The sequence below is a fragment of the Cetorhinus maximus genome, chromosome 3 (genome assembly GCF_964194155.1).
Source record: "Cetorhinus maximus chromosome 3, sCetMax3.hap1.1, whole genome shotgun sequence".
Classification (NCBI taxonomy): Eukaryota; Metazoa; Chordata; class Chondrichthyes; order Lamniformes; family Cetorhinidae; genus Cetorhinus; species Cetorhinus maximus.
The window spans coordinates 138846734-138983614 of NC_135881.1; the positions used below are offsets into that span (position 1 = coordinate 138846734).

The following is a 136881-nucleotide window of genomic DNA, read 5'->3' on the forward strand; positions in this document are numbered from 1 at the left end:
AATGGGTAAAACCGCCTTTTTCCCCCGCTACCGCAATTAGTGCGGTCGATGCAATGTGAGGATCAATGGTGTCTCCTCATTACATGTTGTCATCATCCTCCACAAATCTAGCAGCTATGAGGGCCTCCCGAGTGCACCTGCTTCATCCAGCCAGTGCAATGGCCTCATCACCGTCATCATCGCCTTTGAGGACCTCCTCACCCTCATCCCCATCAAAGTCCTCTTCAGTGGAGGAGACATCCATCTCTTCCTCAGCCAGCACCTCTCCCTTTTGCAGCCCCAAGTTGTAAAGGGCGCAGCAGGCGATGATGATGCGTGATACCCTCTGTGGAAAATATTGCAGGGCTCCACCAGACTGGTCCAGGCACCGGAACCTCATTTTCAGCATCCCGATGGTTTGCTCCATCAAGTTGCGAGTTGCAGTATGAGCCTCATTATACCTTTGCTCTGCTGCAGTCTGAGGCCACCGCACAGGTGTCATCAGCCACATCCTCTGCGGGTAGTCCTTGTCCCCGAGGAGCCATCCCTGCAGTCTCTGTTGCCCCTGGAAGGTGTCGGGGATGTGAGACCAACTGAGAATGTAGGAATTGTGGACACTCCCTGGGAACAGTTCACAGCCCCACAGGATGCATTTGTGGTGGTTGCACACCAGCTGAACAAGGCGAATGGAAGCCTTTGTGGTTGATATAGTTGACTGCGTGTTGCGATCAAGATCTGAGCACCACATGAGTGTAGTTGATGGCACCCTGCACCTGCGGGAAACATGAGATCTGGGCAAATCCCAGCACTCTTACATCCTGGTTTTCCTGGTCCCGGGCGAAAAGCACAAAGTTGTGTGCCATCGCAGAGATTGCATCTGTGATCTCATAAATGCACTTGTGGGCGGAGGCTTGTGATATCTCACAGAGGTCGCCTGTGGAGCCCTGAAAGGTGCCATTGGCATGAGCATCGCGGCAGTCACTTTCTTGACCATGGACAGTGGATGGTCTCCATGGCCCCATGATGCCAAATTCTGCATCAGCTGGCAGATGTGACTGACCAGTTCCCTAGACATGCGCAGTCTTCGGCAACACTGTTCTCGGTCATCTGCAGGAATGAAAAGTGGCATCTATAGACCCTAGGTCTAGCTAGAACAACAAAGGCTCACCGTGGCTCTTCAGCGGTGTGTGTGGGAGCCCCAGCCGTCCCTTCCTTCTGAAGCTGCTGCTCTTCCCTTTGCACAGCCAGGCACCCGTCTCTCTCTTCTCCTTCGTCTCCGCTCTCTGTACGCCATGAGGCATACAGATGGTCACCAGGCTCCATGCTCCTGATGTACTCTTCCTGCAGGATAGAAGAGAGAGAGATGTGTGGGTTAGCTTGGGTGTTCTCAGAACTTCTCTTGGTTAAGTCTGAAGGTCCCTTAACGCATCCTGGAGAGTGCCAGCCACCACTTGGATGGCCAGAGTTTAGTGCTCTGCATGACTGCCTGAGACCCAACCCTCCTCTGCGCCACTCCACATGACCGATTGGTGTCAGCTTTGCTCATTGGATTGCATGCAGTGCTCTCAATTCAGGTGCAGGCATTCTCCTAACCTGCACTGCAAAGCTGCACTGTTAGCTTGAACCATGTGGGAGACTGGTCCAAACCGGGATGATGACTTTGCAAGGGACTGTGAGTGCCTCCACCAATGACTGCTTCATGGGCAGTTTTAGCAAGGACATTGTACAATGTGTCCAATCGTCCAACTGTTCAGCACCCCACTAAAATGCTTAGCCTGTGACCAAGGGTAAAAAGTTCAGGAGCGTTTGGTGGCAATTTGATGCCTCTGCGTTTCTTGAGTGGGCAGATAAGCTAGAGGCCCAACTGCAAGCATGTCAATGTGGCTGCATCTGACCTGCGAAGGAGTGGCCACTTTATACAAAGTTTCCCTAATGCGTGGCTGCTTCCCTCCCAGCCACCCCACAAATGCTACCATCACCGCAGTGCGACCCTTGCCCCCGCCAGGTCACCTCAACCACAGTGCAGCCCTTGCACCTTCTCCCCACACAATTTGCCTCAACCCCAGGGCAACCCTTGCTCCAGCACCACACTGTCAACCAGCTAAGAAAAAGCGACTTGCCTGTGCCCTCGCCTGAATGTGCAGCACCTCAACCTTGAAGTCCAACAGGCGACCCTTGCGAGCGCTGCGCAACGTTACTGTGCACTCACCTCCAAGCTCCCCTCGAAGTGCAGCTCGCCAAGTGCATGCCTTATATATGCTGTTGTGACACACACGCCGACGTGTTTAGATGATCCAGTGTGGTGAGATGATTCCGGCAAGCTGGGCTTATAATGATATGCAGATGGTTATAATGAGGTTCCCAATGTCCGTTGGCGAGAAACGTGGCCCGCCATTGATGCACAGAGAGGATGATTGCAAACTGGTTTCATGACATCATGAAACTGATTTTTGGCCTTCTTGCCATATTGTCACACCCAATGCCAACAGGCATGGAAAATTCCTCCCATAGCATTGAACACCTTTAAAAATCCACATATTACTGCATTTCAATTATCTATTCAAATGGTCACTTACTCAAAAGAACACTATTAAATTTGTCACATCCCAAGCTCTTTATCATGTCTCCACACTGTGTGTTTCCTTTCTCTTTATTTCTACCTATACTTTCCCCTTTCTTCTTTAGCAAGTGCCACGAAGCGGTTAAAATGTCTTTTGGACTTTTCTAAATGTTGTAAGAGTTGTTGCCCCCCATGTGGCCATTTACCTTTAAATTTTGCCTACAACATGGTTTTTTTGTCTCCTCATTAAGCTCATTTTTTGCACTAGACCAAAGCTGCACTGGGAGCTGTGAATAATTATGACAATAAGCTGACCAGTGAAATTTGCAAGCAGTCAGCACATCCACTGGAACTTAGCTATTCTGGATTGAACTTTGCCAGTACTTGAAAATCTGTCCTTTATTTCATTACTTTATGAAGAAACTGTAGTTTTTCTATTTTGTGACCACTTTAAAATGGCTTCTGTAAACTGCTATTTCAGGGAAATCCTGCCGATTTGGAGTAAGTTTGTGGATACTCCCACCAAACATCCAGGATTCATAAAAATGGGTCAAATATTAGTCTACAATATTATAGTATCAATCCTACTAAAACCTGCCCTCACTTTGTTCATGCCTACTCAAAAATAACAACTTGTATTTATATAGTGTCTTCAACACAGAAGATGCATTGCTGCTGGAGACATGAGATTGTGAATTTGCCATTTCATTATTCTATATTGTAGGGAATTTACATGGTCATCTTGATGCAATGCCATTTAAAAGGCAGAGGACTCACCTCCACTATGAAAGGACAAAAGGCAAAATGTAAATTCATTCTTTGATTTGGCAAAATGGCTTTTTATTTCCACACAATTTAAGTGTTATATTTAATTTAACTTTATCTTAATAATCGACAGCAGACATAAATCATGGCTTTAAAAAGAATGAGTCATTTTACAAGATGGCTCCTGGACAAGCAGCTACATAAGAACCTAACAGGAGCAGCATTAGGTTGTACAGCCCTTGAACCTGCTCCGCCATTCAATAAGATCATGACGGATCTGATCTTGGCCTTACCTCCGCTTCCCTACCTGTTCCCCGTTACCCTTGACTTACTTAAAACTCAGTCTTAAATATATGCAACGATTCAGCCTCCTCAGCTTTCTGGGGTAGAGAATTCCAAAGATCTATGATCCTCTGAGATAAGAAATTCCTCCTCTTCCCCGTCTTAAATTAAAAACTCCTTATTTTGAAACTGTGTCCCCTACTTCTAGATTCCTCCATGAAAAGGAACAACCTGTCAGCATTTAACCTGTCAAGCCCCCTCAGAATCTTACATGTTTCAATAAGATCACCTCCCATTCTTCTAAACTCCAATGAGTATAAGCCCAGATTGCTCAACGTCTTCTCATAAGACAACCCCTTCATCACTGGAATCAACCTGATGAGCCTTCTCTGAGCTTCTTCCAAAGCAAGTATATCCTTCCTTAAATAAGGAGATCAAAATTTTGTGTCTTACTGTCGGTGTGATCTCACCAACAGTTGTGCAGTTGCAAAATTTCAATACATTTATATTCTATTTCCCATACAATAAAGGCTAACATTCTTGTACACCAATCACTAAAAGCAAGCATGCAGGTGCAGCAAGCGGTTAAGAAGGGAAATGGTATGTTGGCCTTCATTGCGAGAGGACTTGAGTACAGGAGCAAGGATGTCTTACTGCAGCTGTACAGGGCCTTGGTGAGAACACACCAGTATTGGAGTATTGTGTGCAGTTTTGGTCTCTTTACCTAAGAAAGGATATACTTGCCATAGAGGGAGTGCAGCGAAGGTTCACCAGACTGATTCCTGCGATGGCAGCATTGTTGTATGAGGACAGATAGGGTCAACTAGGCCTGTATTCACTGGAGTTTAGAAGAATCAGGGGGGATCTCATTGAAACAGATAAAATTCTGACAGTGCTGGACAGACTGGATGCAGGAATAATGTTTCCTCTGGCTGGGGGTCTAGAACAAGGGGTCACAATCTCAGGATATGGGGTGGGCCATTTAGGACTGAAATGAGGAGAAACCTGTTCACTCAGAGCGTGGCGAACCTGTGGAATTCTCTACCACAAAATGCTGTGGAGGCCAAATCACTGAATATATTTAAGGAGGAAATAGATTTCTAGATTCTAAAGGCATCTAGGGGTATGGAGAGAGAGCGGGAGTATGGCGTTAAGATAGAGGATCATATCATGGTCATATTGAATGGCAGAACAGGCTCGAAGGGCCGAATGACCTACGCCTGCTTCTATTTTCTATGTTTCTATGCCTTGCTGTACCTGCATGCTAACATTTTGGGTTTCATGTACAAGGGCACCCAGAATTCTTTTGTTTCTCTCCATGTAAATAATATTTTGCTTTTCTATTCTTCTCACCAAAGTGGATAACTTCATATTTACTCATATTATGATCTACTGGCCAATTTTTTGCCCACTCACTTGAACAATCTATATCCCTTTGCAAAATCTTTGAGCCAGACCTTCTGCCATCAGGAACAGCAATGCACTGAACTTGAGTTGCTGTCATGCATCGGGACATTAAGAAATCCTAATGTGCACACAGGCAACGTAATTTCCTGAGAAGTTTAAACTTTAGATGGGCTGATTTGCACTGCCCTGGACCCTCCATGAATGTCTCTTACACAGATCTCCGTATTGTTGAAAAAAGAGCTATTTTTGTCAAAGCTTTTCATATTGTACTCATCAGGACATTTCAGAAAAATACAGATCCAAAGGAGCCAACAAATTTATACTGTAGGAGAAGAGAGTGCTGATTGGTTGGCAAAAGGACTCTGATTGGTTGAGGCGTTGCCATGGAGAATGCACCAATTGATGGTGAATGACAGTTAACTGCCAAGCATTATTTGAAATTTAAACCAGACACCTTAACTCTGATTTGTCAAGGCATTGCCATGAAGAATGAACCAGCGAATGACTGTCACTTATTGACAGGCACAATACATGTACATGCTCTTTCTGCCTGCAAAGAACCGGGCCCTGTATATTAACATATGTAACTGCCAGTACACACAAATGCACCATGCTGTGAGCCCGACTGGCAATCTTAAATTGGTTGTAGCATAATTCTTAGCACGCTGAGGATTATTTAGCAAATGTTATCCAATCGTGGAATCACATCTAATATTGGACAGTGTGTTTTGAGTTTTGCAAGCATAGACTGTTTGAGTATGGACTGTACCTTGCATCCTAAAGGCTGGTGGATCATATCAAACAGCATGTCCCTTCCACTGTTCGCAACGGTAAGGTAAACAAAATAAGTGACGGCTATTTGCTGATTAATTCTTCAGGGCAATGCCTTGACCAATCAGAATCAAGCTGTCTGGTTAAAATTTCAAACAATGCTTGGCAGTTAACTGTCAGTCACCATCAACTGATGTATTCTCCATGGCAACACCTCTACCAATCAGAATCCACTTGCCAACCAATCAGCACTCTCTTCTCATACAGTATAAATTTGTTGTCTCCCTTAGATTTGTATTCTTGAGAAATATCCTGTTAAGTGCAAGACAAAAAGCTTTGATAAAAATGTCTCCCTTTTCAGGAATACTCCAAGTTCTGAACTACCAAATGACTGACTGATCTCAGTGTCAGATTTGGAGATCTCAGATCTCACACTTGGGCTAGATATGCACTACTTACCTGGATGCATTGTTACACTGTTTAACCTCTGATGTAACTCATTGGTTACAGCGTAACTCAATTCACCAACCCCACAGGTATCCCCGAACCAACAAACCCCCCCACCCAACCCGAGCCCTCACTCCCCAGCCTCTGTCCAATGCGACACCCCCGCAACCAAGCACCACTCAAATTGACTAGCCCCTGACCCGACTCTCCCTGACCCAACTCCCTTGATCCAACCCGACCAGCCCAACAACTACACCCCCTGACCAACGCCCACTCACCCACCCACCCACTCAATCACCGGTCCACTCAATCACCAACCCACTCACCCACCCACCCACTCACTCAAAACTCACTCACTCACTCACTCACTCACTCACTCACTCACTCACTCATTTACCCACCCACTCAATCACTCACCCACTCACTGAGCCACTGAAAACTTTTGAGACCTTTAACAAGTTACCTGAATAGGGCAGCTGATGTGGCAAAAGGGTTGTGTCCTCTGTGCCACTCCTGTTCATTTGTGTTCTCCATGGATGGTTATACAAAGTTATTGCTGCTGCAGTTGGGGCAAGAAGTTCAGACTCAAAGAATGCAAAATTATAAGAGCACAGAGAACTTTGCAGCCAGTGGTGATCGCCCCAGATTGCCCCGCTGATCAGAAGACATAGGCTTTTGTGTCCTTTTCACAACCTGCTTTCCCACCTATCTTTGTACTGTCAGTAAATTTGGCTACAATACACTTGGTGCCTTCATCCAACTCAATGATATACATTGTAAAGTTGAGGGACCGGCGCTGATCCCTGTGGCTCTCCACTTGTTACAGTTTGCCAACCTGAAAATTACCCATTTATCCCTAATCTCTTTTTTCTGTTAATAAACATTCCTTCCAAAACCATTGTTCAGTAATCTTTTACATGGCACCTTATCCAATGTCTTCTGGAAATCCAAGTATGCTATGGCCTGTAACTTCCATGAGTGGCAATCGGAATTGGATCACCACTCCACTCCTACTTACTTACCTAGTAATAAAGCTGCTCCTTTCTCAACCAACCTTCTGACTCAAGCCAGTTGAGACCAGTGTAGTGCAGTGGGTTCCTGAAGCTTTATGTTGAGGGCAGCTGACTTGGAGATAAGGAAGACACATTTTTACAGCACTGGCTGCCATAAAACAGGCTTGTTTAAAGGTCCAGTACTTTGAGAGGCCAGGAAGAAGGTAAGTGTTTAAGGTAAATGGGTAGGGTTGGCGGAGGGAAGGGGGGGGGTAGGGTGGAGGTGTGGTCAGGTGGCCAGTGGGGCAAGTCAGGTGGTCAGGGGGTGATCAGTGGGGGGGGGGGGGGGGTTGGTGAATGGGGAGGGTCAGGTGTCCATTGGGGAGTGGTCATTTGAGGGGGTCTAACTTTTTCTGGGTAACTATTACTGGAAGACAATTAGAAACTCCGAAGTTTGTGATTTTTATTGTACTTTCGGATGGTTCCAATTGTAGGGCAATTGCCCAAGGGGAGTTTGAACTTCCTGGGCAATTGCCATGCAATCCTCATGTGCGGACTTCCGGGGGTGTTGCGGGGTGTGTGATGGGTGTGGGGGGCAGGGGGTTGTCGTCCCCCAGTGCATCTTTGTGATGCCACCCCGGTACAATGCCCCAGAGTTTGGAAGTGATGGGCCTACATCTGCAGGTACCCCTTTCTCCACGCTGTTTGTTGCATCCTCAAAGAACTCCAATAAATTTGCCAAACACGATTTGCCTTTCATAAAACCATGTTAACTCTACTTACTCTACTCTGATTTCCTAAATGTGCTTCTACTACTTCCTTAATAATGGGTTCCAGCATTTTCTCAATGACAGATGTTAGGCTAACCGATATGGATTAAGGCATCGAGTATTGTAGCTAAATTTGCTGAAAGTACAAAGATAATTGAGAAAGCAAGTTGTGAAAAGGACACAAAAGCCCAAATGCTCCAGTCAGTGGCACTGCTGGGGTGATTGCCTCTGGTTACAAAGATCTCTCTGCTCTTATAATTTCCTGCTCTCTGTCGCTCTCTTTTTTTGAAAAGAGCATTACATTTGCAGGTTTCCAATCTGCAGGGGCCTTTCCAGAATCCAGGGAATTTTGGAAGATTGCAACCAATACATTCACTATCTCTGCAGCCACTTCTTATAAGACCCTAGGATGCAGGCCACCAGGTACAGGAGGCTGTCAGCCTTTCGTCCCAATAATCTTTCTTAGTATTTCTCTTTAGTGGTGGTGATTGTTCCTCACTTCCTTGTGTCTTTTGATGTTCTACTACTGTTGGATTGCTGGGATGCTTTTAATATTTTCTACTGTGAAATCAGATACAAAAAATTTGATTAAAGTCTCTGCCATTTCCTTGTTTCCCATTAGTAATTCTCAGGCTGATCCTCCAAGGGACCATTGTTTACTTTAGCTATTCTCTGCCTTTTTATATACTCGTAGAAGATCTTGCTGTCTATTTTTATATTTCTTGCTAGTTTATTCTCATAATCTATTTTCTCCCTTTTTAATATTTTTTTGTCATCCTTTGCTGGTTTCTAAAATTTTCCCAATCTTCTGGTCTACCGCTAACCTTCACAACACCGCATGCTTTTACTTACTATTTAATGCCATGCTTAACTTTCTTAGTTAGCCACAGATGTTTCATCCCGAGGGGGCTCCTTTGCTGTGCATTCCTATCATTAGTCATTTCTTTCCATGATTTGGTCTTTTTCTCACAGTCTCTTCTCTTCCACTGTTTAGGGGCCCCTGGCTCTGAAACTGGGTGCAATTTATCCCTAAGGACAAATCACCTGCTGGTTTAAAGTAACCACTGCCCATTCTCTGATTGTGCCTGCAATTTGGCCTCCAATTTCCTGGATATCAAGACTATGGGCAGAATCTCGGCAGGCAAGATTCCTGCATCGCCCCTTTTTGAGGAGGCCCACTGCGTCTTGTGCCAGTCAGGCAATTAACAGGCCGGGGTGGGTGGGAGGGGTGGGGGGGTGGTCCTTCCCTCAGGGTCAAGGAGGTCCCACCTGCTGAGGTCTGCCAGTCAATCAAAGGCTGATGGCTATTCCGTACTCAGCAGTGACACCAGAGAGGCAGTGGCTGCTGATGGTACTACACCCACCCAAGGCCTCAGATCGAGGAGGGGCCCAGGCACAGGTGAGCAATGGTGGGAGGGGGTTTACAGAGTTGGGTCGCGGAGGAAGAGTGTGAGGGAAATTGACTTCAAGGGCAGTGGCTTGGCTTTCAGCAGGCCACCACCTTCCCAATGCCGGGACCCTTGGTCTGACACTGTTGCTTTGAACAAGGGACCCCCCCCACCACCGCCCCTCAGGAGCCTGCAAGCAATCACACCAGGGTTTGCTTGTCATGCTTCCTACCTGGTGAGTCCACCATCGGAAAGCTGCTGGCTAATCCTGTAGTTTCAGCAGCGCCAGGAGCAGCAGTGGCCAAACTGGGACTACAAGTAGTCGCAGATCCTAAGTCCCAGATTCCAGGGTTACATAAGTGCGGGGAGAAAATTTGAGGCCTGGAGGGGTGGTGAGAAGGGGTTGGGGGTTTTTATGGAGAGGCCTGGGGTGGGGAAGGGATTACCTGTGGTGAGCAGGCCTTGGTGAGGTGGGGAGGTCCCGAAATGGAAAGGGTTCCTTAAGGGAGGCGTCCCTCCCTCCACCCCTCACACCCAAGCCCCAAGCAGCGTGACCTGCCAGACCTCCCCCTTGCCCTGAACTCCTCCTGCCAGTCTCAAAATTGAAGCCAGATATGAAGCAGCTGTTAAGTGGCCAATATTTTCCACTTAAAGGTCTGAATTGGGCCAAGGGCAGGCAAACCGTCTTAGACCTCGCCCGCCCAACGAAAAATATTAGATAGGTCAGGGGTGTGTGGGAGGGTGCCAGGAAGGCCATATGGGCATCTGGGGAATTTTATCACCCTCCGCCAACAACCCTGATGATGGGGGCATGTAAAATTCTGCCCATAATGTCAGGTTCCATACACAAATTGATGACACCCTCTATTTCACCACTGCCTTTATCAACCCTTCCACAGTGTCTGATTTAGAAAGCGTTTGTTCAGTAGGGGTGGAATTTTCTGTGCCCACTGGTATCAGGTGTGATCGGTGGCGTGAGTGGGCAATATGGTGAGAAGGCCAAAAATCAATCTCACAATGCCATGAAACCATGTTTCTCACCGTTGGACGTTGGGAACCTCATTGTAATAAATCTGCATGTCATTATAAGCCCATCCTGCCAGAATCAGCCCCCCTACGCTGCATCAACCGCCCATGTCAGCAGGAAAACATGCCGGTGCAGAACACGCCTTGAAATGTGTGGCATGCAGAAGTCAGGACTTACCATTAGGGCCTTTCTCACATTGCAGACATCCGAGGAGCAGGAGATGCTGAAGCCCGACAGCAATGGAACCCTGGAGGAATGTCCTTGGCATGCTGGGTAGATTCTCATGGAAATGGCTCTGTTGTGAAGCAGCTCACGGAATGTGGAAAGTCAATGTTGAGGGACCGCTGACAAAGATGATCGTCGAGGGGTCGGAGAAGAAAGTCCAGCTGTGTTTGGGGGAGGAAGATATAACTAGGGTGATAGAGGAAGGTGTAAGGGAAGGAGTTCGAAGTGGGGGGAGGAGTGTGGAGAAGTAAGGAGTCTGGGGGAAGAAGGAGTTTGGAGAGGGGAGGGAGTCCAGGGGAAGGAAGGAGTTCAGAGAGGGGAGGGAGTCCAGGGGGAGGAAAGAGTGCAGAGAGGGGAGGGAGTCCGGGGAGAGGAAGGAGTGCAGAGAGGGGAGTGAGTAAGGGTGGAGGAAGGAGTTGGGAAGGGGGAAGGAGTAAAGCTGGAGGAAGAGGTGAGGCTGGAGGAAGAGGTAAGGCTGGAAGGAATCGAGTGGGGGGAGGACTAAGGGTTACAGAAAAAATAAGGGTGTCTGAGGGAGTCAGGAAGGGAGAGGAACTAAGTGCGGGGGCATATGGGAAGGAGGGGCTGGTGGGAGGACTAACAGGGTGGAAGGGGTTCCGGGGGGGGAAAGGGTTCTGGGGGGAAGGGATCCAGAGGGGGGAAGCAGTTCCAGGAAGGGAAGGGGTCCAGTGGGGGAAAGGGGTTCTTGGGGGTGTGAAGGGATCCGTAGGGAGGAAGGCGTTCCAAGGGGGAAGGGGTCTGAGGGAGGAAGGGGTTCCTGGGGGGCAGAGGGGTTCAGAGGGGGGGATGTCCAGGTGAATGTGCAAGGGAGAGGTCTGATTTGACCGTGACTGCCTCCTAGGGAGCGAACTGAGGGTAGTCGTGCCCTGAGGGAATAGTGAGAATGACCAAGGGCAGAGTGAGGAGGTAGGGTGGGTGGGTGAGTGTTCAACAATAGCTGGAGAAGGGAGAGCGAGGGTGGTTGGTGGGGTCTCAGAGGCAGACACGGACCCTGGGGGTGGGAAGGAGGAGGTTGGGGAGGTTAACATGGATGGGGGTGGAGTTTTTGGGAAGGAAAGGAACGTGCATGTTCACCAGGACATCCCCGAAGGAAAAGGGTTGTGGCTGGTAGGTCACAGAGGGGAGGTGAAAGGTGATGCTGAGGGGGTCAACTGTGATGGGGGAAAGGAAATGGGTGATTGGGGGAGGGTAAAGTTTGGGGAGGCGATAGCAAAACCAATTTGGCACCACGCTGTCCAAATCGAAAATGAAACTAGCCTCGTGCTGGGCAAGATCAGGTGCTGCATGGGAGTGTGATCAGAGGGTGGGCAGAGATACAGGTCAGCTCAGATGGACAACTGAAAGTGAACCCCAGCAGGCAGCATTGAAAATGCTCAGGACATTGAGGTGAATGATATGTGAAAGATCCGTGTGCATGGGAGAATGTTTGCACGAGCCTCCAAAAGGCCCTGCCACAGACACATTTCTCCCTTCATAATCACTCGTGGGCCAGCTGCTCCCTCTGTGGTGACAGAGGACAAGGTTGAGGGGCTCACAGTCAAGGGGGACTCAGAGGGAGAGGACAGCCTCTGACATTCCTGAATGGATGACCCAGGGGTGTCCAGCTGCCGCTCCTCCTCCCACTGGGTGCCCGGGGGGCCCAGCCTGACTCCTTGAGGGGAAGGAGCACCTCGAGGGGCATCAAGGTGCCCCCTTTCCCTCTCGTGTTGCCACTGCAGGAACTCACCCATGGCTCCTGCAACAGGGTGCAGGTCTGCACGCATCTTCGCGTTCTGCTGGACCAGGGCCTCCATGGCATCCGCCATCCTCCCCAAGAGACCTCCATATGCGCACATGTGGGCACCACTTCATCAGAGAGCAGGTGGATGCACTCCTCCAACTCGTGTGTCACTCTGTTGAGGGCTTTCAACAGCTCTGCATGATGTTCCCCCACCTTCTGCTGACTCTCCAGGATGAGATGGAAGGCCAAATCCAGAGGTTTGTCGTCTAACTGGAACCTCACAGATGCCTCTTCCCCAGCAGTCCTCCGAGTGCTGGGGGGCTCGGCTAAACCTGCCTCCTCCTGCTGTGGAAGCATGTCCATGCAGTGACCACCAGATTGTGAACTCTAGCCTGCTCTAGAGCCTGCTCTTGATCTAGGTCCCACTGAGGTATGTGTCTCTGCGCTGGTGGAGGGTGTGGGTAAGCGCTGTGCTGGCTCTTCCAGGCTGCTTATTTCCAGCTCTTCAATGGAGGAGGTGTCCTCTTGGCTGGAGGTGAGGACGTGGATTCAGCTGAGAGACTGACTGGCTGAGGGTGCTGGTCATTTGGCAGAGCTCCCTGTGAACCAAAGTAGAGATGATTAGCGCATGGCAGCAGAGTCAAAAGCAGGAGAGAGAGCACTCACAGTTGCGTTGAGAGAGGGATGATATAGTGCATGATCCTTAGGTGAGTGTTTGCCACCAACCTCACCGTTGACGCAGGCAGGGTTCACGTCCTCACCAGTCAGCGCGATGGCACGCTCCTCAAAGTGAGTGAGGGGCCTAATGTGGGCCACTCCACCCCGCCCCCGGTCTGGGACCTCTCTCTGCTGATGTGGGCCAGCTTCTCCTGCATGGAAACAGATGGAGAGAGTGTGAACAGGACACATGGCACTGTGTGGAATGTTTGTGTGGTGAGCGGAGCCATGGATAGGATGAGGACACGAGCTCAAGAGGATATGAGCCTGATGGAGATGTGAGGGTGTATGTGAGAGTTAGTGGTGTTGTCCCTTGAGGTGTGAGATCTCTGTGGATGTGTGATGGGTTTGTGAGTGTGTAAGTTGAGAGTGATGAGAAGAGTGAGTTACCTTGGTGGAACAGATGAGACCATTCATCCTTTAGTGGCACTGGGTGACTGTCCTCTTTTTCAGGGCATTAGCACTGACCATCACTGCCACTGCTTCCCATGTTGGATTGGTGATGCTGCTGCCCCTCCTGCAGTCAGAGCAGGGGTTCAAGACATCATGCCAGGCCTCCACAGCATCCAAAAGGCATCACCAAACTTGGGGGCTGCATGCTTTTTTGCCTTTTGGAGCCATCGTGTTTTCCATGCAGCAGTCGTGGGCTGGAAGCACTGAGAGGTGTACACACGGCTGGACTTTAAATATGGCACCTGGCGTGATGAAGCGATGAGGTAATGGCGTGGCGGGCCTGTCCACCATGGAAACGGCATGTTTCCCAGGAACGCATAATTAATGTGGCGGTTTTGGGACGATATGGTGTGAAAAGCGTCATTGTGGCTGGCAGGTAAAACGTAGTTTAGCTGCCCACTATCGCACTTAGTGCAAATCTGGGATGATACCACCCACCATTACACATTATTCAGTGAAAGTGAATATATTATCAGATTGCAAAGTGACAAAATTTGTTCACCCGTGTAACCAACTGTGATCAGATTTTCTTCACTTTTGAACACCTTAGACTTCAAGGTGCTGCCCTGACATCCGCAGCAGGGGTGAAGACAACCTGTGCAATGGTTGGCCCTGTTGCTTCTGGTGACTTTGATGTGGGTCCTCTGGAGAGCCGAGGCCTTGGGGGCCCGGGCTTGCTTTGGTTATCCTCTTGTGGGCCAGCTACTCCCTCTGTGGTAAAAGAGGACGAGGTTGAGGGAGTCACGGGCAAAGGGGACTCAGAGGGAGAGGACAGTATCTGAGATTTCTGAGTGGATGACCCAGGGGTGCCCACTGCCTACCTTCCTCCTTTTGGGTGCCCAAGGGCCCAGACCTGACTCCTTGAGGGGAAGGAGCACCTGGAGGGACATTGAAGTGCCCCATTTCCCTCTCGTGTTGCCACTGCAGGAACTAACCCATGGCTACCACAATGAAATGCAGGTCTGCACGCATCTCTGTGTTCTGCTAGACCAGAATCTCCATGGTGTCTGCCATCCTCCCCATGGAGACCTCCATACATGCATATGTGGGCACCATTTCATCAGAGAGCAGGCAGATGCACTCCACCGACTCACGTGCCACTCTGTTGAGGGATTCAAACAGCTCTGCATGATGTTTCCCGCCTCCTCTGAATCTCCAGGATGAGTTGGATAGCTAAATCCAGAGGCATGTCAACTGTCTCAGACCTTACAGATGCCTCATCACCAACAATCCTCTGACTGCCAGGGAGCTCGGCTGAACCTGCCCCCTCTTGCTGCTGACAAGTGTCCATTCGGTGACCACCAGATTGTGAACCCAAGCCTGCTCTAGATCTAGGTCCCATCGAAGTATGTGTCTCTGCGCTTGGGGGCCCAGGCTTGCTTTGGTTGTTCACCACTGCCACCACCTCCCATGCTGGATTAGTGATGTTCCAGCCCATCCTGTGACCAGAGCCGGGGTAGAGGACATCACGGCGGGCCTCCACTGTGTCCAAAAGGCACTTGAGAGACGTGCCATAAAACCAGGGTGCTGCAGTCTTCTTGCCCTTCGGTCCATGTCTTCTTTGCAGCAGTTGTGCGCTGGAAGCATTGAGGGGTGTGTGCGCGGTTGCACTTTAAATATGGTGCCCATCAGATGAAGCAGTGAGGTGATGGTGTGACAGGCAAATGAGAGCCTGCCCACCATTGAAGTGGCATGTTTCCCGGGAATGCCTAATTAATGAGGAGTGATTAGGACGAAACAGCGTGAAAAGTTGTCATTGCGGCCAGTAGGTAAAATGTCCTTTTTTCCACCTGTTACTGCACTTAGTACAAACCTGGGATCATTCCATCCTAGGTCTCACAAAGAGATTCAGAGGCTTGCAAGGTTGAACATTCATGTTTATAGGTGTCATGTTCCTAAGACATGAAAGAGATCATAAACTGCTTAAATCAAACTTTACTTTCTGCTTTTTTTAAAATGGACTTTGCTGGATCAAAAACATGGCTGCTACAGGTCACATGATTTGCCAAATTAGCTGCAGTTCTGGAAATGTCCAGCAGTAATTACAGGACAAAGTTCAACCCCAATCATTGTGGAATCTCACACATATCATTGTGTCAATTAATGAAACCTGGTTTCAGCAGGCGGTCTGTCTCCCGACCCTAGACTTATAACAAGGAGAGAAAACCATCAGAACTTGTTATACCTGCAGAGGCACTAATAGCCACCATCTACCTTCTAAGGTGAACAATGGATTTTGACCAGAGACATAGAAACTGATTGCTAACCTAAAACTGACTCATCTGTGGTCAACACCACATGACCTAAGCTCCTTTGGCCTTTGGAAAGTTTTAATATTACATTCCTGGACTCCCAGGGCAGTCTGCTGTTGACATCCAGCCTGTCAGCACCAAAACAAGACTCCAGGCTGACAACAAATCCTGCCTCAAGTCTAAACCTCCTTAAAGCCTGGTTCTCTGGAAGATTCTTGCCATTGCCTCTAGAGTGAGGCAATTCTCTGTATACCAACCTCATCTTGTTACGTCATCACCATCTTTGAAGGAATTTGGCAACTCCTGCTTTCAGCTAGCTGAACCCGCCAACACTTTAACTCCTACGTGAAGGAACCCTCACTGGACTCTGACATTCTGGACTGTAACATTCACGTGAATATAATTGATTCTTAAACGCCCTCTGAAATGGCCCAGCAAGCCAAATCAGTTCAAGAGCAATTAGGAATGGGCAACAAATGCTGGCTCTGCCAGTGACATCCGCATCCCATGTAAGAATAAAGAAAAAAAATCCCTATCCTTGTTTTTAATTATTTCTAGTTGTAAAACTCTTTTCTTTCCTATCGCCTTCTTGTGTGTGTATGTAGTTGTGATGAGTTTGAATGTATGAATAAACAATACTTCTGATTTAACCCTGAAGAGAGTTTGCTGTGAGTCACTTTAAAATGGACTTCACAAACAGAGGATTTGGGGAAACACGCCATACTCTATTTCAAAAATGAGAACTCCTCTGCTTATAGACGAATGGCAAGAAAAATAAAGGAGTTCAGTTTGCCCCTCTCTCCTTTCTGTAACAATTGATAACACATAACTATATACATATTAACAAAGTATTGCCCAAACTATGAGCTAACTGTCAAGAAGATATAATAATATTATTGGAAATTATTTTAAAATAGAACTCTAGTGGGGTCTGTGCCTATGTGTGTGTATGTGTGTGCCTTAATTGGATTAAAGCCAGCTAGTTTGGGTGCTTTGATGTTAATTAGATGAACGTAAGAAGGATAGAAGGCAAAGTGTCGATTTGCATTTGTTAAAAGAAACCATTTAAGACTGCAGATGAAATCTTACACCCAGCTAGAAGACGCCAAGTAATGTGTTATTTTTCAGCTTACTAATAAAATTGGTAGGATGAAAGGATGTTATTGTTAGAAGAGGTAAAGTTAAAAGCCTAGTAATACAAAGGAAAATTTACATTCAAAGAGAAAGATATGTATAAAGGAGAAAGCAGATTGTGTGTAAGGCAGAGGCATTTTAAGATCCAACAAGTGTGAGAAGCCTCCAGCCTGTAAGCCTCAAGTCTGTCTGCAAGGACCAGAGCTGAAAGAAACTCATTTTGAATGTGATTGTCCAGGGTGTGCTTTGAGAGAGATTTGTTTAAATCTTTGAGTTTTACTGTTGCCTTAACAGAGGTGCAACTGAAAGTCAGGTTAATGAGGGGATTTTTGTAGTTATTATAGTAGTAATTTTGTAGACATATGTATGTGTTTACAATCTTTCTTGTATTAATAAATGTTTAGTTTAGTTTTATAAAAAGCCTCTTGAGACTCAGTGGTCTTATTACTACTGAATTCAAAGCCTGCATCTCGAAACATACAAATTACAAAAATGGACTATGACAGTTGTTTCAAGTTCCCCTCTGGGATTTGAACATCTCGGCCTTTGCCACTGGCTGTGTCAGGATATAACTCTATGCTTACTTCTACACAGGTCTCTGCATACTCTTAGACTGATTTGGGTCCTTTGTCATATGACCCTTTACATCACACTGTGGGCAGTACTGTTCTTCTGTCCCACATTAACTCTTGCTATGCCAAATACCCTTATACTACATCCAAGTTGTAAGATTCTTTCTCTAACATCCAGTACGGGATGAGCAGAAATTTCCTCCAATTAAATATTGTGAAGACAAAAGCTGTCGTTTTCAGTCCTCACCACAAACTTCTATTCCTTTGTTGTTGATACCATCCCTTTCCCTGTGAACTGTCTGAGGCTGTACCAGTTGTTCGCAACCTTGGTGTCTTAGTTGACCCTAAAAGGAGCTTCTAACTATATAGCCATGCTATCACTTAGGCTACCTACTTCCACCTCCTAACATCACCCAACTATGCCCTTGCGTCCCCTTATCTTCTGCTGAAACTCTCATTCTTTGTTACTTCTAGATTTGACTATTCAAATGCAGTCCAGGCCAGCCTACCATCTTTGGTCCTCTATAAATAGAAGCTCATCCAAAACTCTGTTGCATGTATTGGAACTCGGATCAAGTCTCCTTCACTCATCACCTCTGTGTTCATTGGCCTTCACTAGCTGCACACTGAGCAACATCTTGATTTCAAAATCCTCATCCTTGTTTTCAAATCCCTCCATGGCTTGTCCTTCTCTATCTCCATAACCTTCTCCAGACATACACCCTCTGAGATATCTGCACTCATCTAGTTGTGGCCTCTTGTGCATCATTGACTTTAATCAGTCTACCATTAGCAGCCATGCCTTCAGCTGCTGAAGCCTCACATTCTGGAATTCCCTCCATGAATTTCTTCATCTCTCTCCCTCTCTGTTTTCTTTGAAGGTGCATCTTAAAACTTAACTTTTTGATTAAGCTTTTGGTCACCTGCCTAAAATCTCCTTATGTGCCTCAGTGTCAAATTTTGTTTGTAATGTCCCCCAGAAATGGCTTGGGTTGCTTCACTATGTTAAGTGCTATATAAAAACAAGTTGTTGTTGATGTAACAGACAAATACTGATATAAAGTTAAGCAAAATTTTATCATGATTTAGAAATGTTTTAACAACAAAATTAGGAGAACACTTCTGACGCTAAAATGTCTAACCTTAAAAAAATGATTTCTATAACATAAGGGTTGACTTGTGCTTTGAGGTTTCTAGAGACTGTGTAAATGTCTTGATGCTCATAGGAAGTTTTGTTGTATATGTTCTTTTCACAGAATCAGAATAACATTGAAGGAAGTGATCTGGAAGAAACACTGAGGCAGAGCTGTGGCTTCCCCACAGCTTGATTTGCACCATATCTTTTGGGCAATTGCCAACAATAGGCTTCTTCAGCTTCAGCTCAGGAGCTGCTTGGTATTCCCTTCATCCATTGCCTTTGATGTGGCTCAGTTATTCAGGTTTCCACAGCGATCAGTCTTTTTTTTGTATCATCCATGAGCTATGATGCACATCTTTTTACTTCAGTTTGTGAGCTGCCAGGCTGCGCAGGTTTCCATGGTGATTGGTCTTGCTTATGTTTCAACCACGAGGGTTGAATCAGTAGTCCTTTCAGTCCAGCCAGTATTGAACCTATTTCACCCATTGGGGGAGAAACTCGCAAAGATCTGTGTTGGGGCCTCAACTGTTCACCATATTTATTCATTGCTTAGATGATGGGATGGATCCAAATATGCCAATGACATGGAGATAGGCGGCATTGTGTGTGATGTAGTTGGAAGCATAAAATTACAAAGAGATTTTAATAGGTTAAATGAATGGGCAGAACTGTGGCAAATGGATTTCAAAGCAGACAATGTGGAGTCATGCACTTATATGAAATGAAGAAAAGTGAGAAGCAGTGGAGGGCCAAGTGAGGGGTCCAAGCACATAGATCATTAAAATATCATGAACAGGTACAGAAAATAATCTGAAGGGCCAATGGAATACTGGCCTTCATAGTGAGAGAACTAGAATACAAGTGGGTAGAAGTCATGCTTCAGCTAAACAAAACCCTGGTTAGAACTGTTACGACTGGTCTCCGGGTGAGGTCCCCCAATTTGTTATGATCCTGGACGAGGTACCACAAATTGTTAACTTCCCAAATGGGACCCCAATTTGTTATACTCCTGGGTGAGGAGGAATGAGCTAGCTCCCCTCCTTTATTCAACCCCCTGGGTTGGTTGCAACAAGGTTAACTTAAAAGTGATCCCTTCCTTCATGGATACCTTTTCTCAGCCCAATTGTATTTATGTTTTAGAAGGAGCCAATTTAACCAGGCTTTCTTGAGTCAATGAAATAATAAGTTTATTAGTTAATAAAAATCAAAAAAAAATAATTAAAATTCAACACACATACACACAGATCAGAAATGAGAAGTTGAGTCCAAAAATAAAAATTAAAAAAGATATGCCAACAGTCTTTGGCTTGTCCTTGAGGAGTAGATGGTGAAATGTTGCAGCCATTAAGTTGAGTGTTTCCGACAGAGCTGACTTTGGCAGCTGAGCAGTTGGTTTGAAGCCATTTGGTTCTGCAGGTTAGCTGAAGGAGTTGTCCTGTTTCTTTTTTGACTGTGCTTTGCTCACAATTGAAATGGCAAGTGACAGGGAGGTCTGGGTCATGCTTGCGGACAGACTGATGGTGTTCAGCAAAGCGGTCACCCAGTCTGCGTTTGGTCTCTCCAATGCAGAGGAAACCGCATTGGGAGCAGCAAAAGCAGTAGACCAAATTGAAGGAGGTGCAAGTGAAGTGCTGCTTCACCTGAAAGGAGTTTTTTGACCCTTGGATGGTAAGGATGGATGAGGTAAAGGGACAGGTGTTGCACCTTCTGCGATTGCATGGTAAGGTGCCGTGGGAGGGAGATGAGGTGTTGAGGGTGATGGAGGAGTGGACCAGGGTGTCTCGGAGGGGATGGTTCCTATGGAATGCCGGCAGGGGGGTGAAGGGAGGATGTGTTTGGTGGTGGCATCATGCTGGAGTTGGTGGAAATGGCGGACGATGATCCTTTGAATGCGGAGGCTGGTGGGGTGAAAAGTGAGGACAAGGGGGACCCTATCATGGTTCTGGGAGGGAGAGGAAGGTGTGAGGGGAGAGGCGCGGGAGATGGGTCGGACATGGTTGAGGACCCTGTCGACCACAGTGGGTGGGAAACCTCGTTAAAGGAAGAAGAAAGACATGTCAGAAGCACTGTTTTGGAAAGTGGCATCATCAGAACAGATGCAATGGAGGCGAAGGAATTAAGAGAATGGGATGGAGTCTTTACAGGAAGCGGGGTGTGAGGAGCTGTTGCCGAGGTAGCTGTGGGAGTCGGTGGGCATGTAGTGAATATTGGCGGACAGTCTATCACCAGAAATTGAGACAGATAGGTCAAGGAAGGGAAGGGAAGTGTCAGGAATGGACCATATGAAGGTGATGGAGGGATGGAAATTGGAAGCAAAATTGTTAAATTTTTCAAGGTCCAGACGAGAGCATGAAGCGGCACTGAAACAATCATCGATGTACTAGAGAACGAGTTGTGGGAGGGGGCCTTGCCATTTCAACACAGCATCCTGCTATCATGACCACATGTCCGTTCTTGGCCTGCTGCAACATTCCAGTGAAGCCCAACGCAAACTGGAGGAACAGCACCTCATCTTCCGATTAGGCACTTTACAGTCTTCCGGACTTAACGTTGAGTTCAGCAACTTCAGATCATAAACTCTCTCCTCCATCCTCACCCACTTTTTTCAATATTCATCCTCATTTCTTAATTTTTATTTTTCCATTTTAAAATTTTTATTTTTATCCACTTATTTTTATTTTCATTTATTTTCATTTTCATTCATGTTTTATCTCCACGTCTTATTCTATTTTCAATCATTTTTCCCACCACCGTCCCCTCCCCCACCCCACCCCCCCACAAAGACCATCTATCACTCATTCATGTTGTTCTTTCCAGAGTGCTTACCCTTGTCCTGCCATTATCACATTCTTCTTGCTGATCTTAAATGCTGCCACTAGCACCTCCTTTAGCCAGTATCACTATCATTAACACCCCTTTGTCCTTTTGTCCATGACATTTCTGGCAATCTCTCCTTTGCCTCCACCTATCACTGGCCTTCTATCCAGCTTCACCTGCTCCACCCCCGTAACCAGTATAAATTTCATTACATTTTTACTTCTGCTTAGCTCTGAAGAAGAGTCATAAGCGTTCGAAACATTAACTCTTTTTTTTCTCTCCATAGATGCTGTCAGACCTGCTGAGTTTTTCCAGCATTTTCTGTTGTTAATAATCCAGAGACCCAGGCTAATGCTCTCGGGATATGGGTTCAAATTCCACCATGGCAGTCAATAAGTCTGGAATATAAAGCTAGTCTCAATGATGGTGACCATGAAACTATCATTGATTGTCATAAAAACACATTTGTTTCACTAATGTCCTTTAGGGAAAGAAATCTACCATCCTTACCTGGTTTGGCCTACATGTAATTTCCAGGCCGGCAGCAATGTGATTGACTCTTCACTGCTCTCTGAAATGACTTAGCAAGGTCAGTTCAAGGGGAATTAGGGATGGACAACAAATGCTGGCCTAGACAGTGACATCCAGATCCCATGAAAGAATAAAGAAAAAAATAATAATTTTAAACCTCAGGTTGCTAAGGTTTTTTTTGGTAGCCAAATGTATTCAGGGACATGGGGCAAAAACTGCTATGTGGAGTTAGGTTGCAGATCAGCCATGATTTTGCTGATTGTGGGAACAGGCTTGATGGGTTAAATGGCCTATTCCTGTTCCTATGTTCCACCAAAGAAGCTGTTCAATTTCCTGTTGGGCAGCTAATGATCGGTGTGATAAAACCTCTAGGTATATGCCCAATCACAATTGACAAATCTACTAATGGGATAGTGAAGGGATAGAGGAACCAAGATGGCACCTGGGCTAGCAGCTCCCCTAGATAATAAGAAACACAGGTCCATGTGACCTGGCAATCATTGACCTGGAAGCAGAACCAACAGGAAGCATGTTAACAAAAGGAAGCCGTGAGGATAGCAGACAAAGAAGCTACTGTTGTAAAGAAAAGGAGAGCTGCAAACATTAAAATGGATAACTTCGCATTTTTCCACATTATATCAGCTAATATGAGGGCTAGTCAGTTAAGTTGAATGTTCAGCAGTTTGGTGGGAATATAGTGCAGGGAGAAAGAGGCAGGACTTATGGACAAATTGAGTTCAGAGAGGGCATGATGGAGATAGGAGAGAAACTAGGGTTAGCCACAGCAGAGGAGCTGGAGGGTGAAGGTGATTAACGCACAGATGCAGGCACAAAAAGAAAACAAACGGGGACAGAAAGAGGAACATAGAATTCGTGTGAGGAGAATAAGAAATTTGCTCTCAGAAAGAGTTCAGTTTTTCTGTTTGGCAGAAAAAGAGACACACTTTTGGAAGTAGCTTGCTAAAATGGTCTGAAACCTGGATAGCTGTGTGAATAGGTCAGAGACACTAAAAAGCTGATGTTTTCCCAGAAATGGTCAAACTGTGAACCATGATGTTATTGGTTTTTTGGTTGAAAAAGAACTCTGGAAAGTTATACAATCATAACCCGAGGGACAGAGGGTTCGTAGAAGTGTGCTTTGTTGATGCTAACTGTATCCATGAAACTCAAAGCTGAAAGCTGTTATCGGATGGGACTCCTGACCTAACCTGCATGCATAAAGAACAGCATATTGTGGAGCTGTGTAGCTCTGTAGTGCCACATTTGTGTGGGGAGTGATGTGAACGCTTCTGCTTGTGTAAGGCACATCTTTGTTTTATCGACTATTAAGTGAAATTTACCTCTTTATGTTAAGTATAATTTGACTGTTAATTCATGTGTAATTTGTTTTGGTTCTGATTCATGTTAAAGTAAAAGCTACAGAAAGTGGAACCTTGTTGATAATTTCTTCATCTGGAGGTCATTTAGTAAATGTGATTATTTTGATTTAGTTCCCCCACGAGGATTGTAGCAGGTGCCAAGGGTATGGGAGGGAGGCAGGAAAGTGGTGTTGAGGCCATGTCCAGACCAGCCATGATCTCATTGAAAGGCAGAGCAGGCTCAAGGGGGTGAATGGCCTACTCCTGTTCCTATTTCTTATGTTCTTATGCCCTAGCCCTGAAGTTGCATCTTTCCCTAGTTTCTCTCCTATCTCCATCATGCCCTCTCTGAACTCAATTTGTCCATAAGTCCTGCCTCTTCCTCCCTGCACTATATTCCCACCAAACTGCTGAACATTCAACTTAACTGACTAGCCCTCATATTAGCTGATATAATGTGGAAAAATGCGAAGTTATCCATTTTAATAGGTGGAACAGAAAAGCAGAACATTATTTAAATGGAGGGAGACTGCATTTTCTGTGATACAGAGGGTTCTGGGTGTCCTTGCATCTGAATCACAAAAAGTTAACAAGCAGGTAGAGCAAGTAATTATGAAGGCAAATGGAATGTTGGCCATTATTGCAAATTAGGGAAGTCTTGCTACAACTATTCACGGCATCGGTCAGGTCAAATCTAGAGTACTGCATACAGTTTTGGTCTCCTTATTTAAGGAAGAATGTACTTGCATTAAGAGGGAGGTCTTGTGGTGCACTGGGTGGCATCCCTGCCTATGAGCCAGATGCTCCAGGTTCAAGTTCCACTCCAGGACTTGAAGGCCAAGGAATGTACATTCATAATGTGGCCAAACATGTTGAGTGTCAACTTGTAAATTCTTCCAATATACGCCAATGGCAGGTGGTAAGAGCGGAAGAGATTCCGAGTAGGCCATGTGATGGAAAGAAAATTGGAGCTTCTGACATCACTGTTCATAACTCTGGACTGCAACATGAATCTAAAAGTGCATGTTGCCACAGCAACTCACTCATTTGGTGGGGACCAATTGGCTCAGTTGGCTGGATGAACATTGTGTATCAGATTGCTGCCAGCAGCATCGGGTATTATCTCTGTTCCTACTGCGGTAGATTTGGGACCTCCTGCTTTGCCCTAAGTGTGGCGGTGCTGTAGGTTGGACCTGCCTTCCGGCAGAGAACTAAAGAAGAAAATGATACTTACCTTGCAGCCAGCTCAGAGAAGGCTCACTAGGCTCATTCGTGGAATAAAGGGGTTGGTTTATGAGGAAAGATTGAGCAGGTTGTGCCTATGCTTATTGGCATTTAGAAGAATGAGAGTGATCTTATTGGAACATACAAGATTCTGAGGGGGCTTGACAGTGTAGGTGCTAAGAGGATATTTCCCCTTATTGTGGAATCTAGAACTAGGGTCCAAAATTTCAGGATATGTCTTCCATTTAAGCAGCTGTGACTTAGATGGCAGCAATCTAGCCTCTGAGTCACAAGATTCCAGGTTCAAGTCACACAGGGGCACAAAAATGAAGGCTGGCACTGGCACTGATGAAACCCCGTGCTGTCAGAGGTGCTGTCTTTTGAATGAGATGTTAAACCAAGGTCCCGTTTGCTTGGTCTGATGGATGTAAAGGATTCCAAAGAAGAGCAGAGAAATTATCGCTGGTGTCCTCAATCAACATTACAAAAGCAGATTATCTGATCATTATCACATTGCTGTCTGTTGGAGTTTGCTGAGTGCAAAATTGGCTGCTACATTCTTGCCATACAACAATGACTACACTTCAAAAAGTACTTCATTGGCTGTAATGCACTTTGAGATGTCCGGTGGTTGTGAAGAGCACTCTACAAATGCAAGTCTTTTTTTCTTTTTCCTCATGAGTCTTTGGAATTCTCTATCCCAGAGAGCAGTGGGGGTTTGGCCATTGAATTCAAGTCTAAGATAGTCAGATGTCTGATCTACAAAGGAGTCAAGGGTTATGGGCAATAAGCAGGAAAGTGAAGTTGAGACCACGATCAGATCAGCCATGATCTTATTGAATGGTGCAGTTGGCTCAAAGGGCCAAATGGCCCCTCTCCTATAGGAGCCTCATCCTGCTCCAATTTCTAATGCTCTTATGTTCTTATTTGACTATAAAATGAGCTTTCGGCCCGTATCTGCCCCCTCGCTAAGACTGCCTTCTTCCCCCTCTGTAACATAATCCATTTCGTCCTCTGCCTCAGTTCACTGGCTGCTGAAACACAATGCATGTCTTTCTTGATACAGGCAGCAGAGTTTTGGATGAACTTGACATTCCAATGTTCTCTTGATTGGACTCCCACCTTCTACCTTTCAAGTTCATTCATAATTCTGCTGCCCACATCCCAACTCGCACCAAGTCACATTCACCTATCCCATGCTCACTCATTGACATTGATTTTAATATTCTTATCCTTGTTTTCAAATGTCTCCATGACCTTGCCCCTTCCTATAACTCTGTAACCTCTTCCAGCCCAACAACTTTTCGGAATCTCTGCACTCTTGCAATTCTGGCCTCTTGCATATTTCCGATTTGAATTGCTCCATCATTGGTTGCTGTGCCTTCAGCTCCCAAAGACCTAAGCTCTGGAATTCACTCCCTAAACTTCTCTCTTTTACTTTAAGACCTCCTTACAATCCCTTTACTTGACAAAGCATCGAGTCCTAATATCTTTTTATGTGGCTCAAATTTTGTTTGACAATCAATCCTGTGGACGTTGTTGTTGTTACACAACATGAATGAAGGAGCAAAAACAAAAATTGCTGGAAAAACTCCGCAGGTCTGACAGAGTCTGTGGAGAGGAAGACAGAGTTAACATTTCGAGTCTGTATGATGTATGAATGAAGGAGTGCTTGAGTTTTCCACACAACCCTCGCTGCTCCTAATGCAGCTTACAACCACTTATTTTGGTTTATTTTGCTGCTTAACCACAGTATATCATCTACCACCTCCCATTCAAAAGAGGGAAAAAAAAGCAAAAAGAATTTAAGAGCGATAAATGAGAATAATATACACAAAGGCATCGGGAGCAGATGAAGAAGAGTCATCCAGACTCGAAATGTCAACTGTGTCCCTCTCCACAGGTGCTGTCAGACCTGCTGAGTTTTTCCAGGTATTTTTGTTTTTGTTCTAGATTTCCAGCATCCGCAGTTTTTTGCTTTTATATTAAGGAGTAGTTGGATTGTTCAATTTATTAATTGACAATTGGATGGGAAATCATCAATTAGCAGTCAACATAAACTTCACAGACGTTGGTAGTTCTGTATGTCGTTGTTAAAACAATACTTTGATTGAGAACTCACTCTGCGAACAGCAACTACACACCTACAACAATCGCAGCCCAGAAAGACTGGCAGCAACTTCTGATGGAGGGGACGACGCCGTGACGTCACCCCGTCGCGGTCACGTGGTGCTGGTGACCACGGCGACCCGGAGGTGAAAGGTGAAAGTGAAAGGAAGCGGCTTGGTTTCCTGGTTGTTGGGGATGAAGCTAATCTTTGAGCTCGACAACATGAAGCAGGAGGCCTCTCCCCCTCTCGGGCAGCTGTAACTGACACAGCGTCTAGGCTCCGGAGGAAAGTAGTCGGTAAGTGAGGGTGAGCCCGGCCTCGGGCCTGTGTTCCTGTTCAGGCTCAACTCTGGCCTCTGGCGTGAAAAACAAACACAGCGGCTCCCAGCTGTCAAATGGGGCGGACTGGCTGGCAGCATGTCTCAGTCCTCCAGTCAGTGACAGACCCTAACATTTCCCTGACTATGGCTGTGTCATGTCCTGTCAGCCTCCAGGAACTGCGCTGCCCCCGGTGATAGAATGGCAAAGATCCACAAAGCCATTTAAACATATGGGGAAGGCAGCTATGTTTATATTAAGGTTTGTAGAGCGCGCGTGTACGTGTCAGTTTAATTCTATAGCTTATTCAATTTGTTTTAAGAGCTCTTTAAATTAATAACAAGAAGATCCTCTAAAATAAGGCAAAGCTTGAAGATCATGAATGAGTATTACGAGCAAGACGCTTGGTAGATTATTTTAGGACAGTGTGTGAAGTTAATTGGAATCAAAGTCTCCTTTAACTAGTTAAACTTTAATTTTCCCTTCATGTGTTATTGCTACATACTTAAATGGGAAGTAATCAATACCAGCCAGAATAGTTTTTTTATTTGTTTATGGGATCTGGGTATTGCTGGCAAGTTCCTGTATCCTGAATTGCCCTTGAGAAGGTGGTAGTGAGCCATGTTCTAGAAATACTACAGTTCAACTGGTATAAGATACACCCACAGTACTGTTATGGAGTTCTGGGATTTTGCCTCAGCGACAGTGAAGGATCAGTGATGTAGTTCCAAGTCAGGATGGAGTGTAGTCAGGATGATGTGTAACATGGAGGGGTATTTGCAGGTTGTGGTATTCCCATGCAACTGCTTCCTTTATTTTTCTCTGGTAGAGGTCACTGTCTTGCAAGGTGCTGTCGAAGGAGCCTTGGTGGGTTGCTGTATTGCATCTTGTAGATAGTACACACTGCGTACCAGTGGTGAAGCAAGTGAATATTCATGGTGGTGCCAATCAAGTGGGCTGCTTTGTCCTCGATGTTATTGAGCTTCATGAGCGTTGTTGGAGCTGCACTCATCCAGGTGAGTGGAGAGTATTCCATCACACTCCTGACTTGTGCCTTGTGGACAGGCTTTAAGGAATCAGGAGATGAGTCATTGCAAAATTCCCAGCTTCTGACCTCCTCTTGTTGCCACAATATTTGGATCGCTAGCCCAGTTAAGTTCCTGATCAACCCCCTCTTTCCCCCCCCCCACCCCAAAAAATGTTGATAGTGGGGGATTTGGTGATGGTAATGCCATTAAACAACACGGTGAGATGGTTAGATTTTCTCTTGCTGGAGATAGCCATTGTCTGGGATTTTGTGGCACATTCAGGATGTCAAACCTGTTTTTCATACATAAAATGTGTTTTAAAGGCACATGCATCATGTCTAGCGCACAGTCTCTTTACTATTCTGTAACTGTCTCCAAAACAGTATTGGGATTTGTATATCCAAGTTTGCAGATGACTCCAAGTTAGGAGTAAGTTTTGTGACTGGGGGGAGGGAACTACAAAACAACATAAACAGATTAAGTGAGTGGGCAAAACTATGACGGATAGAGTTCATTGTGGGGAAGTGAGATAATCCACTTTGGGATCCGAGCAACACAAATTGGAACATTTCCTTGATGATGAGAGACTAGGATATGTGGAGGAGAAAGGGGATATAGTATCCAGGCAAAAGTTAGTGCATAAAAGCAAAAAACTGCGGATGCTGGAAATCCAAAACAAAAACAAAAATACCTGGAAAAACTCAGCAGGTCTGGCAGCATCTGCGGAGAGGAACACAGTTAACGTTTTGAGTCCGAATGACCCTTCAACAGAACTAAGTAAAATTAGAAGAGAGGTAAAATATAAGCTGCTTTTAGTTGGGGGGGGGGGGGGGGGGGTGGGGGGACACACACGAGTAGAGCTGGATAGAGGGCCAGTGATAGGTGGAGATAACCAAAAGATGTCACAGACAAAAGGCCAAAGAGGTGTTGAAGGTAGTGATATTATCTAAGGAATATGCTAATTAAGGGTAGAAAGCAGGACAAGCAAGGTACAGATAGCCCTAGTGGGGGTGGGGTGGGGTGAAGGAATCGAAAAAGGCTAAAAGGTAGAGATAAAACAATGGATGGAAACACATTTAAAAATAATGGAAATAGGTGGGAAAAGAAAAATCTATATAAATTATTGGAAAAAAAGGGGGGTGATCAGAAAGTGGGTGGGGATGGAGGAGAGATTTCATGATCTAAAATTGTTGAACTCAATATTCAGTCCGGAAGGCTGTAAAGTGCCTAGTCGGAAGATGAGGTGCTGTTCCTCCAGTTTGCGTTGAGCTTCACTGGAACAATGCAGCAGGCCAAGGACGGACATGTGGGCATGAGAGCAGGGTGGAGTATTGAAATGGCAAGCGACAGGGAGGTCTGGGTAACCACTCCTCCATCACCCCCTGCACCTCAACCCCCTCCCACGGCGCCTTCCCATGCAACCGCAGAAGGTGCAACACCTGCCCCTTTACTTCCCTTCTCCTCACCATCCAAGGGCCCAAACACTCCTTTCAAGTGAAGCAGCATTTCACTTGCACTTCCCTCAATTTAGTCTACTGCATTCGCTCCTCCCAATGCGGTTTTCTCTACACTGGAGAGACCAAACGCAGACTGGGTAACCGCTTTGCAGAACACCTTCGGTCTGTCCGCAAGCATTACCCAGAACTCCCTGTCGCTTGCCATTTCAACACTCCACCCTGCTCTCATGCCCACATGTCCGTCCTTGGTCTGCTGCATTGTTCCAGTGAAGCTCAACGCAAACTGGAGGAACAGCACCTCATCTTCTGACTCGGCACTTTACAGCCTTCCGGACTGAATATTGAGTTCAACAATTTTAGATCATGAACTCTCTCCTCCATCCCCACCCCCTTTCTGATCACCCCCCTTTTTTTCCAATAATTTACATAGATTTTTCTTTTCCCACCTATTTCCATTATTTTTAAATGTGTTTCCATCCATTGTTTTATCTCTACCTTTTAGCCTTTTTTGATTCCTTCACCCCACCCCACCCCACCCCCACTAGGGCTATCTGTACCTTTCTTGTCCTGCTTTCTACCCTTAATTAGCGCATTCCTTAGATAATATCACCACCTTCAACACCTCTTTGGCCTTTTGTCTGTGACATCTTTTGGTTATCCCCACCTATCACTGGCCCTCTATCCAGCTCTACTTGTCCCACCCCCCCTTAAACCAGCTTATATTTCGCCTCTCTTCTATTTTTACTTAGATCTGTTGAAGGGTCTTTCGGACTCAACGTTAACTGTGTTCCTCTCCGCATATGCTGCCAGACCTGCTGCATTTTTCCAGGTATTTTTGTAAAAGTTAGTGCATGGTATTTTTAAGAAAAGGCTAATAGAACCTTGGCCTTTATCTCATCTGGGCTGAATTACAGAAGTGAGGAACGGTTGTACACAGCCTTGTTCAGACCTCCTCTGGACCGCCACTGTGTTCATTTTGGACACTAAACCTCAGGAAAGTATTAACGGTTTAGAAAGACTTACAGTGCAGATTCACTTGAATGATAGCAACGCTTAAAGGGTTAAATTATGAGGACAGATTGCATAACCTTGGTTTGTATTGTCTTGAGTTTGAAAGATCGAAGGGTATTCTAGTCAAGGTACCAGATATACTCGTGTAAAAGACAACCCCATGACTTTTGGCCTAAACAAAAGTAATTTTTCATATGCCTCCTGTAAAAAATGACCTTAGTTTTTCAAGGATCAAATTGCATTGTAATTATTAATTGCAGACCATTAATTACTATTGTTCAGTAATTTAAAGATGCTTGTGGGAACCTTTAGATTTTCCCTCCACCAATTCTAGTGGTCATTTCCAGACAGTTGCACCATATGATCTATCATGGTGCCTTTGAGAAAGAATAACAAGTATACAACTCAACTTAAATTGGGGAAAAACGTGGTAGAATGGGTTAATGAGCATTGGCGAAATGGTCATATTATCACCTGTGGAGCCGTCTGACTCCATGCTTTCAGAGAAGTGAAGAAAAGTGGTATTTCAGAATTCAAGGACAGTGTCAGGTGGTGCATAATATTCACGAAAAGGTGAGATTTAATACTCTGTCAAAGAACATAAATTTCACAGCGTCTGTCACTTGAAACCAATGATAAAATCATCAAATTCCGCCGTTTCATCATCTGAATTCAAAAGAAGAATGTATATCGATTAGCTGGCATTGGAAATATGGATGAAACACTGATAAACTCTGACGTGCCAGCAAGAAGACTTACTAAGATTGGTGAAATTGAGACCAGGAGGATTATGCAAATGAAAAAGTTTGCTCATTTGGGACATGTTCAAATCCCACCTTGTCAACAATGTACTCCATGATGTGAGATCAACCACCACCAATGTGGCATTCCCGGTAATCTTACGGATGTTATTCAGCCCTTGGATGTTGCAAGGTGCAAAAACATTCATTAAAAGCAGAAATATGTGGTCACCCTTACTAGCAACCTTCTACCAGTGGCTCATAGATGTGTGGAATTAACTTGATCCCAATATTGTCAAAACATCATTACCAAAATGTGGGATATTGAATGCGCTCGAAGGTACAGAGGACAATTACTTGTGGAATGATGATGCTGAAGTTACTGACCCTATTGATAATGAGGAAGATCCAAATGATGATATGCAGCCAGGCTATTGGGATGAATGGTTCGATGATTCAGATAGTGATAAGTGATTTTGAATTTCAACATGAAGTGTAGCTAATTCATCATGGTATGCATTCATATTGTTTTGGATGTAATCTGTGGCATATGGTTCATAATATTATAAATGCTGGAGAATTAATATGAATTCTTTAGTCCATTGCAATGGTCTTTTTTGGGCTCAAATCAAGTTGCATGCCAATTCCTCAAAACCATTACCCATGTAAAAGTTGATCCCATGATTTTTGGTCTAAAAATTGGTATCAAATTCAACTTCTACATGAGTAACTCATCACCTGACTCCCCAAAGCCTGTTCACCATCTACAAGGCACAAGTCAGGAGTGTGATAGAATACTCCCCACTTGCCTGGATGTTTGCAGCTCCAAAAACACTCAAGAAGCTTGACACCATCTAGGACAAAGCAACCCGCTTGATTGGCACCTGATCTCCCACCTTCAACATCCACTCCCTCCACCAACTATGCACAGTGGCAGTAGTGTCTACCATCCACAAGATGCACTTCAGCATTTCACCAAGGCTTATTTGACAGCACCTTCCAAACCCGCGACCTCTACCACCTAGAAGGACAAGGGCAGTGGATGCATGGGAACACCACCACCTGCAAGCTTCTCCTCAAGCCGCACATCATCCTGACTTGGAAGTATATCACCGTTCCTTCACTGTTGCTGGATCAAAATCCTGGAACTCCCTCCCTAACAGCAGTGTGTGTGTACCTATACCACATGACTGCAGCGGTTCAAGAACGTGGCTCGCCACCACCTTTTCCTTAGCCCTGCAATTTTCTACCCTTCAATTTTCTACCTAACTAAAGCTCTTTTGCAAGCCTCTATTTGCAGCAGCCTCCATCAGTCTTTAAGGCACTGCATTCCAGATCATAACCAGTCACTGTGTAAAAAAAAACCTGTGTCCTCTGAGTTTCGACCATTCCACCAATGGGAGCAGTTTCTTCTTACCTACTCTATCAAGACCCCTCATCATTTTGAACACCTCCATCAAATCTCTGTATGTTCTTTGCTCAAAGCAGAACAACCCCAGCCTCTTTGATCTATGTTATTGACATCCCTCGTCCCTGGAACCATCCTAGTTAACCTCTTCTGCATCCTCTCTAAGGTCTTCACATACATCCTAAAGAGTGGTGGGACACATCACTCCACTCCAGTTGAGGCCAAACCAGTGATTCATAAAACTTCACCATAACTTCCTTGCTTTAGTACCCTGGGAAGGTAATTTGTAATTGCCCTGTTCTCAGATTGATTTGATGTTTTAAGTGACTATTTAATTAATTGGTGGTTGGCTTGATATGGCTGAAGCTTCATTGGATGATTTATGCCAATTATTTAATTAATTTACCAATAGGTACCCCCATGAAGACTGATTTAAAAACAATTCTAGGCTCTAATGGGATTTGGAGGCCCAAATTAAGTTTACTAATTTTTGTGGTTGAAATGATGCTAGCTCTGAAACATATTTTTTTGGAGACCAGATTGTTTTCATTTGCCTGGTAAATGATGCCCAGTGGGCATTTTGTAGGATGTAATTATTTCCTCACTATTCTACTTAAAAAGCAACTTTTTAAGAGGACGTGCAGGCTATAAGGAAAAGGTGGTGGCAAGCCACCTTCTTGAACCACTGCAGTCATGTGGTGGAGGCACACACACACTTAAAAACTTGTTAAGCAACAGGTAATCTTTTGAGTACCGTGAGTGCGTTCGGGTAAGTATTTACTACTTTTATCGCTTATAGTTTTTAATGTCTTATTTTGTGGTTCATTGTTTGTAAGGGCTATATTCTGTAACAACGAGAAGCAGGGAAGAAGGGCCCTAGAGTAATTGATATTATTTGATATTAAATATCTTCCAAAAGGTTTAATTTAATTTAAGGGGGTAAGTCATGGCAGGAGAGCTCAAAGCCGTGGTGTGCCCCTCCTGCTCTATGTGGGAAGCCGGGAACATTTCCAGTGCCCAGAGCCAGCATGTGTGCGGGAAGTGTCTCCAGCTGCAGCTCCTGGAAGCCCGGGTTTTGGAGTTGGAGCAGCAGCTGGGGACATTGTGGAGCATCCACGAGGCAGAGAATATCATGTATAGCATGTAGAGAGGTGGCCACACCGCAGGCTAAGAGTCCACAGGCAGGAAGGGAATGGGTGACCACCAGGCAGAACAAGAGGACTAGGCAGGCAGTGCAGGAATCTCCTGTGGCTGTTCCCCTGCAAATCAGATATACTGCTTTGGATACTGTTGAGGGGAATGACCTCTCGGGGGAAAGCAGCAACAGCCAAATTCGTTGCACCATGGTTGGCTCTGCTGCACAGGGGAGGAGTAAAAAGTGTGGGAATGCAATAGTTATAGGGGATTCAATTGTAAGGGGAATAGATAGGCGTTTCTGTGGCCACAAACGAGACTCCAGGATGGCATGTTCCCTCCCTGGTGCTAGGGTCAAGGATATCTCAGAGCGGCTACAGGACATTCTGAAGTGGGAGGGTGAACAGCCAGTGGTCGTGGTACACATTAGTACAAACGACATAGGTTAAAAAAAGGAATGAGGTCCTAAAAGCAGAACATAAGGAGCTAGGAAGTAAGTTGAAAAGTAGGAGCTCAAAGGTAGTGATCTCAGGATTACTACCAGTGCCACGTGCTAGTCAGTAGAAATAGGATATATCGGATGAATATGTGACTGGAGAGATGGTGTGAGGGGGAGACTTTCAGATTCCTGGGACATTGGGACTGGTTCTGGGGGAGGTGGGACCAGTACAAACTGGACGGGTTACACCTGGGCAGGACCGGGACTGATGTCCTAGGGGTAATATTTACTAGAGTGGTTGGGGAGGTTTTAAACTAAAATGGCAGGGGAATGGGAACCTATGCAAGGAGTCAGAGGAGGGGGAATCAAGGACAAGAACAAAAGACAGAAAGAGGAATAAGAAAAGTGATAGGCAGAGAAATCAAGGGCCAGAATCAAACAGGGCCTCAGTGAAAAATAGTGGGAACGGGACAAGTAATGTTAAAAAGACAAACCTTAAGGCTTTGTGCCTTAACACAAGGAGCATTCGCAATAAAGTGGATGAATTAACCGCGCAAATAGATGTAAACAGGTATGATATAGTCATGATTACAGAGACATGGCTGCAGGTGACCAGGGATGGGAACTGAACATCCAGGGGTATCCAGTATTTAGGAAGGACAGACAAAAAGGAAAAGACGGTGGAGTTGCATTGCTGGTTAAGGAGGAAATTAACGCAATAGTGAGGAAAGATATTAGCTCCAATGATGTGGAATCTATATGGGTAGAGCTAAGAAACACAAAAGGACACAAATAACATACCAGAAATGTTGAGGAACACAGAGTTTAATGAGAGGGAGGAACTGAAAGAAGTCAGTATTAGTAGGGAAATGGTGTTGGAGAAATTGATGGGATTGAAGGCCGATAAATCCCCAGGGCCTGATAATCTACATCCCAGAGTACTTAAGGAAGTGGGCCCTAGAAATAGTGGATGCATTGGTGGTCATCTTCCGAAATTCTATAGACTCTGGAACAGTTCCTACAGATTGAAGGGCAGCTAATGTAACCCCACTATTTAAAAAGGGAGCTAGAGAGAAGGCAGGGAATTATAGATCATTCAGCCTGACGTTGGTAGTGGGGAAAATTCTAGAGTCCATTACAAAAGATTTAAAAGCTGAGCACTTGGAAAACAGTGGCAGAATCGGACAGAGTCAGCATGGATTTACGAAAGAGAAATCATGCTTGACAAATCTACTAGAATTTTTTGAGAAAGTAACTAGTAGAGTTGATGTGGGGGAGTCAGTGGATGTGGTTTATTTGGACTTTCAGAAGGCTTTTGACAAAGTCCCGCAAAAGAGATTAGCATGTAAAATTAAAGCGCATGGGATTGGGGTAGTGTATTGCGATGGATAGAAAACTGGTTGGCAGACAGGAAACAAAGAGTAGGAATAAATGGGTCTTTTTCCGAACGGCAGGCAGTGACTCGTGGGGTACCACAGGGATCGGTGCTGGGACTCCAGCTATTCACAATATATATTAATAATTTAGATGAGGGAACTAAATATAATATCTCCAAATTTGCAGATGACACAAAGCTGGGTGGGAGGGTGAGCTGTGAGGAGGATGAAGAGATGCTTCGGTGTGATTTGGACAAGCTGAGTGAATGGGCAAATGCATGGTAGATGCATTATAATGTGGATAAATGTGAGGTTATCCACTTTGGTAGCAAAAAACAGCAAGGCAGATTATTATCTGAATGGCTATAAATTGAGAGAGGGGAATGTGCAATGAGACCTGGGTGTCCTCGTACACCAGTCGCTGAAGGTAAGCATGCAGATGCAGCAGGCGATAAAGAAGGAAAATGGTATGTTGGCCTTCATAGCGAGAGGATTTGAGTACAGGAGCAGGGATGTCTTGCTGCAATTATACAGGACCTTGGTGAGACCACACCTGGAATATTGTTTGCTGTTTTGGCCTCCTTATTTGAGGAAGGATGTTCTTGCTATAGAGGGAATGCAGCGAAGGTTTACCAGACTGATTCCTGGGAAGGCAGGACTGACATATGAAGAGAGATTGAGTTGGTTAGGATTATATTCGCTGGAGTTCAGAAGTATGAGGGGGGATCTCATAGAAACCTATAAAATCCTAACAGGACTAGACAGGGTAGATGCAGGAAAGATTTTCCCGATGGTGGGGGAGTCCAGAACCAGGGGTTACAGTCTGAGGATACGGGGTAGACCATTTAGGACTGAGATGAGAAATTTCTTCACCCAGAGAGCGGTGAGCCTATGGAATTCGCTACCACAGAAAGTAGTTGAGGCCAAAACATTGTATGTTTTCAAGAAGGAGTTAGATGTAGCTCTTGGGGTGAAAGGGATCCAAGGGTTTTGGGGAGAAAGCGGGAGCAGGCTATTGAGTTGGATGAGCAGGCTATTGAGTTGGATGATCAGCCGTGATCATAATGAATGACGGAGCAGGCTCGAAGGGCCAAATGGCCTACTCCTCCTATTTTCTATGTTTCTATGCATTAATGAGAGTTGATTGCATAGATAGATATCTGTTTATTGAATAGTTATGGAATGTTGCAGCATAGAAACAGGCCATTGGACCATGAATATTCCACATAAACCACCTTATTTGCTTGCTTTCCATACCTTTCACCTTCCTCTTTTATAATCCACAATTACCTTCTGCCCTCACACTCACTGCCTTAACATATCTTGTTAAAGCTTGATTTTTTTTCCCCCCAAGTCCAGTACCTTTCATCTTTGTTCCCTCGCTTTTCAATGTTTATATACAGCCTAATTAGCTTGTACCTCTCCAGTGTTACTTACTGTCCCTGTGTCAATGGACTCTAACAATTTAAAGAAACTCCTTCTAATTGGTCGCTCCTTCAAAAAAATTATTAAATTTATTGACCTTAACAGGTGTGTGCAGGCTTTTGAAACAAAACAGAAACTTAAAGGGAGGCATATGATAAAACTCAGGCTAACAATACTGAATAAATCATAAGGAATATAAGAAGTGTAGTGGGGAGATGAAAAGGGAGACTGAGAGGGCTTAAGGAGATAAGAAAGGTTGGAAGGTAATATAAATAGTAATGAATTTTATAAATGTGGTGGCTAACTTAAATGAACACGTGCATTTCTAAATTATTACTGATGAAGATGTTGGCTATTAACATTAGACCCAGTTTGTACCTGTTTCCTTTCTTAAGTTAAAATGTTACCCTTGACTACACTCCAGTCCATTGGTACAATTTGCATGTTTGAAAAGCTTGAAAATGTGTGGCAAGTTATCTTCTTATAACAGCTTAGGGTGTGTACTATCAGGACTTTGGAACTTTTCACCTTGAGCTATGCTAATGTTTTCAGCACCAGTTTATTTGCCGTTCTGTACTAATTGTTCCATGCAATCATCTAATACACTTTCTCACTTTCACCATTTTTTTTAACTGATGTAAAATATTTAATATTTTTCACATTTAGACACATTCATCCGAGCAGGCCCATCTTTTCTACACTTACAGAAGTCATTGCTATTTATTATTATCTTCCAACCATCCCCTTTAAGTACCCCTTTTCACTTCTCAACCACATTTCACATTCTTTATGATTTTCTTCAGTATCGTTGGTTTGAATTTTATCATGTGCCTCCTTTAGGTTTAGTTTGGTTTCAATTATTCTGTTTTTACAACAGAACTTGGTTCTTTGATTACTTATAGGAATAAATTTATTTTGTAGTGTATCCATCTTGTAAAGATTTTTCACAGAAGACCCATTGATTCTTATCCCCAATACCTTTACCTATTTATTTTTTTAAGTACTTTACCTTCGGTGTAAATCTTTTTGAGTCTGGATATTTGACTTCCATCATCACACTAGTTCATCAATAGCATCTTGATTTGAAAAAATGTGGAAAATTTAGATTGTTAACTGTATTTTATAGCTACCACTTCTGCTAAAACTGGCAATCAATTCAACTGCATTGTTATACTGAAAGCAAACTGAATTGTTATCCCTCGCAGAGGCTGAGTGTCAACTCGCAGACACTTCCTCCTACCTCCCCCTGGACCATGACCCCACCACTGAACATCAAGCCATTGTTTCCAGGACTGTTACTGACCTCATCTCCTCTGGAGATCTTCCTTCCACAGCTTCCAACCTCATAGTCTCCCAACCTCGTACGGCCCGCTTCTACCTCCTATCCAAAATCCACAAACAGGACTGTCCCGGCAGGCCGATCGTGTCAGCCTGTTCCTGCCCCACGGAACTCATTTCTTGCTATCTTGACTCCATTCTCTCTCCCCTTGTCCAGTCCCTTCCCACCTACATCCGTGATTCCTCTGACACTCTACATATATCAATCATTTTCAGTTCCCAGGCCCCAACCGCCTCCTCTTCACCATGGACATCCAATCCCTCTACACCTCCATCCCCCACCGGGATGGTCTGATGGCTCTCCGCTTCTTCCTCGAACAGAGGCCCGAACAATCCCTATCTACCCCTACTCTCCTCTGTCTGGCTGAACTTGTTCTCTCGCTGAACAATTTCTCCTTAAACTCCTCTCACTTCCTCCAAATAGAAGGTGTGGCTATGGGTACCCTCATGGGTCCCAGTTATGCCTGCCTCTTTGTGGGGTATGTGGAATATTCCTTGTTCCAGTCCTACTCCGGCCCCCTCCCACAACTCTTTCTCCGGTACATCGATGATTGCTTCAGTGCTCCTTCATGCTCTCGTCTGGACCTGGAAAAATTTATCAATTTTGTTTCCAATTTCCACCCCTCCATCATTTTCACATGGTCCATCTCTGACATTTCCCTTCCCTTCCTTGACCTCTCTGTCTCAATTTCTGGTGATAGATTGTCCACCAATATTCATTACAAGCCTACCGATTCCCACAGCTACCTCGACTACAGCTCCTCACACCACACTTCCTGTAAGGACTCCATCCCATTCTCTCAGTTCCTTCGCCTCCGTTGCATCTGTTCTGATGATGCCACTTTCAAAAACAGTTCCTCTGACATGTCTTCCTTCTTCCTTAACTGAGGTTTTCCACCCACGGTGGTTGACAGGGCCCTCAACCGTGTCCAGCCCATCTCCCGCGCATCCGCCCTCACACCTTCCTCTCCCTCCCAGAACCATGATAGGGTCCCCATTGTCCTCACTTAACACCCCACCAGCCTCCGCATTCAAAGAATTATCCTCCTCCATTTCCACCAACTCCAGCATGATGCCACCACCAAACACACCTTCCCTTCACCACCCCCCCCCGGTGGCATTCTGCAGGGATCGTTCCCTCTGGGACACCCTGGTCCACTCCTCCATCACCCCCTACTGCTCAACCCCCTCCCATGGCACCTTCCCATGCAATCGCAGAAGGTGCAACACCTGCCCCTTTACTTCCCCTCTCCTCACTGTCCAAGGGCCCAAACACTCCTTTCAAGTGAAGCAGCATTTCACTTGCACTTTCCTCAATTTAGTCTATTCCATTCGCTGCTCCCAATGCAGTTTCGTTTATATTGGAGAGACCAAACGCAAACTGGGTGACCGCTTTGCGGAACACTTTCGGTCTGTCCGCAAGCATGACCCAGACCTCCCTGTCGCTTGCCATTTCAACATTCCACCCTGCTCTCATGCCCACATGTCCGTCCTTGGTCTGCTGCATTGTTCCAGTGAAGCTCAACACAAACTGGAGGAAGAGCACCTCATCTTCCGACTAGGTACTTTACAGCCTTCCGGACTGAATATTGAGTTCAACAATTTTAGGTCATGAACTCTCTCCTCCATTCCCACCCCCTTTCCGATCCCCCTTTTTTTCCAATAATTTATATAGGTTTTTCTTTTCCCACCTATTTCCATCCATTGTTTTATCTCTACCTTTTAGCCTATTTCGATCCTTTCCCCCCACCCCACCCCCACTAGGGCTATCTTTGCCTTGCTCGTCCTGCTTTCTACCCTTAATGTCACCTATTATCACATTCCTTAGATAATATCACCACCTTCAACACCTCTTCGGCCTTTTGTCTATGACATCTTTTGGTTATCTCCACCTATCATTGGCCCTCTATCCAGCTCTACCTCTCCCACCCCTCCTTAAACCAACTTATATTTCACCTCTTTTCTATTTTTCCTTAGTTCTGTTGAAGAGTCATACAGACTCGAAACATTAACTGTGTTCCCCTCCGCAGATGCTGTCAGACCTGCTGAGTTTTTCCAGGTATTTTTGTTTTTGTTATCCCCTCCAGCTGGAGCTGTTTCTTTCATGAAACTCAGCCTTTTCACTGAAAATTTCACACTTTCTGACAGCCCAACACCCAACCTGTAATCAGTGTTTCAGAAAGTACTGTCCTATATCAGCAATATGCAATTGCATCTTCAAAATCTCCTTTACTGTAATTTAACATAAAATAGCTGATTAAGGATTGAACCTGAATTCTAAGCAAAGAAATCTATTAAGTCCGGCATATGCTGGTGTGAGATAACAATAGTACACTATTTGGCTTTAAAGCATCAAAAGTTCTTGTCGAGCAAATTACTGCTTTGCTAATCCAGGAGTGTCTTGTCTGGCAGTGACATCAGAATGGATCAAATGCATTTGCTTCCAGAAACAAGAATTGGATGAGTAGTGAACAACAATGATCTGATCAATGTAATATTGTGGCACTGTAGCTTAATCTAATAGGAGCTTTCATTAGCAATAGTTCTAACCTTATGAAGCCTAATAGTCAAGAATCACAATATGTAATTTCTTAACAAACATACTTGCATATTGAAAATGGCAGAACCTACTACAATAACAACTTGCATTTATATAGCATCTTTAATGCAGTATAATGTCTCAAGGTGCTCCACAGGAGTGTTCCCAACAAAATTTGACTCAGAGCCACAAAAGGCAATATTAGGAAAGGTAACCTGTGGTAAAGTGGAGTGCTGTGTACCTTTAAGAGAATTGTAGTTAATTGACCGTGTGACAGTATTGACCTATCACTACACAGCACAGGCTACTTTGATAACTAAGTCTAGAGCTGGAGATGATTGAAGAAGCACACATGTTGTTAGTGCTCAGTTCTTAGTTCCAATAAACCACCAGTGTTTATTCAGTTAATCGGTCTCTCTCTGCCTATATTATTTCAAGCACCAATTGATGTGTTAATATCCAAGGGCGCAGCTAGCGTTCACAGGACAAAGCGAACCTGATAGCCAAAAACATAAAACTGGCGGCGAGTATAAACTGGTTTAAATGATGGCAATAAAGAAAGCTGCGGTAAGCCAGCTACATTACTTCACCACTACCTTGAAAGCTGTTTGAAAGCGCAGCCCCCTTAGTCGTCGAGTATGCGTGGTTTTGGCATCTTGAACCATTCGGCCCTGTTTCCAATGATTGGTCTCATTACGTCAAATGCCTAGCAGAACGCTAGGTAAAGAAGAACTCTACCGCTAATGACATTGCAGGGGAGGACAAGAAGAGGGCAATTCTTTTAACCACACGAGGGAGCAAAACGTATGGGCTGACCCACAGCCTCAAGTCACCTAACACCCCTTATATGAAGACTTTCAACGAGTTAATAAACATTTCGTAAAAAAAAACACCTGAAGCCAAAGCCCTCAGTCACAATACAGTGTTTTAAATTCAATTCGGGGAATAGGCTTCCAGGAGAGACAATCACTGGCTATGTAGTTGCTTGAAAGGAATTAACGGAATATTGTGTGTTCGGAACTTCAATTAATGACATGTTGAGAGATCAATTGATATGCGGAATTGGGGACGATAGTATTCAAAAGCGATTGCTATCTGAAACTAATCTGTACTTCAGTAAGGCGGGGAATGCCCACTATGTACAGACCATTGAAGAACAATACTACTGCAGTGAAAACCCATTACATTAATGAGAGAAATGCATCCAGACAGCCTGCAGGAGACCGACAGTTCAGAAATATCGAATGCTTTTTCTGCCACCACAATGGTTATATAATGTGGCACTGTCAAGATAGGCTGAGAGAGCATTTTAAAAACAAAGGTAGAAATCGTGAAATCTGTCTCGTTGAAAAACCAGAGGAAGCAGAATCTGACATCTATTCATTATACAACCGGAAAGTGGGTAGAACTGAGCCAATTCAGGTAGTCATTAGAGTCAATGAACAACCCATCAAGATGGAGATCGATACTGGGGCATCATTGTCTGTCATAGGAGAACATACGTTCAGACACTTGAATAAAGGAGTCCATCCTTTAAGTTTGGAAGAATCGGACACTAACGGGCAAAGAAATAAGGATGAAAGGAATATGCCAAGTCCTGTTGCAGTATGGGGATCAGTCTGCAAATTTACCCCTTATAATAGTAGCTGGGGCTGCAACTGGCTCAAAAAGATGAAATTGCAATGGGCCAAGATTTTTCAAATCAGAACAAGAAACTTACAGGAACTGTTACAAAAATACGCTTCCATTTTCAGTGAAGGAAGGATTCGTGGGCTACAAGCCAAAATTCACGTAAACACTGATGAAACCCCTAGATTTATCAGAGTAGACCAGTTCCTTATGCTCTATGGGACAAGGTTGAGTCCGCAATAAACATGCTGGAAAAGCTGGGCATTTTACAACCGCTGCAATTTTCCGAGTGGGTGGCACCCATAGTACCCGTACTAAAGCCAGATCAGAGTGTTTGCTTGTTGTTATGACCAATGCAGTTGGTAAAGCGAGGTTATTTAAAAATCCCAGGGGAAACTTTAAACAACTGTCATAACCTATAATTTTAAGTGTTATGTTTGAGATGCGACTCTGAATTCAGGAATCAGACCATCAGTTCTCGAGGTTTTACATTAAACTAAATGAAACATTTTATTAGTTTACACCGGTTAAAAGTAGATATATACATGGCTACAAATTACCACTATCATAACTTTTAACAAATTCCCAAACTCATTTCCATTAAGGCAACAGCAACCCATAGACTTAACCAGACACCAGGCAAAGCATTTTTAACTTACGAATTCAAAATGATGTTCTTTTCACTGTGCAGCAAGTTGGACCAGTTGGTGACTGCCTTTTGATCTCACATTGCCTCTGCTCTGCACACCTGAAAACTGCTGAAGTTATACCTACCACCACTGATTGAATTCAAATTCTCATTGTCTCACCAGACTCTTTGAATTTCACCTTCTAACAATGAAGCCCCTTTCATAGTACCAATTTTATTAGTAATATAAACATATGGCTTGGTATCTGCTAGAAAGGTGTCAAGTTTTCACCCCACTTGATTGCTCTACTCAAAAAATGCAAATACACTCTACTTCTCTGTTTACATCTCAAACTAGTACAAATCAAAGCACCCAGATTAGCTGACTTTAATCTATTTAAGACACACTCGCAGACTAAACCTCTATTTTAAAAGAAAAATATTTTCCAAAATATATACATTAATAACTTCATGACATAATGCGGTGACTGTAAAGTTAGCTGTAAACAGAGTGGCCAAACTTGATAGACACCCAATACCGAAGATTGAAGAATTATATTTGAAATTGGCAGGGGACAGCACATATTCAAAACTTAACATGAGCCACACCTACCAGCAGGTAGAGTTGGAAGAAGGCTCTGGGGAATTCGTGACCATCAATACACATCGAGGATTGTATCAATATACTCGACTACCCTTTTGGGGTCTCATCGATGTACGCTATTTTCCAGCTTACCATGGAAAATCTGCTTCAGGGACTGCCTCATGTCGTTATTTATCTGGATGAACTGACGAAGAACACTTAGCTCATTTGGCGGAGGTGCTGAAACGCTTCTCACAAGCGGGGGTGTGCTTGAAGCTAGAAAAATGTCTTTCCCAAGCCAAGGAGGTAGTTTACTTGGGCCATAAGGTCGACATGCAGGGCCTGCATCCCGTTGAAGAAAAGGTCAAGGTTATTTGCAAGGCACCTGCACCGAGAAACACTACAGAACTAAAGGCCGCCTTAGGCATGATAAACTAATAAGGGCAATTTCTCCCAAATCTATCAACCTTACTGGCCCCGTTGTACGCATTGCTTAAGAAAAACCATGAATCGATTACGCAAGCTCTGCACCAGGATGTGTTTCTGAAGATAAAGCAATTGTTAAGATCATCAGCCCTGCTGGTCCACTTTCACCCAAAGAAAGAATTGATTTTAACTTGCGACGCATCTCCTTATGGAGTAGGGGCTGCACTTTCACATCAGATGGCGGATGGCTCCGAATGACCCATTGGTTATACATCTCACACGCTTACTGCTGCAGAGCGACAATATTCTCAAATTGAGAAGGAGAACTTGTCTGTTGTGTTTGGTGTTCGTAAATTCCACCAATACCTCCACGGTCACCATTTTCACATCATATCCGACCACAAGCCTCTGCTGGGAGTATTTGGAGAGAATAAAGCGATTGCCCCCCCCCCGCCCCCCCGCCCCCATTGCATCTGCTCACACCCAGAGGTGGGCACTGATATTGGCTGCTTAGAAGTACACTTTTATTCACCAATCGGGAAGCCGGATCGCACATGCTGACGTGCTGAGGCGCCTCCCCCTGCCAGATAACAACGTGAAGGTTCCAATTTTCCAGGAACTTGTCTTAGTACTACATTTTTTGGATTCCTCCCCTGTTCAGGTCAAACAAATCTGTGAGTGGACAAGCCAAGATCCATTTATATCTCACGTCCAGGAACAGGTCTTGAATGGATGGTCAGCCGAGCCAAAGCCTGATGACATGACACCCTATTTCAATCGCAGATATGAGCTCACCTGCCAGGATGGCATATTGCTCTGGGGAGCAAGGGTTACCATGCCCCCGAGAGGGCGAAGGTCATTGCTGGCCGAATTCCATAGCACCCACCCTGGCATTAGTAGGATGAAGATGCTCACGCACAACTACTTGTGGTGGCTAAGGATGGATGCGTACATCGAAACCCTAGTCAAAAGTTGTCTTCAATGCCAGCAGGTACAAAAGCTACCCAGCTTAGCTCCATTGCACCCGAGAATGGCTGGGACGACCATGGGTGCGCCTCCATGTAGACTACATGGAGCCACTCCAAGCGGATAGATGTCTACAATGTCCGGTCACCCGCGTCTGCTGCCACCATAGACTGCTTGTGACAGTTTTGCAGTGCACGGGTCACCAGAGGTGCTCATGTCAGACAATAGGACTGCGTTTACCAGCAGGGAGTTCCACAGGTTTACAACCCTCGATGGAATAACTCATATCAAAACCTCGCCTTACCACTCCGCCTCTAACTGTTTGGCTGAACGGGCGGTCCAAACTTTTAAGTCCGGAATGAAAAAGCTGGGTGGGGATTCCATCAGCACCAGATTGTCACGGTTCCTGTTTGCGTACCAGATGACGCCACACACGACCACTGGTATTGCCCCCACTGAATTACTAATGAAGAGGCGTCTCCTCACCCATCTAACTCTTATCAGGCCAAATTTAGGAGTGATGGGGGGAAAGAAGCCAAGAGACCCAGAAGGGTATGATGATGACCATAATCGTGAAAGAGAAATTTTTAAGGCGGGAGACGCAGATCTCACGAAGAACTTTTGGAGATGGGCATAATTGGCTATTAGGCAAAGTGAGTGCCGTGACAGGACCTCTCTCCTATAATGTATCAGTTAACAGCCGACTAATTAGATGACACATGTATCATCTCCAGAGAAGAGAGACAGTCCCACAAGAAGGAATGTCGTCATCATTTGCATTTGAGTCTGCACCGCATGTGGAAGAAATGTCTCACGATTTGGAAGTACCGGTGGGGCCTGTTGGACCCGAGGTGGTCGAAGCTACAAGCTTGCCCCCTTCCACCGAAGAACCTGGTGGACAGTTGACCCCCGAGAAGCCGGTCTCGGAAAAACCAGCCGAGGCCGTTGAGCTACGATGCTCGACACGTCCGAGGAAGCCTCCTGAGAGACTTGACTTGTAAATAGTTATTCATGTAAATAATTGGGATGTTGTGAAGCTTGTCAATTGTACTTTCAAGTAAAGGGGGAGGGATGTGGTAAAGTGGAGTGCTATGTACCTTTTTAAGAGAATGTAGTTAATTGACCATGTGACTGTTTTGACCAATCGCTATACAGCGCGGACTTCCTGGGTAACTAAGTCTAGAGCTGGAGGTGATTGAAGAAGCACACATGGTGTTAGTGCTCTGTTCCTAGTTCCAATAAACCACCAGTGTTTGTTCAGTTAATCGGTCTCTCTCTGCCTATATTGTTTCAAGCACCAATTAATGTGTTAATATCAACGGCGTAGCTAGCGTTCGCCAGACAAAGCGAACCTGATAACCAAAAGCATGGTGAGAGAGAGGGGTTTTAATGAGCGTCAAGGGAAGAAATATAGAGGGAGAGGTTGAGGAAAGGAATTCCAGAAGTTAAGGCTGAGGCAGCTGCAGACATGGAAGGCAATGATGAAAATTGGGAATGCACAGCAGGTCCGAATTGGAAGATCTCAGAGGGTTGTAGGTTCCGTAGATTAGAGATGGGGTTGAGGTGAGAAAATTGAGGAATTTTCATACAAGGCTGAGAATTTTAAAACTGAGGCATAGCTGATCTATATTGACTTTAGGTTCAGCAAACAGAAGTGGTGAGTGAATGGAACTTGGTGTGAGTTTGGATTCAGGCAACAGTGTTTTGGATGAGTTTAAGTTAATGGAGGCTGGAAAGGGGGTGGGGAGCCAGGAAAACATTGGAATAGTTGAGTCTAGAGATAACGAAAGCATGCCTGAGTGTTTCAGCAGCTGATGAGCTGATACAGGTTGTGCAATGGAAAGTGAACGTACTGTAGGCATTTTTGGTGATATGAAAGGATAAATGCTGAAAGGTCAACTGAACTAATTCAATAATTGCAGTGCAACATAGCAGCCTTGTACTAAAAAACCTAACTAGCCTCTCAGGTGTCCTCCAACTGCAGTAAAAAAGTACGCAAGTTAGTTTGGAAGAACTTTTTTTCATCAGCATGGCTAGCATTCAGCTTTTTTTTTTACAATTAAGAATTTAAGCCTTATTCTGGTAAATATGTCAAATTAGCATTAGACTGTAACTTGAATGGTAAAACAACAACGATATCTTGCATTTTTTTTCCAGCAGCTTTAACATAGAAAAAAGTCCTAAAGTATTTCACAGAGCTATAATCAAAACATGAATATTGAGTCAAAGAAATTGATATTGGAAAAGGTGATGAAAAGTTTGAGTAAAGCAGAGTAAGTGCCTTAAAGGTGGAGAGGTTTAGATAGAATCAGAAGTACGGCGAAGGTTGTAGGGCTGGAGAAGATAGAAGAATAGGTAGGGGCAAACCATGAAGGGATTTAAACTTGAATTTGAGAGCTTTAAGCCTGAGGCAGTCAAAGTGAGTCAGTGAAGAAAGAGGCAATGAGCAATGATTGATGGAGCTTGATGGATATGGATAGCAGAATTTTGGATGCAGTGAAATTTATGGAATTTAAAAGATGGGAGGATGGTCAGGATTTTGGGTTAGACATAAAGGATGGATGTAAAATTTAAATGAAGAAGTAAAATAGAAAGTTGTATTTATATAGTGTTTTTCACTGCCACTGGATGTCTCAAAGCGCTTTACAGCCAATGAAGTACTTTTGAAGTATAGTCACTGTTGTAATGTGGGAAACCCGGCAGCCAATTTGCACATAGCAAACTCCCACAAATAGCAATATGATAGTGACCAGAAAATCTGTTCTTTTGTGTTGATTGAGGGATGAATATTGGCCAGTAGACCGAGGATAACTCTACTGCTCTTCTTCGACTGTTTTACATCCACTTGAGCAGGCAGATGAGGGGCCTTGGTTAAATGCCTTATATGAAAGCTAGCACCTCCAACAATGCAGCACTCCTACAGTACTGTACATCATCAGCCTTGATTTTTGTGCTCAAATGCTGGAGTAGGACTTGAACCTGGAATCTTATGACTCAGAGGCAAGGATACTACCAGCTGAGCCAAGGCTGATACTCAATCATAATGATACCAAAATGGAAGGAGTAATGAACTGCCAGGAAGAATTTGAAGGGATGGGCTTGGATAATAAATGAGTGTCAGGTGCATTTCAGTACACAAAAATGTGAGATTGCATGTTTTAGAACAATAATAAGGAATAGAAGTATACATTGACTGCATCAAATGTTGTTTAGATCCAAGCCAGATTACTGTGTGTAGTTTTGACCAGCGCACATAGTGTGTGCAGCACAGTAACAGGCCATTTGGCCCAACTAGCCTGTGCTGATGTTTGCACTCCACATGACTCTCCTCCCATTGCATGTAACACATCTCAACCTTTCCATTAGAATTATCTTTCTAATTCTTTTTTTTAACATGTACTCCTCTGGTTCTTTTTGAAAGCATCTAAGCTATTTGCCTCACTTTCTGTGGTAGTGAGTTCCATGTTCTACCCTTTTCTGAGTAAAGAAATTATTTCCCCCATTGCATTTATTCGTAATTGTCTTGTATTTATGAACCCTAGTTTTCGATTCTCCCACAAGTGAAAGCATTCTCTCACATCTACCCTATCCAACCTATTCATAATTTTAATGACCTCTATCAGATCACCTAAACCTTCATTTTTCAAAAGTAAGATGCCCAACATGTTCAATCTTTAACAATTGTTGTTCTCTGAGTTGGCACTGGCCTTGTAAATCTTTTTTGCTTTGCTCCAATGTTTCTCTGTCCTTTTTTTTCCATGGAGAACACAACAGTGCATAGTACTCTGAATGCTGAAGAAAATGCAACATATTTACCAGGGATAAAGGGCAGAGTTATACGGACTGTATTCTCTCAAGCTTTATTGAATAGGATTTAACAGGTGTTCAAAACTATGAAATGAACAGACAAGATAAATAAAAATTATTTCCATTGTGAGGTAAATCATAGATATGAGGCCAAGATAAGCACCTAGAGGAGGGAAATTAGGTGACACCTTTTAATGTAAAGCTATTAGAATGTGGACTGTTTTGCCACAAGTGATGGCCAATGTTAAATTGAAAGCAGCATTAAAAACTATACTGGGTAGTAACTTGAAGAAAAATATGAGTGTATGCAGAGAAAGGGGAAAATGGAGCTGTATAAAATCAGCCTCTGAGGAGCCTAAATTTGGTGCAAGCAAGAAAGGGAAAGACCTTCTGTGCTAATGTTTCCAAGTTTCTTCCTGCATTTTGAACACTGGTGGGGATGATCAGAATTTTGTTTCAGAATTTTTTTAAACATTGATTAGGAGGAGATAAGATGTCCAATTGAACCAAGGCATTTTAGTTAAAATTGGCCAAAGCCATTATGTAACTGAGAGAATTATTTGCAGCATGCTAAAAGGCAGATGAAAATACATAATGGGCCCTGTATATGTATCCAGCAGCAAAGTAGGCTGAATGATTTTTCTTTGTTACCTTTTAGTTTCTGAAACAGCAGTTATTTTTATGAAACTTTGTGTGTTTTCTTGTGAGACACAGTGTGTAATAAATTTAGTGCTTTTTATATTGTGTTTGACAATATAATACAATCTGCAGGTCTACAGAAAAGAGGCAGCTTCTGCCAACATTGGTGGGACTCTATGAAGGTATGAGCATGGAAGAACTAACTGTAGAAGATGATATCTCTATATTGAACCATGAAGAAGCAAGCCCTGAAGTAGCACATCTTAGGCCTTGCCCTATTGCAACCTCTTCAGGTGATGAATCTGTTGCTTCACACTTTGCACTTGTCACAGCCTATGAAGACATCAAAACACGACTGAAAGAAACAGAGTTTGAAAATTCTTTCCTGAAGAAAAAAGCCCGGACACTAGAAGAAAGGGTAAATTTTATTGTTATAATATTTGGCTTTGAATAGTTGTTTATTCCATTCGAGATTAATATATCAGAATCTCCCCTATGCCTTGCTATCCTTCTCTCTTTTTCTCCCCTCAAACACATTCTCTCTTTGGTCCTGTCTCTCACTCTGTCTCTATTCACCAGTGTAAAAAAAAAGCCCACTAAACTGATTAATTTCAGAAGCACCAAGCAGGATTCAATCTTACAAGTCCCATTAAATAAACATACAGCAATTTCATTTCCCTCTTTCATATTTAAAAACATGTTTTTGTCTTTAGTGCTAAAACACATTATCTGACATAAGTTTTCTTGAGTAAATAGGGATTGAGTCAATCAAAACATATGAATTGCATCAACTTTAATGACTTTTTTCGAAATTTTCACTAAGCTGTGTCGTAAGTCACAAATGGACTAGTTTATAATGCTGCTGATGGACTCGATATATTTAATATCTATGATGAAAATCAGTCAGGTGGAATGAATGTTTATATCATTGTCTTCAAACTAAACTAATCAATTTATGGTTTATGATCTGTAATTTGCAGTGCTTTTTGATGGAAGCATTTGCATTTATGCATATAAAGCATAGAATGTGAAAAGGCTTATTCAGCCTATTATCTTGCATTGTATCTTCCATAGGCAATGTACATTCTATCTTATGATTTTACCATTTTATTTTCTGAAGGAAAGTTCAGCAAAATTGCTACTTGATCCTCACCTATCCTTGGACTTTAATATTTGACACCAGGTTTCGGCCTTCCACAAGCCATTTTTCTTGTTTATTCCTTCCCCAGCATTCTAAGCACTGCATTCCCATGAAGTATTTAATTATCATATGAACCATTACATTGCTCTTGTTCAAATTGGGTAAGTACTGTTGGTAACTATTAGCTGCAATTTAAAGGCATCACAAATCTATGTTTATTTCAGGAAATTTTGGACATGTTCACATGTGTTTGTCTCAAAGTTTGTTCCACATACCCATGATTCTGCAATGGTGTAAAACTTTATTTCTCTTAAGGTTGCAAGCTTTTCTCCTTTGCAAATAAGTACCTATAAGAATACATCTTTATGTGGAAAAGAAAGATAAATACCCATGGGAATACTTGTGAAGGAAAGGGACCTGCAGAGACAAAATAAAAGGGCATTAAGTCTCCCATTTCTCAAATTTTTTTTTTCTCTCTATTTCCAAATATATTACTGCACACTAATCTGTGTTTAAGTTGCAGCTGCCACTTGCTTGCCTGTCTTCTGTAAACATTTTGAAATTTGAGAATGCACTATTTCAAATTTTCTGGTACATCTCTTTGTCATTTCTTCCAAATATTCACTGATATTGTGAGTTTAGATGTGAATGTTTAAATTGATTTAAAAAATGACAGACCAGTGTTTGTTTAACCATCATTTGCATAATGGTCATAGCTTATGAACAAGATAGGCTGTGTACGTTTTGTGCTGGACTTGACCTGATCATTGCGGGTAGATGGTACTATTCACAGAGAGTAATTTCAGAAGGATTCAAATTTACAAGTTTGCTAGTTTCCATTAAATCAGCATACAGCAATCTCATAACCCTTTTCATATTTAAAATATTCTTTTTGTATTTAATGCTAAATTGCATTAACCAACATAAATTTGTCTTAAGAGCAAATACAGTCAAAAGCAGTACTAGATAGCTAAAGCAGCAACAGCATTAGAAATGGAATCTTCAGCCTCTTGATTGTAGGCCATCCCACCTGTCTGCAGTGACATCGGCATATCCAGCTTGGTGTTCTGGCCAAAGAGGTCAACCGGCGTCCAATAGAAATAGAAGCCTACGAATGGAATAAAACAAAAGTGAAAGGAATGGACGTGGTGAATAAAATGGCTTTTGCTCATTCAGTGCTTTATGTTCAGTTAAGAATATATATTTTTTCGATATCGTAAACAGTAGCTTTATAAAGAGCATATAAATGGAAATGTGAAAATGAGTGCCTTTAAGGTGCGATTATAATACAAAAATCATTTGGAATAAAGTTATAAAGTTGCTTTTGCTAACATGAACTTTCCTTTCTTTGATTAAGATCCATAGTACTAACACACACTCTTTTTGCCTTTAGGGTCAAGTTATTATCAGGTTTTGTATAACTCATGACTCTTGAGGGACACAGCATTTCTGAAATTCAGCATTTGCTTCAAAAGAAAAGAGGCCTCACTAGAAGTTTGCATTTCTGTGTATATAAATAAATGTTGGAGGGCATATCGGTGCAGACTTGATGGGCCGAAGGGCCTCCCCTGCACTCTGTGATTCTGTGATATGTGAACTGGCCCCAGATAAAGATATTTTTTGAAGTTTTTTTCTCTCCATATTTTCAGCTGCTTAATGCTTCTCTAGACAATGAAAAAAGTCCTATAGGACAGGAAGAAGTGAATAAAGCATACCAGGCTTATCGGGAAGTCTGCATAGAAAGAGACAAGATGAGACAGAGACTAGAAAGAACGGTACTATATATAGTGTATTTTTACTTTTATATATACTTTTATATAAAGTAAGATTACTGATGTAGAAGTTGAATTGTTTTTTGTGTTCATTTTTTAAAATTCATTAATGGGATATGGGTGTCTAGGCCAGCATTTATTGCCCACCCCTAATTGCCCTTGTTCAGAGGGTATTTAAGAGTCAACCACATTGCTGTGGGTCTGGAGGCAAATGTAGGCCAGACCAGGTAAGGATGGCAGATTTCCTTCCCTAAAGGACATCAGTGAACCAGATTTTTTTTTTTTGTGACAATCGGCAATGGTTTCATGGTTATCATCTGCCTTTTAATTCCAGATTTTTATTGAATTCAAACTTCACCATCTGTCGTTATGAGATTTGAACCTGCATCCCCAGAACTTTACACTGGGTCTCTAGTCCAGTGACAATGCCACTACACCACCACTGCCTCGCCTAAAGAGAAAATCATTCAATATTCTATAGTATATGATTAATTTTAGTTGGAATTTATTGTAATGTTTTGGACCTTCAATATGCCCTCAGAGCTTTGTCGAAAAACTGAGTAAAAATGTAGGTATTGCAATGTGTTTTATGTTGAGAAACAGAAGACCTATTAGTAAAATTAGGTTTGATATATAGTGCAGGCCTTTTTCTGTGGCCATCTTCAAATTAGGCCACTTCATGAATTCCTGCTTAGCTAGACCTATTGCTGGGAGGAGTGGAAGTTTCCTTCAACTCTGAGTTAGCCAGGGAGTGCTGTGTACAATCTGTCAAACTGGCATGATAGAGCAAGAACACTTCATCCTTAGCTACAAAATTTTAATTTGTTTCTGGTTGATTCTTAAGAGTTAATGAAAACATGTTCATGTTATTGTGCACACTACTGACAAACTTTTGTGTTTCATAAAGATCAAAGAGCAGATGGATTCTGTACGGATTCTGAATGAAACTCTGCAAGCCAAAGAAGTAGAGATTCTTCAACTCCGAAGTGAAGTTGAAACCCATCAAGGTACGTTCTTCTATAATACCTTTTCTTTCTTAAAGAAAGCTGAAAATGTTACATTGTATGTTGTTGATAAAGTAGTCTGGGCAATAGGGTTTTTGTGTGAAATTGACATTCCACATTTTGTTCACCTTTAACAGTTCTATAGGAAAAGTACATTGTCTATAATGGTACTGGCTGATATCAGGGGTCCCACGTTTGATCCCTGGCCTTTTCTAAGATATCTAATCTTGATCAAGGTAATGGTGATAGCAACCTTTAACCTCAGAATTTCTGGGCTAAGGAATTCCCTCCAACTTGAAGCAAAGCACTCATGTGAAGCACTTCAGCGCTAAGCAATTCAGGTTTGATTCTCTCTTCCAGTGGCCCAGTTCTCGTCACTGCTGAATGGAAACCAGAGATCACCTCTTAAGGGGAATAAGAGAATATTTTGTTGCATTTTTGCAAACCTTTCAGTTATTAATAGACAATGGCATTGATACTAGGCTGCGAGTGGGCTACCAACATCATTTGAAAGATGCAAGATGACTGGTCTCTGAGGTTGCTTTTACACACAATAAATCGTGAAATACTTACTTATTATGAGGATGTGGTATCCTCCATTACACTAGCTATTTATGGCAGGAAGTAATTTAGATTAAAAATATTTGTTCCACTTTTGTAACCCAGTGGTCAAATTTTCCTTTAAATTGAATGTAACAACAACCTAGGTTTTCTGGCTCCATTTCCAATTGTAACCCATTGAAAATGAATGGGTTGTCATCAGTTTTGCAATTGGAAAGCCCAGGTGATTTTGTCAGCTATTATTGAATACGCCAGTTATGTTGGGTCCATCATGTAATTGGAACCTGACAATCCAGGAACTGGTACTGGTGGGTGAGCTGACTGGAACAATCAAGAAATGGAGATTGAAAGGGAGAAAATGGAGTGAAGAGACATTTTTCATTACTTACTGACTATCAAAATTACAAAAAAAATTATGAATGCAGAGGTTAAAACATTAAAGTACATGACATCTAGTTGACGGCAGAATTTTATTACAAAGGCATATAGACAAATTTTTGACGAATCTTTTGTAGAAAAGGCAATACCATTTCTGTAAGTTGGCAACTAAGTCTTTTAAAGTGCATATTTTTCATTATTTTGCAGTGATGGATGATCTGCACAGAACCCAGAATTCTTGGGATTTAGAAAAATCAAATAATGAACTGAAGATGTACACCCTTAATCAAGAGCTGGAGATCCTTAAGCGGGAATGTAGTTTCCTCAGGGTTGAGCTACACAATTGTAAATTAAAGGTGAATTGAAAGTTTGTCTTCAAATACCTACAGGTTTGAAGTTTCATTCATGCATTATTCTCTGTTCCTAGTGCAACAATATAGCATGCAGTTCATGGTCATTCGTTTTTCATTGTAAAATAATCTACTTGGACAACCTTTTGCTTTATTGCTATTGAAACTGAAAATGTAGAAAGCCCTCAGAGCAAAATGGAGAGAGGGGAAGGTTAAAACTTCAAGCTTTCTTCCGGTTCTGAGGAGGTGTAATATGTTACAGATGAACAACTCTAAGGAGGTTCAGATCAAGGGAAAATGACCACAATTCCAAGAAAAGAAAAAATGACCTGTAAAGTAGTTATGTAGAGAACAGGAAATAATGAAGGTATGATAGCATAAGACAAATATGAATGGTTAGAGAAATTAGAAAAATAAAAGATCTATGCAAAAGAATGTTTGATATTTTACAACAGAATAGAAGACTGGGAGGAATGTGTGAAGAAATTGGTAAAGTGGAGTAGGCTGCAATGGGCCGAAAGTGGGTAGAAGCCAGAGGTCCTGATTCCCTTGCTGGCTGTGTATCAATGGGAGATCCTTAGTATAACACTGAGGTGCTGTTCCTTCTGTTGAGTGTCACTGGACTAAATGCTGATTATGTGATCACTTTGGTGAACACATCCATTCTGTCCGCAGTCACATACTACTTTAATTCCTTTGCCCAAGTCCCCACTCTGACCTCTTTGTTTTTGGCCATTTATGTTGCTGCTGGGCTCTAATGAGAGCACATGAGTTGACAGGGATCAGCAACATCAGAGATCAGAGAGGAGTTTGGGCCTAGGATGGCTGAGCAGAATACCTTGACTGTTGTTAGAACAGTCTGGCACAACTGGCTTTACAGCACCAGGGCTGGCTTTGAATGAGGGAGTGATGAGGGAGTAGGCATGCTGTAATCCTGAGAGAGGACCGTATACACCTCTCCAATAATGGCACTACTACTTGTAGGATAGCGCCTCAGCACTCCCATTGACCTGTGGAAGGGTAGACTGCAGGAATATTTCTGGAAACGTGGATTACGGGTGAGCAATATTTATTTCAATGTCTTTCCCAAACTTGGATCTGAGAAAGAATGCCCCTGCCTATCTCTAACTTTCTGCAGCACTACAACCATGGAGAATTCATTGTTGTCGTTGTCGTCAGTCCCTTATAATGAGGATGATGTCTGCCAGGCTTCATGATTTGTGTGTCCTCTGGTGACTGAGCAAGTCAATCCTGGAACCACAGGTCTTTGGATAGAGAGGATAAGAGTTGCCCTGAGGAACAGGAGTTCCCAAGCCAGGATTCTGCTCTCTCTTCCTCTTTCACCGCTTCTCTGCAGCAGAGTTTATGCGGTCAGTTTCTGACTTTATTGTGGCTTATTGGATGAGGCGCCGCCATAGTTAGCATCAAGTTCCTACCATGCACTGATGTCAATTTGTCCCTTTTTCATTGAGGCCTTTAGAGTGTCCTTAAAATGTTTACTCTGTCCGCCTTGAGATCAGATGCCATCCTTAAGTTGTGAAAAGATGATCTGCTTTGAAAGCCGATTATTTGGCACGTGGTGTCCAGACCAGTGGAGATAATTTTGCACGATCATGGTTGTGCTGCAGGAGGAATGGGCTCTGCCGAGGATGCTGGAATTTGTTTGTCTATCTTCCTACTTGACTTTAAATATCCTGCAGAGGCTGGTGGAAATTCTTCACTGCCCAGAGGTGCCCTTGGTTGGAACCCAAGTCTCACTGCCATATAGAAAGGTGGTGACAACAACAGCATTGTAGATGAGAGCCTTTGTCCTCTTATGGAGATCTCTGATGTTGAAGACCCAGTTGGACAATTTTTGGAAGGTTGCACTGGTACAAATAATTCTGTGCTGCATCTTCACTTCGATGGTAATATAACAGCAGAGAATGCACCCATTTGACCCATCAGGGCATGGCTTTTCCTCATAGCTCTTTTTAAGTATATATCTATTTCCACATTCTACTTCCCTGCATTTCTGCAACTGTGGGCACTTGTGCATCCCCACCCTCTTCATCTCATCAATGTTGGCCATGCCTTCAGCTCTGAGGTTCCCTCTCTAAACCTCTCCACCCTTTTCTCCTCCTTTAAGACCCTCCTTAAAACCTGTCTCTTTGATCATGCTTTTAGTCATGTAACTCTAGTATTCTAACATCTCCTCCTTTGGATTAGTGTCAATTTTTGTAGTCTTGTGCTCCTGGAATCACCTTGGCACTATATAAATGCAAGCTGTAGTTGTTATACCTATCCACTAGATGGTGATCTAATCCTTTCTATAAAATAAAAATTACTTGAACAAAATCTAAACAAGAGTTTTTAAACTGTTATCACTTACAGTTAATTTTTTGCATTAGTTACCAGCTCTAGCTCTAAGTAAAATGTAATGGAAAATATAATAATCAATCTTGTAACATTTTGAGTATGTTATTCAAATAACACATTGGAGTGACTTTTTGCCCTGTGCTACTAGTGAGACTTTTCAGACGTTTTCTCAGGAGCACTAAGATTTTCTGTCTTTGACTAGTCCAATCCAGGTTTTCATTGTGCATAGGCAACAACTCACCTGATCTCCTGTCATCTGGAGTACAAGACAAAGCAAAAATGTTTTAATACCTAATTTTATTTTTTCCTATACTGCAATGAAATGTTTTCCTTGTTGAACGTCGTCATTTTAAAACAAAATGGTTTGGTTTGTTATTGTATTAGTAACTCTAGATCAGGATCAAAACAAAAATTCTTCTCTGCCACACAAAGATAGCACCTTCCTTTCACTATAAGCTTGCTAATCATGTTGGTAAACTTTAAAGAAAAATATTTTGTCCCCAAAATATTTCTAATTTAAAATGTTCTTTAAATTTAGGACCATTAGAGCAAAAGATGCAGGACTGTTTAGTGAATAACATTGCTGGTAATTTTCTTGCTAAAAATTTGTAAGAATTCCTTGTGCTTAATGTTTGCTGCCAGTGACCACTTAAATTCTTCTGTGTTACAGTAATGAAAACACATTGGCCTGTAACTTCCACGCTCCCCAGCATCGAATTTGGGGGGTACCCCAAAGATGCGCTGGGGAATCCTTCTGGCAAGTTCCCAGGCAAAGGTTTGCATGGCAATTGCCTAGAAGTGCACACTTCCTCTGAACAATTGTGCCGCACTAGGAACCATCGGAAAATGCGATTTAGATCGCAAACTTTAGATGATTCTGCCGGGGTTATACCAATAGTTACCCAGAAAAGGCTAGAAGAATTAAAACCTCTTCTAATTTCTGGGTAACTATTGTAAAGACCCAGACTGACCTCACGGGACTCCCCCATCCCTCGACCCTGACCTCTGACACTCATCCCCCCACCTCACCACCACACTAACCTCACTCCTCCCCCTGACCTCCAGACACCCCTCAGCCCCACCCCCACGACCTCTGGAACCTCGCCCACCACCGGCGTCCTCTGGACCTCCACCCCCCAAATCTTACCTTGGACACTTACCTCCCCCTGGCCTGTCAATTTCCCTGGCCCTTTAAACTTACCTGCTGTAAACAAGGGGGCGTAGCCTCCTTGAATACGCTGGAGCTAGACTTCGCTGGGGCCTGCGAGTATTCTTTCTATTCCGGCCTCATGCAGCTCCAGCGAACGGAAGTGGCAACGCAATTTTCAAGACCAGGTAAGTGTGCATTTATTTCTTCTAATTTCTGCAGGCCAGCACTTTCCGATGCCATACGGAAGTTACGGCCCATGGTGATGCATTTCACTAAATGATGAACCAAATCGATTGCAGTACAGCTTAGTGCACCATAGGACAACAAGACTGCCTCAGACTGCTACATCTGCAAGAAATGTCACAGCCTCGAGACACTGGCTCAAAGTCGTTGAGCTGGAGTCCAAGCTAGAAGCACTCTGACACAGATGGGAGGAGGAGGAATTACAGGGTAAATTTTTCCTTAGTGCAGTCACACGTGAGAGAAAAGCACAAGAAGTAGTAGTGAAGAGAGAAAAGGGAGTTGAGTTTTTACAGTGTATACAGAGCTCCTTTCTCACTCAGCAAGTAAGAAATGCACATGAAATGCATTTTTGTTGGATTTTGTAATGGATAATGAACCAGACAGTTGGGGAAAGTAAGAGTGAGAGAGTATCCTGGTAGTGGTGATCGCATCATAGTAAGATTCAAGAGTAGGAACAGAGTGATGTAAGTAGACCAGAGACTAAATTGGAAAAGAGGAAATGAGGGTGTAACTAAAGAAAGTAAACTGGGAGAAAATCTTGAATATCGAAGATAGTAATACAGTGAAAAATCTTTATAAGAGTAACTAAGATTTCAAGGGAAATGTAAGCCAAAAATGAGCAAGCTTATGGGGCACCCAGAATGAATAATGAACTAAGGAGAACTTGAATATATTGAAAAGTCATATTGGAAGTACTTGGATACTAAAGGAAAGGACAAAGGGGAATATGAAGAACTTAGGAAAGAAGTTTTTTTTTAAAAAAATCAGGAAGACAAAGAAAATTTATGAAATTAAGTTATCAAAAGAACTGTGCTCCACAGATGCACAAATAAACAAAGAAAATATAAAGCAGGGATAGGGCTACTAAAGAATGAGCGAGATAAACTCTCTGGCAAAAATAGAGAAGAGGCAGAAATATTAAATGACTACTTTATCTTATTTTGTTGCCTCAGTTCTTAAATGATGTCACTAGAGGATGAGCAGACAAAAATACAATTGAGTTGGAAAGGGAGCAAGCAGTTGACAAATTAGCTGAACTATACATGAGGGTTTTATCCTCTTATAGTCAAGGAAGCTAGGGAGGACACGGCTGAAGCACCGTGTGATGATATGTATGTGTGTTTAATTTCAGATAACTGGCAGATATCTAACGTTGTTCTCAGATAAAGGTGGATGGAACAAACCTGGGAACCGTAAACCAGTTGGCTTAATGTCAGTGATAGGGAAGGTTCTGGCATATATACTAAAAGAAGTGATAAGAGCATTTGATAGAACATTTCGAGACAAAAAATATAACAAAATAGCATGGATTCCAAAAGGTTATGTCATGCTGAATTACCTCTTTAAATAATTTTATCAGGTTAATGGAAAGAGTTGAGAGAGGGTAATGCAGTAGCTGTTGTATACTTGGATTTTCAAAAGATCTTTGATTGGATTCCACATGCTAGGCTCGTGGAGTCGGGACAAATAGCTGAACGGATTGCCTAAATTTGCTAAAAAATAGAAAGCAGAGTAGAGATAAAGGGTGGATATTCAGATTGGAAGAAGTTAAAAAGCAGTGTTTCACAAGGATCAGTGCTGGAGTCATTCATAATTTATATTAATAATTTGAACTTGGGGAGTAAGAAATTGAATATAAGAAGTCTTTAATCTCCCCTTATGCAGCCTCCTTGGGTAGCCGTGCTGCATAGAGTGACTTTATCACTGGTGAGGTTAAATTTTTAGCATTCACATGGCAGACCCAGTTGATTTGTAATTAGTTGAGTCCCTTGATATGTCATCAACCTCGTTGCATCTTCCAACTTTGTGTACAAATCCAATGAGTGAGCTTGTAATGTATCACTGATAGCAGAACTAGCATTCCTGGACTCATCTGGTACTCTTGGTCTGGCATTTGGATCATAGCTTTCTTGTATTCCTGCAAATTCTGCTGTGTGCACTCAGCTAAAGTCAGGTCCTCTTTCAATCTAAGCACATGTATGTTTTCACTGATCTTCTCTGACTATACTTCTGATTAGCATTAACAGACGTTGCACTCAGCATCTGTATAGTAATACAAAAGGAAATGCCTATGGATTCTTGGAGAATTTTTAATTTTCTCTACAACAATAAATGACAAAATTTTAATCCACTGGCATTTTGCTCAGTGTGTATTCACAGAATGGGAGTCAGTATGCCATTAAGTCTCTACCAGTTAATTTGATGACAGAACAGGGTGGACTGAAGCTATTGGCCATGTGTGAATGACTGACTAAGCATAAAACTAGCCCCCAGTTAGAAAAATATTCTAAACAAAGTGTTGACCAATGTGTCTCTATCTATTAAGTGAGTATCCTCATGGTGTAAACATAGACATATAGTCTACCATGGCTGAAATGCTTGATTTCTGACAAACATGGGGCTTACAATAACTATGCCCATCTACTTGCAAGGTCTATTAATAATGGATAAGAATTGCAATGTTGTTTTAATGTGATCGTGCAGTTTTCCCATATGGTGACATTGATCATAATAGTACAAAAGTAAAATACTGCGGATGCTGGTAACCTTAAATAAAAACTGGAAATGCAGGATAAACTCAGCTGCACAGGCAACATTTGTGGGGAGAGAAACAAAGTTAAGATCTGAAATGCTAAACTTAATTTTCCCTTCACAGCTTCAGCCTGACCTGTTGAGTAGTTCCAGAATTTTCTGTTTTTAGTTTTCATTTTTATACTGTTCAGCATGTTCTTGGAGTAACTAATGAAAGTGCTTAACAATGTTTGCATTGTATGGTTTATCCTCTGATGTCCTGCAATAGGATGTCATGGGCTTCCTTGAGTGAACTTTTTTGGTAGTCCTCATACTACTATGTAGCTGAACTCTTCCAGTATCTGTCTGACAACTGATTTTGGCTTGTTTACCAAAAAAAAGCCTATCCCATTTATTATGCAACCCCATTGAGCAGCTATGGATCCCTGAAGCCATAGGTAGCCTACACTCATGCACCCTTTAGCATATGATCTCTCTGCTAAGCCTTTATTGCCATGAGCAGATTCACTGTAATGCACCCTTTCACTGGCTGTTCAAGAGTACATCTGTGTTGTTTATCCTGGCAATGTAGCACCGATGTGGCACTGGCTGAGGGAGTGATGAGCAACAGAAGCTGGCAGCTGAAGAACAGTATAAAAATGTCTTAAGATATTAGCAGTTTGTGAGCCCGCCACGAGCTTCAAGTAATAGTTCTTATTTAAACATTGCACTGATTGCTGCTGTTAGATTGTGACAGATAGTTGAATGTCATGTTTGATGCAGTTGTTTACTTAACACGTTTACAATCTTAAATTTCTGGTTCCCTCAACAGAAACTGTTGATAACTGTATTATTAACTTTTATTATTACTGATTACTGCAGTGAGTTTGGGAAATGAATCGAATAAAATTGCATATATTTCTATAAAAGCATGAATCCAAATGCTCAAATAGGTGAAAGTGTGAGACAAAGGTCAATGATTATGTGGGTGTTTTGTGTGGAAATGTGAGTGATTGTGTGGGTGTCATAGATAGCTGGGAGTTTCTGTCGATGGTGACATAGGTGAAGTGTGGGTGATTAAGTAAATAACTGTGGTTTTGTGTGTTAAGCATTTGGGATAAGAATAACTTTGCACACTAAATTCATTTTTTTGAATTTTGCTAAGGGAAAAGCACATTACAAATCATTTCTTTGTCAAAGGTGTTAATGGCCTTGTGTCGCAAAACAGAACCAACTGTACACTCTTTTTTTCCCTAAACCACTAAAGTGGAATTTGCTTGGTTTTCACCCTCTTCTTCCCAGACAGTTGGGTGGTGATCAACAATTTTTTTTTGTTTTGAGAAATGGGTTTATTTTGGCACTGGAGAGGGTGATCATTTTTGCTGCATATTCTCCTTGTGCATGTCTCTGCATTCTTCCAAAATGTAGTGTTTTTGCTCATTCATCAATATCCATGTGAGGATGTGATTATCCACCATCTTTGAGTGAAGGACTCCTGGAACACTTGGTCCTTGATGAATTTTAAACCTAATTGACTTCCCATTAGTTTTAAATAAAAGTCTCATTGTGGTCATTTTGACTGTTCTTTTTCTTTTGTCGTAAGCAACTGAAGGATAATATACATATTTGACTTTTTTTCACTTATTGCTTGCTTACATTTTTTTGCCATGTTTAACTTGCTTTCATCATAGCAATTGTTTCAAAGCATCCTTGGTGTTTGATCTGTACTGACTCCCGAATACATCATTTCCATTCAGAATAATGGGCACTTTACAGCACTTGTTTCCCAGCCACTACCCTATCTTATACTGTTTCAATGTGCATGATGTTCTGGGGGCAGCAGCAGTTCAAGAGTGTGAGTTATCTGGCATCAACTGGTCACCATTAAATTTGTATGGATGAAGTGGCTGGTGCAAGGTAACAAAGCACTGTTCTACCCAGTGAAGCAGTTTGGAAGCCCAGGAAAGAGTGGTTCCTTTTATAGAACTGTAGACAACCTTCTACTGAAGAGTACCAGGTGGAAGTAGCAGAACAACTTAATGTGTTTTCACCTATGCACAGAACCTGGGAACAGTTGCGGAAGAAATTTTCTGCTCATGGGAAGGTTGCTAAGATAAGCATGACCTGATAATTTTATCCAATTTTATGATGTTGTCTTGCAGCGATTCTTAATAGCACATATCAGTGAGCTTGGTGCAGCACTCTGGCAACTTTTCATATGCCATGCAAATGTGCAGGCATGATGATGTTTCACCGGAGCATTCTGTATTGCTGGCGTAACATACATTTGTCCTGTGGCCCGTGAAATGTGACAAGCAACAAACACCAAGCATGCTATCAAATAGCAAGTATTGAACATTCTGCACGTTCACATACTCGCACAAGGTGGCTGCTACATTGGGTACTGGGTCACATACATATTTTCTCATTTCTTATTCCAACACATGTCTCCATTTGTATCTGCTTGTGGGTGAAGGCTATACTTAACAGGTGACAGCATGGGCAAACGGAGTGCAGCGGACTGAGTGAAGACTTGGGGCAGAATATTACACTTGGCGTGCGGGTGTGCGCCCGACACGCCTGAGCGTAAAATGATGCATGATGATGTTGGGCATGCATCCCGACGTCATCGCGCACTCGTGTGATATTTCGTTTGGCAGGTGCGCACCGGAGTCGGCTGCGTGCCCGTCAATAATTAAAAGGCCTATTAAGGCTATTAACAAGCTAATTAAATTCAAATCTACATTGCCCATCCAACCTTACGGTCGGCGGCAGGCGAAAAGGCCAAGCGGCCTTTACATTTTTTAGGAAACCTCAGCTACGAATGGGATGAGGTTTCCTAAAGCAAATAAACATTAAATAAAAACTTTATTTCAGAATTAAAAACATGTCCCATCTCATGTGACAGAGTCACATGAGGGGACATGTTTTATTAAATTTCTACTGTCTTTATTAATTTTTAAAAATTGCTTCAATCTCCCTGAGGCACCTCCGTGCCCTAGAGATTGAAGCGCTCTTTCGCACGACAGATCCACTCTCTCTCCTCCCCTTGCCCGCCCAGGCACTGCTCAGCGCTGCTGCTCATGATCCACGTAGGGCGGGCCTTAACTGGCCCGCCCGCGTGAAATCGCAGTGTGGAGCCGATCGTGGGCAGCGGTCGGCTGCCCAGCCGCCCCCCCCAGCCCTCGCCGAGCACCCCCATCAAGGGCAAAATCCTGCCCTTGGAGTTTGGTGAGAGGGGAGTGTTAAGCGTTAATTTTGTGCTTACATTTTGCTTTTAAAATCTAATCTAGTCTGTAATTAGCAGTAACTGGAAAGAGCTGTGTAAGCAGGCTAAATTTGTTCTTTCTTGCAGTTTAGACAAGATGAGCTCACCCTCAGCTGTAGGAGCTGAGTAGTTAATTAGCTAACTGGTTGAACCTGGTAATACTCTTTCGAGTTATCAACAGTCACAGATTGCAACTCTTTTCGAGTACAATCACAGTTTTTGGTTTCTGGGAGTGGGACATGAACCCTCAACCCTCTGATTCAAAGGCGAGGGTGCTATGAACTGAGCCACAGCTGACACCTCTTGAACCTGGTAATGTAGCCCCAGTTCAGTTTACTATAAATTCAAGGCTCTTTAATGCAGCCTTGGCAAATGCAGAGCAGCCAACTAACTGAGTGAAGACTTGGAGTTTGGCGAGAAGGGATTTTGTTTCCTCTTTCTATCTTTCTCACCCCATAGAAATTGGTTCTTGCTCTGTTTGGTGAGTATCTGGAAAGTTGCTAAGTTCTATTCTATCTCTAATGTTTAAAATAGTACACAATTTGGTGGTAAAGTTAATAAAATATATAAGAAAGTAACATTAAATAAGTGGTTAATATAATTAAGTAATTATTTAAAACACATTAAGGATGGCAGGACAGGTGATGTGTCAAAGATGCAGCATGTGGGATCTCCTGGATAACATTGTGATCCAGGGTAAACATATTGGCAGCAAGTGTTTGCGGCTTGAGGAACTTCAGCTCAGAGTCATTATGCTGGAGGCTGAGCTGCAGACTCTGCAACACATCAGGGAGGGGGAAAGTTACCTGGATGCTTTATACCAAGAGGCAGTCACACCACTCAGGATAGGGTCTTCTGATTTGGTCAGTGGCCAGGCAGAGGAGGGTGTGATTGTGAGTGAGGTAGGTAAGGGGACCCAGAGTGCAGGAGTGTGAGCCTCTGCAATTGTCCAACAGGTTTGAGGTTATCTCAGCTTGTTTGGATGAGAGTGGGGGCTGCAGAGTGGGGGCTGCAGAGTGGAGGCTGCAGAGTGGAGGCTGCAGAGTGGATGAGCAAACTGACCATGGCACTGTGGTGCAGGAAGCCATTCAAGTGGGGGGAGCAAAAAGTAATGTAGTGGCTGTAACAGTATAGTAAGGGGGATTGACACTGTTCTCTATAGCAAAGAGCGAGAGTCCAGACGACTTTGTTGCCTGCTTGGTGCCAGGGTTTGGGACATCACCTCAGGGCTGGAGGGGAGCTTGCAATGGGAAGGGGGAGGATCCAGTGGTCATGGTCCATGTAGGTACCAGCGACATAGGCAGATGAGGAAGGAGGGTCTGCATAGTCAGTATGACGAGCTAGACACCAAGTTAAGCAGAACCTCAAAGGTAATAATTTCTAGATTATTACCTAAGTCGTGTGCAAATTGGCATAGAACAAATAAAATTAGAGAAATGAATGCGTGGCTCAAAGACTGGTGTGGGAGAGGTAGGTTCTGGTTTGTGGGGTACTGGCACCAGTACTGGGGAAAGTGAGATCTGTACCATTTGGACCGTCTACGCCTGAACCGTGATGGGGCTGGTGTCCTTGCGAGCAGACTAACTAGGGAAGTAGAGAGGGTTTTAAACTGAATAGTGGGAGCAAGGGATTTTGGGAAGGTGTGGTAAACCGAAGAGTAGTGACAAGGCAAGAGAGACAGTTATTAATATGGGAAATGATAAACAGACTGTGACAGGAAGGGACAGAGATTACAGTTCTAAGAGTAAATCCGATAAAGCTAGACACTACAAAAATAATAAAAAGATAAAATTGAAGGCTCTGTATCTAAACACACGTAGCATTTGAAACAAAACAGATGAACTGACACACAAATAGAAATAAATAAGTACGATTTGATAGCCATTACAGAGACATGGCTACAGGATGACATAGATTGGGACCTGAATATTGAAGGGAACGTGACATTTAGGAAGGACAGGAAGTTAGGAAAAGGCTCTGTTACTTAATGATGGTATTAGCACATTAGAGAAGAATGGCCTAAGTTCAGGAAACCAGGATGGAGAAGCGGTTTGGGTTGAGATGAGGAATGATAAAGACAAGAAGTCACTTGTTGGAGTCGTGTACAGGCCTCCTAATTGTAATTACACAGTAGGACAGAGTATAAAAGAAGAAATAATGGGAACTTGCCAGAAAGATACAGCAATAATCATGGGGGATTTTGATCTACATATAAACTGGAAAAATCAGATGGGCAAAGGTAGCGTAGATGAGTTCATATAATGTTTTCGGGATAGTTTCTTGGAACAGCACATTCTGAAGCCAGCCAGTGAGCAGGCTACACTAGACTTGGCATTGAGCAACGAGATAGGATTAATTGCTAACCCCCTAGAGAAGGCACACCTGGATATCAGCGATAATAATATGATTGAATTTTACAATCATTTTGAGGGAGAAACAATTGAGTCCACACTATTTTAAACTTAAATAAGAGCAATTATGAGGGCATGAAAGCAGAGCTAGCTAAAGTGAACTGGCAAGTCAAGGGATATGTCAGTAGAAGTTCAGTGGCAGACATTTCAGAATACACAGAATATATACATTCCAATGAGAGAAAAATTCCAAGGGGAGGGCCCACCATCCGTGGTTCACTAAAGAAGTTAAAGACAGTATCAAACTTCAAGAAAAAGCATATAATTACGCAAAGATGGGTGGCAGGTCAGAAGATTGGAAAGAATATAAAGAACAGTAAAGAATGACAAAAAGATTAATTAAGGAGGGAAAAATTAGAGTGTGAGAGAAAGCTAGCTAATATAATGTTGGATAATAAGAGTTTCTACAGATATTTAAATAACAAAAGAGTTAACAAAGTGAGCATTCATTCTATAGAGTGTGTGGCTGGGGAATTGATAATGGAAAGTAGGGTGATGGCAGACAAATTAAACAGGCATTTTGCTTCAGTCTTCACTATAGAGGACACAAGTAATATCCCAGAAATAGCTGTAAATCATGAAATGGAAGGGAGGGAAGAACTCGGGAAAATTACAATCACTAGGGAAGTGGTATTGAGCAAATTGTTGGGGCTGCGGGCTGACCAATCCCCAGGTCTGGGTCGACTTCACCCTAAGGTTTTGAAAGAAGTGGCTAGTGAGATAGTTGATGCACTGATTTTAATTTTCCAAAATTCCTGAGATTCAGGGAAGGTTCCATTAGATTGGAAAATAGCAAATATAACTCCTTTATTCAAAAAGGGAGGGGGACAGAAAGCAGGAAACTATAGGTCAGTTAGCCTAACATCTGTCATAGGGAAAATGTTGGAAACTATTACTAAAGATGTTAGAGCAGGACACTTAGAAAGGGGAACTAGTGGATGTACTATACTTAGATTTCCAGAAGGCATTTGATAAAGTGCCACATCAAAGGGTATTGCAGAAAATAAAAGCTCATGGTGTAGGGGGTAACATATTGGCATGGATAGAAGATTGGTTAGCTAACAGAAAGCAGAGGGTTGGCATAAATGGGTCTTTACTCAGCACATCCTGCCAACCAGAAAGTGTGCCACAGGGATTAGTGCTGGGGCCTCAACTTTTTACAATTTATATAAATGGTTTGGATGAAAGGACCGAAGGAATGGTGGCTAAATTTGGTGACCTCACAAAGATAGGTAGGAAAGTAAATTGCGAAGAGGATGTAAGGAGGCTACAGTGTGACATAGGGTAAGTGAGTGGGCAAAGATCTAGCAAATGGAGTATAACATAGGTAAATGTGAAACCATTCACTTTGGTAGGAAGAATAAAAAGGAAGCTTATTATCTAAATGTTGAGAGATTGCAGAGCTCTTGAGATTCAGAGGGATCTAGGTGTCCTAGTTCACGAATCACAAAGGTTAGTATGCAGGTACATCAGGTAATTAGAAAAGCCAATAGAATGTTATCATTTATTGTGAGGGGAATTGATTACAAAAGTAGGGAGGTTATGCTTCAGTTATACAGGGCACTGGTGAGGCCACATCTGGAGTACTATGTACAGTACTGGTCTCCTTATTTAAAGAAAGATGTAAAAGCGTTAGAAGCAGTTCAGAGAAGGTTTACTAGACTAATACCAAGAATGAGCGGGTTGTCTTATGAGGAAAGGCTGGACAGGTTAGGCTTGTATTGACTGGAATTTGGAAGAGTAAGAGGTGACTTAATTGGAACCTTTAAGATCCTGAGGGGTCTTGACAGGGTGGATGTGGAGAGGATGTTGTGGGAGAACCTAGAACCAGGAGTCACTTTAAAAATAAGAGGTTGCTCATTTAAGACTGAGATGAGAAATTTTTGCTGAGTGTAGTGAGTCTATGGAACTCTCTTCCTCAAAAGGCGTTGGAAGCAGAGTCTTTGAATATTTGTAAGGCAGAGCTAGATAGATTCTTGATTGACAAGGGGGTGAAATGTTATTGGAGGTAGGCAGGAATGTGGGGTCGAGGTTATATTCAGATCAGCCATGATTTTAGCCATGAATGGCGGAGCAGGCTCGAGATGCTAAGTGGCTTACTCCTGCTCCTAATTCGTATGTTTGTGTGCACAGTGAGAGGGAGTGGGGGAATTGTGACCTTTGCGGTGCTGCGTGTTGGTTTCTTCCGTAGCTCCCTAAAATCTGTTAAAGGACCTTATCTCTTTCTCTTTCTACATAGTTTTGTACCAATATAGACTATGACCTTTGGCTGTTCACCCTTTCTCCTCAAAATGTTCTGCAGTCACTCAGTGACAACCTTGACCCTGGCACCAACCTCCCTAGTTTAAAGAACAAAAATAAAACTGTAATACTCACTAACCAATCACCTATTTGCTGCCTGTGGCATCATTCCTTGATTGGCTTGTCTTTAATACCTGCTGCTCCTTTCTCTCTTCCACAGGTCCTCTCCTGGACCTGGCTTTATCTGCTGCTGATCTTCTCATTCTCCCTGTAATCTCCAGATTACTCCTGGTGTCATGTGCTAGTAAATATCGAAATAGGAGGTTTGAACAGATGAACTTGTGGTTGGAGAGATGGTGCAGGAGGGAGGTCTTTAAATTCCTGGGACATTGGGACCGGTTTTTGGGGAGGTGAGACCTATACTGACTGGATGTGTTTTATCTCAATGAAACTCCTAGCTTTCTATTGCCGTGGGAGGGTTTAAACTAACTTGGCATGGGATTGGGAACCAGGATGTAACATTAGGAAAAATAAAGCAGGTGCTCAAAGGATTGGGAGCGAGAGATAGCACAAGAATAAAAAATAACAGGAGATTAAGTGAGGTCAGATGAAGGGGAAATGCAGGAAGATCTAATTCAGGTTCACAATACATGTACTTAAATACATTTAGCTTGGTGAATAGGTTAGTGAGTTGCAGGCCCAAATAGCCACATGGGAATATGATACTGTGATGATCATGGAGATGTGGCTCAGAAATAGACAGGACTGGGTACTAGATATCCCTAGATATAATATATTAGGGAAGGAAAGAATGGAGGTGGGGTGGTAGCATTGATTAAGGAGAATATAACATTGTTGGAGGGAGAGGATGTCCTGGAGCATTGAAGGACAGTATATTTGCCTAGAGTTAAGAAATAAAGGTACCATTACACTACTGGGTATATTCAATAGACCACCTAATAGCAGAAAAGATATAAAGGAACAAATTTTCAAAGAAATTACAAAGAGTGCAAGAACTATGGAGCAGTTATAGACTGGGATAGCAATAGTGTAAAGGGCAGAGGGTAAGTTTCAGAAGTGTTCAGGAGAATTTTCTTGATCTGTATGTTTCTGACCCAGTAAGGAAGGGAGCATTGCTGGTTCAGCAACTACAGCAGGCCAGTCAGTTTAACCTCTTTGGTGGGAAAGTTTTTAGAGACAATAATCCGGGACAAAATTAACAGTCACTTGGGCAAATGTAGATTAATTAGGGAAAACTGGATTTGTTAAAGGCAAATTGTGTTTAACTAACTTGCTTGAGTTTTTTGATGAGGTAACAGAGAGAGTTGATGGCGGTAATGTGATTGGTGTATGTGGACTTCTAGAAGACATTTTATAAAATGCCGCGTTATAGGCTTGTCAGCAAAGTTAAAGCACATGGAATAAAAAAAGGGTAGTGGCAGCATGGATAGAAAGTTGGCTGAGTGACAGAAAGGCATAGAAAAAGATGCATCATCCGTGGTTAACTGTGATGTTTATGTTCAAAGTTTATCCTTTTTTTTTGTAAAGGACATTTTAGTTAAAAAGAGTTGTTTATAAACCTGACAGCTGGGTCTGCTAAGCCCCGGATGTATTGCCCTCTGGTGGAGAATAAAGAACAAAGGAACTTTCTGTTTTTCATACAGGAAGTTGGAGTTCAGAAGCAGATAGCTGTGTGTGCATCCTTAGTTGTTAAGAAGCGACAAAACACTTCAAATGGCGACAAAAATGGGATCATCATTATTAGGGGCTTTAGAGGCTTTTGATGCAGCTACTATGGACTTTGTAGTTTATGTCGAGCAAATGGAAGAGTTTTTCATTGCGAATGAGATTGAAGAGGAAAAGCAGGCATCAGAGTTTCTTACAGTCATCGGAATGAAAAATTTCACTTTTTACTGCGAAATCTCATTGCTCCCGACAAGCCAGCAGATAAAAGCTTTAAAGAGCTTGTGGACGTTTTGAAAAAGCAGATCCACAATTATTGCCGAGAGATTCAAGTTTCCCCGAAGAGAACAACATGAAAGTGAGTCAGTTTCCCAGTTCCTGGCTGAGTTGAGAGAATTAGCGGAACATTGTGATTTTAGAGGTTACCTGGAAGAAGCATTGCGCGATCGCTTGGTTTGTGGACTAAGAAATGAAAGAATTCAGCGTAGATTGTTAGTAGAGCAAGAGTTGACACTGAAGAAAGCGCTCGAGATTGTGCAGAGCATAGAAATGGCAGAGAAACAAGCTGGAGATTTGAAAGCGAATTCTAATAATGCTGAAGTTAAAATAATAAAGTCGGGCTATACTTGCTTTCAAACATGTTACTGCTGTATTGGAATAGAGTATAATGCAGAAGCCTGTAAGTGGAAAACCACTGATTGTTGCTTCTGGAAAAAAAGGACACATACAGCATGCATGTAGATCAAAGGCTGATCACAGTAAAGCAATACCACCAATAAAAGAGCATTACGAGGAGCACACAAACAAGTCGCTCTTGAAAATAAACAGGCAGTTTAAAAAGACGCACCACTTGGAAACAAAACACAAAAGTAATGCGAGTCCAGACGAGACAGAAAATGAAACTTAACAGTGACAATGAGGAAGAGCAATTGTATTGCATTCAGCCTGATCTGAAACTAGATGAAAGACTACAAAGTTGGCATTGTCTTAAATGGTGAAATGGAAGTTGATACTGGAGCATCTGTTTCTGTTGCTTCAGAGAAGACATGGGAGAAAATTTTCAAGAAATGCCGATTGGGAAAAACCCTCCTCCAGCTTAGCACCTACACTGGCGAGCCTGTGAATATACTTGGAAAAATGTCTGTTCAAGCTAAATATGGAGATCAGATAGCAAGGTTGCCACATATCATTGTGAAAGGGGATCGTCCATTGCTTATGGGCAGGGACTGACTAAAAGAAATTCAGCTGGACTGGAATAAAATAAGTAAAATTCATTGCAACTCCATGTTGCAATCCTTGTTAGACAAGCATACTGATGAATTCAAAGAAGGTCTTGGAGTTATTATAGACACTGAAGCCAATCTTGCTGTGAAGGCCGAAGCTTCTCCAAGGTTCTTCAAGCCACGTTCAGTTCCCTACTCAATGTGACAGAAACTTTCAGATAATTGAGAAAGTTGATTATGCAGAGTGGGAAGCTCCAATAGTGTTAGTAGTGAAGGATGACGGGTCTGTCAGAATTTGTGGTGACTAAATTCACCATTAATCCTTTCCTGAAAGTACATCAGTACCCGCTACTGAAGGCTGGAAGAGGACTTTTGAACCACACTGGGGACTTTCCTGGACACTTTGTCATGACTTCACTGATATTATCAATATTTAGTCTGGGGCGGGGGGCGGGGGGTGTTGTTAGCACCTGTAATATCCAAGAAAAACCACCCCAGAATGTCTAATTCTTGGAAGTGCCTGACAATTATACTGAGCCGATTTAAGGTCATTGGGAGAAATGTTGCTGAATTCATGGGTTTTGATGTAAGGCTGTGGTCTTTGGAGATGATGCCTTATTTAGCAAGTATATTGGACATATTTGCAGGTGGCTGACGTGCACTGGATGTTTCAGATATTTTACTAAATGTGTCTTCTATTAGAGCCTGCCTAATAACTCTTCTCCTCCACAAGATTGCCTAAAGGAATAACTATACTCTTTATATAGGCAACGCTGAAGGAAGCCCCTGAAGAAAGAAATTGCTCTTCAGAGCAATAAAACAGCAAAGAAACACTAAAATTGATTGAAAGAAATTGAGCAGTCACGTACAACAATTTCAAGCAAATAAATACACTTGAAGAGAAAGGGTCCAACTTACAGAAAGGGCATTCTCATTTAACACATTTTATATGGGAACCTGGTGTCTGGAGCAATGCTTTGGACACAACAAACACATTTTAGGGCCATGATTTCATTTAACCAATGAGCCCAGTGCACAGCAGATGCTCAGACTGTGTCACAGTTGCTTCAGGACTTTACTATGCCATTGTCAGATACATTGGAATTAATTGTGGAAGCCATGTAAATTGGGCATTGCCAGGGAGTAACTTTCATCCCATAAAATAAGAATAATTCTCGATGGAACAAATTTGTTATTTTTTTGAGTGAGGAATGTGACTGATGACCAATTTCAATACTAAAATGAGATAGGAGGAATTTGGAAAAGCTGCACAGTTGAATATCAGGAGACCTGATGGCTTGCTCTACCAGGATATTTTGGTGAGAGGTTCTTGTTCAGTTTTGTGTCTCTTACATATTAAAATTGAGCATTGCAGGAATTTGATGTAAATGTCCAAACCAGCACACTAAAAGAAGAAGAATTTTGTTCTTTGGTGATAAGTTACTTAAACAGAATAACTTGATGAAACATGTTAATAAAACATTTTAATAACTAATTTGTTGAGCCCTAAAGGTGAAATATAACCTGCATCAAATTAGTAAAACATTGTTTTCTTTCAGTTAAAACGGAGGAGTTTATTGAAAAGTATCCCTTGATCATTGCACATGTAATGGTGTATTTGAAAGGTGTTAAATGATAGAATCACATGCTCTTCCTGAACTTGTGTTTTTGCATGGAGCAGAATGATTGTTCATTTGTATGTTCATTGTGATCCTGAAAAATAGCATGAGCAAATTTCATTTAGTTGTACCCTTCTATTTCATTGCTTGTTTCAATTGTAGGAATCAAGCCTGAATGAATGCATGTCCAAAAGAGAGATCCTGAAAGAAGAGGAAGCAGTGAGGTAAGCTGAAGCCATTATTTTGTGTATGCTGACAAAAGTAATGTGCTTTACATGAAGAATTCTCTTTGCTGGACCAGGTTTTTAGCCCTTTACGATGTTTGCACCAAGGTTGACAAATCCTCATTATAATACTCAATACATCTTCCCTTTGTTGACATTACTAGCAGTTCAAGACAGCCTGACATATTTCACCTCTCCTCACTCCCCACCCCACGCCTATAGAAAGGTGAAATTGAAGAGTGCTTTTGTCCCTATCCACTTTTGCCTCCTTTTGGATGACTTTGACAAAACCTGGAAGCAGGTCACATACTTGCATCTCTGTTGCTGAAGGGATGTGGAAATGGGGGAATTACGCAAGAGACAGAAAAAGCAACAGGTAATGTAAAACAGTGCCTAGCAGCCTGCAGTGCATGGCACTGTTGAGATCAAACTGTCACCATAAAAATTCAGATTTGCTGTTGTTTCTTCCCTTGTAAGAATTGGTTGCAAACCTCTGGGCACTTTGCAAAAAACTGAAATAACTGATGAGGATTGGGTATTTTAGACCTGTGGAGGGAAAAAGTGATAATGCATTCTCCTTTACGTAATATCCTCTCTGTTGCTGAATGTTATTGAACCTGGTAAAGTCGGTGTTGTTGTGACACCAAATATATCTCACTCCATTTGCTTTTACGTTCCTGTGTGAGATTGTCCTAATTCTGTGTTTTGTAACCTGTTAGATCTGCTCAACTTTTTTTTAAAAATGCGGTTTTGTTACATACAATATGTGGATCAGTGACACAGCAGTTTAGCTTTCACCAGCACCTTCTCAAGGGCAGTTAGGGTTTGGTCAACAAATGCTGGCCTACATCCCATGAAAGAATAAAATGAAAAGGTTCATTTAAATTTTTTTTGATTATATTTTGTGCTTACCGAAATGGGGGATGTTAGTGTTAGAGTAGGAACGCTACCATTTTGTACAACAATTTTAGCATCAAGGACCCCTGAGGCAGGTCTGACTTCAATACAAAGCCCCATGCTGTGTTTCTTCCTCAGAACACTCTCTCTTTACTGCATTGTTGTAGCATTTTTCCATTTCCCACACTAGCAATCCTTTGGCTCCTCTGTGCCAATTGGTGTCTTATGAGGAGTGGTTTGTCCTGTGGGATCATACCCACTATGCTAATATGTTCATGGAGTTTCAATGTTGCTATTTTGAGTTGCTGTTTTGATGTTCGATTAGAATTGCCACAATTTAGAAAAATTTATATTTTCCTTCTAAAAGATCGTGATGTCTTTCTTTAATTCAACACCTGGCAAATCGGCTAAATCTGGAAGTTGTTGATGTTACAATAGCAACTTTCAATTTACTAAAGTGTCTTTGAGGTACTGGTTCGTGAGCTTATCTGAGTTGTATTTTGGTGTTATATTATTTTGTGATATGTACACGTTTGTGGTAGATACAGATACAGCTAAAATTTAGAAACAATTGTCTTCTGAGTAGAAGCATTTCATGGTATAGTGGAGTGTATTGATTTTGCTAATTTGCATTTGTGACTGATTCTGGGTTCAAGCCTCATTTCTATACTTGGAGAGGGTGTAAATTCAGTTACATGGAGAGACTGGAGAGGCTAGTGTTGTTCCCTGGTGTAGAGAAGGTTAAAGAGAGATTAACACATCCTTTTAAACAAACAAAAGTGTGAAAACACTCCTCCTTGGGCTTCCCCCGGCTGCTCCCCCCCACTCCTCAACAATCAATTGCTGTTTCAACATGGACAGAACTGAGGAGCTGGGGTAGGTGGGGAGTAGCCGTGAGTATCGGGGGGGGAGTGGGGTGGGGCAGGGAAGAGATGCGGTGGGGGGTGGGGGGGGGGGGAGCTGTAATTAAAACTTATGCACAGCTACATTGCTACCATCAAATAAGAAATTCCAAAAAGTCAAGAAGCATTTATTTCTCGTTGAATGGAACACAGACCTCAAGTGGGGCACATCTTCATCACGTAATATCAAAAGGGTCTTCACCAGCATTGCACTAGGTTGCTCGGCCTCTGCACTGACTTCCCTGATGAATTCATGCTGCAGCCAGGAGAGCAAGTTCCTGCCGTAGCCTACGATCAAGGTAGGATCGTAGTACTTCACACAGTCAGCAGCGAATGCCTCTGCTTCACTGCTGACCAAAAGAAACGGGCCATTGTTGGAGTAGGCTGGGTGTTGGCTGAAAGTTATGATTCTGTGACATAATCACATCTCTTATCTGATAGCCTTTTTGATCACTCTTGTTGTGAAACAGGTTGCATGCTTTTAATGAGTGATATCCTCTGAAATTAAGATACTGAAATTTAACCGGCTTGGATGGCAATAAAGACTGTGTTGAATAAAATTGATGCTGAGGAATACACTGGTGAGCGGAAAGATTATCTTAACAAATATGTGCATGATTTTTCAAACAAATAAATGGAATTTTTCATAACTAATCTATTCAGATTCTCAAATGGAAAAGTATTTGATGTTCAAAATCACTTTTTTCAAGTCACCTGTTTTCTTTATTTTCACTGCTGTTTTGCTTTGCAGGGGTTAAAATCTTTGTGCTTTATTTTCGTCATAATAGCTACCTGTGGGATAAATGCATAGATTAATTTTATTGTCTTAAGGGGTTCTGATTGGTTGGCAAGTCAACTCTATTTGGCTGAGGCGCTGCCGTGGAGAAAGCAACAGAGAACGATAGGCTCCCCATGTTTTGGGGTAATTCAAACAAGGAAAAGCGCAAGGCTTGAACATATTCTTTTCACAGAGAGCGAGTCCCTGCATCTGAATGTATGTCGTTGTTAATGAACCACATTACAAGATTGACTGATTTTTGTTTGGTAGTACAGAACTTGAGTGTTGCTGAAAAAAGAGAGAATTTTTTGTCGAAGCTTTTTGTCTTGTACTCATCGGAACACTTGCAAGAAAATACCAGTGTCTGGGGAAGCAACATATTTATACTGTATGAGAAGAGAGTGCTGATTGGTTGGCAAGTGGGCTCTGGTAGAGGTGTTGCCATGGAGAATGCATCAGTTGATGGTGACTGACAGTTAACTGCCAAACATTGTTTGCAATTTAAACCAAGCAGCTTGACTGGTCAAGGCATTGCCCTGAGGAATGAGTCAGCGAATGGCTGTCACTTATTTTGTTTAGCTGAAATAGGCGCAATATGTGTATGTGTTCTTTCTGTCTGCAAAGAATAGAGCCCTGTGTATTAATATATATATATATATATATATATATATATCAGTATGCTTGCGCATGAGCAGGGGAGAGACCTCATTGTGAGTGAAACACAGCCAGAGTGAGTGTGGGTATTGGTAATTTGGTGCACAGTGGGAATTTGGTGCAGAGGGTAAGAGGTGCTCTTTGCATTTTTTCTTTGCTATCCAACTTCTTAAATCTTCAGAGAGTGGTCTTGCCCTGCTGCAGCAGTAGAGGCTACAAGGGAGAGGAATGACTGGTAAGGTCGGGTAAGTATTTACTACTTTTATTGCTTATAGTTTAAGGTATTTTTGTGGGTTATAGTTTGTGTATTCTGTAGTAACGAGGATCAGGAAAGAAGGGCCCCAGAGTAATTGATGTAAAAGGTTTAATTTAAAGGGATAAGTCATGGCAGGAGAGCTCAAAGCCGTGGTGTGCTCCTCGTGTTCCATGTGGGAATCCGGGAACATTTCCAGTGCCCAGGACAAGCATGTGTGCAGGAAGTGAGAACCAGCTGCAGCTCCTGGAAGCTCGGGTTTTAGTGCTGGAACAGTGGCTGGGGACACTGTGGAGCATCCGCGAGTCTGAGAGCATCATGGATAGCATGTTTAGATAGATGGTCACGCCGCAGATGAAGGGACTTGAGGAAGGAAGGGAATGGGTGACCACCAGGCAGTCCAAGAGAAAAAGGCAGGTAGTTCAGGAATCCCCTGGGGCCCCATTCGCAAATCGTTATTCCATTTTGGAAGCTGATGAGGTCGCTGGTTCCTCCAGGGAGTGCAGACAGAGCCAAGCTTCTGGCACCATAAGCAGCCTGGCTGTACAGGAGGGGAGGAAGAGCAATAGTAATAGGGGATTCTGTAGTCAGGGGAACAGATAGGCGCTACTGTGGCCGTCAACGTGACTCCAGGATGGTGTGTTGTCTCCCTGGTGCCAGGGTCCGGGATGTCACTGAACAACTGCAGGGCATCCTGAAGGGGGAGGGTGATAAGGCAGAGGTCATGATACATATTGGTATCAATGACAGGTAGAAAGAGGGATGAGGTCTTGCATCAAGAATTCAGGGAGTTAGGTAGTAGACTAAAAAACATAACCTCTCGGGTTGTAATCTCTGGATTACTCCCAGCGCCATGTGCTAGCGAGCACAGAAATAAGAGAATAGCACAGGTGAATACGTGGCTGAAAGGTTGGTACAGGAGGGAGGGTTTTAGATTCCTGGATCGCTGGGACCGTTTCTGGGGAAGGTAGGACCTGTACAAGCGGGACGGTCTACATCTGAACCAGAGGGGGACTAACATCTTGCGGGCAGGTTTGCTATTGCAGTTGGGAGGAGTTTAAACTAATTCGGCAGGGGGAGGGGACACAGAATGTTAGCAAAATAGGGACACATCATAATACAGTAAAACAATCAAGTCAGAGGGCGTACAGCTGCATTAAGTTTCAAGGGAGTAAGGCAAGGCTGGATGGCCTCTACTTTAATGCTAGGGGTATTACAGGTAAAACGGATGAGTTAAGGGTGAGGATTGACATGTGGAATTGTGATATAGCAGCCATCACAGAGACGTGGTTAAGGGAGGGGCAGGATTGGCAGCTCAAAATTCTGGGATATAGAATCTTCGGGCGAGACGGGAGGGGGTAAAAGAGGAGGAGGCACTGCATCATTAATTAAGGAGTCAGTTACTACAGTAAGAAGAGACGATATCTTGGAGGGGGCATCGAATGAAGCTTTGTGGATAGAGCTTAGGAATAAAAAAGGGGCAGCCACATTGTTGGGTGTTTATTATTGACCCAAAGATAGTCAGCGGGAAATTGAGGAGCAAATATGTGCACAATTTGCAGAGGTGTGTAAAAACAATAACAATAGGGTAATTATATTAGGTGATTTCAACTTTCCCAACATTAATTGGGATAGACATAGTGTTATGGGCTTGGATGGAGTGGATTTCTTGAAATGTGTACAGGAGAACGTTTTAGGTCAATATGTAGAGGGTCCAACAAGGGATGGCGCTGTGCTGGACCTAATTCTGGAAAATGAAGCCGGACAGGTGGCTGAGGTGGTGGTGGGGGAGCATTTTAGTGATAGCGACTACAACATGGTACAATTTAAGCTTGTAATGGACAAAGAAATCGACAAGTTGCAAAAAAATGTTTTGGATTGGGGGAGAGTGGATTTTAGTAAAATAGACAGGTTCTGGCCAAGGTAGACTGAGAACAGCTACTTGTGGGGAAATCTGCAGAAGAGCAGTGGGGGGTGTTCAAAATGGAAATGGGGAGGGTACAGGCTCAACATGTTCCCTCTAGGGTGATAGGAAGGATTAACAAGCCCAGAGAACCACGGATGACCAGAGATATTCAGGATATGATGAGAAGGAAAAGAGAGGCTTTTAGCAGGTACAAGGGAAGCAAATCAGCAGAGGCATTAGTGGAGTACAGACAGTGCAGGGTGGAGCTTAAGAAAGCAATTAGGAGAGCAAAGAGGGGATATGAGAAAGCTCTGGGTGGTAAAAGTAGGGAAAATCCCAAGATATTCTATAAGTATATCAATGGGAAGAGGATAACCAGGGAAAGAGTAGGGCCCATAAGGGATCAAGGGGACAATCTGTGGGTGGAGCCAGAGGACATCGTTAGAGTGTTGAATGAGTACTTCACATCCGTCTTCACCCAAGAGAATGAGGATGAAGGTATCGAACTCGGGGAGAGAGACTGTGAGGTTCTTGAACAATTTGACATAGGGAGTGACAAGGTATTGGAGGTGTTGGCAGGCTTAAAAGTGGACAAATCTCCAGGTCTGGATAATTTGTGTCTCAGACTGCTGAGGGAGTCAAGAGAGGAGATCACAGGGACTCTGACCCAAATTTTTAATTCCTCTCTGGCCACGGGGGAGGTGCCAGAGGACTGGAGAACAGCTAATGTGGTTCCGCTATTTAAGAAGGGTTGTAGAGATAAGCCAGGGAACTACAGGCCAGTGATTCTCACATTAGTGGTAGGGAAACTATTGGAGAAATTTCTGAAGGAGAGTATCTATCTCCACTTGGAGAGGCAAGGTTTGATCAGGAATAGTCAGCATTGCTTTGTCAGAGGGAGGTCATGCCTAACAAATTTGATTGAATTTTTTGAGGAGGTGACCAGGTGTGTAGATGAGGGTAGTGCAGTTGATGTAGTTTATATGGATTTCAGCAAAGCCTTTGACAAGGTCCCACATGGGAGACTTATAAAGAAGGCAAACGCACATGGGATACAGGGTAATTTGATAAGGTGGATTCAAAATTGGCTTAGTTGTAGGAGGCAGAGGGTAACGACAGAAGGCTGCTTTAGTGACTGGAAGCCAGTGTCCAGTGGCACATACCACAGGGATCTGTGCTGGGTCCCCTATTATTCGTCATTTATATAAACGACATAGGTGACTATGTGGGGGGGTAGGATGACTATGTGGGGGGGTAGGATTAGTAAGTTTGCGGATGACACAAAGATTGGCCGGGTGGTTAACAATGAGGTTGAGTGTCTTGGGCTACAGGAAGATATAGACGGGATGGTCAAATGGGCAGATAAGTGGCAGATGGAATTTAGCCATGAAAAGTGAGAGATGATACACTTTGGAAGGAGTAATTTGACAAGGAAGTATTCAATGAACGGCATGACACTAGGAAGTTCTGAGGAACAAAGGGACCTTGGCGTGTGTGTTCATAGATCTCTAAAGGCGGAGGGGCATGTTAGTGGGGTGGTGAAAAAGGCATAAGGGACACTTGCCTTTATCAATTGAGGAATAGATTACAAAAGTAGGGAGGTCATGTTGGAGTTGTATAGAACCTTGGTGAGGCCACAGCTGGAGTACTGTGTGCAGTTCTGGTCACCACATTATAGGAAGGATGTGATTGCACTGGAGAGGGTGCAGAGGAGATTCACCAGGATGTTGCCTGGGATGAAACATTTAAGTTATGAAAAGAGGTTGGATAGACTTGGGTTGTTTTCATTGGAGCTGAGGGGCGACCTAATCGAGCTGTCCAAGATTATGAGAGGCATGGATAGGGAGCAGCTGTTCCCCTTAGTTGAAGGGTCAGTTACAAGGGGACACAAGGTTAAGGTGAGGGGCAGGAGGTTTAGGGGAGATGTGAGAAAAAACGATTTTACCCAGAGGATGGTGATGGTCTGGAATGCGCTGCCTGGGAGGGTGGTGGAGGCAGGTTGCCTTACATCCTTTAAAAAGTACCTGGATGAGCACTTGGCACGTCATAACATTCAAGGCTATGGGCCAAGTGCTCGTAAATGGGATTAGGTAGGTAAGTCAAGTGTCTCTCACATGTCGGTGCAGACTCGATGGGTCAAAGGACCTCTGTGTGGTTCTGTGATTAATATATGTAGCTTCCAATACATATAAATTCGCCATGTTGTGAGCCCAACTGACAATCTTAAATTGGTTCTTAGCGTAATTCTTAGCATGCTGAGGATTATTCAGCAAATGTTCTTTCAGTCGTGGAATCACATCTAATGTTGGACATTGTGCTTTGAGTTTTGCGAGCATGAGCTGGTTGAGTATGGTCTGTACCTTGCCAGTTGCAAACGGTGGAAGGGACGTGCTGTTTGATATGATCCGCCAGTCTTTGGAACGTACAGCCTACATGCCTAGCATCACACAGGTACTGAAATTCATATACCACATTACTCATGATAGACAGAATTGCCTTTTTGGCTTGACGGCAGCATCCTATTAGTGGTGAATACCATTCTTGTTGCTACTGCATGGTAGCAGCGTAAAACAGCCAGCTTCATCTGTTGCCCAAATTTTTGAGATACCTTGCCCTTGCAGGGTAATCCAAGGTAGACTGGGCACTTTTCAGGCTTGAACGTGGCGGCTTTGGGTCCCGTCATGAGTTTGCGCATTGTACAACATGAAATGATCTGATCAGGGTAGCCATTATCCCACAGAATGTCTTTGATTCGCCCTATCTCAACATCAAGCTTGCATGGTGAGCAAATGACTTGGGCCTTATTTATGAGGTTGCCAATGCGGCCAATCGTATAGCATATGGAGCTGTAAGAGTCCCAACCCATGTATTGACCAGGGAAGGTAGGCTTGCAGTAGACTGCGGTATAGAACCCCCTTGAAGATTTATCAACTAGTATGTCAAGGAAAAGGAGCATCAAGCCAAAAAAGGCGTGCTGTCAGAAGTCTGGCACCTCATAACAGCTATTTCTCTCTCATCAATGTTGCAGGCAACAGCATAGCTGTGCCTGAGGATGTGGTTAGTGAACTTGAGAAGGTTGCAGAAATTAATTTTCACAGTTTTGAAGGATTAAATATTGAAGGCAGAAGAAGAGTACATACCTGCCACTCAGATGGCCACACAAACCCTTTACTGTGGGAAGTGCAACAGAGTGCTGACATTAAAAGAACCATGTGCTGTTTCTGTTAAGCGAAAGAAGATGAAGATGCTGACCTGTGAATAAGTATCAAACCTGTAATAGGCTTATGTGGGCAGCATATTAACTGATGGCATTCTTTGCTATGGTAGCCCAAAAGATAGTTGAGACAAAAACTTGAAGGCTGGAATGGCTTTGGCTGTGACTTGCTGCATCACCTCTATCATGCAAGTTGGTTGCAGATGTGCTTGCAGAAAATGTCATTGCTCTGCAACTGGATTCCTGCATTTGTGGAGCTTTGATCATTGCCATGTGGGTATGCTAGAGTCTACAGTTATGATTGACACATATGATGGGTGTAGACAGTTTATGTTTCCTTCTGATTTCTTCAGCTTACCTTTTGTCAAAACTTTTCATAATTTTTTAAAACTCTATTAGGTCACCCCCTCAGCCTTTTTTAATGAGCAAATAATCTGTTTTCGTGATGTTGGTTTATACATAATTATTGCCTCTGGCCCTTCTTCGAAAAATAGTGCCTTGGAGTCTTTAATGTCCACCTGAGAGAACAGCCGAGGCCTTAGTTTAATGTCCGATTCAAAACTTGTAGTGCAGTACTCCTTCAGTACTGCACTGGAGTGTCAGCTGAGATTTTTGTGCTCAAGTCACAGAGTGCGACTTGTACCCATGGGTGTAGAGTCGAGAAACAGAGGACAGGGATTTAAGGTGATTGGCAAAAGAACCAAAATCGACCTCAGCAAAAACTTTTTTTAACGCAGCAAGTGGTTAGGATCTGGAATACACTACCTATGAGTGCGGTGAAAGCAGACTCAATCGTGGCTTTCAAAAAGGTAATTATCTAAAGAGAAAAAAAATTGCCAAGCTTCGGTGATAATGATGGCAAGTGGGACTAGCTGAATAGCTCTTACAGAGAACTGACAGTGTCTATTATGCCTGTTCAGCTAAGAAGTACTGTATTTAGCTGTCTTAAAACTAATCTCCCTGTTGATTTTAGCTTGTCAGCCATAATTCAGCTGGTAGCACTTTTGCCTCTGAATCATAACTTTTACGGGCTCAAGACCTACTCCAGGGCTTGAGCAAAACATCATGGCTGATACTCCAATGCAGTACTGAGGGAATCCTGTCTTTTGGATGAGACATGAAACCGAGGTAAAAACAAAAAGCTAAAAGCGAGGCCCCTTTTGGATATGTAAAAGATCTCAAGGCACTATTTCAAAGAAGAGCAGGGGAGTTATCCCATTGTCCTGGTCACTATTCATCCCTCAATCAACATCACAAAAACAGATTATCTGGTCATTATCACATTGCTGTTTGTGAGAGGTGTCAGCTGTAGCTCAGTCCATAGCACCCTTGCCTTTGAATCAGAAGGTTGTGGGTTCACGTCCCACTCCCGGAAAACCAAGAACTGTGATTGTACTCGAACGAAGTTGCAATCTGTGACTGTTGGTAACTCGAAAGAGTTTCCTGGAAACCAAGAACTGTGATTGTACTCAAAAGAGTTGCAATCTGTGACTGTTGATAACTTGAAAGGACATTGCTGTTTGTGAGAGTTTGTTTTGTTCAAAAATTGGCTACTGTGTTTCCTACATTACAACAGTGGCTACACTTCAAAAGTACTCCATTGGCTGTAGAGCGCTTTGAGACATCTGTTGGTCATGAAAAAATGCAATGTTTTTTTCTTTTGCCTTCATTTAGATGGTTTGTAAATCCAAGGTTCTGTGAAAGTTTGTATCACGAGCTTTTTATGTCTGCCTTTTTTTTACGCTCTTCTGTTCTGTTAACATCTTGAAATCTGAAGAAAATAGGCATAGATTTGAAGGGCAACGACAGAACCTTGGGGATAAAAGGGAGTTTGGTAATGAGACAGTAGCTTGTAATAACAGGGAGCATGACAGCAAAAATGATAAAAAAAACAATTTTATACCATGAATAGCCCCAGCACAGTAAAACTAAAGTATACAATCAAATGGCTGAAAATCATCTTTTTTTGCACCTATTGTCAGAAGTGAGTTTTTTTTAAGGAGTTGCACTCAATCAACTATTTATTTATGAAGCAGTTGAATTGCAAGAATGTTTGACCCTTCAAGAGCTTTATCACTGATGCCCTTCACTTTGTATACTCCATTCGCCAACAGGGATTGGATCATTGTAATCCCTTTCTGAATGGTTGGAAAATTGTACTATGCTTAATGTAATTAAATTTTGATACATAAATGAAGTTAGAGAGAGTACTTTAGGTTAACCTTAAAGGCTTGGAGCAAAGGTGGCACAGATCCAACCGTGTGGATCTGTACCTCATTTTTCTGTGCCCTGATCATCTGTTTCATTTCTGTACCCAGCATGGCTGGAAAATAGACTTCATTGTATTTGTTGTAATAGTCTAAGCAATGCATTTCTTAGCACAAATTGATTTCTGCAGTTGGAAATCTCAAACTCTATATAATGGAAACATGAAGTCAATTGATTGTAATTAACTCCCTGCAGCAGGAATCTCACAACCTCATTAAAACCATGACCTGCACCGACGGCTGAGTTTGGAATCATTTCCATAGCCTTTTTTTTCAAAGAAAATATGTTGAGGTCCTTTTGGAATGAATAAATTAATCGTAAAAAAAAAAAATAGTCTCTTTTTGCACCTATTGTCAGAAGTGAGTTTTTTTTAAGGAGTTGCACTCAATCAACTATTTATTTATGAAGCAGTTGAGTTGCAAGAATCGCTACAAGTTTTTTCATTTTTATTGGCTAAGGTGATGCACAGTGGTAGAGCATTATATTTTAACTGCTAGTTTGAATTCCTTTAAATTCATAAAAGAAGCTACAATTAGTCATGCTCTCCTGCAAGAACTAGCATTTTGAACATTAGTGTACTGAAAAAAAATTGCAGCTGCACATTTTTTAACCATCGTTTAGATTATACTTGTTGGAACAATACATATATCCTGTCACACTTCACTATGAGTGTGTGTAAAAAGGAAAGTATATGGGGAGGCAGTGACGTAGTGGTATTGTCACTGGACTAGTAATCCAGAGACACAGGGTAATTCTCTGCACACCTGGGTTCGAATCCCACCACTAAGCATGACGGTGGTAAGGGTGCAGAATGTACTCTGGGCGGGGGACTTAAATGTCCATCACCAAGAGTATCTCGGTAGCACAACTGGTCGAGTCCTAAAGGACATAGCTTCTAGACTGGATGTGTGGCGGGTGGTGAGGCAACCAACAAGAAGGAAAAACATACTTGACCTCCTCTACACCAAACTGCCTGTCACAGATGCATCTGTCCATAACAGTGTTGGTAGGAGTGACCACTGCACAGTTGTTGTGAAAACGAAGTCCCGTCTTCATATTGAGGATATCCTCCATCGTGCTGTGGCACTACCACTGCTAAATGGGATAGACTTAGAACAGATCTAGCAACTCAAGACTGGACAACCATGAAGTGCTGTGGGCCATCAGCAGCAGCAGCAGAATTGTACTCAACACAATCTGTAACCTCATGGCCCAGCATATCCCCCACTCTACTATTACAACCAAGCCAGGGGATCAAATCTGGCTCAATGAAGAGTGCAGGAGGGCATGTCAGGAGCAGCACCAGGCATAACTAAAAACCTGGTGAAGCTACAGCACAGTACTATTTGTATGCCAAACAGAATAAGCAGCAAGATAGACAGAGCTAAGCAATTCCACAATCAACGGATCAGATCTGAGCTCTGCAGCCCTGTCACATCCAGCCATGAATGGTGGTGCACAATTAAACAATTCACTGGAGGAGCAGACTGCACAAATATCCCCATCCTCAATGATGGGGGAGCCCAGCATCAGTGCAAAAGATAAGGCTGAAGTGTGACAACAATCTTCAGTCAGAAGTGCCGAGCGGATGATACATCTCAGCCTCCTCTGGAGGTCCCCAGCATCACAGATGCCAATTCGATTCACTCCAAGTGATATCAAGGAACGGCTGAAGGCAATGGCTACGGGCCCTGACAATATTCCGGCAATGGGCTTGTGCTCCAGGACTTGTCACGCCCCTAGCCAAACTAATCTAGTACAGCTACAACACTGGCTTCTACCTGGCAATGTGGAAAATTGCACAGGTGTGCCCTGTGTGCAAAAAGCAGGACAAATCCAACCCGGCCAATTATCAGTCTACTCTCGATCATTAGCTCCTAACCTCATTACAGCCTTGGTTCTACCACAGACAAAAGAGCTGAACTCGAGCTGAGGAGAGAGTGACTGCCCTTCACCTAAAGGAGCATGCGAGAGGAGGAACCTGTGAGGGGGAGTTTATTTGTCAGGGAGTGGAGTGGAGTGGCTGTATAAAGGGCGGAGCAGAGTTTACCCGTGAGAGCCGGTTCTCACCTAGACACTTGGCGCTGGAATTCGAAAGGAGTGACATCAGGACAAGGGAGACAGCTGATTGGTAAGTAGTGAGTTAATTTTTTTTTCCATTTTAAAGCAACATTACAGAAGGTAAGATTCTCAACATTTTTTTTAAGAAAAGCTAAATAGTTTTCTATTTCCTTAAACTTAAGCTAACTAGTCTTTTAATTAAAAACAAATAAAAAGTATGGCAAGGGAGCTCAGTCCCGTATGTTGTACGGCCTGCAGCATGTGGGAATTCTTAGACATTCCTTGCAGTTTGGATGACCACATGTGCAGGAAGTGCCACCGGCTTGACCAGCTTGAGCAACGGGTTTCAGAGCTTGAGCGTCAGCTGGAGACACAGCGATGCATCCGCGAGGCTGAGAGTTACGTGATTAGCAAGTTTTTAGATGTCCTCACTCCGCAGCTTGAAGGAGCACAGTCAGAGAGGGAATGGGTGCCCACCAGTCAGAAGCAGGGAGACGGGCAGGTAGTCAGGAAAGCCCAGAGTGCATCTCACTCAAGAACAGTTTTTCTGTGTTGGAAAACAGTGAGGGTGAAGGTTCCTCTGGAGAGTGCAGCCAGAGCCAAGTTCACGGCGTTGCGGGTGGTTCAGCTGTATAAGTGGGGGAGGAGTAAGAGTGCAAGAGCAATAGTGGTAGGAGACTCAATAGTGAGGGGTGCAGACAAGCGCTTCTGTGGCTGTAGATGTGACTCCAGGATGGATGTGTTGCCTCCCTGGTGCCAGGGTCAAGGATGTCACAGAATGGCTGCAGAGCATTCCGAAGAGGGGGGAAAACAGTCAGAGGTCATGGTTCACATTGCTACCAATGTAGAAAGAAGGATGAGGTCCTGCAACAAGAATTTAGGGAGCTAGGTAGCAGATTAAAAAGTAGGACCTCAAAGGTTGTAATCTCTGGGTTACTCCCTGTGCCACGTGCTAGTGAGTATAGGAATAGGAAGATAGGATGAAGAGATGGTGCAGGAGGGAGGGCTTTAGTTTTTTGGATCACTGGGTTTATTTCTGGCAAAAATGGGTTTCTGGCAAATCAGACGGGTTGCACCTGAACTGGAACAGGACCAACATCCTCGCGGGGAGGTTTGCTGGTGCTATTGGGAGGGTAGGGGGGAGGAGTTGGGTTTAAACTAATTAGGGAGGGGATGGGATACAAAGTGAAGGGGTGATGCACAGCCAAATATAGAAGAGAAACTAAGTCAGTCTGGAAGGCAGAGCAAATATAGACCTGTTAAGGCACAAGGGAATAAAGCAAGGCTGGATTGCATCTATTTTAATGCAAGGAGTTTTGCAAGCAAGGTAGAGGAATTGAGGGCGTTCATTAACACATGGGAATATGATATTGTTGCTGTCACGGAGACATGATTGAGGGAAGGGCAGGACTGGTAACTCAATATTCCAGGGTACAGAATCTTCAGGTGTGACAGTGGGGGGTGTAAAAGAGGAGGTGGCATTGCACTATTGATCAAGGAGTCAATTATTGCAGTAAGGAGGGATGGTATCTTAGAAGGTTCCTCAAATGAGGCCATATGAATAGAACTCAAAAACAAAAAGGGGGCAATCACTTTGCTGGGAGTGTACTATAGGCCTCCAAGCAATCAGGGGGAGATAGAGGTGCAGATATGTAGGCAAATCTCAGAGAAGTGTAAAAATAATAGGGGATTTCAACTTTGACTGGGATAGTCTTAGTGTGAAAGGCTTAGATGGGGCGGAATTCTTAAAGTGCATCCAGGAGAGCTTTTTGAGTCAGCACGTAGAAAGTCCTACAAGAGAAGGGGCGGTATTAGACCTAATCTTGGGGAATGAAGCCGGGCAAGTGGTAGATGTGTCAGTGGGGGAGCATTTCGGGGATTGTGACCATGACTCAGTAAAATTTAAGGTCGATATGGAAAAGGACAAAGATGGGCCGGAAATAAAGGTCCTGAATTGGGGGAAGGCCGATTTCAATATGATAAGACAGGATCTGGCCAAAGCGGACTAGGAGCAGCTACTTGTAGGAAAGTCTACATCAGACCAGTGGAAGTCATTCAAAAAGGAAATAGTGAGAGTTCAGGGCCAACATGTTCCCATAAAGGTGAAGGGTAGGACTAACAAGTCCAGGGAACCCTGGATCTCAAGGGATATAGAGGATTAGTTAAGGCTAAAAAAGGTGACTGATGGCATATACAAAGGGTTGAAAACAGGGGAAGCCCTAGAGGAGTAAAGAAAGTGTAGAGGAATACTTAAAAAAAAAAGTAACTAGGAGAGCGACGAGGGGGCATGAAAAAACACTGGTGGGAAAGATAAAGGAAAATCTTAAGGCATTTTATAAATATATTATGGGCAAGTGGGTAACCAGGGAAAGAGTAAGGCCCATTAGAGACCAAATTTGTGCGTGAAGCCGGAGGACATAGGTGAGGTTTTAAATGATTACTTTTCAGCTGTGTTCACCATGGAGAAGGACGATGTAGGTGTAGAAATCAGGGAGGGAGACTGTGATACACTTGAACAAATTCACATTGATATGGAGGAAGTTTTAACGGATTTAAAAGCACATAAATCCCCAGCCAAAGATGAAATGTATCCCAGGCTGCTATGTGAGGTAAGGGAGGAGATTGCAGGAGCTAATTTTCAAATCCTCTCTGGCCACAGGAGAGGTGCCAGAGGAATGGAGGACAGCGAATGTGGTCCATTATTCAAGAACGGTGGTAGGGATAAACCAGGGGACTATAGGCCAGTGAGTCTAAGATCAGTGGTAGGGAAACTATTCGAAAAAATTCCGAGGGACAGGGATTAATCAGGGGCAGTCAGCATGGCTTTGTCAGGGGGAGATCATTGAATTTTTTGAGGAGGTGACTAGTTGTGTAAATGAGGGTAGTGCAGTTGATGTAGTCTACATGGACTTCACTGAGGCTTTTGACAAGGTCCCACATGGGAGAATGGTTAAGAAGGTAAGAGCCCATGGGATCCAGGGCAATTTGACAAATTGGATCCAAAATTGGCTGAGTGGCAGGAGGCAGAGGGTGATGGTCGAAGGTTGTTTTTGCGATTGGAGGCCTGTGACGAGTGGTGCACTGTGGGGATCGGTGAGGATCCTTGTTGTTTGTAGTGTACATTCATGATTTAGACGTGAATATAGGAGGTATGATCAGTTAGTTCGCAGATGACACGAAAATTGTTGTCATAAATAGTAAGGAGGAAAGTCTTAGACCACAGGACGATATAGATTGGCTGGTAAGATGGGCAGAGCAGTGGCAAATGGAATTTAATCCTGAGAAGTGTGAGGTGGTGCATTTTGGGAGGACTAACATGACAAGGGAATACACAATGAATGGTAGGACCCTAGGATGTACAGAGGATGAGAGGGACCTATGTGTACATGTCCATAGATCCCTAAAGGCAGCAGCACAGGTAGATAAGGTGGTTAAGAAGGCATATATGGGATAATTGCCTTTATTAGCCGAGGCATAGAATATAAGAGCAGGGAGGTTATGTTGGAACTGTATAAAATGCTAGTTAGGCCACAGCTGGAGTACTGTGTGCAGTTCTGGTTGCCACACTATAGGAAGGTTCTGATTTCACTGGAGAGGGTGCAGAGGAGATTCACCAGGATGTTGCCTGGGCTGGAGCATTTCAGCTACAAAGAGAGACTGGAGAGGCTAGGTTGTTTTCCTTAGAGCAGAGAAGGCTGAGGGGGGACCTGATAGAGGTATACAAAATTATGAGGGGCATAGATAGGGCAGATAGGAAGAAACTTTTCCCCTTAGCGGAGGTGTCAATAACCAGGGGGTATAGATTTAAGGTAAGGGGCAGGAGGTTTAGAGTGGATTTGAGGAAAATATTTTTCACCCAGAGGGTGGTTGGAATTTGGAATACACTGCCTGAGGGGGTGTTAGAGGCAGGAACCCTCACAACAATTATGAAGTATTTGGATGAGCATTTGAAACGCCTTAGCATACAGGGCTACGGACCAAGTGCTGGAAAATGGGATTCGAATAGATAGGTGCTTGATGGCCGGCATGGACACGATGGACTGAAGGGCCTGTTTCTGTGCTTTTTAACTTATGACACCATGGCAACATTTGACTCTGTATGGCATCAAGGAGCCCTAGTAAAACTGGAGTCAATGGGAATCGGTGATGGGGGGAAACCTCTCTGCTGGTTGGAGTCATACCGAGCATAAAGGAAGATGGTTGTGATTGTTGGAGGTCAATCACCTCAGTTCCAGGACATCACTGCAGAAGTTCCTCTAGGTAGTGTCATAGGTCCAATCATCTTCATCTGCTTCATCAATGACCTTCCTTCCAGCATAAGATCAGAAGTGGGGATGTTCGCTGATTATTGCACAATGTTCACCATTCACAACTCCACAGGTCCTGAAGCAGTCCATGTCCAAATGCAGCAAGACCTGGACAATCTTCAGGCTTGGGCTGAGAAGTGGCAAATAACATTTGCGCCACACAAATGACAGGCAATGACCATCTCCAACAAGAGAAAATTTAACCATTGTCCCTTGACATTCAATGACATTACCATCATTGAATTCCCCACTGTCAATATCCTGGGGTTACCATTGACCAGAAACTGAACTGGACTAGGTATATAAATACTGTGGCTACAAGAGCAGGTCAGAAGCTAGGAATCCTCTGACGAGTAGCTCACCTCCTGACTCCCCAAAGCCTTTCCACCATCCACGTGGCTAAGTCAGGACTTAGATGCAATACTGTTCACTTGCCTGGGTGAGTGCAGCTCCAACCAGTCTCAAGAAACTTATCACCATCCAGGACAAAGCAGCCTGCTTGATTGGCACCCCATCCACAAACATTCACTCTCTCCACCACAGATGCACGGTAGTAGCAGTGTGTACCCTCTACAAATGCACTGCAGTAACTCACCAAGCCTCCTTGGACAGCACCTTCTAAACCCATGACCACTACCATCTAGAAGGACAAGGGCAGCAGACACGTGGGAACACCACCACCTACAAGTTCCCCTCCAAGCCACTCACCGTCCTGACTTGGAAAGATATTGCAGTTCCTTACTGTCACTGAGTCAAAAGCCTGGAACTCCCTCCCTAACAGCTCTGTGGGTGTACCTGCACCATATTGACTGCAGCAGCTCAAGAAGGCAGCTCACCACCACCACGGCAATTAGTGAAGGGCAATAAATGCTGGCCTAGCCAGCTACCCCACATCCCATGAACAAATTTTTTAAAAACTGAATTCACTACTGGTAGAAGCAGGTGGAGATCCCATCAAACTCTTTGAAGAAGGATAGGGTATTATACCAGGGCCATGGCCAACTTTTATCACATCAACCAGTGCCACCAAATAGATTGATTAACTGTTCATTTATCTTGCTCTTTGCAAATTGGCTGTTGTGCTTACCTACATTATGACGGTGGCTACACTTCAAAGGTAATTCATTAGGTGTGAATGTTCTGAGGATGTGAAAGACGCTATAAAAATGCAAGTTTGATCCTTTACTTTTCAAATTCGGAATAGTGTGTCTGACAACTTTTATTGAGAACTGCAAAGATAGCAGATGTATAGGACTGGATCCACATTTCCATTGCTCAAACTAGCTTAAAATAAAAGCAAAATACTGCGGATGCTGGAAATCTGAAACAAAAACAGCTGGAAAAACTCAGCAGGTCTGACAGCATCTGCGGAGAGAAATACAGTTAACGTTTCGAGTCGGTATGACTCTTCATCTGATGAAGAGTCATACGGACTCGAAACATTAACTGTATTCCTCTCCGCAGATGCTGTCAGACCTGCTCAAACTAGCTTGTTTAACCTGACAGCAGATGTGTAAATCTAAGTTTTTGTGGAGCTATAGTGTTGCTGAGTTGAGGGAACCAGGGGTGTTTGCATTGTGGAATGCAGCCAATGAAGAGAAAAAGTGGGTCTCCATCCTTTGTCTGTATAGATAATGTGTTATGGACAGGGGAGAGATGGTAGGATGGTTCCCTTTTTTTCACCTCAGCTCTGACTGCAGATATTTATGTTTTAAGTTACGTGTTTTAACCCCTTGAGTGCTGTGACTCAAGAACAGACAAAAAAGACAGGTTTACTCAAGTTTTTAAAAAGGAAGAATAAATGCTTATTTCTTAGCACCCAAATGTATTCGCAATAGCACCCACTCACTCGTGGACTCGCATAAGAAAAGTAATGACAAAAGAAGTAGCATGCAGTTGGGTTTTTAAAAAGGTCTAAAAATTTATTGTTCTACTTGAACCTTGGAAATGGAAGCTTGAAACGTTGCAGGCCTGATGATTCCCTTTTTTGGCTCACTGAAGAAATGGAGGTTGGAAGTTTCTGGTGCCTAATTCATAGTGGCTTATTATTTGCAGCTGCAGATTCATGGCTTTTCTGCAATCAAAGTGTAGTCGAGCCCCGGTAGCAAAGGTCTTGCTTGGTCCTTCAAATCTGTAGGTAAAAGGCTAGCCCTAATTCTCTTCCTGCTGGTGGATTCTGGGCAGCGTCTTTCCTTTGGTCTGGTTCTCTTCGCTCTGATTCTCTTTGTCTTCAAAACTGACTGACAGACCCTGGTTGCTCTCAAAATGTATGTTAATAAATGTTCCTGATCATAACTGGTTTCTGTCAAGTGACCATAGCATCTGTTTTTCCATTGCCCAAACAAAATGGTCCCTGATGACTTGAGCATTGACATTTACAGCCATTTACATCTCCTTGTGAATGAATGGGTTTCTCCTCACCGCCATTCTGTGAAATTCCATTTTGCAGCCAAGGCGTCTGCAGGTATTTGAACAAAAACAGTTATCAATGCACAGGAAAGATCTGTTGCATTTTAATGTCTTCTCTATGCAATATCCCAAAAGGTCATTTGCATTTTAATGTCCTGTCCAGACAATCAGACAAACTTCCAGCTTGTGCAGTTTCATGTATATTGGCAAACAAGGAGAGGTCACCTGACCTCTCAACTTCATCTTGTTTTAAAGCAGATTGTCCATTCTCCATTTAGTTTTGAAAAACAAAGTGTCCATTTTTCCGTAAATCTGTGGGTATAACTGTGGGCATGCCATGAAGTAAAACATGATTCATGATGAGCATTGGTTTTGTCCATCTTCCTTCTCCAAAATTATGACTTAATTAATCATAATCTCTGTCTTTGTAGTTTTTAAATTTAAATATGTAATGGATAATTGAAAAAGAATACAAGGCAACAACCTCTGCATGGATTCAGGTGCCCAAGGACAAAAGAGCAAAATAAAGGACAGAAGAGCAAAGCTCTGCAGCGCATTTGTCAGCTGAACTCTAAGACGAAGTTTCAGACTTATAAAAACATTACATAGGGATAGATTTCACATTAATTTAAGTAGATTAAAATCAGGTAGTTGTGATTGATCCTTGCAAGTTTATTTTTATCATTAACTGTTGAACTTTGTTGATTTTGGCAGTACTGAATTCTGGGATCTGCTTTTGCTTATTTTCAATATAAGATTCTATGAAGACAAAGACAAAACTTGACTGTTTCTTCTCTATGCTCACACTACCTAAAGCTTCAATGATCATGCCTTAAAATTGCCATGTCAGGTTTACTTGTCTTGTAAATTTGTGCTAAGAACATGTATGTTATAATCACTGATTGTGTGGCTGAATATAATCAGTAATTTTAAGTTTCTCCTCTAGGTGGAGCTCAAGTATTGACTAACAATCTATTTAACACTTCTTGCACTTTGCTTCTGTCATAAAATGATGGTTGCAAAATGTAATTGAAAATAATGAAGATTTATAAATTTTATAATAAAATATTGAATTATGTTTATAAAACATTGTTACTCCTTTAGAGGATGTTTTTGTCTCTTATTGCTTTTGGATTGTGTAAATGTCCAGTGCTGCCTATTGAGAGGTACGGAGCTCTCCTTTCAATCAAGCCAAAAAATGTCCTTTAACTCACAGCTATGCAAATAGAATTCTAAGTGTATTGAATTTGAATTGTAATGTTAGAATTGCATTATGATTATTAGCAAAACATTGCTTAATATTAATGTATATGTTCACTGAACTCTGGAACCCCTATCCTCTACATCTGTCTTATTATCCTACTGCCTACTTTCATCGCTCGCCTCTTCAACTGTGCTTTTGCCCTCAGAATACTATGGGCTTCAATGGCTGTGCTTCACCTTTTTCACCTACAACTGATACTTATTAGTATATTTCAATAAGACTTATCCCATTTCTAAAAGCACTTCATTAGCATATTAATGAGTTTGTACCTGTAATTTCATATAACACGAGTTACTGATCTTAGTTCTACTATTGTGGAAAGGTACCAAATAGAAGCCATGAGCTGGTGTGGAACATTAAAAAGGGTACCACACCAGCAGAAGTACAATTGGCTGAATGGCTTCTTTTTGTGCCATAATTTCTATTATTCTTGCATATCTCATTACCAGTAATAGAGTCTGAAAAAGCATTGACTAATTTATTTCATGGTTGGGGGAAGTTAGAAAACGGAGATTTTAATTTGTTTTCACCTTCCAACTTTTTGTTCATTGTTCTAGCATATTACATTGAGGGTTTTTTGCCTTTTGAAGTCTGATAATGGTGCAATTCCCTCTTCTCCCATCAGTTCAGGATATTTTTCAGATGTATAGTCTATATTTTCCTGTGAGTACTTAACAGCCAGATTACTGAAGCTTGGTGAAAAACATGCTCACTGGAAAGATTTTAATATACTTTTTGGAACTTGATGCCTTGGGGACCGTTTTTCAGATGTGGATTTCTACTATTGCAATTGTCAACCTGGTAGCCCAAAAAAGAACTAATAGGGTTTCACTTCACTAAGAGTTCTTTAGCAATTGTGTTGCTGATTCCCCTCTTTTGTGCCAGAAAGATTTCTGTGCAATTCAATTGGCCCTGAGCCTGCTGGTCCAAGATCCTAGCTTGTAAGGGATAAATTTGTCACCAGGATCAGCTGAGAAAGGAGTTGTTGTGAAGGAACATTTGGAGGACATGGTGATGCTAAGGTCATGATTCCAAACCTTAGATTGAAACTCTATCGATCTTGACCATTTGGGACACTGCAGACTGAAAGTCTATTATTGTAGGTTCAGCTGGAACAATCTAGCACTGGGAACCGCTCGTCCTTACTCTGACCTCTAAACTGAATGAACATCTCGTCAGAAAGAGAATTTATCCTTGCATCCATGATGGGGATAACCACGATGTATTTTCCTATTTTGAAATTTTCCAGAACACAAAACATTGAATGATACATAGTCCCTTGCTATCAAATTCTTGCTAAAAATTGCTGCTGGAGTTTCTGACACTCCTTGACCATGCTGAAGGTCAAACAAGACACACTGTATAATGCATTGAGCACTTGAGTCTAGGTCTTCAGTGACTAACTTTTATTACCTCAAATCGTACTAGAAGTCATCTATGAGCAGGAGACAATGTTCTTTGACCCATTCACTGGTATTTTTCAGAGCAGTCTCAATCTGTAGGTTGAAAATCATGTCATTAAATCAGGTGGCAGGATGTCTGCTCCTAATGAGTTTTGTACAAAGATTCATCAGTCATATTAATCCACTACTCATTCATCAACCACCCCTTCACATATCCACTGGATCTACATCTTTAATTTTTGTTTATTCATTCATGGGATGTGGACTTGGCTGGCTAGGCCAGCATTTATTGCCCATCCCTAATTGCCCTTGAGAAGGTAGTGGTGAGCTGCCTTCTTGAACTGCTGGAGTCCATGTTATGTAGTTACACCCACAGTGCTATTAGGAAGGGAGTTCCAGGATTTTGACCCAATGACAGTGAAGGAATGGTGATATATTTCTAAGTTAGGATGGTGAGTGGTTTGGAGGGGAACTTCCAGGTGGTGGTATTCCCATGTGTCTGCTGCCCTCGTCCTTCTAGATGGTAGCGGTCATAGGTTTGGAAATTGCAGTCTGAGACGGCTTAGTGAGTTCCTGTAGTGCATCTTGTAGATGGTACACAATGCTGCCACTGTGTGTCTGTGGTGGAGGGAGTGAATGTTTGTGGATGAGGTGCCAGTCAAGTGGACTGCTTTGTCCTGGATGGTGCTGAGGTTCTTGAGTGTTGTTAGAGCTGCTGTCATCCAGGCAAGTGGAGGGCGTTCCATTGCACTCCTGACGTATCTTCCATGAAGAGTGCACGAGAGCATGCCAGTCTTCAGCCAATTTGATTCACTCCGTGTGATATCAAGAAACGGCTGAAGGCACTGGATACAGCAAAGGCTATGGGGCCTGACAATGTTTTGGCAATAGAACTGAAGACTTGTGCTCCAGAACTTTACCTTGCATAACTTCTGAAGGACTGAGAATATTAACATGGAATCAACTATTGGCGGTACAGAGATGCTATACATTTTACTTATTTTGGGATCTACTTGGGTTTGCTTGCACATATTGTTCTAGTTTGTGGATGGAAACATGATGAACTGCCTCCAAAGGTTGCAGTCTATGCTGTTTGGAAATTCCTGCCTGAAGTTTTAGTCTTTGTTCAGGGTCTGAGCTACCCTAGTGTTATATGCATCTAGCATTCATGTGGTGTGATCTTGTGGGATAGAACCTGAAATTTAGGTGACTTTTATCCAACATTTCACAATTGTAATTCCCATGAGTCCATGCAGAAACTCGTGGTTGCAATGGTGAAGGTTTTGCTGACCCACTACATTATGAAGTAGTTTCTAGATATTCTCTCACCCTAGGATCCCAATTTAAAGATGAAATCCCTGAATGAAGAAGTTAAGTTTTCAAACTTAAGGATCATAGTCTACCAGCATTGTGAAAGATGAGAAAAAGCCCCTAGGTAATGAAGGATTTTTCAAAGAGGCTGCTGTCACAGAGATGCATCCCTAATCTGTGGTAATTGGGTAACAGTTGGTTTGTGGTTAGGAGTGGGGATAGGGAGGGGTGACTGTTGACTGTCTACTTCCCTGCATTGGGCAGAGTGTTTGGCATATGTCTTTCTAGTGGCTACTCTTTATAGTGAGGAGGAAGCGGATAGAAATCAGTAATCCAGCAGATCCAACATGCCTGCAGCCAGGAGCTGACCAAAGACCCTTGACAGCAGACTGGTAGCTGGGCCTTAGAGAAAGATTGGAAGGCTTACCAACCTTCAAAATGGTTGCAGCATTATCGTTGCTGATATGAGCTGTGTGGGAGTAAGTGCTAGTTTGTAGTAGCTGCACTGGAGCATGATCAATACTAGGTCATTCCAGCAAGTTACGAAGGTGAAGAATGAAGAAGAAACTGAAACTCTTGTGTTTAATTTTACTTTATGTTTCTGAAAGATTTATTTGAGTATATGATTTTATCCTGTATTTGCCAATACTGGCATGGTCTTTTATTGTCCGTGAGGCTGCAGTTTCCATTCGTCAAATTCTAGCTTCTTTCCCCTCATGGTTTTTGAATAAATGCTGAAATTATAACCCATTTTGTGTGCCTAAAATGAGTGTCATCATATGTTTTTTTGAGAGTAATCCAAGAGCTACCCTTTGAAAAGTGGCTAAACTCCCTAATTCTTTTGAAAATAGAATCTGACCTACGCATTGAACTGTAACTGCTCACTGACCATGTTTTGGTTATAAATGACTGAATTGAATGGGAAGAAATTTCCTCCCATTACAAATGGAAAGCTGAAAGCCATTGTTTCTGGCCTCCACCAAAATCTCCGTAGCCTAGCCGCCAACACCATTCCTCTCCATAGAAATTGTATAAGGCTGAACCAGACTGTTCACAGCCCTGATGCCATATTTGACTCCAAGATGAACTTCTGACACACATCCACCTGATTAAGACTGCCTATTTCCACCTCCAAAAAATTTCTCAATTCTGCCTTTGACTCAGCCCATCTGCTGCTGAAACTTTCATCTGTGCCTCTATTACCTCTAGACTTGATCTTTCTGACGCACTCTAGTCCGGCCTCCGACATTCTAAACTCTATAAACTTGAGCTCATCCAAAGCTCTGCTGCCTGTGTCCTTACTCTCTAAGTCCTGTTCAACTTTCATCCCTGTGTTCGCCGTGCCCCACATTGGCTCTTGGTTAAGCAGTCTCTTGATTTAAAAAAATTCTCATCTTTGTTTTCAAGTCTCTCTGTGGCCTCACCCCTCCCTATCTCCTGTTAGCGCCTTCAGCCACACGACCCTTTGAGATTTATGCGCTTCTCTAATTCTCACCTCTTGAACATCCTCAATTTTGCTCCACCATTAGTGGTCATGCATTCATCTACTTAGGCCCTAAGATCTGGCATTTCCTCTCTAAATCTCTGTCTTTCTACCTCTCTGTCCTCCTTTAAGACTGTCCTTAAAAACCTGCCTCTTTGACCAATCTTTTGGCCATCAGCCTTAATATTGCCTAATGTGACTCAGTGTCAGATTTGCTTTATAACACTCCTGTAAAGTGCATTGAGACATTTTCATTACATTAAAGATGTAATGTAAATACAAGTTGTTGTTTCTTACTACTTCATTCACTCCACCCACCTGACCTTTTCCAAAAGAGGGAGACCCCATAATCACTTTCCATATGTTGGCTCTTGAGCCACTAAAATTTACATCCGGTAATCAAAAATAATTTATGGCCATATTAAACATTCGGCTTAATAACCCTGTGTTTAGCAGAAATGAGATATAAAGCTGTATTTCAATTTTTTTAACTATTAAGAATATAAATCTGAAAACTATTATAAATGTAAAAACATGTTTCATCATTCCTTGTTTTTTTTTGTTTTTAGGCAGAAAAGACAATGGACCACTTTTTTGACTAATACCCAATGACTATTTTTTTTAGAAGTGATGCATGTCCAAAATTTGCTTCTTTAAATCCATTAAAAAATATATTGTTCCTAAGTTTGTTTTCCTGGATATGCAGTGTGACTGTTATTTATTTTAACAGGTATTATTATTATTCTGCTTTTTTGTTGTGACAAAGTAGACAGTGAAACTTTTTTTTACTTTAGAGAAGTTGGTCTGCAGAAGCCATACCAGGATCTGAAGAGAGAAATGTCTAATTTACGTTTGGTGACAAAGACACAAGCTGAGCTTCTGCGAAAACTGTTAGCCACACAGGAGTCAACAAAGAATGGTAAGTAATGTAATGTGTGAAGGGGAAATGGTCTGCCTTTAACCACTGATTCTATCAATGCCAATAAAAGAGCAGCTATCAAATATATCTTGTCAGCATCTCTTGATAAGTCTAAATACATAAGTTACTGTCTGGCCTTCATGTGTATTTGTGCTGTCTATCTCGTGCTGATCAGTTCACACGTAAAGGTGTTGTTCATGCACAATAAGTATGTTCTATACTTATTTTCTGTTCCCCTTGTGGCTTCTTCTCCACAGTTCTGAACAATAGATGAACTACCCTTTGCAAGTAATGCCGAGCTGTGACCCAAGTCATTTTTTAGCAGCCTTCATGTCCAATCTCTCAACTTGCAGGAAGAAATGTTTCTGTTTTTTTTTAAAACAAGACTGCAAGTTAAAAGATTGGTATAGAACTATTTTTTGAATTCCATTACTCTGGTTAATAAAGGACCCTAAAAAGAGTTATTCCATTTCTCAGATTGTAAATTTAATTTTGTTACTGAAACCTTTGCTGATATTTTTTTTGCCATAGTATAAATTGTAATACAAACCATTATCTGTTCTACTTCCAGTACTGAAGTAGTTGAGAGCTATTCATCTTTTATTTAGAGAAACTTTTAAGAAAAGCCTTTCTCCTTGTTGCATTTGTCAGTTAAAACTTACTTCCAAGATTCTATTTTTTTCCAAAAGGCCAAATCACTTGGATTACACAAGAATATCACTTCCACGTTTCTCTACTTTGCTCTTCCATGCCTTTGAGAAAATGACTTTGCGCATGATATAATAGTGATTGAAGCTATACTTTTCGAACTATCAGGATATTTCAATGCTTAAGCATTTAGTATTTCTTGATTGGGCTTTTTTGTCTCTTGCATCTATAGAAACATCGGAACAGGAGTGTAGCCATTCAGTCCCTCAAACTTGTTCCCGTCATTCTATTAGGTCACGATTGACCTTTACCTCAACTTGATTTACTCGCTTTTTCTCCACAACTCTTGATATCCTTAACTAACAAAAATCTTGGCTTCCAAAATTTTAATTGACCCAGCATTCACAACCTTTTTGGGAGGTGAGTTCCACATTCCCATGAAACTTTTTGTGGAAAAAGTATTTCCTGATTTTGCTCCTAAGCGGCCTAGAAAGAATGGTTTCTCTGTATTTACCCGATTGAATCCCATAATCATTTTAACATCTTGATTAGATCACCCCTCAGCCTGCTAAACTCAAGAGAATACAAAGCCTGTGCAGCCTGTCAATTTAACCATTTAAATGCCAATGTTACTGTTTGGATCTGTATAAAGTGATTTCTTTTTAACTTACAAATGTTTTCACGGAAAACAATAAAGCTGGTAGAGTCACACTGTTTCCCGCCCTTCTCCGCCACCTGCTTTTGGTGCCAGTGTTGCTGTTAATGTGATTTACCAGCTTTGAGAACCGGAGGGTCAAATTTCATCTTTGCTTTTACACCAACAGATAGCTGGGTGGGGGAAAGTGCTAAATGGTGCATGTTTTGGAAGCACAGAGTATTTCCAGCATTTTTTGTTTTCATTCCTTTTATAGGATGACTGTTTTAAGATTAATGGTCCTAGTATATTTACTCGTACATTATGTAAGATGAGAAATTTGATCCATATCAAAATAGTGATCTTAATAGATTAGCTGCACCTTTCTTTGTAATTAGCTTCAGTGGAAATGGCAAATGGTTGGTACCCATGATAGGTGTGGACGGTGCAAGCAGCGGAGGCTCTATCTATACTGTTCTCAAGTTTATGTAGACTGCAATTCATGGTGAATAGCAGCCAATTTTTATAATGGCCTTTCAGTGTGCACACCGGATAGCTATATCATTAAATTTGGTATAAAAATGCTTATTTATGCTAGAACACTTATAAATTTGATGGGAATGTATAAATTTGATGGGAATGTATAAATTTGATGGGAATGTATAAAATTTGATGGGAGTGTATCTCTATAGAGTGTGATGGAAAAACCTTACTAATCTCACTCTGCCATAATTTTATTTTACCTCTGATTAATCTTCAATGAAAATTGTTTTTACTAGACCCATGTTGTTTTCTTTGTGATAAAATGGTTCTTCTTCCTTAAAGGGCTTAACATCAACGTCAACGTGTCACTTTAGCTATGCACCTACTGAACCATACTTTACATGAGCTTAAAATATACGTACCCAGAATTGATACTTTACCATCATTATTTCAAACCAATGAAATTGATTTTGTCAGGTGTTGGTGCTCTTAACAATATTTATGTGAAGGAGCAGTCTAGTAATGCCAATCTTAAAAGACATTTATTAATATCGAATTCCTCCTTCTTTGTTCAGCCTTGATGTAAAAATTCATTCACTATCAAACTCATGGAGTGAGCACTTTAGACATGGCTCTGGATTTCCTGCATACTTATGCCCAGAAAAACATGCAACCAGGACACAATGGCACTGTCGAAAAGATTGTGGAATTTTAGGCATGAGTTACATGTGTCAAGACAATGCATTCATATCTTTCCCATCTTTTATAATTGTCTGTTGTTCACTCTGCCAAACGCATCTGTGCTTATAAAACTAACTCTGCTCTGAGGTTTCCAGTCAAATTTCCTGCAATTGTGCTTGTTTGAAGAATCTCTTCAAATTGCAGCCAGATTTTCAGACTCACAGGCACCAGTAGTCAGCTGATCCAGAAAATATTGAAGGTGTTCACAGCTGTTGTTACTGCAGAAATGTATTGTATGCTTTATTTTGGAAATAAAAATAGCTCTTTTGCTGTCTCTACACCTGCCTTATATTATAATAGAGGAGAAGAAACGGGAGGAGGGAAAAGAAACAGGAGGAAGGATGCAGAGAAAGTAAGCCCGAAGACAGTACCCCATAGGCAAGTACTCGGCCCATGGAGTGTATAGTCCTCGGCTGACATCCTAGCAGAGGAGATGACTATAAAGTGCAGCCATTGCACAATGTTAGGCTCTCTTTAGAAATTTAAAAGGACTACTTATCATCAAGAATGTACCTTCAGTCAGCAATAATAAACATAGCAAATCATTGGAAACCTGAGTTCAACCAACCTAACGTTTAGCAATTTTTCAACTTCTGCAAACTTTTAAAAAATGCTGATAAACATTTAAATAAATATTTACTTAAGATTCTCTTTGAAGTAAGGAATTATTAATTAGCATCAACAACATATCAAAATTATTGAGAAGGACATGACTGCGACAGTCCCACTGTTGCACATTCTTACCCCGGCCCTCTTCTCTTTACAGAGGAAGAGAAAGAGGAAGTAATAGAGACAGACCTAAAATTCCCACAGGTCTCTCAAGGCATCTGCTTGGGTCCCGTGCTTAGACAAGCACTTTGGTCAGCTGCTCCCCTGTACAGATTGTCTCCCAGTAAACTTAGGTTTAAATGCAGGTTATAAAAGAAGGATGCTGAGCTGATGAGTCATGGCCTGTGATCAGTCCATGATGATAGCTGTGAGCTTCTGGACCAGACTGCTGCTGCCTGCACCCTAGTGGGGTAATCCAGCAAAACCTTGTGCAATCTGGATAAGCGGGTAGTATAGATTTTTAAATCATTCACAGAAATCTGTGTGCCATTTACCTTGCAATCCTCTACCTCACTTTGAAAGGAACATTTTTATCATGCTTTTACAGTTTTCCACGCTGGTACCTTAAGGCTGCATTTTTTTCTGGCCCAGTTATGTTTGAATCAGGCTGGACAGTGATGCAGATTTGTAGTCATTTTATATTTGGGCATGTTCTAATGAGGTTGAGTGGAAATTTGAGTGTAACTTGACATCAGAATGAGTGCATTTATAGGTCTATCCTCCACAATATCCCCAAGGAGAAATTTCTAGGCCTTTTTAAAATGATTATTTTCTACATGCAACCAATTACATCTTTAAAATGAAGCAACAACCATGTATGATGTAAAAAGCCCCACTTTGTTGAGATCTGGATTGAGGATTAAATACTGGAGGCCTATCCATTTAAGAGTATTCTCATCATACAGGTGTTGTTTTGATCCATGAAGTATTCTATTCCTGGTGCATATATAGGACTTATTCTGAGCCACATATCAGTTCACTTTCTTCTGTTGACATTACCTTTGCACACACCAACACATCAACTTTCTGTTTGGGTAATATGTTCTTTAGTAGGTTTCCTTGAGTTCAGAAAATTTTTTTGGTGAAGGTCACCACTAACTTCCCTCCATCTGTTTCTTCACCAAGACTGCCTACTTCCACCTCTAGCATCGCCTGACTCCACCCCTGGCTCAATCTTTCTGTTGCTGAAACCCTCATCTATGCCTTTGTTACCTCTAGACTTGACTATTCCAAGGCTGTTCTTGCCAGCCTCCCATCTTCCATGCTTCCTAAACTTTAGCTTATCCAAAATTTTGCTGCCCATATCCTAACTTGCACCTAGTCCTGTTCACCCATCACCCCTTTAGCTCGCTGACCTACGTTGGATCCAGTTGAGCAACACCTCAATTTTAAAATTGTCATCCTTGTTTTTGGATTCCTTCGTGGCCTCACCTCCTCCAGTCCCACAGTCTCTGGGTTCTCTGCATTCCGCCACTTCTGGCCTCTTGTGCGTCCTGAGCTTAATTGCTCCACCACTGGGGTCCATACTTTCAGCTGCCAGGACTCTTGAGCTCTAGAATCCCCTCTCTAAACCTCTCCATCTCTTTATCTCTCTGTCCATGCTCCTTTAATATGATCTTTAAAACCTACCTCTTCGGCCAAGCGTTTGGTCATCTCTACTAATATCTTCTTATGTGGATCAAAGTTAAAATTTTATTTGATAAGGCTCTTTGTGATGTGCATTTGGATACTTTGTTAAAGGTGCTATATAAATGCATGTTGTTGATGATGATAGCATGTTACGTTTGCTATGTTTTATTTTAAACTTATATTGCCTGAAACTGTTCCTCATCTAACTTACTCATCATAATTTCAATTGACAGTGATACCTGATCATTAAAGTGTGCAAAAGTTATGAATTCTTCAGTGTATTGCTGCAATATTGTCTACCAATATTGCATGGTTTCTAAGCTGCACAGTCATAATCATAATCCAGTTTGCTGTAACAAATGATATTGATTTCTGCTTCTTGCAAAGAGAACTTCAAATTTAAACTTAGAGAGAGAATCAGGTGTAGGTTGGGATCATACCAAGGAATAATCTAAAGTGATTGTCCTTTATTATTTTTCACGATTTGAAATTCTTTCTCCCTTCAACTGGATCTCTCTTCTGCCATTTCTAGCATTGTACACAGCAAAGGCCCTTTTATACAACAGGGATGGGGATTATTTGATTAAGGTGACTCCTGCATCAAGTCAAACTTTCGAACCCTCCTGTTTGTAGATTACTCACTTGCGCATGTAGCCTGAGACACTCTAGGGAAAATGTAGGAGACCATATAATAGCAAGTTATTGTATCCCACCAAGTAAAACTACAAATATGTGATGAGATGTTGTCTTTCCTTTTGTACAGCTGTAATCAGGAAGTCTGTTTATATATCTTCCTGATAAATAGTCAGTCTCAAACTCCTGGGACTGGGGATGAAATTACAAAGCACAGTTGTAATTTGCTTTTTATTTTTCTTTGATTTATGCATTCAGTTCAATGTCTAGATGACTTGGTACTTGATGGTGGAAAACTAGAACTCCATTCTTCCGTGGCAACTTATCGAGCACCACGTTCCTCTTCAAAGGATACTGATGTGAAAACTTCCAATTTTACCGCAATTCGCCATTTTCAGCAGGATACAGCAGCCTTATGTGATCAAGAGTTCCTTGCACCATGGACAAATTCGAGACCCAGTCCGGTTGGCAGTGCTGCTCTGGAGGATAGTGGTTCTTGTGGAAAGGGCTCATTTGATGATAACTCGTGGGTTTTTCCTAGCCCACCAATGAGCAACCCAAGCAATGCAGCATTCTGGAAAACTGGAAATAGCTCTCCCTCTTCTGCTATGAAAATTCCTGTTGTGAATATGCATAATCCAGACTTGCTGTTCAGGAGCTGAGCTGTATAATTGTGAACTTCCAGTAAATGAGAACTTCTGTTCGCTACTTTAGAAATGTACACTTAGAAGCAAATGGATGGTCAGGTGATGGTATCTCTTGATGCTTCTATAATCAGTATCTCAATTCAAAGAAGTAAACGTTTTTGAGAATTGCTGATAATCTTTACAGAATGCATCAAGAGGCAGAGCTATTGCACAGTGACTTTTATTTTCTTTCTCCAACTAATAGTTTATCTTATATCAAACACAAACGTTATAGAAATAAGATTTTCTACAAGCTGCCACTTGGACTCAACTGTGGATTTAGGAAATGGTGCTGAAATTCTCAATCTTTGCCTCTTGTAAGAAAGCCGAAAGTCCTGGCACTAGAAAACCTATAAGCTGTGACAAATTCAAATTTGATGTTCACATTGCTAAATTCTGTTCAATATTATGAAAATCGAACATATCCTATTTAAATAGTTTGTTTCATTCTGCGGAGAAAGAAATTTTGCTCATCCATCTTGCACTGATATTGCACCTTGTAGTTATTTTTGATTCCTCTAAAAGTGCCTCCATATTTAATGGAATATGCTATTCTTCAGAAGCTTCTCTTAACCCCACTGTCATTCCTGCCCAAAACAAAACTGCAAATAGTTGCTTTTAAAAGAATCCAATTTTGAGATTTTAAAAATAAATTGCACAGTGATTTATTTTCAGTGCGTACATAAATACAATGCTGTCATATAGCCTGTTGTGTTTATCAGTGCAATCTAGCAATGGGTGGTCTGCCGTAGAACCTGATAAAAGGCTTCATTCTAATCGTTGCTCAGTTATCTTAAAGCTCTGAAATGCCAATATTCCCCATTGAAATTTATTAATATTGCCAAACTAGCCCATTGAAATACTTTTCTAAGATATTGAAGTGGAAAATTTGGCCACAAGTTAGTTCTCTGTTTAATGGAATGTGAGAACTGAATTTGCACTCCCATATTGGTTGGCTTTTATTCTCTGGCTTTCTCAAAGTGGTGAGTTGACTAACTTGACAGAACTTCCAAACAGGGCACAGGGCGATGTGAGATCCCCATCCGGAAAAGAGGGAAAATTGGCCGTGATCCATCTTAGCACCTCAGCAATATTGGATGAAGGAAAGAAAAATTTGTGGTTGTCTATTGGAAGCCAAGGTGAACAGCATGGAAGGTTAGCAAGGAGAACTAATTGGGGAGAACAATGCATTAAAATGGAAACATTTAAAATCACTCTGTTCCTGTGTTGCTGGAAATCTGCATTTAAAAAAGTGATAGAGTTGCATTTGAATTCTGTATATCTCTAGGTTGGTCTGATTTCTATTTCAGAGTAATTAAAGTATCACGGTAAACTACCATTTAAAAACATTCTCACCTTTCTGAATATGTAGGTGCTGTTTCAGCTCTTTATCAGTTTAGAATTTAAAAATGATTTGCAGCAAAGAAAGTGGGATTTTACATCATTTAAGTTGCTCTTGCACTCATTTACAGTAAGAAGTGTCAATTTAGCACTGTTAACTATTATGTCCAATTTCATCAATTTATAATACAAAAAAATACAAAGCGAAGCTTAAAAAACTTTGGCTTTTAAATTGTGGTCCAAAATGATTTTTTTTGTACATGTCAAATAATGGATAATATAGCCCTTGAAGATCACTAATAATATACATTGTAGTCACTCATTTTTGAATTGTGGAACACAGTTATGTATATGATGCAATGTACTGATTGAATAAATTAATGATAACTAAACATTCCAAAAGACATGATGTACATTATTTATTGAGGAAGAGGTTCTCCTGTTTTCAGTTGCATCCTTTAATGTGCAAGTGGCATTGGGCTTCTTGGTTCAACCCCAACAAGATTAAGGAACTGTAGTGGTTATGCTACTGGACTAGTAATCCAGAGACCTAATGCTCCAGAAACATGAATTCAAATCCCACAACAACAGCCGGGGAATTTAAATTTAATTAAATAAATCTGGAATAAAAAGTATCGGTAATGGTGGCCAACAAATTACTGGGTAGTCATTAAAAACCATCTGATTCATAGATTTCCTTCCCCGAAGGACATTAATAGCCTTTACCTGGTCTGTCCTATAAGTGACACCAGATCCACAGATATGTGATTGAGATTGGGCCGGATCTTCCGGCCCCGCCCACCGCCGGGATCCTCTGGTCCTGCCGAAAGTCAATGGATTGGCTGGGCCACTGCATCTCCTGCGGCGGGTCCTGCTACAGTGGGGCTGGAAAATCCCGGCCATTAACATCCCTCTGAAATAGTCACTCAGTTGTATCACACCGCTGCAAAAATATCTAATAAGAATAAAACTAGATGGACCATCCAGCATCAATGCAGGCATCAGAGACAACAAGTACTTCCTGACTTAACATCAGGTCAGAAGCTAGGAATCCTGCTAGGAATAACTCACCACCTGACTTCCCAAAGCCTGTCCACCATCTACAAGACATAAGTTAGGAATGTGATGGAGCACTCCCCACTTGCCTGGATGAGTGCAGCTTCAACAATGCTCAAGCTCGGCTCCACCCAGGACAAAGCAACCCACTTGATTGGCACCCCCATCGACAAACATTCACTCCCTCCACCACTGATGCACAGTGGCAGCAGTGTGTACCACCTACAAGATGCAATGCAGGAGCTCACCAAGCCTCCTTAAACAGCATCTTCCAAACCCACGACCGCTACCATCTAGAAGGACAACAGACACATGGGAATACCACCACCTGGAAATTCCCCTCCAAGCCACTCAGCATCCTGACTTGGAAATATATCGCCGTTCCTTCACTGTCACTGGATAACAATCCTGGAACTCTCTCCCTAACAACACTGTGGATGTACCAACACCACATGGACAGCTCACCACCATCTTCTCGAGGGAAATTAGGGATGGGCGATAAATGCTGGCCTAGCCAGCAACGCTCACATCCCATAAATGAATAAAAGAAACATCTGGACACTTTACCAAAATAACCAATAGATCAGTTCAAAGCTCTGCAGTCCTACCACGTCCAGTCATGAATGGCAGTGGGCAATTAAACAAATGAGGCTCCACCAACATTTCCCATGCTCAAAGATGGCTAAACCCAGCACATTAGTGCAAAACACACGGCTGAAGTGTTTGCAAGCATCTTCTGCCAGTAGTGCCAAGTGGATAATCCACTTTGCCCTTCTCCTGAGGTCCCAAGCTTCACTGTTGCCAGTCTTCAGCCAATTCAATTCACTTCAAGTGATATGAAGAACCAGCTGAGTGCATTGGATATAGCAAAAGCTGTGGGCCCTGACAATATCTCAGCTGTAGTACTGAAGACCAGTGCTCCAGAACTAGCTGTGCCCCTAACCAAGCTGTTCCCATACAGCTACAATACTGGCATCTGTGCAGCAAAGTGGAAATTTTCCCAGGTATGTCCAGTCCACAAAAAGCAGAACAAATCCAATCTGGCAAATTACCACCCCACCAATCTACTCTCGATCATCAGCAGTGTGATGGAAGGTATCATTTACAGTATTATCAAGCGGCACTTACACAGCAATAACCTGCTCACTGATGCTCAGCTTGGCTTCCGCCAGGGCCATTTGGATCCTGACCTCATCACAGCCTTGGTCCTAATGTGAACAAAAGAACTGAATTCCAGAGGTGAGGTGTAAGTGACTGCCGTTTACATCGAAGTAGCATTTGGCAAGAGTGTGGTATTGAGGAACCCTAGTAAAATTGAGAAAATTCCTCATTACTGGAAACATACTTAGCATAGAGGAAGATGGTTGTGGTTGTTGGAGGCCAATCATCTCTGTCTGCAGGAGTTCATCAGCGAAGCTTCATAAGCCCAACCATCTTCAGCTGCTTCATCAATGACCTTACTTCCATTTTAAAGTCAGAAGTGGGGGTGTTCACTGATGATTGCACAGTGTTCAGTTTCATTTGCAACTCCTCAGATAATAAAGTAGTCCATGCCCACATGCAGCAAGATCTGGACAACATTCATGCTTGGACTGATAAGTGGCAACGATGTTCACGCCATCTCCACCTCCAACAAGAGAGAATCTAACCACCTTACCTTGATATTTAATAACATTACCATTGCTGAATCCGTCACAATAAATATCCTGGGAGTCACCATTGATATGAAACTTAACTGAGCCAGCTATATAAATACTATGGCTACAAGAGAAGGTCAGAGGTTGGGAGTACCTGTGGTGAGTAACTTACCCCGTGATTCCCTAAAGCTTGTTCACCATCTACAAGGTACAAGTCAGGAATACTCTCCACTTGCCTGAATAAGTGCAGCCCCAACAATACTAAAGAAGCTTGACACCAACTAGGGCAAAGCAGAACGCTTGATTGGCACTCTATCTATCACCTTAAACATTTACTCCCTCCACAATTGTTACACCTGGCAGCAGTGCATACCATCTACATGGTACATAGTAAAGATGGCAGATTTCATTCCCTAAAGGGCATTAGTGAACCAGATGGGTTTTTACAACAATCAATGATAGTTTCATGGTCACCATTACTGAGACTAGCTTTATATTCCAGATTTTATTAATTGAGTTCAACTTCCACCAGCTGTCATGGTGCAATTTGAATCTGTACCTTCTGAGCATTAGCCCAGGCCTCTAGATTACTAGTACAGTGGCGTTATCACTACACCACCATCTCCCCCAAACTTACATGCAAGAATTTGTCAAGACCAAATAAGAAGAATGGACTCTCAGTAGACTCGTGCTAGTACTTGCCTTATCACCTTTTGTTTTACTTCCTTTTTGACACACTTGTCCTAATTATTTGTTCTTGCCCACCACTCCCAGCCACCCCCCCGCCTCCCCCCGCTCCCATCCGCGCCCCCCCCCCCCCTCCCCCCCCGCCCTTACCTCTGAAAATTCAAATTTCCCTGTGTTATGAAATCTCATATTCTCAAACCCTATGATACAGCTTGGTCACACAATTACAATATTGTATTTGTTTTTGGAGAGCAGAACAATAACACAAAAACACGCTATTTTAATACTGCCCTTTTAATCTTGTCTCAAGTCCAGCCAGCAGGGGAAGTTGCACTGAAATGGATCATAAACAATGCAGCATGCATGTTGTACTGATACTTCATCAGTCCTGATGTCATACAGATGGTTTAGTCTTAGGTAAATATTTTGTATAAAAATCATGTATCTAGTAATTGTCACACACATCTGTGATTTTACAAAAGAAAAAACAGTATAAGGCCCTCACTCCTCACACCCCCTCACTCCCCACAGCCTATACACCCCTCCTCATGCTTCCCAATGATCTCCTATGGCCCCCATGCCAAGGTGCCCCCCACCCATCCCTATAGACCCTCATGACCCACATGCCAAGGTGTGCCCCCCACCCACTCCTATGGCCCCTCATTCCCCCATGCCAAGGTATGCCCCTAGCAATCCCTTATGGCTCCTCATGCCAAGCCATGACACTTCCATGCCCATTCACCCACGTTACACTGTGTAGAATCAATGGCTCCTATAGCAACAATACGATGTGTAAAAGGTTTTACAAAAACAGTCATTCATTGTTAACTTCCACTTTCTTTAAAAAAAAATCCTTTTCACTACAGGCCAATAAAAGTGTCAATCATCCAGACCCTTTAAAGTATCAACAGCTGAAACTGCAAGCACTTGAAACCTCTTAATCATGTGTAAATAAACATTGTTTGACTGACAGAAGAAATAAAAAACCCAGAGCTGTCAATCAAGCAATGTTTTCCCTGGGGCTCAGGTGTTTCAGTACTCTAATAGATATCTGGGCTCTCAGCCCAGAATGCCAAGGCATTAATGAATACATTCATGAACCGCTGCAGTCTGTGTGGTGTAGGTACACTTAACAATGCTCTTATGTAGGTAGTTCCAGGATTTTGACCCAGTCACAATGAAAGGAGCATGATATATTACCAAGTCAGGATGGTACCAGACTTCGAGGGTAACTTTGAGGTGATGGTGTTCACATGAACCTACTGACCTCGCCCAAAGTTGAAGCTTCCGATTGATGGTCCAGGCAAACAAATATATTCCAAAGTTTTTAACTAATTCAGATGTATTCCAATTCCCATTCCAATGTAATACAGCCTTTGTAGCAGTGTGCTTTTGGAGAGTTCTATGAGGGAATCAGAAGTCATAAAAGTTTAATGTTACAGATGCTAGTCCAAGTTCAGTGTTGCTAAGAAAGTTAGGAAAATATTTTTTTATTATTGTTTTGCCACCAGGAACTGCAAGTTTTGTATTGCAAGTTAATTAAACCTGCTGTTCCAACATTTTGCTTTAGTTTAATTCCTATCTTTTAATTAACCTGATACCTAGATTGTAGTCTAATCCGTAGAGTCTGATCATGATCATTCTTCCATTATCCCACGACTGGAAGGGCACAAAGAGCTTGGCTATTGCTGTGTTATCAGATATTACTTTCTCATTGTGCTTGTGTTTTTGACACTTATTAGATTTAATGCTACGTAATAATTCTGTTTTAAATGGAATCTTGCTCCTAATAGAACTACCTTAATCATGCTGTTAGCTAGTTTCTGAAAATTAATGCCAATCACATTATAGCCAGGAATTTATCACGACAACTGAATGCAACTGACTCAGGGGAATCCAGTCATCAGACTCCATAATGGAACCAAACTTAATCTACATATATAAGAAAGTCAGAGGTTTGGCTCACATAATAATTTACCTATCTGTAACAACAACTAATGTTTTTCAGTCTTTTTCTGCACATAAATTTAACATTTTAAAGCTTATTAAGGGAACGTGATTGTTAAAAGGCTTAAAATCTTCTCATAATGCATAGCATCATCATAATCTCTATTGTATTGGACTAAAACTAAAGTCATATAAAAGAGTGACAAAATCTACTTTTTACTTTGAGTATTAGAACCAAGTAATATTCCCTAATGCTTCATTTGTTATTGAGCTTTCAGTAGGTTAACAAGATGGTAATCTTTTCACAGCATGGAAAAGCTGCTGAAGATATCCCCCTTGCACATACCCGTACTCAGAGACTATCAGCCATTTGCTTTCCCCAAAGAAGACTAGGCAAGCTTACACGTTATTATTCCACAGACACAATTAGCAATTTCACTGCTGACAAGATTACTTGATGTGTGCAAATCTAAAATAATTCACACATGAAGTAACAGTTGACAGAGGCAGATATAGTGTTCTAGATTTGAATAGCTGACTAGCGTTCCACTGGACACTGACTACCTGTACATTAAATTGTGTAAGGTGAATTTTCAGCTAGCTCAGGCCTCCAAGTAAACAGGAAATCAAGGAATATATAATTAGCATTTACTCACCTTATTTCTGCAGGTGACCTAATTAGCATCTTGTGAGTAAATGTTAAATGTGTAGACAGTGACAGCAGGAGAAGCAGGAACTGATTTTCCAGAGGGTCAGCTCACCATCTGAAATGACCTATTTTGGGGGAGAAACGGCTTTGTTGGCATCAAAAACTGTTGGGCTCATTGGCGACTGTGCCAAGCACCTACAACAGATGATGAGTTATATGCACTAGTGTGCTGTGTTTAAGGATGGTGATCGAATGTTTGTTGATTAGAAGATTGATTTCAAAAGTCAATCTAACATTACAATCTTTTAGCATTTTAGTGGTAGAGCTATGCGAGAAAAGGAAATCTAAATCTTGCCTCTTTGTATGAACAACGGTTTGGAACTGCAAGGGTAGAGAATGTAAACATCCAGGTCTTGGGGAATGGGATAAGCACTTACTATATTATAAGCAAAGTTTATCATGCAAAGGCTTAAAAGATTATAAGATGGGTAAATGCAGCCTTAGATAGACATGCAAACTACATATTCAGACCTAAGTATTAAGTAAACACTGGCCAAGTTTGTATTATAGTATAAGAATAGCACCAGTCCCCTTCACACAGAGACCCTGGTGGCTGGAAACAGGTCACTCCAAGTTTTTTTGTTCTATGACATCAGAGAGCTTTCTCAAAGGTTGTCAAAGCCTGGGAACCATGTTGTGTTATCTGCATTTCATTTAGTATAAATGGAATTCTCTACCACAGAAGGTTGTGTAGGCCAAGTTGCTGTATATATATTTAAGAAGGAAATAGATAGATTTCTGGACTCTAAAGGCATCAAGGGGTATGGGGAGAGCACGGGAGTATGGCGTTGAGATAGAGGATCAGCCATGATCATATTGAATGGCGGAGCAGGCTCAAAGGGCCGAATGGCCTACTCCTGTTCCTAGTTTCTATGTCACTGTACTATACCTTGTATTGTAAAACCACTTGAATGTACATCATAAGCAGCTTTCATCACTGGACTAATGACCATTTGGTGTGGTAGTAACCACTAAGAAATCTGCTGACAGATGGATTCATAACATTGTCGTTCACTACGGAGCATATGGTATTCACAGTGATAGAAGCTGTACGACCAATTATAGGGTTTCTTGTGAATGATAAGACAGCTATTATAGGGCCTTGGCCTTCAATGTGTCCAGGTTGGGCAGGATTTGGGGACCACTTGCACGATTAGGTTTTCACAACCTCATTGCTATCAACTCTTTTGCTCAGATGAATTGGATATGAGGAAACAACATTAAATAGAACAGGGACAGATAATACTGCTGTCTCGCAGTTCTTCTGCCATCGTCCTCTGATGATTGGATAAGTTCGAAGCTGTACCACAGTTGTGTCAGTGATGGAATCTGCAGCTGGGTTCTCTCAGGCCCCACTTAGAATTTGAGGGTGATATCATTCCCTAAAGGATTTTCTCATGAACACACATGGTTTACATGAACCAGTTACCTCATACGCACCTGCCACTGGGAAGCACATAGAAGTTATAGATTTCTTTGTCAGTCACACGCAGTCACCAAGGGGAACCACCGAGAAACCAAACCATGGACGATCATCATATTTATGGAAACAAAGAAATAAAACAAGGTTACACCGAAGTTGTGTTGTGTTTGATCAGTGTTGTTCATCTGGTGTTCAATAATATATCAGGAGCTAAGCAGCTGACAGAGTTGCTACAAGAGCTGCCTCTTCAGTTTCCTTCCCACTGTTCATTGTCATCCTCCTCTGGTTGCTCTACATTGATACCATGTTGGATGTCACAGTTCTGCAACACGTAATAGACTATGATGATCTAGAATGGCAGGCCAGGCAGCATTGTAGTGTGGCCCCTGAACAGCCTGGGCATCTAAATTCTGCCTCAATGTGCTTATACTGTGTTCTATAAAGATTCTGGTAGATGCATCCAACTCATGCTAGAGAAAGTTTGGAGATAGTGGGGGAGAGATGCGCTGAAGGATTGGAGATATGCAAATGTCTCATTTAAAGAAAACGCAGATGAACTTTGTGCATTGGAAAGAAAAATGGGTGGCACATGTACTCCCCAGATTAAAATATCTGACAGTGAATTTAAAAGAAACACAGGAGCCTTACTTGAGTCAATGATCAACAGGTTAGATTTTAACTTGCCATCAGCATGAAACCAGTGTTGCAGATGGGCCATTCATCATAGAAACTATCTCAATTCTATAAAGGGCAGATGACCTACAAGCCAGGTTTCATACCCAATGATAAGTTAAAAATCTACCCCAATAGATCCAACTAATGTCGAGCAGGAATCAACAAAGCCAGTAGAATGTTGAACTACTTAGCCAAAACAGTAGTTTACAAATCAGGAAGTTGTGATCAAACTGTAGTTCTTTAGTCAGACCACATCTTGAGGACTGTGCTCACTTAGGTCACTGAGACGCAGAGAGACATTCACGTATTGGGGGCCATACAGAGAAGAGTCACAAGCCTGGTCGCTAGCATCAAAGGTATGAATTACGGGGAAAGACAGCAGAAATGTGGGCTGTTCAGTCTTGAATGGAGGCTCTAACAGGTGATCTTAAAGAGGTATGTAAGACTGTAAACTGCTAATCCACAAATTATTTTAAATCAAATTGTGAGAGCAAGACAAAGGGACACAGGTTCCACAGGTTCAAACTAAAGGTAAATTTAGGACTAGTATCTTGAAGTTTTTCATGCAAAGAATTTTTAATACATGAATGGACTTCTGGATAGAGCTGTGAGATGGAACCTCTAGAAACATTTAAAGTCAACTGAATGCTGAAATGGGGGTTTGGTGTTTTAGGGTCTTTCTTGATGGATGAGCTAAAATCCCTTGCTCATCTGTAATTATCTTGTGATGGAGTGAAGGAGAGTGGAGTGAACTCCTATCTCTCTAACTCATATCCTATGCCAAACAGTTCTTCTGTTTTATTGCTGAACATTGCATCTGGTGTATAGAGGATAATGAAACAGAGAGAGGAACAGATTGACCTGAGACTGTGGGAGAAAATATATAAAAAATATATAAAATTCTGTCAAATTAATAGGGCTCTGTATTGTGAAATGCAGAAGATTGGTAGAAAAATTAAAGTATTGCAGTTCAGCATATTAAGCAGATATGGCAACTGTTAAAGTACAATCTATACTCATGTTGAACTTGTACATAAGGGAAAATACAAGGTTATGGCATTGCATTTGTTTTTTTTAATCTTAGTTGTTCAGATTTAAATTTCAGTGGTGATAATGAAGCGGTTTCAATGGCATACAGCTGGAACAGAGACTGAGTTTTTGTTCATATTTTTTCTAGTGTTTAGCTCCCTCCTCATGATGTATTGTAAATTATGTATTATAACTTCAATTTTTATATATATTTATTTTTTAGGTGTTGCTGGCAGGGCCAGCATTTATTACCTATTCCTAATTGCCTTTGAGAAGGTGATGGTGAGCCACCTTCAACAACTGCTGCAGTCCAATGTGGTGTAGGTATACGCACAGTGCTTGGCCTTTTCACCTGCCCGCCAGCCGTTAGGTTGGACAGGCAGAGAAAAGTTTAGGTTAATTAATTATTTAATGGCTTTAACAGGCCTTTAAATTGTCGGCGGGCGCGCTGTCGACTCCGGTGCGTGTCATTTCACACTCGAGCGGGTTGGACGCATGCCCGCCTGCCAAGCAAAAATTTCTGCCCATAGTTCCAAGTCAGGATGGTGTGTGTTTTGGAGGGGAACTTGCAGGTGCTGGTGTTCCCATGTGTCTGCCACCCTTGTCATTTGAGGTGGCAGAAGTTGCAGGTTTGGAAAGTGCTGCAAAAAGAGCTTTGGCAAGTTGCCACAATGCATCTTGTAGATGGTACACACTGCTGCCACTATGCCCTGGTGTGGAGTGAGTGAATGTTGAGGGTGGTGGACAGGGTGCAAGTCAAGTGGGCTGCTTTGTCCTGGATGGTGTCAAACTATTGAAGTGTTGTTGGAGCTGCATTCATCCAGGTGAATGGAAAGTACTCAATCACACGTCTGACTTGAGCCTTGTAGATGGTGGACAGACTTTGAGGAGTCAGGTGGTGAGTCACCATCTGCAGAATTCCCAGCCTCTGACCTGCTCTTCTAGCCACAGAATATATTTTGCTAGTCTAAATAATTTTCTGGCCAATGGCCAGGTTGTTGTTGCTATATTCAGTAATGTTAATGCAATTAAATGTCAGAGGAGATGGGTAGATTCTCTGTTATTGGAGATGGTTATTGCCTGGCACTTGCATGGTACAAGTATTTCTTTTTATTCTTTCATGGGATGCAGGCATCGCTGGCAAGGCCAACATATGTTGCCCATCCCTAATTGCCCTTGTGAAGGCTGTGGTGAGCTGCCTTCTTGAACTGCTGTAGCCCATCAGGTGCAGGTACACCTACAGTGCTATTAGGAAGAGTGTTCCAGAATTTTGATCCAGCGACAGTGAAGTCATGGTAATATATTTCCATGCCAGGATGTTGTGTGACTTGTGGAGGAACTTTGCAGACATTGGTGTTCCCATGCCTTGTCCTTCTAGGTGGTGGAGGTTGCGAGTTTGGAAGGTGCTGTCGAAGGAGCCGTGGCGACTTGTTACATGTATCTTGTATACAGTACACACTGCTACCATTGTGTGTCAGTGATGGAAGGAGTGAATGTTTAAAGGTGGAGGATGGGGTGCCAATCAAGCAGGCTGCTTTGCCCTGGATGGTGTCAAACTTCTTGAGTGTTTTTGGAGGTGGACTCATCCAGGCAAGTGGACAGTATTCCATCACACTCCTGACTTGTGCCTCGTAGATGATGGACAGACATTGGGAAGTCATAAGATGAGTTACGTGCCTCACATTTCCCAGTCTCTTGTAATCACAGTATTTATGTGGCTGGTCCAATTCAGTTTCTGGTCAATGGTAACCCCCAGGTTGTTGATAATGGGGAATTCAGCAATGGAAATGCCACTGAATGTCAAGCAGAGATGGTTAGATTCTCTCTTTTTGGAGATGGTCATTGCCTGGCGCTTGTGTCACATGAACGTTATTTGGCACTTATCAGCCCAAGTCTGAATGCTGTCTAGATCTGGCTGCATATGGACACAGACTGCTTCAGTATCTGAGGAGCCGTAAATGGTGCTGAACATTGTGCAATCATCAGCGAACATCCCCACTTCTGACCTTATGATGGAGAGAAGGTCATTGATGGAGCAGCTGAGGATGATTGGGCCGAGGACACTGCCCTGAGGAACTCCTGCAGTGATGTTGTGAGAATGAAATGATTGGCCTCCAACAATGCGTACTGCTTTCAATTTAGTCTACTGTATTCACTGCTTACAATGTGGACAGCTCTACACTGGGGACACCAAACGCAGATTGGGAGATCCACCAGTGTGACCCCTAGCTTCTGGTCATCTGTGATTTTAGCTCTCCATCATGCTCTCATGCTGATCTTTCTGTCCTCAGCCTCCTGCAGTGTTCCAATGAAGCACAACATAAGCTTGAGGGACAGCACCTCATCTTTCAATTGGGCACTTCACAGCCTTCTGGACTCAATATTGCAATCAAAAATTTCAGACCATAACCTCTGACCCCAATTTGTTTCCTTTTTCTTTGCAGGTTTTAATCTTACTCTTGTTTTCCTCTTGTTTTTGCTTTCTGCTGACAGCTGTTCATCATTCTGCCATTCACACCTCCTCTAGATACATCTTTTATTTCTTTACTTGTCCCATTGTCACTCTATCTAGCCCTTCACCACCAGCACTTTCATTATTTAATCTCTCCTGTCTTTCACCCTATAACAGAGCTTTCCTTTTCTCCTTTATCCAACTCCCTTCCTTTCACTTGCGTAAAACCTATTATACTTCTAACTTTTCGTGGTTCTGATGAAAGGTCATTGACCAGAAATGTTAATCCTGTTTTTCTCCCCTTCACAGATACTGCCTGACCTGTTGAGTATTTGCAGCATTTTCTGCTTTTATTCCAGTATAACTTCTGTTATTGTTGTTTTGGTTGATTGATGCTAATGCTATATAAGACCCAAGGCACCCTTCTGGCTGGGGGCAGTGACTAGAAAAGGCTAATGTTTGATGGTGGTTGCACCACTTGTCATAATGTTTAGTTCTTATATGTTTATCTTACATAATTTTGCAGTATGTAGAAAGAGTATTATTGCCTGTTACTTAACACTTATCCAACCACCAGTGATTGCATCACAATCATTAACTTTCCAGTATAGATGCCATCATCCACCAGCTGCATGACTGCTGTTGGCTGCCACCAACTTGTCAGCAGTAAACAGGAAATGAAATAAAAGTGTCCTCATAAACTTCACAGTATGGATTCTAAAAGAATCACAGTTTTTCCATAGTAGCTACAAGATAGAACAAACTGCTGGTCTCAGTTGATGGTAATAACCTTTTTGATTTTTGATTGCATAGATTGTGTCCCCTCAATTTCTGAATAAGATTGAAACCTCAAAGCCACTTATCTATTTTCCTGTTTCTAATCAGACACATGGCATACTTTGATATCAAAATGATCATGTGATTAAATAAAACTATATTGTAAAGCTGTTTCATTACATAATATAGTAGGTTATTTACTGTACTGTATTGTATAATTTGAGCAAACAAATTATATAATTAATAATTAGAGTTTTAGTAGTTAATGGCTTCATACAATGTATAATCATTTGTCATTCAACATTCTACATTTATACAGAATCTTTCAGTAAAGAAGCATGTCACGGTGCTTTTCAGGGGAACCAAAGAGGGAATAGGGGAAAAATTGGGGAGCTCGCTGAAATCTAGTCCTTCATCTAAGGACTCTTGCTTTTACAATTTCAACCGATTAATTCTATTGAAGGATATATCCAGTGTGAAAAGCATCCTCCCACACAGATGAAAAACACGTAATCTGACTCAATTCATCTCTCATTTTGAAACTTTTCAGATATATATTATTCACCAATAAGGTTAGCCACATTAGTCAATGCATGGACTTTCATCACAAATACACAAAGTGTAAATTTATGGTCCTTCATAGATATTAAAAGAATGACTAAAAATATTTTCCACACAAGTAGCAATGGTAAGCATATTTCAAAATCATAAATGTTTCCATTTTAAAAGGGGGTTTCTCTACTTTTGTTAAAGATTGAGCAGTTTCAATAGATTGCTCACAAAGTGAATCCTCTCACATGGCTACTGTGTATTATATTTTAGTTTCTTCGTAGAGGAAGGAGCAAAAACATCACTCTGTCTCCTTGATGCTGATTTTCAATAGGTCTCCATGCATGTCAATGCATGGTTTTTGAATTATGAGCCGTCAATCTATGGAATCCTACAGCGTGATGGGTAATTGCATCGTCTGATCGTACAGGACAGGAGGATCCCAGGTGTGTGCTGACCTCAGCCAAAGCAGCAGCCAAATACTATAACTGCCCTCAATGCCCCTGGACTTGGGGTGGGGGAGTGGCGGGGGAGGGGGGCCGGTGCTGGCAGAGAAATTCAGCTAGCATTCCTTGCCTCTTTCAAGGGAGAAAACTGGGTAAAAAAGAACAGTAAACTGACAACTGAGAGGAGTATGATATATTTACAATGAACACTAAAAGATTTTGGTAACTTAATTAAGAGCGTAAGAAATAGGAGCAGGATTACACCATATGGCTTCTCAAGCCTGCTCCACCATTCAATACAATCCTGGCTGAACTCCCGCCTGCTTCCCATATCCCATGATTCCATGAGAGATCAAAAGTCCACCTATCCCTACCTTGAATATACTCAATGATAGAACATCCACAACCATCTGGGGTTAATAATTCTAAAGATTGACAACCTTTTGAATGAAGAAACTTCTCCTCATCCAAGCCCTAAACAATTGATCCCTTACCCCGAGGTTGCATCCCTGTGATCTATATTCCCCAGCTAAGGGAAACCACCTCTCAGCGTCTACCCTATCAAACTCCTTCAGAATCACAGAACGGTTACAACACAGAGTGACACCATTTGACTCGTCATGTTCGTGCCAGCTGTCTGAAAGAGTGACTCAGGTAGTCCCGCTCCTCTACCTTTTCCCCATAACCTTGCAAATCTTTTCTCTTCAGGTGCATATCCAATTTCCTTTTGAAAGTCACAATTGAATCTGCTTCCGCCACACTCTCTGAATTTTATGTGTTTCATCATCTCTCATTCTTCTAAATTCCAGAAAGTAAAGACCCAAGTTTCTCAGCTTCTCATCATAGGTCAACCCTCTGATACAGGAACCAATCTAGTGAACCTTCATTGTACCACCTCACAGAAAATATATCCTCTCTTAGATATGGAGATCAAGACTCCAAACAAAATGGGAGGTGTGGTCTCACTAAAGCTCCATATAATTGTAGCAAGACTTCCTGGTTCTTGTATTGCAGCCCCTTGCAATAAAGGCCAACATGCCTTTTGCCTTCCTGATTGCTAATTATCTCACATTTCTCCATATTATTCTTCTATCACCTTGTTTCCCACTCACTTAATCTATATCTCTTTTTAGTCTCTTTGTGTCCTTCTCACAGCTTACATTCCTACCTAGCTTTATATCATTAGCAAACTTGGATACATTACTCTCAGTCTCTGTCTAAGTCATTGATATAGATTGTAAATAGTTGAGGCCCCAGCACTGATTCTTGTGGCACTCCACTAGTTATAGCTTGCCAACTTGAAAATGCCCTGTTTATTCCTACTCTCTGCTTCCTGTCCATTAACCAATTCTCCATCCATACTAATATATCACCCCCAACTCCATGAGCCCTTATATTGTGTATTAACCTTTTGTGTGGAACCTTATTAAATGTCTTTTGGAAATCCACGGATATTACAGCTACTGGTTTCCCTGTATCTACTCTACTAATTAAATCCTCAAACACTCCATAACTTTGGCGAACACAATTTTCCTTTCATAAAGCAATGTTGACTCTGTCTGATCATTCTATGATTTTTTAAGTGTATTATTAAGACTTCCTTAATCAAGGATTCCATCATCTGCCCAAAGACTAATGTCAGGCCAACTGACCTGTAGTTCTGTTTTCTCCCTCCCTCCTTTCTTGAGTAGTGGTGCTATATTTGCTAACTCCCAATCCACTGGGATCATTCTAGAATCTAGAAAATTTTGGAAAATCATAACTGGTGCATCGCTATCTCTTTTAGAACGCTAAGAGGTAGGCCATCAGGTCTTGGGAATTGGTCGGATTTTAGATCCTTAAGTTTCCCCAATACTTTTTCTTCGCTAATATTAATTATTTTAAGTTCCACACTCTTATTAGTCTCTTGGTAGGCCTCCATTTCTAGTATGTAATCTATGTCTTCTACTGTGAAGACAGACACAAAATAATGTCCCTCTGCCATTTCCTCTTTTCCCATGATAATTTCTCCCGTCACTGTCCCTAAGGGATCATTGTTTACTTTAGCTACTCTCCTTTTTATATACTTGTAAAAGCTCTTACAATTTGTTTTTATATTCTTGTCTAATGTATTCTCATATTCTATTCTTTTCTTATTAACTTTTTAGTTGTCCCTTGCTGGCTTCTAAAGTTCTCCCAACACTCAGGTTTACAATTATTCTTTGCAATATTATAAGCTTCTTCTTTTAGTGTAAGCTACAGTTGGACATTTCGTGCCAAGTTTTTGGTTTTTAATGGGACACATTTTAGTTGAACATTTGGAATAATTTCTTTAAATGTTTCAAACTGTTTACTTACTGCCATAACCTGTTTGTCCATTTACTAAATCAAACTTAGCCAGCAATCCCCTTATATCTATATAATTGGCTTTGTTTAAGTTTACAATTCTTTTTTTCACTCAAGTACGTCCCTCAAACTTAATATGGAATTTAATTGTATTATGATCACTTTTTCCCAGAGGACCTTTTACTATGAGATTTCTAATTAACCCTGTCCCTTGTTGTTTCCACAAAGTTTTGTTCTAGGAAGCTGTTGTGAAAGCATTCCACAAACTCATCTCCCAGTCTATATGGAGATTAAAATCCCCCAGAATTATTACATTATGTTTGATACAAGTTCCAATTATTTATTGCTTAATGCTCTGTCCAATGGTATAACTACTTATAGGGGGCTTATAAACTATTCCCACCAGCATTTTCTCATCCTTGTTATTTCTAATATCCACCTACACAGATTTGACTTCCTCACCTTCGGAGCTAAGATTCTTACTTACCTCTGTCCTAATGTCATCCTTTATTCTCAAGGCGACTCCTCCTTTTCCATTCTGGCTGTCTTTTCAAGATATTGTGTATCCTGGAATATTTATTTACCAACCTTGATCACCTTGTTAACACGTCTCTGTAATGGTGATCATATCAAGTCCATGTATCTCAATTTATGTTTATCTTTCATGTTCTGAATGCTTGTGCATTTAGATAAAGAGCCCTTTCTATCCCACTCTGCTTGTCTTTATGCAAATTGCCTACTTCTGCTCCTATTTCATGGGGAGAATTTTCTCCCCATTGGGGGGGCTGAGCGGGAGTGGGCATGGGCAAGTGCGCAGCCGATCGCCGCCCACAATCGGCTGCGCGCCGCCATTTTACGTGGGCGGGCCAATTAAGGTCCACCCAACGTGACGTGCACCTGGAAGCACCCGCAGGGGGAGGGGGAGGAGGCGGAGTCGGGGCCTGCACTCTTTCTCACTTGCATGCGAAAGAGCGCAGAAATCTCACTGGGGCACAGAGTCGACTTAGGGAGTTTAATTTCATTTTGAAAAATTAAAATAAAGAGAGAAAAAAAATTTTAAGATATGTCGCCTTGTGACAGTGTCATATGAGCTGGGACGTGTCACTGAATTTTAATTAAAAAATTTATTTGATTTATAAAGCCTTCATGAAACCTGATCCACGGGTGGGATGAGGTTTCATGATAAATGCGAAGGCCACCTGGGCTCTTCGCCTGCCCACCAACCTTAAGGTTGGACAGGCAGCTCTGGTAATTATTTTAATTAGTTTTCAAATGGCCTTAATAGGCCTTTGACAGTTCAGTGGGCGCGCAGCCGACTCCCATGCGTGCCCGCTGACCTGAAGATCGGAATGACGCACGGTGACATCGGGACACACGCCCGACGTCACTACGTATCATTTTAAGCGTTGGCGAGTGGGGCCCGCCCTCGCACACCGACCTGAAGATTCTGGCCCATATGTTCGTATGTTCATATGCTCTATTGCCTCGACTTTTCTGCTTAAATTTTTAAATCTCCCTTCACCTTATGCCTCACCTGACTCCACAACCCTAGTTCTATAATTTGCCAGGACACTGATCCCAGCCCAGTTTAAGTGGAACCCATCCCAACGGAACAACTCCCTTTCTCCTGTACTGATGCCAGTGTACATGAATCAAAATCCTTTCTTTCCCACACCTCTCTTTGAGCCACACATTTAATTCTCTAATCTGCTTGAACTTATAGTTGGCACATTACTTTGGTAATAATTCAGAGATAATTACCTTTGAGGTTCTGTTTTTTAATTTGGACCCTAACTCCTCAAATTCTCACAGCAGAACATCATTCCTAATATTACCTATGTCGATGGTTCCTACATGGACCACAATAGCTGGATCTTCCTCCTCCAAGTTCATCTCCTTAATTACTGTATAATTGACAGTAACTTTTCCTCTCCAATTTCTGACTCTCCTTCATCGGGACCACTGATTCTTGGTGAGATAGGTTTCCATGACCACTAGGTTGGTTATTTCGCCAAGTGCCCATTCTTCATGAGTAAGACTAGACAATGAATACAATTCCACACATATTGGGGGATAAGAAATTTCTGCAGTGTGGTAGATTTTTGACATTTGGGTTTTGGAATTCCTCCATTCTAAATATGTCTCTGACCTCTGCTTTCTCTGTAGTCCAAACAATTGAAAGAACAAGCGTCAGTAAAAGCAAGAAAATAATGCAGAGCAGTGATAGGAGAAACAGCGAGCATGAGAGAGGCAGAATCTGTGAGGAGCTGCTCCTCCAAGCACATGTTCTGTTTCTCCCATGCTAGATGCTCCAGCTCCTCCAATCAGAGGTTCCCTCCCTCCAACCTATGATTTGAGGAGCAGAAAGTGCAGGAGGGAGGGAACCTTTAAATGGAGGAGATGGGGAAGTTATTCTGGTCGGTCCCGCTGCCGCCATGCAGGAGAATTTCAACTGCATCATTGCCAATTGCTTTGACTAGATGCTCAATGACCAGACTAACATACTCTGCAACTCCAAAGACAAGAAGCTGAAAAAGAAAAGAAGCAAGAGGCGGCCTAAAACCCAGAGCAGGGGCAGGGACTGGAGCCTCCGGCAGCTCCTCACCTGCCGCTGCCTCCGCCACAGCCAAAGCCAGAAGGAGAGATTCTTAGAAAACCTGGAAAATCCCCACCAGTAACGAGGCCGGGAGTAAGCCGGGGGAACCGCCTGTACCGAGAACACCTTCAGGGGCAGCAGTCAGTGGAGAGAAGGTCGGTCTGCAGTATTGGGCAGTGGAGGAGTTCATTAAAAACCCCAGTTACTGATTAAAATACTGCCTCGGGAGGTGAATGTGTGCTCAGCTTCACTCTGCAATCCCCAGGCTGTGGAGAGGAGCAGGCAAGTTGGGAACTGGTAAGCAAAACTTTATGCTGTTTTCAAAGGTGTCTTGGTCATATCAACGAGCAGCATGAATATGGCTCAGGGTTTAATTTCTATAGAAAAATAATCAACATCAACACTTGGCGAATGTAAAGTGCAGCGTTCAGTGAGAGTCGCAAATTGTGAACCAAGTAAGATTGGGGTGGGAGTTGTATGGGGCCAGGGTGGGGTTGGGGGACTGTACTGGGCCAGGCTGAGAGCCTGGGTGAGCAAGGCTCTGTGTTCCAGAGTGGGAACTCGGCCTGGAATTGTCATGGCAACAATGTGGCTCTCAGTTTAAGGGGATCCTGTGCACTGCCTTTTGAGCACAGGACTACGATCAGCTTAGTTATATTTAACTTATAAGTGAGGGATGATATACTGTTGGGGGAATATGGCCATTTTCACTCCCAAAGTGTTGCATCAAACTGAAATTTGAATGTGTTGATTCTTGGCTGCAGCATAGTTCCACTGAATCAGTCGAGGTCAGACAGTTCAGCAGAGATAAGCAATTGACTGGAACTCCTAACTTGTGAGACTAGTGGATAGGTCGCTAGGCCTTTGGGATCTAGACTGCTACCTTTAAGTAAATAAACCTGTGGTGGGTGGGGAGGCAATGACAAATAAGAAATGATCAACCATGCAGACATTAATTTAGCCTGTTGTTAACTTACATAAACTGCTTCTTATGCCTGTCTGATTTCTGCTTCATTGCATCGAATAGTTGGAATTGGAGATTAACCTGATCCTAGTTTATTTTTGTAAATTGGAAATTGTATTTAGAATTCAAATTTGAAAGAAAATACCAAGGACCTAAGGAAGAATGGTAGTCTGAACTCTTCATGCTAACTGCTTTGAACGAGTGGGACTGAATTACCTTGCCTTCATTGGAGACGAAAGGGACTTTTGAGATGCAACCTTAGCTCTTGCACGGTGACACCTTACCCGCTTACTGAGGTTTCCCTGCTTATGATGTACAAAATCCAGCAAAGTCATGTACTGTTGTTGGTATGGGCTTCATCCTGTATTACAGGTGAGATGAGAGTGATTGCCCTTGACAATAAGGCAGCATTTGACCAAGTGTGGCATGAAGGAGCCCTAGCAAAACTGAAGTCAATGGGAATCAGGGGGAAACTCTCCACTGGTTGGAGTCATACCTAGCACAAAGGAAGATGGTTGTGGTTGTTGGAGGTCAATCATCTCAGCTCCAGGACATCACTGCAGGAGTTCCTCAGGGTAGTGTCCTGGGCCCAAACATCTTCAGCTGCTTCATCAATGACCTTCCGACCATCATAAGGTCAGAAGAGGGGATGTTCGCTGATGATTACACTATGTTCAGCACCATTCGTGACTCCTGAGATACTGAAGTCCATGTCCAAATGCAGCAAGACCTGGACAATATTTAGACTTGGGCTGACAAGTGGCAAGTAACATTCGCATCACACAAGTGCCAGGCAATAACCATCCCCAACAAGAGAGAATCTAATCATTGCCCGTTGCCATTCAATGGCATTATCATCACTGAATCCCCCACTATCAACATCCTGGGGGGTTACCATTGACCAGAAACTGAACTGAACTAGCCATATAAATACTGCGGATACAAGAGCAAGTCAGAGGCTAGGAATTCACCTCCTGACTCCCCAAAGCCTGTCCACCATCTACAAGGCACAAGTCTGGAGTGAGATTGAATACTCTCCACTTGCCTGGATGAGTGCAGCTCCAACGACACTCAAGAAGCTGGATACCATCCAGGACAAGGCAGCCCACCTGACCCATCCACCACCTTCAACATTCACTTCTTCCACCACCGACAATGGCAGCAGCGTGTACCATTAACAATTTGCACTGCAGCAACTCACTAAGGTTCCTTTGACAGCTCCTTCCAAACCATTACCTCTCTGACCTAGAAGGACAATGGCAGCAGATCCATGGGAACACCACCACCTTCAAGTTCCCCTCCAAGTCACACACCATCCTGGATTGGAACTATATCACCATTCCTGGAACTCCCTTCCTGTCAGCGCCTTGGTTATTCCTACAACACACAGACTGCAGCGGTTCAAGAAGGCACCTTCTCAACGGTAATTAAGGACAGGCAATAAATGCTGGTCTAGCCAGCGACGGCTACATCCCATGAATGAATAAAAAAAAGTATTAACTGCATGAAAAGCTGTAATGTTGAAATGCTCAGATCACTTTGGTGATTTTACACAAATACATTGGTCCACAGTCTCGACGATATTGGAAGTTTCTACCCACTTGAAGTCTAATAATTCCACCCATTTTAAGTGGCCTAGCAGCATTTACCTTTCACTGCAGGTCATAAAAGTGGTATGGTTTTCTGGCCCCTCATGTCGCAGTGACTTTGCTGCTTTGCGCTATAATGTGTACATGATTCCTCGTTACAAAAAAATTTCAAACCTTTTTGCTTTCAGCTACTCATTTTCAGACCTTTTCATCTTTGGTCACTCTCATCCCTGCATATTTGAGCATGGGAGAATGAAATAATCACTATGCTCGATACACACTTTCACTCTCTAGCAGGCATCACTGGATGGTGACTCGGAATGGAAATCTCTCCTTCCTATCTTGAGGATGCTGACATCAATTGTGTCCTCACCACCACAGTGGATAAAATTGGCTAACTCAGGCAAAACAAGAATTGAATCTGGATAACTAGCTGGTTTCAGGGCAGTAAGCAGGGACTAGGGATTAAGGGTGGTTATTAGAATGGCAGAAGGTGGGAAGTGGTGCTCCACAAGGATCAGTGCTGGGACCCTCTGTTTTTCACAATTAACGACTTAGACTTTGGAATCAAAAATCCAATTTCTAAGTTTTTTGAAAGCACCAGATTGGGGAAGGGTGGGTGGGGGGAGCTGGGAATTTTCAATGCTGAAGAGAACTTCAACAAATTACATAAAGCTATTAAGAAGCTTGCAGAATGGGTATTTAATTTGTAAATGAATTTCAACATAGATAAATGTGAGGTATTGGGCCGTAATTTCCAACTTGTATCGCAAAGTGCTGGCCCACAGGAGTTAGAAGAAATAAATGCACATTTACCTGCTCTTGAAAATTATGCGGACCCTTCCATTCATCGGAGCTACTTGGGGCCTGTATTGAAAGACTCCTCGCAGGCCCCAGCGAAATATAGCTCCAGCGAATTCAAGGAGGCCATGACCCCTTTTTTTTTACAGCACTTGCTGTCATAAAGCAGTTAAGTTTATAGGGCCGGGTGTCTGGGGTTGGGGGTGGGGTCCGGAGGGAATGGCTCCAAGGTCCGGGGGATGGGTCCAAGGTCGGGGCAAGGGTTGGTCGGTCGGAGGTCTGGGGGTGGTGGGGGGGGCAGAAGTCCGGGCAGGGGGTTGGGGGGGATATCTGAGTCCTTGGGAGGGGGTGGGGTGGTGGTTGGTTGGAGGTTGGGAGGGATGGGGAAGTGGGAGGGCGAGAGGTCGAAGGCTGGGGAGATCGGTGTTTTGGGTGGGGGGGGTCGGAGGTCGGGGTATGTCCTATGGGGGTAGGTCGGGGTTGTGGGGGTAGATCCATGAAGTCAGTCTGGGTCTTTACAATAGTTACCCAGAAGTTAGAAGAGGTTTTAATTCTTCCAACATTTTCTGAGTAACTATTGGTGTAACCCTGGCGGAACCATCTGCAGTTTGTGATTTAAACCACATTTTTGGATGGTTCCCAGTACAGCGCAATTGTCCAGAGGAAGTGTGCACTTCTGGGCAATTGCTGTCCAAACCCCTACCTGGGAACTTCCAAGAAGGGTTCCCCAGTGGATCTTTGGGGTACCCCCCCAAATCCGATGCTGGGGAGCTCGGAGGTTACTGTCCATTATATTTTGGCAAGAAAATGAGGCTGTATATTACTTCGAAAATAAGAATCTAAATGGGATAGAGGAGCAAAGGGATCTGGAAGCACAAATACACAAATCCCTAAAAGTAGTGACACAGGTTAACAAGGCCATTTTAAAAAAAGCAAACCAAATAGCTAGGTTTCACTTCTAGAGGGAGGAATTGAAAAGTAAAGAGACTGCGCTAAACTTGTACTGAACCTTGATCACACTTTACCTGGTGTACTGCATACAATTCTGGTCGCCATATTATAAAAAAGATACTGAAGCACTTGTCAGAGTGCAAGAAAGGTTTATGAGGATAGTACCGGAAATGTGGGGATATACCCATCAGCATGGTCTAGGTCTCTTTTCTCTTGAGGTGATCTAATAGAGGTCTCTAATTACGAAAAGTTTTGATAGACACATAGAGAATGTTTCCACTTGTGGGGAAGAGCAAAACTAGAGGCCATTAAAATAAGATTATCACCAAGAAAGCAAATACTGAATCCTAAAGAAAATTCTTTACCCAGCGTGTGGTGAGAATCCAGAAATTGTAACCACAGGGAGTAGTTGAAGTGATTAGTATAGATGCATTTGCGGGGAGGCTAGATGAGTATATGAGGGATAACAGTTGTACTGATAGAATTAGATAAAGAGTGCAGCATAAACACAGGCATGGGCTGGTTGGCCTGTTTCTGTACTGCATATGCAATGTAATTTAATTCAAGTTATATGCTGTTCATGAATTAAGCCATCAAGATTAATAAATGATTTGAAGCTGAACAAAATTTTGGCTGTCATTAAAGATCCTGCCTGTGTGTATAACAGACTCAGTCTAAAACACAACTCAAAAAAGCTAACCAAATTAAAGGAAAAAAATGGACATTTAATAATTAATTTTACAGAACTTTTATATAAGCAGTATCAGGTAATTATATCACACTCATGAAATTACCTCGGTCCTAATAATACATTTTAAAATATATGTAGTGTAAAGTCAAATCAACAATGAGACCAGGCGAACATCTGCAACTCTCATTACTCATGAGATCAATCCCTCATGAAAGTGACTCAATTGGTTACTAGGAAACTGATTTCTTGCAGAATAAAGAATGCTTCTGCTTGAGGTGGCTAACTCTATATGTAGCTTCTGCCTATAAAGGAGAAAGGTTCACCTGATGACAGTATCTGGGGGAGCCTCATAGACTCATAGATGTTTACAGCACAGAAGGAGGCAATTTGGCCCATCGTGTCCGCACCGGTCAACAAAGATCTGACTACACTAATCCCATTTTCCAGCGCTTGGCCCATAGCCCTGATGCAATGGCAATGCAAATGAATATCTAAATACTTCTTAAATGTTATGAGAGTTTCTGACTCAACCACCCTTTCAGGCAGCCCACCACCTTCTGGGTGAAAACGTTTCTCCTCAACTCCCCTCTTATCCTTCTACCTCTTAACATAAATAAGACCATAAGACATAGGAACAGAAATTAGGCCCTTCGGCCCATCGAGTCTGCTCAGCCATTCAAGCATGGCTGATAAGTTTCTCAACCCCATTCTCCCCCCTTCTCCCCGTAACCTTTGATCCCCTTACCAATCAATAATCTATCTATCTCGGTCTTAAATACACTCAATGACCTGGCCTCCACAGCCTTCTGTGGCAATGAATTCCATAGATTCACCACTCTATGGCTAAAGAAGTTTCTCCTCATCTCTGTTCTAAAAGGTCTTCCCTTTACTCTGAAGCTGTGCCCTCGGGTCCTAGTCTCTCCTACTAATGGAAACATCTTCCCCATATCCACTCTATCCAGGCCTTTCAGTATTCTGTAAGTTTCAATCAGATCCCCCCTCATCCTTCTAAACTCCATCGAGTATAGACCCTGAGTCCTCAAATGTTCCTCATATGTTAAGCCTTTCATTCCTGGGATCGTTCTCGTGAACCTCCTCTGGACCCTCTCCAGGGCCAGAACATTCTTCCTGAGGTACGGGGCCCAAAATTGCTCACAATATTCTAAATGTGGTCTGACCAGAGCCTTATAAAGCCTCAACAGCACATCCCCGCTTTTATATTCTAGTCCTCTCAAAATAAATGCCAACATTGCATTTGCCTTTCTAACTACCGACTCAACCTGCAAGTTAACCTTATGAGAATCCTGGACTAGGACTCCCAGATTTCTGAATTCTCTCCCCATTTGCACTCCAGATTTCTGAATTCTCTCCCCATTTAGAAAATAGTCTATGCCTCTATTCTTCCTGCCAAAGTGCATGACCTCAAACTTCCCCACGTTGTATTCCATCTGCCACTTCTTTGCCCATTCTCCTAACCTGTCCAAATCCTTCTGCAGCCTCCCCGCCTCCTCAATACTACCTGTCCCTCCACCTATCTTTGTATCATCTGCAAACTTAGCCAGGATGCCCTCAGTTCCTTCATCTAGATCATTAATGTATAAAGTGAAAAGTTGTGGTCCCAACACTGACCCCTGCGAAACTCCACTAGTCACCGGCCGCCATCCTGAGAAGGACCTCCTTATCCCCACTCTCTGCCTCCTGCCAGATAGCCAATCTTCCAACCATGCTAGTACCTTGCCTCTAACACCATGGGCTCTTATCTTACTGAGCAGCCTCCTGCGCGGCAGCTTGTCAAAGACCTTCTGGAAGTCCAAGTAGATAACATCCATTGGCTCTTCTTTGTCTAACCTACTCGTTACCTCCTCAAAGAATTCTAACAGATTTGTCAGGCATGACCTCCCCTTGATGAAACCATGCTGACTTTGCCCTATTTTACCATGCACTTCCAAGTATTCTGAAATCTCATCCTTAATAATGGACTCTAAAATCTTCCCAACAACCGAGGTCAGGCTAATCGGCCTGTAATTTCCCGTCTTTTGCCTCGCTCCCTTCTTAAACAGGGGGATTACATTAGCGATTTTTCAGTCCTCTGGGACCCTCCCTGACTCCAGCGATTCCTGAAAGATCACCACTAACGCCTCCACTATCTCTTCAGCTATCTCCTTCAGAACTCTGGGGTATAATCCATCTGGTCCAGGTGATTTATCCACCTTCAGACCTTTCAGTTTTCCTAGCACCTTCTCCTTGGTAATGGCCACCATACTCACCTCTGCCCCCCGACTCTCTTGAACTTTGGGGATGTTACTCGTGTCTTCCACTGTGAAGACTGACGCAAAGTACCTATTCAGTTCCTCCGCCATTTCTTTGTTCCCCACTACTACTTCTCCAGCGTCATTTTCCAACGGCCCAATGTCCACTTTTGCCTCTCTCTTACCCTTTATATATCTAAAAAAACTCTTGCAATCTTCTTTTATATTACTAGCTAGTTTACCCTCATATTTAATCTTCTCCCTCCTTATTTCTTTTCTAGTTGTCCTCTGTTGGTATTTGTAGGCTTCCCAATCCCCTGGTTTCCCACTGCTCTTCGCCGCATTGCATGCTTTCTCTTTAGATTTTATGCTGTCCCTGACTTCCCTTGTCAGCCATGGTTGCCTCATCCTCCCTTTAGTATGCTTCTTCTTCCTAGGGATGAATTTTTGCTGTGTCTCCCAAATTACTCCCAGAAACTCCTGCCATTGCTGTTCCACTGTCTTTCCTGCTAGACTCATCTCCCAGTCAATTCTGGCCAGCTCCTCCCTCATGCCTCTGTAGTTGCCTTTATTCAACTGTAATACCGTTACATCTGGTTCCAGCTTTTTCCTCTCAAATTGCAGGATAAATTCTATCATATTATGGTCACTTCCTCCTAAGGTCCCTTCTCAAATCTGCTTCATTACACATCACTAAATCTAGAATTGCCTGTTCCCTAGTGGGCTCCACCACAAGCTGCTCCAAAAAGCCACCTGGTAGACATTCCACAAATTCCTTTTCTTGGGATCCACTACCAACCTGATTTTCCCAGTCTACCTGCATATTGAAATCCCCCCATGATCACTGTAACCTTGCCTTCCTTTCATGCCTTTTCTATCTCCTGGTGTATCTTGTGCCCCACATCCTGACTACTGTTTGGAGGCCTGTACTTAACTCCCATTATGGTTTTTTCACCTTTGCGGTTCCTCAACTCTACCCACACAGATTCGACATCATCTGACCCTACATCATTTCTTGCTATCGATTTAATTTCATTTCTTACTAACAAAGCAACCCCACCCCCCTCTGCCAACCTGCCTATCTTTTCGATAGGATGTATATCCTTGGATATTTAGCTCCCAGTCCTGATCCCCTTGCAGCCATGTCTCCGTGATGCCCACCACATCATACTTGCCAATTTCAATCTGCGCCACAAGCTCATTTACCTTATTTCGTATACTGCATGCATTCAGATACAACACCTTCAGTCCTGTATTTCCCGTCCCCTTTCTCATTGTCGTCCCTTTATCTGATGTGCTTGAAGTTAGATTCCTAGCCCTTTCCAAACACTCTGTCCTATTTTGTGTTCTGGGGACTTTAATAGCCTCTCCTGGGCTCTCCTTTCTTTTCGGTTTTTTCATAATTTTCCATGAAGTTGAATCCACCCCCCCCCCTGCATGCTAACCTGCTGCTTTGTTTCCCATTAGTCAAATCTGGTTATTGACCCCTCTACTAATGGAAAAAGTGCCTTCCTATCCACCCTATCTATGCCCCTCATAATCTTATACACCTCTATCAGGTCCCCTCTCAACCTTCGCTGCTCCAAGGAAAACAACCCCAGCCTTTCCAATCTTTCACCATATCCCAGACCCTCCAGCCCAGGGAGCACCCTAGTAAATCTCCTCTGTATCCTCTCCAGGGCAATCACATCTTTCCTATAGTGTGGTGACCAGTACTGCACGCAGTACTCCAGTTGTGGCCTAACGAGCGTTTTATACAGTTCCAGCATAACCCCCCTGCTCTTGTCTTCTACACCTCGGCTAATAAAGGCAAGTATCCCATACGCCTTCTTAACCACCTTATCTACCTGCCCTGCTACCTTCAGGGATCTGTGGATATGGACACCAAGGTCCCTCTGATCTTCAGTATTTTCCAGGGTCCCACCATTCATAGTGTAATCCCTTGCCTTGTTAGCCCTCCCCAAGTGTATTACCTCACACTTTTCCAAGCTGAGTTCCATTTGCCACTACTCTGCCCATCTGACCAGTCCATAATTATCCTCCTGCAGTTTACAGCTATCCACATCACTATTTATCACCCTACCAATTTTCACGTCATCCGCAAACTTCTTGATCATACCTCCTACATTTAAGTCCAAATCATTTATGTACACCACATAACAAATTTGATTGAATTTTTTGAGGAGGTGACTAGTTGTGTAGATGAGGGTGGTACGGTTGATGTAGTCTACATGGATTTCACTAAGGCTTTTGACAAGGTCCCGCATGGGAGAATGGTTAAGAAGGTAAGAGCCCATGGGATCCAGAGCAATTTGACAAATTGGATCCAAAATTGGCTGAGTGGCAGGAGGCAGAGGGTGATGGTCAAAAGTTGTTTTTGCGAGTGGAAGCCTGTGACAAGTGGCGTATCGCAGGGATCGGTGCTGGAACCCTTACTGTTTGTAGTGTACATTAATGATTTAGATATGAGTATAGGAGATAAGTTTGCAGATGACATGAAAATTGGTTGTGTCGTAAATAGTGAGGAGGAAAGCCTTAGATTACAGGACGATATAGATGGGCTGGTAAGATGGGCAGAGCAGTGGCAAATGGAATTTAATCCTGAGAAGTGTGAGGTGATGCATTTTGGGAGGACTAACATGACAAGGGAATACACAATGAATGGTAGGACCCTAGGAAGTACAGAAGATCAGAGGGACCTTGGTGTACATGTCCACAGATCCCTAAAGGCAGCAGCACAGGTAGATAAGGTGGTTAAGAAGGCATATGGGATACTTGCCTTTATTAGCTGAGGCATAGAACATAAGAGCAGGGAGGTTATGTTGGAGCTGTATAAAACGCTAGTTAGGCCACAGCTGGAGTACTGTGTGCAGTTCTGGTTGCCACACTATGGGAAGGATGTGATTGCACTGGAGGGTGCAGAGGAGATTCACCAGGATGTTGCCTGGGCTGGAGCGTTTCAGCTATGAAGAGAGACTGGATAGGCTAGGGTCGTTTTCCTTAGAGCAGGGAAGGCTGAGTGGGGACCTGATAGAGGTATACAAAATTATGAGGGGCATAGATAGGGTAGATAGGAAGAAACTTTTCCTCTTAGCAGAGGTGTCAATAACCAGTGAGCATAGATTTAAGGTAATGGGCAGAAGGTTTAGAGGGGATTGGAGGGAAAAATACTGGGTGGTTGGAATCTGGAACACACTGCCTGAGGGGATGGTAGAGACAGGAATTCTCACAACATTTGAGAAGTCTTTAGATGAGCAATTGGAACGCCATAGCATACAGGCTACGGGCTAAGTGCTGGAAATCAAGGTTAGAATAGATAGGTGCTTGATGGCTGGCACAAACATGATGGGCTGAAGGGCCTGTTTCAGTGCTGTATAACTCTGACTCTATGACCACAAACAGCAAGGGCCCCAGCACTGAGCCCTGCAGAACCTCAATGGAAATAGACTTCCAGTTACAGAAACATCCCTCTACCATCTCCCTCTGCTTTTTGCTTCTCAGCCAATTCTGGACCTAACGTGCCACTTTGCCTTGGATCCCATGAGCTTTTACTTTCTTGACCAGTCTGCCATGAGGGACCTTAGCAAAAGCCTTGCTAAAGTCCATGTATACCACATCAAATGCATTACCCTCATCAACACTCCAGGTCACTCTTCTCAAAAAATGCAATCAAATTTGTCAAACACAACCTTCTCTTAACAAATCCATGCTGACTATCCCTGATTAATCTGTGTCTCTCCAAGTGCAGACATATTCTGTTCCTCAAAATTCTTTCTAGTAACTTACCCACCTCCGAAGTTAGACTGACTGGCCTGTAATTTTCTGGTCTATCCCTTAAGCCTTTTTTAATAATGGGACAATGTTAGCAGTCCTCCAGTCCTCTGACACCTCACCTGTGGCCAGAGAGGATTTGAAAATCACTGCCAGGGCCGCTGATATCTCTTCCCTTGCCTCCCTCAACAGGCTGGGATACATCTCAGGCCTGCAGATTTATCCACTTTTAAGGCCACTAAACCTGCACATACCTCCTCTCCCTCTGTTAATTTCCTCTAATATTTCACAGTCCTCCACCCTGATATCTATAACTGGGTTGTCCTTTTCAATTGTGAAGACCGACACAAAGTATTCATTGAGGACCATACCCAAGTCTTCCGGGTCCACACACAGATTACATCTATGATCCCTAATTGGCCCTACTCTTTCCCTAA

The 136881-nt window shown here is 42.6% G+C and overlaps 1 protein-coding gene across 2 annotated transcripts; it reads left to right on the forward strand.

The window, feature by feature from the left end:
* The first annotated feature begins 26778 nt into the window (after positions 1-26778).
* Positions 26779-107512, forward strand: azi2 (5-azacytidine induced 2). Of its 2 annotated transcripts, XM_078539044.1 has the most exons (8): positions 26780-26956; positions 49683-49968; positions 52341-52466; positions 53371-53470; positions 54614-54762; positions 73626-73687; positions 99592-99716; positions 105352-107512. In XM_078539044.1, the coding sequence occupies exons 2-8, from the start codon at positions 49735-49737 to the stop codon at positions 105753-105755; spliced, it is 1200 nt and encodes a 399-aa protein (XP_078395170.1). In that variant the 5' UTR covers positions 26780-26956; positions 49683-49734; the 3' UTR covers positions 105756-107512. The 2 variants fall into 2 exon arrangements, with proteins under 2 accessions (XP_078395171.1, XP_078395170.1); XM_078539045.1 differs by lacking the exon at positions 52341-52466 and having other exon boundaries at positions 26779-26956.
* The last annotated feature ends 29369 nt before the right edge of the window (positions 107513-136881 follow it).

What these genes read in the sequence shown, in the direction of transcription:
- azi2 (XM_078539044.1), top strand. Translation starts at nt 49,735, where the DNA reads ATGAGCATGGAAGAACTAACTGTAGAAGATGATATCTCTATATTGAAC. An exon ending in CCCGGACACTAGAAGAAAGG is followed by an intron (nt 49,969 to 52,340) that starts GTAAATTTTATT and finishes CCATATTTTCAG; the next exon opens with CTGCTTAATGCTTCTCTAGA. An exon ending in TACACAATTGTAAATTAAAG is followed by an intron (nt 54,763 to 73,625) that starts GTGAATTGAAAG and finishes TTTCAATTGTAG; the next exon opens with GAATCAAGCCTGAATGAATG.